Source organism: Mixophyes fleayi, chromosome 5 (assembly GCF_038048845.1).
Source record: "Mixophyes fleayi isolate aMixFle1 chromosome 5, aMixFle1.hap1, whole genome shotgun sequence".
Lineage (NCBI taxonomy): Eukaryota > Metazoa > Chordata > Amphibia > Anura > Limnodynastidae > Mixophyes > Mixophyes fleayi.
The window spans coordinates 88,497,025-88,641,203 of NC_134406.1; the positions used below are offsets into that span (position 1 = coordinate 88,497,025).

The following is a 144,179-nucleotide window of genomic DNA, read 5'->3' on the forward strand; positions in this document are numbered from 1 at the left end:
GAACTATCTTCAGTGTAAAGAACAAGGAGTCTAGGAAGTGAAGAACACAACAACATCGAGTCTGTCTGGGATTACCTGAAGAGACAGAAGGATTTGTGCAAGCCTATATCCGCAGAAGATCTGTGGTTAGTTCTCCAAGATGTTTGGAACAGCCTCCCTGCTGAGTACCTTCAAAAACTGTGTGCAAGTGTACCTAGAAGAACTAATGCTGTTTTGAAAGCAAAGGGTGGTCACACCAAATATTGATTTGATTTAGATTTTTCTTCCTTTCATTCACTTTGCATTTTGTTAATTGATAAAAATAAACTAAATTACAAGTTAAAAGATAATTCCACCTTTACATTGAAAGAAGTTATCCTACTAGAACCATAGAACAAACTTTGGTGTTTCCATTTGTATTGCAATAGCTTTGACTGGTTACTTGAGTTGCAATCAACTAATAAACTAACTTGAAACTGAAGCCAAAGCGTGTTTTATTATGTTCTGTTTTTGTGGCCTGGAGCGCTCAATGAAGATAACACAAGAGCATCATATTGTATCAAAGCTTTATTTTCATGCATTGTGTAGTAAAAACTAGAACTGGTCACAAAAGTAGATATGTGTTGTGCTTATAACAGCTCCAGGTGATACATTGAAGAAGGTGTGATGTCCAAAGGCACAAGCACTTCAAACCCAGCACTGATCCAGTAATATAAGTACCCTCGAATACATTACATTCATCTCTATTCTATCAAATGACATAATAGCACAATACTCTAATTAAATTTTTAAAAAAATCATTTATTAACTATACCTGCTGGTTAAACAATATATATGAGAATTTAACTGCACAAACTAACACCAACATCAAGGTTCAGTCTTTGAATTGCATTGGTCTGAAATGTATGTATCAAAAATGTAATGTTGGTCTAGTTTTCACATTCTTACAAAACCTGTTTTTGATTCTGAATTTAACACTGTACATCCTTTTAGATCAGAAAATGAAAGGAAATGGCATTGGCAAAATATTATTCCATTAATGACACCCTAGATTTAATATTTGGTTGCCCAGCCTTTAGTCAAAACAACTGCAATCGACTGCTTCCTATAGCCATGGATGAGCTTCCTCTACCTCTCTACTGGCAGATAGGTCCACTCTTCTTGTGCAAACTGCTCCAGTTCTCCTATATTTAAAGCTCCCTTCTTCCATCTCCTGTTTCAGACCTCTCCACAGGAGTTCTATGGTGTTTATATCTGGACTCATTGATGGCCACTTCAGAACAGTCAAGTGTCTTGTATTGAACCATTCCTGGGTGGTTTTTAAAGTGCAATTGGGGTCATTGTCCTGCTGGAAAACCGAAGATCTTTTGACAGAGACCCAGCTTTCTGACAGTGGTTTCAGCATTAAACTCCAAAATGGCCTGGTAATCTCCAGATTTTGTTATGAATGCACACATTCAAGACACCCAATGCTATTCGCAGCACAGCAACCCAAAAACATCATTGAATCTTCTCTCTTTGACTGTAGGGAAGGTGTTCTTCTAATTTGCTCTCTCTAAACATAGGGATGATGTGCTTTATCCAAAAGATTTAAGTTGGCCTCATCTGTAAAATAGGACATTCTCCCAGGAGATTTTGGCTTGTTCAGGTGTGTTTGGCCAACTCAAGTAGGACTTTCATATCCCTCTCTCTCTCCCCCTCTCTCTCCCTCCCCCTCATATAACCTGCTTTGATTGAGAAACTATTTTACATTGTGTAAGAAGGTTGGATTGAATCTGTTTGGTAGTTGATCGAAGTTCTTTCTCCGCCATTTGATCAAGCCTGCGCTGTAATCTTCATTCAAGTTTTTTCTTACGCCCATGTCCAGGGAGTCTAGCTACAGTGCATACATATGTACTGTGGAAGTAGGAGCATCAGGGACTCCTGAGATTAATTTGTAGAGTTGAGATTGTCCATGCTTGGCTACAATCTTTTATCTGAACTCCTCGGGCAATTCACTGTCTTTCCTTCTCCGCCTATTTAGGGTCTGAATCATTAAGGAATGTAAACGGCTATTTATGACTTATTTTGTGTAAAATCGCATTGTTCATGCCCAGAGCATACACCAGTGAACACAGCAATCTTATTAACCTTCAAGCACAAAGGGCCCTTACTACAACCTACAATTTCATCGGCAGAACGGTGAGGAAATGGGCATATGCACGTAGTCAGTGTATAATAAAAGTGTGTCAAACTCGAGCGCACACAGCAGGGAACTATTCAAGCTTTAGGCATTTCAAAGCTACATGATTTTCAATTGTGTCACTTGCTCCAGGTCAGGTAGAAGTGCCGATTACTAGTGAAGATGGCTGTGTGTGCATGCTAGAAAATGTGTTTGCAATCAGGCGCAAGTGTAAGTGACGTCACTATGGTCACTAATGACATCCTCCTCGCTAAATCCAAAAGACACTACTCCCTTATCCTTCTTGACCTCTCTGCTGCCTTCGATAATGTTGACCACACACTCCTTTTGCAAACTCTCAATTCTATAGGCCTCTAACACTGTCCTCCTGGTTTTCCTCTTACCTCACCAACCGCTCCTTCTCAGTCTCTACACATGACTCCACATCCCCCCTCTTCCCTTACCTGTTGGCGTTTCTCAAGGTTCCATTCTTGGCCCCCTGCTTTTCTCCCTGTACACCTCCTCCCTAGGTGTCCTCATCTGCTCCTTTGGCCTCCAGTACCACCTCTATGCTGATGATACCCAAATCTATCTTTCATCCCCTGAACTCTCCCCTTCCCTTCTGTCTCGTGTCTCTTGCTGTCTCTTGGTCATCTCATCTTGGATGTCCCAACGGTTCCTTAAACTTAATATTTCCAAGACTAAGCTTATCGTCTCGCCCCCCCCCCCCCCTTCCAGGACTCTCCCACCTCCCCCCCCTCTCTATTTCTGTTAATAACACTACCCTCGTTTCTGTCCCTCAAGTTCGATGATTTGGGGTCATCCTTGATTCCTCCCTCTCCTTCAAGCCTCACATTCTGTCCATCTCAAAATCCTGCTACTTCCACCTTCGGAACATATCCAAGATGCGCCACTTTCTCACCACGGGAGCTACGAAAACCCTCGTTCACTCGCTTGTAATCTCTCGCCTTGACTACTGTAACCTCCTTCTCTCTGTCTTACCTAATTCTCACCTTGACCCTCTTAAGTCTATCCTCAATGCTGCTGCCCGCCTCATTTTTCTCTCCTACCGCTCTATCTCTGCTGTCTCCCTCCAACAGTCACTACATTGGCTCCCCATGGAATACAGAATTAAATGTAAACTCTTCACCCTCACCTTTAAAGCTCTTAAGCAATCCTCCCCTCCCTACATCTCCAATCTCATCTATACCTACACTATTGGCTGTCAATGTCTATACTTGGAGACATGCAGCAGAAAGGAAAGAAGGAAACAGAAGAACTATACCTTCAAAGGACAGGACAACTTCTCATGAACATTCACATTCGAACTGTTAGACAATCTTATGCTTCCTAATTCCTAATACATGTATGTGACACATACTAAAGAATTTACCTGAAAAAAAAATGCACATATAGGACCTGATTTAGAGTTGGACGCAAAGTCCGTTTAAGAAATGGGAGTGTGCCGCAGCTTGGTAGGGTATTACGAGTGGCAAGCAACCCCAGTTGCATCCCACTCTTAATACCCTATCGAGCTTCGAGCAGTTCCTGCAGCTAGCTAACCACTTGCGCCACCTAATTCCTGCCGCACAGCTTTAGCCGTTTTGACGTGTGTTGCGTCTGCGCCTCACTGCGACTAGGATGTATTTACATGGTCACGTCTTCACAATTCCGCGTTCCTCCCATTCTCTCGTAGTGAGTCGCAAGTGTTAATTGCGTCCAAGATGCAGGTGGATTTGGTGCTTTCTGCACATGCATGATGGTGTTTTTTTGTTGGATGCACCTAAAATGGACTTTGTGTCCGACTCTAAATGAGGTCCATAATATGCAGCAATAGACATACAATTTGTCCACATTACCATATAAGGAACATCTTTACTCCAAATAGTGAGTAATTAACACCTGTAGTGTAAACACTGTTTAACAAGGATCTCACTGGGAAACTAAGGCAGCTCCAGATCCCCACTACTACGTAATGTGTACTGTATGTTATAAAACACCAGAGAGAGGACAATCCTCTGTATAAGGAGATAGACAACTGCCTACTACATTTTCCTCCCATCTCTGAGTGCTGTTCTAAAATCCTACTTTATTGCATACATTATAAAGATTATAATTCAGATATTAGATACATCACAAGTAAATATACCTGGAAACAAGGACTATTTTCATAACAACAAATATGAACAGAAGCTAATGTTCATATGCAACACATACACTGAACTGATATTTTTTTTTTCTTTTAAATTTTGGCGTTGGCAATTCCCTTATCAATAGTTGCTTCTATGTGTGTTCTTTTCTTCAATATATATTGTTTATTTGACCTGTGCACCTGTCCTTGGTTTTGTGATATGTTACAATAGGGGGGCTGCACTGCCTCATGATGCAAGACTGTTCTGTTTACTCAGGTAATTGGTTTCACCTCCTTGTTAAGATAATGCTGTCACATCCCTTGAAAAGCCCTAACTCTCGACTTGCTACATAACCTTCTCTGTTAGACCCTTAAAACTAGTTGTAACCTCCATTCCTGTGAAAACTGTTTTACTTTACTATTTATAATGCAACACTGCCATGGTTATCATGAGCAGAGCTGGATTAACAATAGGGCTAAAGGGGCTACAGCCCAGGGGCCTCTGGCAGCTAGGGGCCCGCCCCCGGCTCCGACTGTCACCTGTTCAAGGGGAATGGCAGGCAGCTAACAGCAAATGTTATGCTGTTAGCTGCCTGCTGTCATTGTAGGACTTACGCAGCACGCAGTAAACTCCTTAGGAGATGTCGTGAGAGTGAGACTGAGTCATAGTCTCACTCTCACAAGATCTTCTCAGTAAGGAGATTACTGCGTGCCGCGTAAGTGCTACAGGGAGTGGAGCAACGGAAGGAGGAAAGCTCACGGTGGGGCTCATGGGGGAGGTCCCTCACAGTCCCCTTAGCCCGGGGGCCTCCCTTCCCTTAATCCGGCCCTGATCATGAGCCAACATACATTAGACTTACAGAACTAATAGAATCATTAGTGCAATACTCCATTATCATATGTGTCTTTTGTGTGGTTAATTCCATTTTAATGTCAAAAGTAAATATTATAGTAATATGAACAAAACGTGAAAGCAAAATATACTCTAAAAAAATAATATTATGTTAAACTGGTAGAGTTTGGAAACAATCTCTTTCTCAAGATGTATATTCTGATACTTGCTCAAGAGACTGCATAAAAAGTTATTATCCAGTCACTCTAATATTGTGATATTGGTTCAGTGGTTGCTCAGGAATGTGCCAGGGGATTATCTCACCTGTGATTGCAGTTTGTGCAAAAAATTATGATTCCTCCTTCAATCCTGTGAATCCCATGTGCACCATCTTAAGCTGGGTACACACTACAGAATATTACTGCAGATGCCATTTCTGCAATAATTTTACCAATGACTGAAAGTTCTTATGAGTATGCTGATTCATGTGTACACACCTACATGATTTGCCTTCAGATCTGTGATAACCATCTGCTGTAAAGATCATGACTCTGCACACTCTATAGAGATCTGCCTACACTGCTGGTCGTTGAGTGCATACACACTTCCACATTCGCCCGACATTGTTCCAAAATTGACATTTAGTCATTTTATAAAATTAAATCAAACGATACGATGTGCTTTAGTACGCTAAAACATGATCATAGGATTGTACACACTATTGCATCAGTCTATTGTGTGATTGGCACAATAATTGGTTGATCATCCTGTAGTGTGTACCCAGCTTTACTCTTCTGGGATGAATAGAGAACATCTCTAAATAAGACAGACACAGAGTCCAGAACCACCAATCTGGAGCCTGCTCACAGCCACAAGCCCTGCTGAGGAGTGGGCGGAGGCCCCTGTCACATACTCTTAAATATATTACCACATGTTTTTATTTTGTATATTAATAATGTTCTACTGATTACTGAATTTTAATACAGTTTTGCAGTAAGAATCATTGTGTGTTTCTCATTCAGGTATTTTCAACACAAAGGGTATGTCCCAGTGGTCAAAGTGGGCTGGTATATAGTGGTATGCCATGCCGCTATTTCTCCTGCTGCCTTCATTGTAAAGCTATCAAATTCCATTCACCTACATTTTCTATACTGCCACTTTTATATTTCCACTATATGGCACTGCTGTACAAAGTGAATAAATACCATTCTTTGGTGTGTATTTATCATTATAGTCCACTTCCGTGGGCCGGCTGGGCAGGGGGGCATCTGGCCCCCAGGCCGGTCCCATAGTGGGCTACCTTGGGCTGAGTTACTGGGCCACTTGCATTTTTTTATTTAAATATTTCTTCTAGGCTGAGTCAAGTCTTGCCCCCTGGCTAAAATTTGCCAGCCCTCCCCTATCCACTTCTCTGGAGAAAACTATTAGAGGAGGGGTGAGGGGAATCTTCATAGCTGAGCAGAGAATTAACTCCTTGAGCCTTTAAAGTCCCTCTGCTTTTTATTATAAGCAGGGTTTTCTCTGTTTAACGTAATCCACCCTGCAGTGAAAGTGTTAAAGGAACTACCACTGACTACAGGAAGGAGAGGAGGTGTAAGCAGGAAGCAGTAAGCTGCTTCTTCATGAATCACCCTACCTTTGCAGTCTGGCTGGGCCAAGATGCAAAATGTATACTTAACCTCATGTGTCAATCTCCCATTGTCCCATAGATTGTAAGCTTGCGAGCAGGGCCTTCTCACCTCTTTGTCTGTTTTACCCAGTTTGTTTATTAGTTTATTACGTTTGTCCCCAATTGTAAAGCGCTACGGAATATGTTGGCGCTATATAAATAACTGATGATGATGATGATGATGATGGTGCTCAATCCTATACTTTTGGCTTCCTCAGATATTGTTAATTTTTAAGGACAAGCAACGAAAAGTTAACCTTTTTGTGGCTTATTAAATTGAATTGGTTTGCAGTCTCTATAGAGGTCTAAAGAGACTATATTATACAGCATGAAGTAGGTTAAATCAGGAGAAAACGCTGAATTTTCCTGCTTTAACTGGTTGATAAATTGTGCAGTGACCATTCTCCGGAGAAAACAGCTGTCACAAATAGACTCCTTTATCGCTTACCCTTTTTGTCACATTACAACGTTTGAGTTATATGAACTGATTTGGTGTGCTTAATTTATTAATAAAACACACAATCTTAGCAAGACGCATTTGCTAACTCATTCCGTTGTTTGGGTATAAAGAGTCCCCAGAATTTTTTTTTGAAATTGCTTGTATTTACAATTTAATTTAACTTACAATTTAATTATGCAGTGAGTACTGTGCTGGAGGTATTTTTTAGAGTAACCTGCTCAAAAGCCAACAGAATAGGAGACCTAGAAAGAGGTCTGAGAGTGTTTGTTGCCTGTCTTCCTGTACCAAACATTCCTGTTTCGTGATATCTAGATGTCTACTTATACATAAAAATTATAACATGTTGTTGTATATTTTAATGTTTTAAAAACAACAAAAAATAATGAATGGGATGAAAAACACAAATGATCCAATATGGTTTCCATGAAGAGCATGCCTTTTATTGTAGATACTGCATAATCTGCTAGCACTCTCAGGAATATTAGGCAACAATGTGTACTGTACACCACCAGCATAGATACAATGAAATAGCTACATACTATGAATGTGTAAAAAAACAAAAACATAAAATAACTTAAAAATTGCCTTTTCAGCAATGGAGGAGTGCATTTATTCTTCAAACCCCATGCTAGTGCTGAGACAGTGACATAAACTGTAATTTTGAAAATTGGCAGAACTTCAACTATTTTCCAGCAAGAACTATTCCGTTTGTCTGATCCATCGGGGCTCACGACTCTTTGATGCCAAAAAGCAAGTACCGTACCAAGCGAGAGTCCTCCTCATGGTGAAGTGGATAAGTTGTAAAGTCAGATTTAAGACAAAAATTGTCAAGTGCTAAATTGCTTCATTTGCAAGATTTGACCACTTGCTCATATGGTGGTGGGGGTGTGTTGTAGTAGGACGGGGGAGGTGGGAATGCTGGATTTCCTTGTGGGGAGTTCGGCTGCATGTGAAAGGATGGAGGGGCTGGGATTCCTCCCGGATCAGAGTAATATGGCATTCCTGGCTGCTGAGGTCCTAAAATATAAAATGAAAACACAATTCATGTGATGCTTAGAACAATTTTTACACCAAAGGAACTGGTCTAAATGACTTCAGCTTATAAAATTATTTGTGGACAAGATCATGCTAATGTGATAAAGTATAGATGTCTAGGTGGGAATCCAATTCTACCACGAGTAACGCGTAACGGTAATTTTAACCCTGATTTCTGCTCGCGGTTCCCTGAGCTGCGAGCAAACACAAGCATTAAAAATAACCGTATTAACGGTAATAATGCGCACTATTACCGTAATATCAGTAATAGTGCGTAGACCGCGATACTTTCGGCAGTAATGCGGCCAATTGAATTCCCCCCTAGGAATGAGACTTTAGTGTAGATAAAGTGTACACGTCATGCATTTTGAAAAATGGAATATTAATAGTAGAGCCTGAGTAAAGCCCTAATTACAACGTTCAGTTAATCTTGAAAATGTATTCTTAAAACCATTCCACCTAGGATTGAAATGTGCACCTCTTACCATTGCTGTCTTTAGTGATCTCAGATATCTGATTTGAAGTCTTTACACACAAACCACATTTAAAAAAAAGTCACTTAAAAAACTGTTCCCTTCTTTCTTTGTGTTATAAATAACTTATTTAAATGTGCTCTTGGTGTGGACAAGTTCCTGTGACACTGAGCTCATGTGATTATTATTATTATTATTATTATTATTATTATTAATTTTTATTTATAGGGCGCCACTGGGTGTCCGCGGCGCCGTACAGGGACAAACGAAATTACAATACGAGGTGAGACAGCACAGTACAGTAAACAATAATCACAGTAACTCAGTGAGCTCAGGGCACAGCTAGAGGGGCGGGGAAGAGGAGAGGGGATGGTCTGCCAACAACGGCACCTAGGAGGGAGGGCACGGATGAGAGGGAGACCCCCAGGGGGAAGAGGAGGGAGCGAGAGGGGGCGGGGGAAGAGAATCCTCGAGGAGGAGGCAGGGAAGCTGGCGAGCAGAGTTGAAAGTGGAGAAGACAGGAGGAGAGAAGACGTCAGAGCCAATGTATTTCAAGATGGCAGCTTGATGATGATTCTCACATTGAGCATGCTCCTGTCCTTTCAAGGACAATACACACACTCATTAATACTCAGGAATAGTCATAGTTGCCAACATAATAGCTAACTTCAAGCTTGTATGTAAAGTGATGATTATAGAAGAAACTATAGAGCAGCAACACACCGTAAATATAAACAGATGTTTACTTATGTGTTGTCTGTTCAGATACCTGTTTAGTGTGCAGTTGTATGTAGATTATGGGTCCAGTTCCCATTTACCCAATAAATTTAAATCAATATAGGATAAAGGATTTGATTCATTAGGACAGAGTAGAACACTTGAGAGAAATTCAGGAATTATTTTTCCAGAAATAACTCATACATCAACACAGGGCAAGTTGCTTCATAATATGTAGCAAAAACTGTGACATATGGTATCTCAGGCACACAGATGATTTCCACCTCTTTTAAATAGATAAAGCATGGGAAAAATTCCTTTGTCTTGTTTGAACTTGAGCAGCTAAAATAAATTCATCTAAATAAGTAATATGTCAAAACAAAAAGGGCTGTATAAAAACTTTTTGGGCATAAATATGATGCAATCTATAGCCAAGCCTTACATTCAAAGGCTGCAAATAGCTAGTTTTTATATTTATAATGAGTGTAAAATGAACACCAGTAGTAGCATCATTTTGTGATAATAGCTGTGCTTCAACACTCTATATTAATAGTTAATATTTGATGAATTTTCATTATTAATATTACAGCTTTGCAACATGAAATGTTCAAGAGCCAAGTCTTTCATTTAATTAACTTTAGTCTGTTGAAAGTATACCTTTTTACTTAGTATATATGCATTTTAAAAATGTATACAGTAAATTGGTTGAGTATAATTGAGATAGAGGCATTTTCAGACTTTCCAGTTTACCTATCGCCTAAGAGCTATAGATCTAGCCCAGTATTTCCTAATAGTACACTAGTCTCACACAATGACAAAATAGGTAAAGTGATTGCAGTCCCTTAGGACATTGTTGGGTAACCTGTGACACTCCAGGTGTTGTGAAACTACATGTCCCAGCATGCTTTGTCAATATATAGCAGCTTATTGCTGGAAGGGTATGCTGGGACTTGTAGTTTCACAACACCTGGAGTGTCACAGGTTAGCCAACACTGCCCTAGGATGTTACAACACCATGAACAAGACACATATATTACAGTTTACTTCATTATTAGGAACCCTGGTGATATATAGTGGGTGTGGTTACTTCCACACTGATTACCACCTATCCTCTGCCTCTCAGTCCTGAGAAGAATCATGCAGGATTCAAGACCAGTGGCACAGCCGAGTGGTCTTGGTTTCGCCAGCCAAACTCGGCATTATTTCAGCCAATATTGGGCCAATGCAAAAACAGCTGCAATATTCAATAATGATCAGATTAAAATCAATTGTGCATGTTATTAATCACAATTGGAAGATGTGTCATGTATTTATCTGTTTTCCAAATAATTTGCAGTTTGAAAATGTTAAAAATACATAAGTTTGTTACTAAAGTGTCATATATTGCTCTTCTCTGGGTGAGTATGATGTTCTTGTTCAAAAAGTTACATATACTTTTGATTTATGAAAACATGTGTTTAACTATTTAAAAAAAAATAAAAAATGAAGTTAAACAAAAAGAATATGGAAAGTAAAAACGTAATCTGACCTGGTGGAGGCCCAGGAGTTTGCCTTGTGTAGGATACATTAAATGTTGGTTCTTCAACAAGCAAAGGTGGGTACATTCTTCTTCTAATGAAGAACCCAGCTCCGCAACAAAACAGAACTGCCATCATCAGCAGGAACCTAGATAGAGGGAGGTAAGGTTATTATTGGGTAATACCGGCATCACTTTATGAATGTCATGATAGGTATGAGTGGAAAGGGGTTTTTAAATGCCTGGAATTTTCCTTTACACAAGAATTACTTAACAGGGATATTAGAAATAAAAAACGTCAGCAAAACAAAGCAACATTTAAAATCCCACCTCTTTGGAATGTGGCATAGATAATTCAGTACAAACCAGAGACGTAGCAATCAAAGTGCTTCACTGTGAGAGTCATCAATATAAAGAGGCACTGACTGTTCACCAAGGGGAGTGGGGTATAATGTGGGAGGGTGGGGCAGCATTTGTGAGGTTGGCATGTGGAAGGGATTCAGTATTGCTACTTTAATCCTTTTTGATAACTGGCAGCACTAATTCAATCAGTTGGATCTTATATAGATTTAGATGACATATCCTAACATGACGGCAGGGGAGGGCGGGCAAGTTTTAGCCCGGGGGGCAAGACTCAAATCAGCAGCCTATTAGGAACATTTCAAAGGAAAAAAATGCAGGTGGCTCAGTGACCCAGCGCAAGGTAGCCCATTATGGGGCCAGTTGCCCCCCAGCCCAGCCTGCCCCTTCATGACGAGGATGAGCCAAAAGCCAACTCATGTCCTGCCCACTTTTAATATTCTCTGTAATCTGCCGAATATATATCAAACAGGAATGTGGCGGGTATCTCTGTAGAGGGGAAAAAATGCTTTTCTATAAATGTCCTTCTAAGGGAAAAAAAAGTTGCTTGTATGAGGTGGTACTCATATGGCTCTAAAGCCATAGCAACTAATGCAATCTAAGCCATAGCAGCCAATGCTTCCATCGTCTCATACCTCCCAAAATTTTGAGTTTGGAAATTGGGGCAGAAAGATAGAAAAGTGGGCGTGACCTTCTCAGACTGGGGGCGTATCCTGGCTCTGTTGGGGAGTGCCACCTCCTCCAATGTTCAGATTTTGACTAGTAAAAAAAATCTACTTTAACTATAAATGAATTGTGGAATTGATAAAAAATGCAGTGACCAATATAAACTTAAAGCCTGGTCAGTTAGTGTATTAATTGGTAGCACACAAAGAGGATCAGTGGGTCCAACCCTAAGAGGCATGGTGGCCAATGTCCGTGCCTTGACCCATAGGTCAAACATGGAAAAAAGACATATTTGCTGGATTATGTATGAATGGCAAGATTATGGGAATGTTCATCATGTACCATTAAAATATGTGACTATATGTACTGCTATCCATATACACTATTAGGTATTTTATAAAACTGACCTACCAGAAATACCATAGCCGCTGAATAGAGAGGGCTCGTACACAACATCTGGATCCACAGCAGTCCTCATACGCTCGACATCTACAAAAAAAACATAATATGCCATCAGCGAGCTACGGCAATTTACACTGAATCATTATCATATCTATTGTAAATAAATAAATAAATATATATATGATCATAATCATATCATTTTGCCCCCCCCCCACTACAAAATTGCGTAAGCACGACATTTCATCGCATGTGTGAGGCCAAGTAACACAATTGTAGAGCTCCGCCCCCTTCCACACTACTGAATAGAAAGTTTGTAAGTATGATATTAACATTTATTTATATATAAATTACCTCAGAGCATGCTGCATATAAAGAGGGTAAGGAGTCCCCAAAACAATAATGAAAAAGCCCCGGAGAGGACAAAAATGGGGAGGACCTCCAACAGAGAAAGGGGGGCATTGCATATACAGAAGGAGCAACTAAGTCCAAAAAAGAGGGAGAACCCAACATAATCAAGATAACCCCTAGAGAGAGGGGGACATTTGCACGTATTAGTGTGACTGCACTGAAGAGCCCTACTAATGAGAAGGATCAGAGGGAAGAAAGACTTGCCCGCACAGACCACTGGAGAAGAGAAAAGAAACCCCATAAGCAAAGGGGGCAGGGCCATCTTTTTCATTGGGCATGATGGGCAGGTGCCCGGGGGCCCCATGGGCAAGGGGGGGCCCATATGTAGGCCTCTTAATGAGAATAAATAATCCTGCAAAAGAAAAAACCTGCAAAAAAAACCTTCAAGGGTCACTGAGCAAGTACATCTATCTATCTCTATCTCTATATATCTATATCCATATCTGTATCTCTATACATCTATATCTATCTATATATATATATATATATATATATATATATATATATATATATATATATGTAGGGGCCCCGGTGCACTGCTTTGCCCGGGGGCCCATAATGTTGTTAAGGTGGCCCTGAAAGGGGGGAGGTGGGGTCGCTGCCCTAAGCAGGATGGCCATAATTATATTATGACAAGAGGATCACTGCCTGAAGCAGGGTTGCCCATCTTCACTGTCTAAGGGAGCACCCCAAGGAAAAGTGCAGGAGGATTTAGAAGATGTGAGATCTCTTATTAACGTCCTGAGACATGTGTAAGGTTTTGTGCAGGAGGAGTATGTGGAAACATATATGTCACCATATTCATACCAACCACTTTAGATCTGTGTGAATGGAGTGTAAATAAATAAGTTCTATTTTGCAATAGAAATGATCTGGCGCCCAACTTATTGTGACTTTAACTGCACTTTAGTACCAAGTTACATCACCTTTGTCCCGACACCTTCAAAGAGACTTTGTTGAAAAACCTGCATATGAGGGGACACTCTTATTATTTACACCCATGCTCACCTGCTAGCCAGGGCTACAGAAGGTGCACTACCTAATCCATGCACCTCAATACCGCACACAGTGACAGGGCATTACAAGTATATTTCTTTTGGTCTTATACAATTTTATATTAATTCTTTTTATTTTATTTTTCTATAGGATAGTTTATATTTTTTATCTTCTAATTTAACTTATTTTACATATACCAAAAATTAAACTTGCCTACACTCGCAAGTGTAATTTGAATAGAATTTCTTAGTGCACCTACTTTATTCCATACATGCTCCTGTCATTCTTAGCAATCCCTCTTGTGGCAGTTACAAAAGACACCCCATAACCCATTCAGCACATAAGCAACAAGCAATTACCACCACCACACCCTCTTGTCACTAAAATTGGACCCTCAGTTGCATGCACTGATTATTTATTTATTATCATTTATTTGTTAGGCGCCACAAGGTTTCCGCAGCGCCGTACATAGTACAAACAGTAGACCGTACAGGGTTAAACAGTACAGAACTATAAACACAAAGTACCAATGCTTCAGTAACTCTGGGCAGATATATGGAGTAAAGACGGAGCAGAAGAACAGGTATGGAGACAGGAGGGAATAGGGGCCCTGCTCAAACGAGCTTACATCCTAAGCGAGGGTGGACAAATCAGACACGAGAGGGAGCTGGTGATGCAAGGGAGAGAAAAAGGGACCAGGGGAGAGAAGGGAGAACGAGCAGAGTAGATGAGGGGTTAAGTGGATGGTTGGTAGGCTTTGAGGAACATGTGAGTTTTAAGTGCTGGTTTGAAGGAGCACAGATTGGGAGCGAGATGGATGGAGTGAGGAAGGTCATTCCAGTGCATGGGGGGCAGCTCGGGAGAAGTCTTGGATTCTGGAGTGGGAAGAGGTGATAAGAGTGGAGGAGAGGCGGAGGTCATTTGCAGAGCGCAAGCAGCGGGCAGGAGTGTGAATGGAGAGGAGGTTAGAGATATAAGGGTCAGTAGAGTGGGATAGAGCCTTGTAAATGGTGGTAAGGAGTTTGAAGAGGATTCTGTATGGGAAGAGGAGCCAGTGTAAGGCATGGCAGAGAGGCAGAGGAGGAGCGGCGTGAGAGAAAGATGAGTCTAGCAGCCGCATTGAGCACAGAACGGAGGGGGGCGAGATGAGAGAGGGGGAGGCCAGTGAGGAGGAGGTTGCAGTAGCGCTGATAATCAGATTCTTGATGCTGTAACTCACGACAAGAATTACAGCGACACCTTTACTGCAAATGTTTCTGTCCCCTACACACTATTAATCCCGAATGATTAAAAAAACTTACTTGGAGTAAACGCGATTTATTACACAGTCCGGCAGCACATAATGACGTAGCTTTGTACGCCAACAGTAATAATAGTACAGTTGAGGAGGCAGTTATGCAATTGTTTAAAGCTACATTATGTAAGCCTTACTAATAAACATTGCATAGATGGCGCCTCTTTTAACTGCCCCCTTAACTGTACTAACTCTACGTCATTACGTGCTGTTGGCCTATGGAATGAATCGCTTTTACTCCAAGTAAGTTTTTTTTACACTTTCGGGATTAATAGTTTGTAGGGGACATAAACATTCGCAGTAAAGATGTCGCTTTAACTCTTGTCGGGCGTTACAGCATCGTCTTTTAGTACCCAACCTGTTGCATGCGCCTTGCATTTTCTGCATTAATTTCTTACTTGACATCCAGTTTGCAAGTGGCGAGCTGAACTCATGGCTCCCCTATCAAAACTATATTACAATGTGTAGAAACAAACTTCTTTATTCCATATGTTAGAGTTGGTGAGGAAATCTGCACTTTGTATAAAATACCAGCAAATTCAATTATTCAGTGAGCAGTTATATACAGCAAGATTGTATGTTCAAAAGAAAAAACTGGATATTGTAGAAAGTTTTCATTATTTAAACTTGGGGCTAGATTTATTAAGCGGCGGGTATGAAAAAGTGGGGATGTTGCCTATAGCAACCAATCAGAATCTAGCTTTCATTTATTTAGTACCTTCTACAAAATGACAGCTAGAATCTGATTGGTTGCTATAGGCAACATCTCCACTTTTTCAAACCCGCAGCTTAGTAAATCTAGCCCTTGGACTCTAAAATAATGAGGTTTTGTGATTACTACCAATATTGGAAACTAAGAACATCTTTGCAACTGTTTTATTTATTCAATACTCCTCTTCTACTGACATATTGATGTATAAATATGGTGTATCTCTGTGTTGCCTAACAATAACATATCATATGACAAGAGTAAGTTGAAGGAATATTTAAAAGAAAACATGTGCTGGCAATGAACAATATTTTTGTTATATCCAACTATCTCTTTATATAGTAACATTTTGATGTCTCGACACATTCACTGTCTAACTACTGTCATTCTTTTTTGAATAAATTTTCAAGTGCCCAGTTAGTTTTCTTTATTCAATGTATTTATCAACCCCACCACCCCCCAATGTGATGCTGCAGCAGAATCAGCATGTGTTATACACTTACATTATTTTTTTTTTAAAAAAAGCTTTCCACTAATACCTGGTAAAAAAGGCTGTCATTTTCATTTGTGTGCTAGGTTTACATTTCTCATGACTCATAAACAGGTACTTGTAAGATTGCTGCTAATAGGGAGTTCTGGGAAGAGAACATGGCTCTAGGGGACAAAGCTTGAAAGCGCATTTAAGCTCATTAATGCAAAACATTTATTTCCTGGACAGCCAGTTAAATTGTGTTTGTACAATACAGTATATGATTATTTCACACTGAGCATGTTTTCATGACAAGTAACTTCAGCCATGTTTACTTAAAGCCCCACTCTCTTGTGATTTAGAATGACAGCTGATCTTCCCCCAGGACACCGTTTTTCCAAAATCCCAGGAGAGGGACTAGCTAAAGTCCAAAACCAGATCATCAATCAGTATATTTCATAGAGGGCCTAATTCATTAAGGCAAGCAAAATGAACGTTTGTTTTTTTTTTTGTTTTTTTTTAAAAAAACACATGTAAGTTAGGCATACGTATTCAACATGGAGTGGATGTAAAGATACGTCTGTTGTTGATGCAGGTCTAGGTCCTCTCTGCTCTAACAGACAAGACAGGATATGTCCAATATATATGTGAAATATAAAGTCCGCACAGATATAAATAAAAACAAAAAATTTTAATGTCACCTGTTAATAATATATTCATTAATGAAAAAACATAAAAGAAAATAAGTTATTTTTACTTTTTTCCCCCCATAAAATTCATTTATTAGAATGTTAGGAATGTCTAAGAAAAAACACACAGATGCAGCGATAAAATTATGATGTGGTAATGAAATAGTCCCGAGCAATCAGGGATGATAAAATTAATGGAAAGATCATCACTTCTTTGTACTAAGAAAAACAAAGCACGAAAGACACCTTGAGGTAAATGTATCAAGCTGAGAGTTTTCCGGCGGGCTTGAAAAACCAATCAGATTCTAGGGGGTAAATGTATCAAGCTGAGAGTTTTCCGGCGGGCTTGAAAAACCAATCAGATTCTAGCTATCATTTATTTAGTACATTCTACAAAATGACAGCTAGAATCTGATTGGTTGCTATAGACAACATCTCCGCTTTTCAAACCCGCCAGAAAACTGTCAGCTTGATACATTTGCCCCCTTATGATGTTGGTGCTAATCCATTGTCTATAGATGTAGTCTTTATTTCTAAATATAACATTGTTGCACATCAGATTAAGAGGATTATTTGTAAAAATGACCATATCCTTAAACAGGATCCAGTCTTACAAACCATTTTTCCAGAGAAACCAAAGATTGTTTTTAGAAAAAGTAATAATCGTAAAAATATGCTATCTCCTAGTCTCCTAAAGAAAGAAAACAAACTACTAAAAGCACCGATATCCCACTAACAATTTCAACATCTAATTGGCTACCCATATCTGTTTTTGGTTCATTTAGGTTTGCTAGGTCCAATTGCATTACATGTAAACATATCAAACATGGTGTGAAAGAATTTCATTCCATAAAAAATAACAAATGTTTAAATCAACAGGTTATAATAATTGTAAAACAAAGTTTGTCATATATCTATTACAATGTAGTTGTCCTTGCCAATACATTGATAGGACTACTAGACCCCTAAAAAGGACTGTCACCGAATACAGAAGAAATATTTTGAGCAAATTCCAACTTCATAGTGTCTCTAGACACTTTGTGGAGGTACATAATGGAGACCCCTCCTGTTTATCTGTGATTGGGGTGGAACAGGTTAAGGTGGCCGAAAGAGGGGGAGACAGGTACAAAACACTTTGCAAAAAAGAAGTCTATTGGATGCACCGATCAGCACTATTCATCCAGATGGCCTAAATGAGGCTTTAGAGCTAAGTAATATTTTTTAGATTTATTGTACATGGTGTCTATTTCATAGGAGAATTCTATATCCTACAACATTTTGCATTTTGATGAAGGTTTCTTGTATAGGTTTTTATGTGCCTATGCATTTGATTATTTGTGGATTGTTTTTACGGATATAGCATTATTATTTTTGGTACACTAGTATCATTTTGATGATTAACAGTGTAACATGGTTCAAATCTTCATGTTTACTAGTTTATTCCATTAATATTTATTCTTTAGTATTTTTTATTATATATTTTTTTATTGTTATTTTTTATTTATTTTTATTTATATTGACTTTTTATATTTATTTTTTTATTTTTATATTTATTGTTATTTATTTCTATTCATTTATTTATTTTCAATATTTATTTTTCCCTTATTTATTTCCATAATTTTTTTTTTTTTAATTTAACATGTATATTTTTATTTACACATCTCTTATTTTTTTCTTCCCTGTGTATGTATTATTTTCCTTGCCAATTTGTTCACAACCCATCTAATGTCTAATATCATTTTTTGGTTTTCCTTAGTCCACTTTATTGGATTTCAATATGAACTTGTTTCTAGATTTGTCTTCTTATGAGATGTACCGCTTAAGATGAAATGTCTTTGCTACAGCTGTTAGAGGAATTAGCTTAACGAGTTTGCAGTACAAATAAGACCCAGGAGATTGGGTGGTCATACTTACTTCCCTCTGAAGAAATCGCTTTCAGGCGAAAAAATGCATCAGGGTGTTTTTCTCTGCAGTAAACCCTTTGTAATTGTTTATTTTTGATGACAAGAATTTTTACGATTTTTTACATGACTCCATCTAGCTCTTTTATTCCCTACTGATCCCTGGTAGTTTCACTCTGCCTGCCAGATCTCAGATTAAGTGATACGCTGGTTAATTTCACAGATCATCGCAGCACTCTCCACCACTAATCCAGGCTCTTCACATACGCATGCGCACCATCTTTTCAGCCTGTGAACAGAGTTCTATTACGAAGAGTTCAACACCAGTTTATTGGAGAACTTCACCTCTTGCTCACTACCGAGTCATCTGATATTGGGGCCTGGGCGTACTCACCGGTGGTTAGGTAAGAGCTGCCGGCTGGCTCTTCCAAGTGGCCTCAGTTGTTTATTCTTCGGAATAATACATCGGTAGTTTGAAGTGTTTATGTGCTCAGGTATATTGGCAATACTATTGAACTATCATCTCTTGCAATTCAAGTTCACAATTGTTTATTGAACAATTTAACTGGCAACTTTTGATATGGAGACATGCAAAATTATCTTCTGAAGTCTGTCTTGAGTCTTGTCAGGATTAAGTTTTTTTCATATTCAAGTATATATCTAATTAATTGGATACAACAACCAAAATTGCTCGTCTAACACCTAATAAAACAAGGACTATACTGCTTATCCCCCTATTTAGATCTTTAACAATTGTGGGCCCACATATATTTAAATTAAGGATATTGGAGTATCTATATTGTCCATGACTTGCTTCAGTTTTTTATTCATTAGGTTATATGCTTGATATATTGTGTCAGGGTTACTTTTTATTTTGGTTTTTAATTTTAATCTTAATTTGCATGTGTGTATCTGGTACTCTTATGTTTTTGTTTATGTGTTAATTTTGAATTAAAAATATTTTCATTACTTGTGGTTTGTAAATTATCATCCCTGATTGTGTGTGCTCGGGGTTATTTGATTATCACATCATCACTTTAGCGCTGCATCTGTGTGTTTTTTTCTTTGTAGTTCACCTAGGGAAGGTTGCGGCCTCCTGTTTTGCAGCAGCTCTTTTAAATTTATTTATATTGATTTTTTGTGCGCCTAGTGGTATTTTTTGTTAGGAATGTTTACTGTACATAAAATGCATTTTTCAGTTGCTCCTGATTGCAAACACATGTTCTAGCATGCATACGCGACCATCATCACTAGTAAATAATCGGCACTTACACCAGACCTGTAGCTGGTGCAAATGATACCACAGAAAGACATGTAACTTAGAGATGCCCAAAGCTTAAATCTAATGCGTCTGTGTGAGCTTGAGCCTGGCATGTCCTTTCTGTACCTTGACTATGTGCATACCCCCATTCCCCTCCACGTTCCGCCACATTGCGCTCAAAGTTGAAATGGATACACTTGCGTTCTCTGGCGTATGTTGCTGGGCATGCACAGAGCACTTTAGCGCACAACATGGCACTAATTGGTATTCGCATTGCTTGAAGAATCAGGCCCATACTGTCCTGCACCAGTAAAATTGTGTGATCATCGAGAGTCAGATTGCAAACCTACTTCTTTTGTACAGTCATGGCCAAAAGTTTTGAGAATGACACAAGTATTTTTTTTCACAAAGTTTGCTGCTTCGGTGTTTTTTGACCTTTTTTTGCCAGATGTTGCTATGGTATACTGAAGTAAAATTACAAGCATTTCATAAGTGTCAAAGGCTTTTTTTGTAAATTACATTAAGTTTATGAGTCAATATTTGCAGTGTTGACCCTTCTTTTTAAATATCTCTGCAATTCGCCCTGGCATGCTGTCAATCAGCTTCTGGGATACTGACTGATGGTTACCCAATCCAGTGCTTGGAGTTTGTCAAAATTTGTGGGGTTTTGTCTGCCCATCCACCTCTTGAGGATTGACCACAAGGTCTCAATGGGATTAAGGTCTGGGAAGTTTCTTGACCATGGACCCAAAATATCGATGTTTTGATCCCTAAGCCACTTAGTTATCACTTTTGCCTTATGACAAGGTGCTCCATCATACTGGAAAAGGCATTGTTCCTCACCAAACTGTTCTTGGATGGTTGGGAGAAGTTGCTCTTGGAGGATGTTTTGATACCATTCTTTATTCATGGCTGTGTTCTTAGGCAAAATTGTGAGTGAGCCCACTCCCTTGGCTGATATGCACCCCCACACATGAATGATCTGAAGATGCTTTACTGTTGGCATGACACAGGACTGATAGTAATGCTCACCTTTCCTTCTCCGGACAAGCATTTTTCCAGATTCCCCAAACAATCTGAAAGGGAATTCATCAGCAAAAATGACTTTACCCCAGTCCTCAGTAGTCAATTCCCTGTACCTTTTGCAGAATATCAGTCTGTCCCTGATATTTTTACTGGAAAGAGGTGGCTTCTTTAAAAGTGTGTTTTTATTGAAATTTTTAAAAAAGCCATCAATTGGCTTTCAAACACAAATGCAATATTTATTGCTCTGTGGTTTGTGTGAAATCGCATTTAGTTTGTGGCGTTTTTAAAAGACTTAACTCATGGTAAAAACGTTTCAACTTGCTTTAACCCTTTGTGATGTGTCCAATTTTGACCAAAATGTATCTCCTTTGAGACATACCTTAGGCATCTATGCTCCAAATAAATATGTAAGCTATATTTAATGTTGTACATATCATAAGATTTGTGTTTAAATATATTTAGCAGCTACGTTGTGGCCACATTTTAGCGATCGCCTGTAAATCAAACACTACTGAAGACTGGGAAGCATTTCTTGCTGGTCATCTATGCTCATCTGACCCACTAAATATGGTTTCTGAGTTACGTGGAGTAACTTCTCACTGAAATATTGCCCTTAGGCAAAGGTGCAGTGTTAAAAGCCTAGCTTTTTGAAGCTTGACTCTTGTTGGCTAATGTCATCTGAAGATGGCGTTAGCTATTATCCTATGGAGAAAGCATTGTGGTAGTGAGATCTTTGGATTCCTCACCGCAGCCTTCCTGCTCTTCCCTCTGGTAGAACTCCATTATATTTTACTAACAACGACAAACTATGCAGGCAACGTTAAAATTGACGCAAATCAGGTTGAAGGAAATTCTTGTCAGCAAGTATTTGTGTCCATTCCATAAGTACATTATTATTTGGAGCCATTTTTTAGATTTTGCCGAGGCATGTTTAATGACTAATTTTAACTCCTGTCTCTATGAGCCCTAACTCAAATATAAGATAATAAAATTCTGCTATGCATAGCATATGTTGTTGTTTTATGTCTTCCATGTATCCAGCTTCATCTGCTCTCAATACTGCCAGCAATAAATAACCTGTCTGCTGTGATGAATAATAAATCACTTTCTGTACTGGTTTGCTGCCTGTGAGCCACTTTATCATGCATCTGTTTTATTTAATTACTGGGGTAAAATATGTTTACTAGAACACTACTCTCCCTATGAATGTGTTTAGTGTGATGCACAGTATAAACCTAGCTCACTTGTTTACTAACAGACATATTTATTTGTGAGCAGCCACATTAAAATGAAAAATTAAGCTATGAAATTCACATAGCGTAGGATATAGTCACCTTCCCGTCTATTTTTATTGATTGACACTTTAATAAAGAAGTAAAAGGGGCATTTGTCCCGACCCAACAGGACAGTGAACCACTATTAGACTTCCAAGTAATGGAGTCTAAAAGGTGTCAATCTCAGCCCCCCATTGTCCAAAACATGAGACACTGGGGGAATTCAATTCTCTGAGATATACTGTGGCCTGTCTTTGTATCACTGGGAGCTTGAATAAAAGCTTTTTTTGGGTCTTTTACTGCTCCTTTGAGGTAACTTAATACATTCTAAACGGTTGCAATTTAACCTTTAACCTATGTTTTAAAGGGGCATGGCAGCTAACCTAACTAATGTGACCTTTGCTCTGAGCTTAATGTTGTCTTAAAGCTGCCCTGGTCAGACTTAATTAACAGGCATCTCTGATTTTAGAGATGTCTGATTAATTTACATTTACAACCATGCAAAATACCAGACAGGAATTGTACATTACTTGTTTGTTGCACTGATTTATTTACCATGGACAATATAACACATTTAAAAGACGTTAGCAAGTTTCCTTTACAACAAGGCAAACAAAAGCTCATTGAGATTACTCTGCATTGGAGCAAACCTTCTCTGTTACATTGTAGCAGTGACCTTTTAGCACTAGTGGTACAATGGACACCATTATCACTCAATCACAAATGACCTACAGAATTTTCTTTTGCAATTTGAAGGCCAGCTCAATATTTTGTAACAATCTGTAACAAAGATAACTAAGATAACTATAATTGTATAAATTGTGGCTGATCTATACTAATAATCCCACTTTCTTTCATGGAAGAGACACAGTAGAAGACTGTGAGTAATGTCAATGCATAAACACAGCTTGGAAATATTTCTTAGAAAATAGTTGATAATTGTAAGGGGTCTTTATGGCTAATTTCTTACACTGAGCTGAATAATATCTATATTTCCTTTTTATGTTACCATTAGTTCATCATCAAACTTGAATCATGTTATGAAGCAGAATGATTGTTTAAAGGTTTGCACTATGTGTTCCTTTTAAAAGAAGTTCTGCTGTCTAAAAACAATCATATATTAAACATATAATTGAACAGACAAGCAGAGCATTTCTACCTCTGATTGGCGGATCCAGGGGACAGAAGGGTGAGCCTTCAACCATCCTTCTGTGCATACTGTTGCCTAATACATCCAAATGCCAGGCACCTTCTCAGATACAGACAGGCAGGGCCGCTGAGAGGGGGGCGGGTACTAATTACCTGGGCCCAGACATGCATCACTGCCGACGTTTTGTTTTTTAAAATGTTTGCCTACTTTTTTTTCTTCTGTCTTTCTTTTTTTGAAAGAAGCTAATACAAAGGTAAGTAAAGGAACAGAGGCAAGGGGAGGAAAACAGAAAAGCACAGTGTGATGAAAAAGGGAGGGAGAAAGGCACAGTGTGATAAAAAGGGGTGGGAAGGCACAGTGTGATGAAAAGGGAGGGGACACAGTGTGATGAAAAAGGGGGGGAGAAAGGCACAGTGTGATGAAAAAGGGGGGAAGCAGCATGGCACAGTGATGAAGGGGGAGGGAGTAGTATGGCACAGTGTGATCAAGGGGGGGGCAGGTGAAGTGGGGAAAAGCAGCATGGAGGGTGCAGTGTGATCATAAGGGGGCACAGTGTGGTTGTGACGAAGGGACACAGTAATGTGTGTGTGATTGCACAGGAAGCTTGTGGCAATGTAGTGTGTGTGAGGTAGGTGGTGGCTAATTAATGTGTGCTATTTTGTTTGTGGGACAATGGTGGGGCAATTTAATAGTGGAGACTATTAATTTAAGATGGGGTGGTTTGGAGGCTATTGAATGTGGGGGTGAGTTTGGGGAGAATGATGTCTCTTTATTAAATGTGAGTATGAATTATTTAATGGCAGTGATGGTTGTGGGAAATAGGTATATTTGTGAATTGTTGTAAATACTATTAATTTATTGCTGGGGCTGTTTGCAGAAAGGGAAATAGGTTTATTTATTAAATGGGAATACTATTATTTTAATGTTAGGGCTGGAGGAAGGCCTAATTATTCCTCTTGGGTGCTATTGATTTAATGCCTGGGATGGTTGGAATTTTCTAAATATACCCATTTTGTTTTCCAAATAGGGCCCCCAACATTCCAGGATCCAGACAAGTCGCACCTAAAGAAACCAGCAGCCACAGGTGGTGAAAGTGACAAGAACAGGTAGGAGAGAGCAGGACACTCTGTGAAATGATGTGATTCTAGTGGGACAATCCCAATTTTTGGTGAGTGTTCTACCCAATGTAAGGGGCAGGCCAAGATTGTTAACTCTATGTACACACTGCATTCTTTATATACTACACTATGGTGCTAGATGTACTAAAAGTCAGAAGTGCACAACAATGCAGTTTTTTTCTGTAGGAGGGCGGTCTAGCGATTTTCACCTGCTAGCCATGCCCCAATTATGCATAGCCATGCCCCCAATCGTATGAACACACCCAGTTCCACTTTTGCAGCACTGGTGCAATTTTTTTTATCATGCTTAACTATAAGGGGGTCCCCATGAAGTTGTTGTACCTGGGCCCTGAATTCCTCTTGGCAGCCCTGCTGACAGGAGGCAGGCTCACAGAGAGAGAGGTGCATTAGAGGGTGTAAAAATGAAAAGAAGATCTGTGATGGTCATTCTGCGGAACTGTTTTCTCCAGATCTTTGGCTCCTTGCAGCTTAATAAATAATAAATAGACCCCCAACTGGAACAATCCTGGCACATCAGGCACAATTAGGAAGTATGCATTTCTGATGTCCAAATCCATTTTCATGAGTCTAATCTACTAAGTATCTGTGTTATAATTCAGGTGTGCATATGAAGGAATGTTTTCTCACCATTTTTCCATATATTGTATCTTTAGTCTTAATAAGTTGCCAAAACTTTTCTTTATAAAAGTGTAAATTCTAGCTTCCCAGCTACTGATTGTTGAATGAATTACCAGCAGATTTAGCCGTCTTGGTCAGTGAATTTTTTCAAACCTGCAGTTTAGTACATATACCCCTTGGTGTGGAAGGTGAGCGTATTCAGCTGTCTCGACGATACTCGCCAGGAATTATAAGAGTTAACAGCATTTACGACCCGGGTAGCAGGTTTACACCTATGCAGTGGAACTGAATGTTTAAAGTAGAGATGAGCGGGCTCGGGTTTTGCTAATCCGAGCCCACCCGAACAGTGCGGATCCGACGGGATCCGAGCACCGTTCGGGTTCTTCTGGCCGCCCAAGTCTCGCATCGGATCTCGCGAGACTCGGATGTCATAAATGCCCCGCTCGCGGCCGCCATCTTCATTCTCCCTGTGGTTAGTGGAAGAGGGAGGTTGTTTCTGATCCTGTGCTCTGTCCTGCTAATTAGTCAAGTGGTGCTCTGTCCTGCAGAGTCCAGTAGTACTTTGTCCAGTGCTCTGTCCTGCAGAGTCCAGTAGTACTTTGTCCAGTGCTCTGTCCTGCAGAGTCCAGTAGTACTTTGTCCAGTGCTCTGTCCTGCTGAGTCCAGTGGTGCTTTTGTCCTGTATTTTTTCTGCTAAGTCCATAGTAATTTGATAATTATCTAAAAATCTTAAAAAAATGTAAAAAAAAAAAAAAATACCTACCAAAAAAATAAAAAAATAAAATAAAAAAATTATAAAAAATATTATAGAGCAATATATTATTGCAGTCCCAATAAATAGGTACTGCAATCTAGATTACTACGTTCACTGTTTCTGCAGTCCCAAAAAATAGGAACTGCAATCTATATTACTAAGTTCACTGTTTCTGCAGTCCCAAAAAATAGGAACTGCAATCTATATTACTACGTTTACTGTTTAAGCAGTCCAAAAAATAGGAACTGCAATCTATATTACTACGTTCACTGTTTAAGCAGTCCCAACAAATAGGAAATGCAATCAATATTACTACGTTCACTGTTTCTGCAGTCCCAAAAAATAGGAACTGCAATCAATATTACTACGTTCACTGTTTCAGCAGTCCCAAAGTGTGTGTGGTTTAGGGGTACGTTCTCTTGTGCTGCATATAATGGAGTACAAAAATTTGGAGGATAAAGTAGGGAAAGATCAAGACCCACTTCCTCCTAATGCTAAAGCTGCTGCCACTAGTCATGACATAGACAATGAAATGCCATCAACGTCGTCTGGCAAGGGCGATGCCCAATCTCCTAGTAGAGGGCATGTAAAATCCAAAAACCCAAAGTTCACTAAAATTAGCAGAAAAAGAAAATTGAAAACATCTGAGGAGAAACGTAAACTTGCCAATATGCCATTTACGACACGGAGTGGCAAGGAACGGCTTAGGCCCTGGCCCGTGTTCAGGACTAGTGGTTCAGCTTCACCCAAGGATCCAAGGCCACCTCCCCCCCCCCCCCAAATTTTTTTTTTTAAAAGAGTTATGCTGTCAGCAACAACACAGCAAACAACTCTGCCTTCTAAACAGATGACATCACAAATCCCCAAGGCGAGTCCAATGGTGTTGGTTTTTGCGAAGCCTGACCTTCCCATCACTGTACGGGAAGAGGTGACTCCATCCACCATTTGCAGCACACCCTCTGCATATGCTGGAAGGATCACCCACAGTGTAGATCCAGATTTGGACAATCAAGGTGTCAATGTTGTACACCGGGAGGAGGCTATTGATGTAGCTGGCGCTGAGGAGGAATTTGACGAGGAGGATGCTGATGTGGTTATTTTAAATGAGGCATCAGGGGGGGAAAAAGTTGATGTCCATGGGATGAAAAAGCCCATCGTCATGCCTGGTCAGAAGACCAAGAAATGCACCTCTTCGGTCTGGAGTTATTTTTATCCCAATCCGGACAACAAATGTATGGCCATATGTAGCTTATGTAAAGCTCAAATAAGCAGGGGTAAGGATCTTGGCCACCTAGGGACATCCTCCCTTATATGTCACCTGAATAACCTTCATAGTTCAGTGATTAGTTCAGGAACTGGGGCTAGGACCCTCATCAGTCCAGGGACACCTAAATCCCTTGGTCCTGTTGGATACACACCACCAACACCCTCCTTGTCAACTTCCTCCACGATCTCTATCAGATTTAGTCCTGCAGGCCATGTCACCAGCCAGAGTCCTCTTCAATCCGGGATTCATCCGAGGAATCCTGCAGAGGTACGCCTACTACTGCCGCTGCTGCTGTTGCTGCTGGTAGTCGGTCATCTTCCCAGAGCGGAAGTCGTAAAAAACGCTACGTCTTTCACCAAACAGTTGACCGTCCAACAGTCGTTTGCCATGAGCACAAAGTACGACAGTAGTCACCCTATTGCAAAGCGGATAACTGCGGCTGTAACTGCTATGTTGGTGTTAGACGTGTGTCCGGTGTCCGCCATCAGTGGAGTGGGATTTAGATGGTTGATGGAGGTATTGTGTCCCCGGTACCAAATCCCGTTGAGATTCCACTTGACTAGGCAGGCGATACCAAAGATGTACAGAGAAGTACGAACAAGTGTCCTCAGTGCTCTGAAAAATGACTGTGACAGCCCACTGGGTAGATGCATCGCCTTCCGCAGCAACAGCAGCAGCTGCATCAGTAGCAGCATCTCCACAACGGCTGCTCGTGCCAAGGCAGGCAACATTGTGTATCACAGGTTTTAATAAGAGGCACAACGCTGACAACCTCTAAGAGAAACTGAGGGAAATCATCTCACAGTGGCTTACCCCACTTAGACTCTCCTGGGGATTTGTGGTGTCAGACAACGCCAGTAACACTGGGCGGGCATTACATATGGGCAATTTCCAGCACGTCCCATGTTTTGCCCACACCGTTAATTTGGTGGTGCAGCATTACCTGAAGAGTGACAGGGGTGTGCAGGAGATGCTTGCGGTGGCCCGCAAAATTGCTGAACACTTTCGGCATTCTGCCAGTGCCTACCGCAGACTCGAGCAACATCAAAAAAGTCTGAACCTGCCCTGCCATCACCTCAAACAAGAGGTTGTGACGCGCTGGAACTCCACCCTCTATATGCTGCAGAGGATGGAGGAGCAGCAAAAGGCCATTCAAGTCTACACAGCCACCTATGACATAGAAAAAGGAGTGGGGATGCGCCTGAGTCAGGCGCACTGGAGACTGATTTCCGTGTTGTGCAGGGTTCTGCAGCCGTTTGAACTTGCCACACGAGAAGTCAGTTCCGACACTGCCAGCTTGAGTCAGGTGATTCCCCTGATCAGGCTGTTGCAGAAGCAGCTGGAGAAAGTGAGGGAGGAGTTGGTAAACCATTGCGATTCAACAAAGCATGTAGCTCTTGTGGATGAAGCCCTTCGTACGCTTTGCCAGGATCCAAGGGTGGTCACTCTTTTAAAGTCAGAGGAATACATTCTGCCCACCGTGCTGGATCCTCGGTTTAAAGCGTATGTTTACATCAGCGGTGCAAAGACCTGCTGGTCAGGAGATTGTCCTCTGAAGAGGACCGTGACATGCCAACAGCTCCTCCTACATTTTCTTCCACACCTGTGGCTGCGAGGAAAAAGCTCAGTTTTCCTAAAAGACCCGCTGGCACAGATGCTGAGAACATCTGGTCTGGACTGAAGGACCTGCCAACCATTGCAGACATGTCTACTGCAGCTGGATTGGATGCTGTCACAATTGAAAAAATGGTGGAGGATTACTTTGCTGACACCATCCAAGTAGACATGTCAGATAGTCCATATGCTTACTGGCAGGAAAAAAAGCCAGTTTGGAGGCTCCTGTACAAACTGGCTCTATTTTACCTGAGTTGTCCCCCCTCCAGTGTGTACTCGGAAAGAGTTTTTAGTGCAGCGGGGAACCTGGTCAGTGAGCGGCGAAGGAGGTTGCTTCCGCAAAACGTAGAAAAAATGATGTTCATAAAAATTAATTATCAATTCCTCAATCAAGAACAGCACTGCCCTCCAGAGACTACAGAGGGACCTGTGGATGTGGAGTCCAGCGGGGAGGAATTGATAATGTGTGAGGATGAGGAAGTACACACTGAAGGGGGCCAGGAATCAGAGGATGAGGATGAGGACGACATCTTGCCTCAGTAGAGCCAGTTTAGTTTGTACAGGGAGAGATGAATAGTTTTTTTTGTGTGGGGGCCCAAACAAACCAATCATTTCAGCCACAGTAGTTTGGTAGGCCCTGTCGCTGAAATGATTGGTTTGTTAAAGTGTGCATGTCCTATTTCAACAACATAAGGGTGGGTGGGAGGGCCCAAGGACAATTCCATCTTGCACCTTTTTTTTTTCTTTGCCAGCTCGTTTTGTGGGGGTCCAAACAAACCAATCATTTCAGCCAGAGTTTGGTAGGCCCTTTAGCTGAAATGATTGGTTTGTTAAAGTGCGCATGTCCTATTTCAACAACATCAGGGTGGGTGGGAGGGCCCAAGGACAATTCCATCTTGCAACTCTTTTTTTGCCATTATGTGCTCTTTGGGGCCTAGTTCTATCTCCATCAGAGATAGTCCTGCAGTCCATGTCACCGGCACAGCTATGTTGGTGTTAGACGTGTGTCCGGTGTCCGCCATCTGTGCAGTGGAATTTAGACTAGTTGAAGGAGGTATTGTGGCCCCGGTACCAAATTGGGTACCGGGGCCACTCCACTACGCAGTCCAGATAGCTGCGTATCAGATATTAAATTACGTTCACTGTTGCTGCCAAATCTAAAAATAATGAAAATTCCCTGTCATCAACGAAAACAAGAGGTAGTGACGCGCTAGAACTCCACCCTCTATATGCTGCAGAGGATGGAGGAGCAGAAAAAGGCCATTCAAGCCTACACAGCAACCTACGATGGGCCACGTGTTTGTGCCGCCCACTTGTGTCGCTTAGCTTAGACATCCAGCTACCTCGGTGCAACGTTTTGGACTAAAAACAATATTGTGAGGTGTTCTGAATAGACTGGAAATTAGTGGAAACGATTGTTATTGAGGTTAATAATAGCGTAGGAGTGGGAAAAAAACCAAACAACTGGATTTTAGCACTTTTTATGCTTTTTTTAAAAATAAATCAGAACCCAAAACCCTAAATCAGAACCAAAACCTTTCGTCAGGTGTTTTGGCAAAACAAATCAGAACCCAAAACCTCAAGCTAATCAGAACCCAAAACCCAAAACACTAAAAGTGGCCGGTGCACACCCCTAGTTTAAAGACAGAAGAAAGAATTTCCAAGTGAACAAAATGCTTTATTTAAATAATAAAGTATTGTTTCTTTGATTTTCTTCTGCAATGCTTTAAGCTGGGTACACACTACAGAAATTTCGACCAACTTTTTATGCCGATCGATTTTACATGCGTTCGATGGTCTGCTCGCTCAGTCCATGGACTGCATACACACTAGCCTTGTTTAGGACGAGAAAGAGAAGAGCGGACGTCCTGTTAGCGACTTTTTACAGCCATGTTGTCGTGAACAATGATTTAAATTTCGTACACACTGCAGCGACATTTGTGGGAAATGTACGAGATACCAAAGACATTAGCATAAAGGGGCAGAGCTTTAGCTATAGTTAACTCCCTTAATTTCTATGAAATAGAAGTTTAGTAATATACATTAAATTTAGAAAAACATTTAACTGCTAAAGTGGAATGCAATGAATATTCCCTAATAATAAAAACCCCTTCGTATGTAATGGAATGTTCCATTCTCGGCGTGCATCATCGCTGATTGGTCCACAGCAGAAACAAACGCCCATGTCTGTGTGTATAAATGACAGAGGAACCTGTTTGGCGCCGAGGAGCGTCAGAAGATGGCGAGTGAGAAAGTGACAGTGGGGGTTGCGGGTGAGTAGAAGATGTCAGTGGGGGTTGCGGGTGAGAAGAAGGTGTTAGTGGGGGTTGCAGCTATGGAGACGGAGATAGAGTCAGAGATGGTGCTGGAAGGGCCAAAAAATGTTGGAAAAGTTAAGGTGGGGAATGGAGATACTCGAGAAGAGGAAAGAGCAAATCCAATGAGCCCAAGAGAGGTGGAGATGATGGTCAAAGTACTGGACCAGGACGACAACAACATTTAAAAAAGGTCAGTAGCAGATGTAGTGTACCTGTAGTGTAGATGTAGTGTCACATAAAGTAATGTAAAATGCTAATTTAGAACCTAAATTTTTAATGTCAGAACGAAGATTTAACGGTGAGAAGGCCGGTTTAGATACCACTGATACCACTAATGTTAGCAAACAAGGAAAAATTGAACAAGAAAAATATACTAAAGAAGTTCTACACGAATGTATTTCAGTGAACATGTGTAGACATGTAAATGCTTTGGGCCCATACCTGTACCGTTATAATAACCAAAATGGTGCCTGTTTTCCAGAATGCTCGGAGGTTAAGCCCGCTATTATTGCGATTTCGCCACAGGGTCCAAAATATAAATATAAACTGATCTCGAGCAGTGTGAAAGGTGAGAAAATGAGAGTATTTATGTCGTAGAATATAAATTACAGATATTGAAGTTAAATGTTAAACATTTTTTATTTCCTTGTTTCGTAGATAAAGAAATCAAAGGGAATAGAAACGACATCAAGACCTGTTCTGCCACAAACCAGTAGCACCTTTAAAAATACCTTAAAAATAATACTCTGCAGTATTCAGCTCTGTGATTGGTATGGGCGCGCTCACTTCTCATGCGGATCTTTCTGACAGCTGTGTGTGTTAAAATTTTTGTACCTTTTTCTTGCAATAAAACATACTTGCCAACTCTCCCGCATTGTCCGGGAGACTCCCGCATTTTGCGAGAGTCTCCCGGACGAGTGTGGCAATCTCCCTGATAGGAAGGGGGAAAAATTTAGTTTAAACGCCGCGATTCACCCGGAATCGCGGCGTTTAGCCCCGCCCCCACTGTAAAATGATGCGATTTGCGTCATTCCGTCACGGGGGCGGGGCCAAAATGACGCGATTTCGCAGCCCCGCCCCCTGCACGCCCACGTCCCAGCCGGCATCTCCCGGAAGAAAAAAAAAAAATGTTGGCAAGTATGCAATAAAAATGTTGCTTGAACACTGTGTGGTTTATTCTGGGTAATTCACAATTATAAGTTAATAAAGGTTAATATAGCTTTAATAGGTTATAAAGGTATAAGTGTATAAAGAGTAAATATGAATACATTGCCATCATAGACGCAAAGGGTAATAACCCACGTGCTTTACACAAGTGTAATGGTCTGCAGCCAGACAGGTGCAATATACATCGATACAAAACACAGTGATGTGCGGATTCCGCACCACGTGGGTATGGGATTGACATTAAAATTTACATACACACGCTCCCCCAGGTCGAGAAAGTATCGGAGGATTATCGTGGATCTGTCGGAAGTTTATACACACTGCACAGCGGAAACGAGATTGGAACGAAAATATTAAACGGTACGACCAACCAAATGAGGCGAGAATCGTCCATTTGGGCAGACTTTTCAACATTGTGTCACTGTACACACTGACCCGACTTTTGAACGAGCGGTCGTATGTCGGCTGTTTGAGCCGATTATTGGACGAAAACAGTGTAGTGTGTACCCAGCTTTAGCCACTGGGTGGCTTGTCTGTATATTGTCCAGGGCAGTAGCTTTAAGAGAATATGTAACTTCACTATAAAAAATCCAAGGTACAATATAATGTACCAAACATTGACAGTAAATAAAGTATTCGCAGAAAGCATTGCCCTGTTAATGTAAGCTCCTAGAAAATGACTCATCTGAGTAGAGGATTATTTTCATATTGTCTTTAAGAAGTAGATTAAAGATCTCCATCAATGATCTTATTATTCCAGCCAAGCTAGCTCAGTTTAGAAAATAAAATAAAACTGAAGCATTGGCTAGTTGTATCTGATTGACTCATTGCTATGGCTACAACAGCTTTTTCCTGTGCACCACTTTTCATAAATGTCTCTAAATGTTTTAAAGTATAATTCATGTTGAAAAATTCCTATGTAATAAACAAACGACTACAGAACTGACTGCGCCAGAGAAATCCACACATATGGTGCCTATGCCTGGTGCATTAGTAGCTATCTGGCACATTAACTTTGAACTATATATACATTCATTTTATCCTCATCAATTTGAAAATCATATATCTGCCTGGATAAAATCCTTATGATGCCATATTAAGTTTGAACTTTAAGGCACAATTTTTCTTTGGAACAGACACCCTGAGCTACTGGGCTTCATGGTTATAGTTACAATGGGCCTGATTCATTAAGGAAAAAGTTAAGGAAAAAAAATTGTACGTTTTCTTACTCAAGTTTTCTGCACAAAACCATGTTACAATGCAAGGGGTGCAAATGAGTTTATTATTTTGCACATAAGTAAAATACTGGCTATTTTGTCATGTAGCATACAAATACTTGATAGCTTATTTGTACATTGAAGTTTAAAGTTGATCTAGGACATGCCCTTCCCCAACTATAAATCTGCCATCAAATTTAAAATTTACCTCCCCCTCCAATGCAACATGGCTTACTTGCTTACTTTTGCTCAACATTCCTTAATAAATCAGGCCCACTGTGCAGTGGTCAGACAACCAGAAAATAGTTCAAGCAATAATATAATGTGTGGCCTGCCTTGAACCTCAGTGGCGCACGCAGGGGGGGTTTCTGAGTCTCTAGAAACCCCCCCTGCGCTAACTAAGTGGCCACTGTCCTATACAGCAGCCGCGGCGCTGTCAAAGAAGCGTCCACGGCGGTGCTGTATACAAGACGCTTCTTAGACAGCGCCGCGGCTGCTGTATTGGACAGTGCTGGCGAAACGGAGCTGCTGCGTGTTTTTTTTTTTTTTCGGTCGGCGGGGAGAAACCCCCTCCCCGGCAATCCTCCGTGCGCCCCTGAACCTTTTAGTCAAAAGTCTTCCAGTAAGATTCTATGCAGGCTGTCAATGTATATACATGTATGATGCAAGGAACTACAGGCATAAAAGAGGTGTAAATTATTAAAAACGCCATAGTAATTTGATTTACACGTTATGACGTAAATAATTCTGTGTGTGTCGATTTTATTTCTGGGAATGTGTGCAAGTCATATATGATTTAAATGTTTCTTCCTCAGTAGTGATCTCTAAGCATACTTAGAAATGTGTACTACACTTTATACATCTAAATTCACAAGCCTAAGCATCTGCTTATGACTTATTCATTGAACAACCACTTATGTGCCAAGAAATATGTATATAACAATCAAGGTGTCGGTTTGTCTTCTAAGTTCTGACCTTAAGTAGGTTTTTGAGTTGGAATGGACACAGTAAAGAAAAGAACCATATAGTTTGCTATATAATTAAGCAGTGACTATAGAAATATACAACACGTGATAAGTACATAGCCCATACTGTTTTCCTTGATACTGTGCTACCTGTAACACAACAACAATTTGAAGATTTGATAATGTAGTGGTACCATAACAGCATCAAAACAGCAATAAAAAAATAGCAAACATGTTTGATCTCAGCAACAATCACAGTAACACACCAAAACATAATAGAAGAACACATGCCCAATGATATAATGGGAACATTTATAATATGCAGACTCCACAACATGTTCCTTGCACCTCCCCCCCAATGTGTCATACATAAGATGGAGTCAGCTTAACCACTGCCTGCCTGTGTGCTTTTGGACCACTTGACTTATTAAGTTGTTCTCCAAAGTATTGAAGAATAACTATTTATGTAAACCTCATTTAATTATTAAATACATACTTGCCAACTCTCCCTGAATGTCAGGGAGACTCCCTGAAATAGGGGTGATCTCCCGCACTCTCTGAAGAGTCTGGCATTCTCCCTGATGCTGAGCCAGTACAAGACATGGTTGGCTTCGATATCTGTGGCATGATGACACAGTTCAGAAATTGTGTCCTATGTCCATGTATTGATGCCTTAGGAGGTGGCCATTTTCATGGAGACCAAGATTTAATCAAAGACTGACAGGTAAGACAACATGACTTCAGTAATGGATACAGAAATGTAAAAGACACATCAGTCTCTACAGATTCATTAGCTGCTTTTCTGTAACGTATAGTTGCCTACTCTCCCGGAATGTCCAGGAGACTCTCGCATTTCTGGGAGACCTCCCGGGCGCCAGGGAGAGCAGGACAACCTCCCGATTCTCGTTCCCACAATAGATAAGTGGCGGGGGCGGGGGGGCAGGCTTAATGACATAAATATTGCGTCATCTTAGCCCCACCCCCTGCTGTAATTGCCCAAAATTGTGACAATTGCTCAGGGGGCAGGGCCAAAATGATGCGATTCATCAAACCACGCCTCCGCACGCCCACCTTCCCAGGATCTCCCTGAAGCCAAAGAGGAAAAGTTGGCAAGTATGAAAAAATAACATTGCTTTACCACAACATACCAGTCAAACAAATACTGCAAACCAAACACGAATGGAACACCTCTAAAGTTGACAGTTAGCCTCCCTTTTGACTTAAATCGAAAGGAGCATCTGCCATTTTGTTTTTGCATTTTCTGTACTGCACCAGGTGAGCAATTATGTATAGGCAGCTACAGCTTGCTACGATCCAACCACCTTCCTGTGCGCCTTCACAAAAGCCAACATCTTTGGGCCTAGTCATGGATGCAGAACAGGCAGGCAGATGTAGCACATCCCATACTAAAGGGTATATTTACTAAGCTGCGGAATTGAAAAAGTGGAGATGTTGCCCATAGCAACCATTCAGATTCTAGCTGTCATTTTGTAGAATGTACTAAATAAATGATAACTAGAATCTGATTGGTTGCTATAGGCAACATTTCCTGTTTTTCAAACCCCCAATTTAGTAAATGTAACCCTAAGAGTTTTAGCCACTGCGTTGCGCCTATGTCTTTAGTGACCCACAATTATTACAAACTACTCAATAGGCCCAAACCTAAGTTGCTTTTCAGAAATTCAGGCTGGGAAACAACATTTTATCAACATGACAATAAAGTAAAAAAAAAGTACAACAGCCCAACTTTAATGTAATACTAGCATAGTACGAAAATCCCACATCAGCAATAATACTTAAATAATATAACCAGGAAAGGGCTAGCAACATTTGGCATGGGAGCGCAAACGCAGTCAAATACAACACTGACCACCTCACCTGACTATTATTCAATGCATAGACTATTCTAGTGACTTCCAAATAATACAGAAAGCGTCTAGTTACCAATATACAATACACAGACCATCCTTGTGACCTCAAGTACAGAGAGCATTCTAGTGACATAAATACAACACAAACATCATTATAGAGACCAATATACACTACAGAAAGTATGCATTTCTAAAAAATACAGAAAGCATTCTAGTAGTCTCTATTCAATACAAAGAACATTTTAGTGACTTATATAAGATAAAGAGAGCATCCTAGGGACTGACATACAATACAAAGAGCACTCTAGTGACCTTGATACAATACAGAGGGCATTCATATGACCACTACACAAAAGACAATGCCTTCTAGTTGCAACTATTCAATGCGTGTAAGACTCTATAAAATACAGACCCCAACATCTGGTGGTTTTACAATGCAGTGTCTTCTGGACCACTGGAGAACATATTTGCCTACTGCGAAATGCCTTCTAGCATGCTGATGCCTCCTAGCATGCTGAATCCTCCTAGCATGCTGATTGATGGATAGTTCCAGTCATTCACCAATCAGTGTGTGGGTCCTCCTGACACTTGGACAGTGCCATTCCCTGTTGATGTTCTAGGTTCCAATTACTGGGTATGATGGCATACCCATGAATTGTGTGGCCACAATAACTCATTGATGCGTTGGTGGCCGAGAGACAGGCAGAGGTACTTCCTCGTCATTCTGATTGTGTTCATAAAAATTCTCTACCTGTCTCTCAACCTACAGTCATGCCTGTGCACTGTTTGGTGGCAGGTAGGCCATCCTAAAATTGCACTGACCCAATTGTAACACAACAATCTTGCACAAATCACACAAAAGGTAAATAAAGTGTAACACAACAATCTTACAAAAATTTCACAATGTAAACACAGTACCACAGAAATAACATACCACAACATTACACTAGCACTGGAAAAATTAAGGCACAACATAGTAGCTGCACACTAAAGGTGACATATACATATATTAATACATTAGTTTGTAAAGTCAATTTAGACCAGACTGGGCCAATTTTGCCACATCATGCAGCTCCCCAAAAATGGTTAAGAATGACTGAAGCCTGTGCGTATTTTCACCTTTCCTGAAAAAAGATGCAGTGGGCTGGTAAACAGTATTCACTATGTGTGGTCATTGGTTGTTATTAACCACATTAGGACATCTCCAATTTGGCTGGATCTTTAAGTATGTGTGGCAACCAAAGGTAAAAAAGCAGCAACTATATAGAGACACGAGCACCAAAACATCCCGATACTATAGAGTATGTTCTAAAACTACACTCCAAGAAAAGTGACTAATGAAAAAAACAAATGTTTATTACTATTTATAAAATGTGAGAAATGGGGATTTGCAAACACAAGAAAATCTCATACCTGTCAACCGGGAAACTCCTGAGATTCCAGCTGGGGCTCCCGGACTCCCAGGAGAGTATAGCAGCCTCTCACAACTGCCTATTTACTAGTGAAGTGGGCAGAATTAGATCCAAAATTCCGTGATTCTCAGGGAATCGCGCGGGGCCAAAATGACACAATTTTCTGAGCCCCGCCCCCCGGACGCCGACTGCTAGAAGTTGGCAAGTATGAACTATCTCAAGGAGGGAATAATAAATAGTATATACAGGCATCAAGTAAGATAGAGGAAGTAGGGGAGCTAGTTCCCTGATCCTTCACTTTGCTTAATTTGGAATCTCTGCAGAATACAGCAACTGTCCCTACCGAACAAAGTAACATATTCTAAAATGGTCTAAAAAGTTATCGATGCCACAGAGGTGCTATACAGTCCCAGGCATGTTCTGTCACAACAGACCCAAATGTACTTAACCCATACTTGCCAATTTCAGAGTTGGTCGTCTGGGAGATGCAGGAGAAACGTGGGCGTGCGGGTGCCGAGGCTCTGCGAATCAAGTTATTTTGGCCCCGGCCCACAATGCAATGACGGAAATGCGTCAATTTACAGCAGGGGGCAGGGCCAAAATTATGCAATTCCCATGAGAATTGCTTCATTTTGGCTCTAATTCTGCTCACTTCACTAGGAAATGGGCAGATGCGGGAGACTCCCCTACTCTAACTGGAGTCCGGGAGACATACCTGGACATTCAGGGAGACATACCTGGACATTCCGGGAGAGTTGGCAAGTATGACTTACCCACAGGTACAGAGTGCACTAAAACCATACTTACTTTCAGGAAGTATTAAAAGAAGGGGTTGATTGGACTTGATGGAACCATTCAAGTGAGCAGGACAAGGCATATGATTATACAGTCTGCAACATCATGGCAGGTCCCTCCCACCTAGCAGGCAGTTTGGTAACTATTTAAATCATTGCTAAATCTAAAGGCCATTACTCACTCCTAATTCTCCTGGACTGCTGTATTTAACACTGCTGACCACTCACTTATCATGTGAAACTACATTCCCTAGTTCTGCAGGATACTGTCTTCTCCTGGCTCTCATCCTACTTGTTTCTCTGGATCCAACTTCTTTCCTCTTCTCTATCTACACCACATCTCTCAGGAAACGAATAAGCTCCTTCAGATTTCAGTACCATCGCTATTAGCATGAAACTCAATTGTTATTGTATATATCATCTATGGATCTCTCGTTATCTGTGTTGGCCCAGATTTCTGAATGCCTTTCTGCCATGTCATCTTGGTTATCCTCTTGTCACCTCAAACTCAATCTTTTAAAACCTAAGCTAATGTTATTCCCATCAGGAGAAGTTACCTTCCTGACTACACAACAATAAACCTACTAAAGCTCGCTGCCCATAATTGACTGAGAACTATCCTTTGTTACCCCTGTCCAATCTGTATCCAAATCCTGTTGCATACAGGGCATCTTAGAAACATTTCCAGAATATGCATGTATCTCACACAAGTCACTGCAAAGACTTTAATTCATGAACTCATTATCTCTCGCATTGACTGTTGCAATTCCCTCCTTACTGGTCTACCCCTAACCAGATTATAACCATTACTATCAATTTTGAAAGTAGCACCTAGATTTAATTTCCTTTTAAAATGTTCTTCTACATATGCCCCACTCTGTCAGCCCTTACGTTGTTTCCTATATTTTCCTGAATCCAATATTAAACACTTCTACTAATAAACAATATAATTGCAGATGTATGAACATACATTTTTCAATTGTTTCAAAATATCTCCCAACTGGACACCTTCAATCTGGGTCTTTCATCAACACTCATTACCAGCTTCCATTCTCGTTATTGACTTTTTTCGGGCTGCACCCACTCTATGGAATTCCCTTCTATGGAATTATCCTTCAAACCTGTAAGTGTTCCCTGAAAGCTCACCTTCTCAGGCAAGCTTATAAAATTCCTGAACCACCCTCTTATCCTCTGTATGGTTATTCCATCCAATTAACATCTCTCTACATAATTCATTTAAACTTACAATTATGATTTTTCTATTCTTTAACAGCCCTCTGACCCTCAAGCTAACATAGCTCCACGAGTACTTTTCCCATTGCAATCTGGATGGACCAATTTGCAATATATAGAAGTTAATCTTAGGCATCTAACTCCTATTTTCCTATAACTAGTAAGCTTGAGAGCAGGGCCCTTACCTTTTTGTCTTCTTGTTAATAACCATTCTTGTTTTATTACTGTATTTGTTCCAATTGTAAGGAGCTGTGAAACATGTTGGTGCTATATAAGTAAATGTTAATAATTAAATAAACAAATGAAAAATGTAGAAATGCATCAATACTTACATGTAATATGTAGGATATAATCCTTCAAAGTACCAGCAGTGTTTTTTGGCTTCTGTGCACTAAAAAAAAATAAATATATACAGTTACAGTTTGAAGTAGTGTCTTTCTTATGAAGTTACGTGTACAGAAATGTATGACTATGCAAATATGTTTTGAAGTATTTTTAATCCAGCAGACCTAAACCGCCTTATAAAATATAGATTAGCCAAAAAAACACCATCATATCCCTGGAAATGGGCAAAAAAAAAAGTAATTATTGAGTTAAATTCCAAGTTTATTAGGTTTGTTATTTACAAAAGAAAGGTTTGTTTGTTCGTTAATAATAATCAATGCTGACAAAAGCATATGCTAATAGAAATACCTTCCCCTACTTCCAAGTGTTTTCAGCCTATGTAACTATTTTACAAATCATTGATTTGAAAAGACCTAATCAGAGCTAAGAGTTCTGTTGCCTCATCTTATTCAGGAATGTAGAGGTATTTACTTTCTCATAGTTTGGCTCCCACTCAATACAATGCTGTGATAGGTGTATAATGTTACAGGTGCTTCATCTTATATAAATATGGTATCAGTATTTTTACTGATAAAATATTCAAAAAGTGTGCAACAATTGCATACGCAGTGATGCATACTAATACATTTAAATTGTTGTATAGTATTTTTTTTAATATGTAATCATGTTTTAAGGTATGTTGTAGATGCTGATACATAACAGCACGGTGGCTTAGTGATTAGCACTTCTGCCTTACAGCACTGGGGTCATGCGTTCAATTCCCGACCATGGCTTTATCTGTGAGGAGTTTGTATGTTCTCCCCGTTTTTGCGTGGGTTTCCTCCAGGTGCTCCGGTCTCCTCCCACACTCCAAAAACATTCTGGTAGGTTAATTGGCTACTAACAAATTGACCCTAATCTGTGTGTGTGTGTGTGTGTATGTTAGGGAACTTAGACTGTAAGCCCCAATGGGGCAGGGACTGATGTGAGTGAGTTCTCTGTACAGAGCTGCAGAATTAGCGCTATATAAATAAATGAGGATGATGATAACAGGATCCTTAACAAACAAAGGACTTCCAAACTCTTTACTAACTGCAAACAAACATTTGTACAGACCCTCCAAAATGATCTATTCCACCCACTACAATATGCTCTGCTCTGAAACATCCAACTTAGGGCCTGATGTAGAGTCAGATGCAAGTCCAGCTGAACAGTGTAAAAAACACTTTTAGCCAAGGATCCGTCTCAGTTTATACTCAGACAGAGACGGATCTCCCTCTTGCACCTCTCTGTGCTTAGAGAGGTGGAAAGGGAAAGGTAGTGGGCGAGTCTAGCAATGTAAAGACGAGTTCACACACATTACACGCTTTGCTGAGTTGAAAACAGCCGCCGATAGCTCTCAAGAAAATGTATCTTTTGCGTGTTTTATACAGGTGCAACGTGATTCAATTTAAAATAAAAAGCCGTGCACCCCCGCCCAAACAGCTTAACCAACCCTTGTGCTGTTTTATTTTTCATTTTTTTTACATTCATTTATTTATTCAGCAATCTGCTTTACAGAGCCTCTGTGACTGACACACTTAAGTGTATCATGCACACAGGCCCATAAGGCAGATAAAGAGGTGTGTTTGTGCAATTTGCGTAGTATTCTGAGTTGCACAGATCTAAAGATCTGTTTGACTTGGAATACTGTGTAAATTAAGGGATGCATTTTACATTTATGGGTTAACCATAAATTGCGTCCGACTCTACATCAGGCCCTTAGTTGTTACTTGTGCTGAATGAATGAATTGATGTTAAATAAAACACCCTTCTCAACAATGATTTAATTCAGCACAGGTAACTGCAATAGGAAATGAAGTGGGATGCTCAGTTGCAGAGAATTTTGTACTGCGTGGAAGGAGTCGTGCCAGTTTGTATGAGCCATGAGTGTTAGGCAGAACATGTTTGCATGAGCTGTATTAGAGAATCTTTTATCTTTTTTGTCTACTTTCAGCTTTTATTAACTGCATCAGACTAATCTCTCAGCTCCCTGGTTAAAAACATTCCCTGGGCAGGGAATACATAAGGCCTTTTAACAAACAACTCCCACACCATTGGATGCTAATTAGACACCCTGCAGTGGATAATCAAATGATCTGCAGGACTGACAAAGAGAAAATAAACTTCAGCTGTGGTAAATGGTATTATTTCTCTAGACAGACAATAAGTGTGGTGGAAGTAACATTTACTCTCCTGTTGTGGCTCTGATTGGTCTCTACTGCCAAGATGTTACTATGGAGCTTGTCACCCAGCTGGGACGCTCTCTGCTCCCTGCTTTTTTTTAGCCACTCCTGCATCACTGCTAACCTGGAGATAGATAATAAATAGATAAGATAATTTTCTTTACTTCTTCACTCTTTCATAAACAGAGGTCTTTCACACCTTTATGACCAGATCAATTCACACATTAATTCTATGCCGTACCAGGAAAAACGTATAATTCTTCTACTGGAGCATGACAGCTGTGCTGAAGGCACTACTCCTTCTGAATACTTATCCAAATTCATTTTATCTATACATATTTTTAGGAATGCTGTAGGACTTTCTTTTGGTAGTATGTTGGGATAAATATATGTTTTATCATAATATACAAGTTATGTCAATGTATGTATAACCACCTGTAAATAATACCTGTACAAACTGATACTGTGTCTTCAATTATAATCGCTGAGCTCTCATCAGCGATTATCCAAAGTAGGAACAATCTTAGTAAGAAAAGGTAAACTGTACTTTTAAGTACTCTGGGTGATTCTGGGGACTCAAGTAATAACAAGTCCAGAGAATAGCCAGTGGTCCAGAGCCAGAGATCTAGAGCCACAGAGATAGTTATCTGAGAGCCAGGTGTCAAACACAGAAAGGCAGCCAAGATCCATAGTGGTTCACAGAGACAAACTCAATAAACAGGCAGTGTGCTGTTCACAGTAAGCTTCTTATGTAAGGCTGAGATTGTGGTAACAAGCCTCCAGTGCGGACAATGCATTACTAGCAGCAGGCAGGGCCATCTTTTCCATTGGGCACGATGGGCAGCTGCCCGGGGGCCCCACTGGCAAGGGGGCCCCATAGGCATGGCTCTTAATGAGAATAAATAATCCTGCAAAAGAAAAAAACCTGCAAAAAAAACCTTCAAGGGTCACTGAGCAAGTACATCTATCTATCTCTATCTCTATATATCTATATCTATATCTGTATCTATATATATCTATATCTATATCTATATCTAGGGGCCCCGGTGCACTGCTTTGCCTGGGGGCCCATAATGTTGTTAAGATGGCCCTGGCAGCAGGTCATTAGGCCACTCCCTGGTGCAGCTCTGCACAGATGAAGTGATAATGAAAAGTGTTCAGTAGGTTGTTAACTGAATCTGTGGCTCATTGTGCAGAGGCTGCACTGCTGCAACCCAGAATTCACAGCGCAAGTCTAGCAGCACCAGATTTCTCCTGGGCATCGGTGGTGTAAGGTGGAGCACAAAAACCCTGTGTATACAACAGCAGAGCAGCTTGGAAATGCATTCAGTAGAAAGAATGCTGAATTGTCATTGTGACAACATACACATTACATTACTGGATAGTCCAGCCGTACAGTCCTGATGTTTCTCCACATGTTGCAAAAGACCTGGTTTTATGGAATATATGAGCTGCAATAAACCTAACATCATAACATAACTAAACAACAATTGGTCACCTAGTCTTTGAAATTAGGGATCCATCAATGGAGTTGGATTCTCAGTGCATGGACTTTATACCAGTGGAGGTGTTCATTGGATTTTTCAAAGGTATATTAAACTTTACGAAAAGCCAGACAACAATAGAGGGACAATCTCACAGAATGCTGAAAGCTTTCTTAATTGTTTGTTTAGTGGTTGATGGGAGGATTTTTCTGAATTTACCTCAACATTGAAACAGGCTTGGGAGGGGGGAATTTAATTAGTCGCAGAGTGCCACCAGAACAGTCGTGAAGGCACTCCGCGGTGCTGTAATAATGCGGATTTCTTTTTGCCCCAAGTAGGGGTGCAAGGAGAATTGTGCAATGTTGAGGTACCGTAATACTGGAAAAATACGCAGCTGCGTATCTAGGAGAACATGTAGGTTGCAATTTATTGTCTCTCACACCCAATTTTCCAGGCTCTGCCAAATGAATAAAGATTACCTATGTTGTAGTCATTACATTTTTAAGGAGGTGTGTGTAAAACATGATTGATGGATAAATTATTATGGTTTTATATTCTTTCTTTTCTCATTCAGTCTACTGTAAATTAGAGTTGACAAGTTATATGATGAACATGAGCTTGGACCCAAATATGAACCACAGTTTAGACATTTTTGATATATTGATCAATTTTGTAATACAATTGTAAATATATCAAATTAAATCTGCTTAACCCAGTATTTGCAAAGATGTCTTTATAGGTAGAATATCAGTAACTGTCTCCGATATCTGAAGACTAATTTACTTGTGAACTAAGGACTAACCAGAGAACAGATTGTCACTGAATATATTTTAAGCAGAAAACGACAAGTTGTTTCTGTAAGGTGCAAGATACTTGGACTGTGTGTGCAACTATCACATGACAATCAGCTCATATTGTAATCATATTGATATTTGCATTTAGCATAGGAAAGTATAATGTTTAAAGTGTTAGATTGAGAGCTGATGACCAGAAACGTCTTTACAAACATCTGAGTTGCTTTGTTGTGTGTCTTGGAAATAAAGATGTGAAAAGACTATAGACTTCAGATACGTCGTTATGTTTTCATCTGCTTTGATTTCTGCTTGCTACTCAGATCTGCTATGCAGCTCAGGGGTGTCTCCCTCTGATTGCTGATTGGAAGGTTTAACTTTCACCTGTCCTACATTGATTGGCAATGATAGCGTTACACACTAGCTTCCTGGTTCCTGTATTTTTATCCTGTGTGATTCTGGCTTTGCATGAAGCAGTTCCTGACTCTGCATTCAGCAGTCTCCTGGTTCCTGATATCTGGATGTACAACTTATTGTCTCCTGGATTCTGATACCTGGAATTGCAATTTACAGTCTCCTGATTCAAGATTCCTGAATTTGCTACTAACAGTCTGCTGGCTCCTGATATCTGGCTTTGCAGCTGTATGCTATTTATATAGCTTTACACAGTATCCTCAGACACGGACTGCGGTAACAATCACTGATCACTTTGCTGGGCTTTCACAGTAATACTGTTATATGTCTGCATATCTATAAAGACTGTGTATGTAACAAAGGCATCATTGTGCATGCGCCAGGTCAGGAGGAAAATTACATCACCCAACAAGCTCCACTTCTGCTGGGGAGAGACCAGAGGAGGAGTTAAATCAGCCCAATGTATATGCTTACTCAATGGAAGAGCAAAAAGCGCCAAAACAGGAGGAATGGAGTCACAGTGTGTTAGGGAAAATCAGAGAGAGGAGTCTGTGTAGACAGAGAAGTTGAGTGAGGAAGACACTGAGTTTGAGACAGAAGAGAAAACAGAGATGAAGCAGAGAGAGGAGACAGCAGCAAAGCAGTGAGAGAGAGATACTGTGAAGAGAGAAAAAAAACAGAAGCCTGAAGCTGCCATTTGGGACAGAGTGGAAGACAGCAGCCATTAAAGGAGAGTTCAAACAAGGTGCATTGGAGTGGAGGAATTTCAGTTAAGAATAGCTGGTTATATTACTTATTTGCTGCTGGACTTAAATACTACTCTTAGGGGTAAATGTATAAAGCCGAGACTTTAAAGCTCGCCTGAAAAGTGGAGATGTTACCTATAGGAACCAATCAGATTCTAGTATTTAGTAGAATGTACTAAATAAATAATAACTAGAATCTGATTGGTTGCTATAGGCAATATCTCCACTTTTCAAACCTGAGGGAAACTTTCAGCTTGATACATATAGCCCATAGAGTGACGATATTAGGTATTGTGTGGGGAGTCCTGAAGATGTGGATTTGTGTTCTGCCCTTTTGCTACACTGAGATATATTTTGCAAGAGCAATAGAGAGTATGAAAAATGGTGGTTAGGCTTGAGAGATCAGTGGTTGGCCAACCTGTGGCTCTAGAGCCATATGTGGCACTTTGAGCTTTGAAATGTGGCTCCTGTAAGTGGCATGTGAAGAGGCTGGTGGGCATGTAAGGAGATGTGATGGCATTTGGGGAGATGTGATGGAATGTGTGTAGGTCTGTAGGCATGTGGAGAAGTTTGATTGGCGTGTATGGAGTATGTGGGGAGGTCTGATGGCATGTATGAGGAGGTTGATGAGCATGTAATGGACATGTGGGAAAGTAGGATGGCGTGTATGGGAAATTTGGGTAGATTTTATGGTATGTTGGAAGGGTGATGGTCATGTAAGGGGCATGTGGGGAAATCTGATGGTATTTAAGGGGCATGTGGTGAGATCTGGTGGCATGTAGGCAGGCTGATGGTCATATAAGGGGCATGTGGTGAGTTCTGACGGCATGTAAGGGACATCTGATGGAATGTGGTAAGGTTGATGGGCATGTAAGGGGCATTTGGGGAGATATGATGATATTTAAGGGGCATGTTGTGAGATCTGGTGGCATGTGGGTAGGTTAATGGTCATGTAAGAGACATGTGGTGAGTTCTGACGGCATGTAAGGGACATCTGGTGGCATGTGGGGACTTTGATGGGCATGTAAGGGGCATGTGGGGAGGACTGATGGCATGTATGGGAAATTTGGGTAAATCTCCTGGCATGTAGAGAGGTTGATGGGCATGTAAGGACATGTGGAGAGGTCTGATATCATTTAAGGGGCATGTGGTAAGATCTAGTGGCATGTGGGGAGGCTGATGGGCATGTAAGGGGCATGTGGGAAGGTCTGATGGCATGTAAGCGGCATGTGGTGAAATCTGGTGGCAGGTGGGGAGGTCTGATTTGCGTGTGGAGAGGTATAAAGGCATATGGAGAGGTCTGATCAGTATGTGGGAATATCTGATGGGCATTTTTAAGATATTTCGGTAGATTTGATGGCATGTGGAGAGGTCTGATGACCCAGGGGGAGGCTGATGTGCATGTAAGTGGCATGTGAGGAGACCCAGTGGGCATGTAAAGAGGTCAGAGGGGCACATTAAGATGTCTGAAGGATTGTGGATAGAGTAGCAGTGTGAGCTACTGTGAAGAGACTATATGTGGCCCTTTGAACTCTCCCTCAATGGACACGGTAGTAAAGGAAGAGATGTGCAGTGCAGAGCTATGCTGATTTTATGATTATTCTAAAGATTTTGGCAATGTTGGATATTTTCTTTTTTGCTTAGCACGATATTGTAAATTATGTTACAGTTTCAATGTATATGTGTACGGTATGAATGCACATGTTTATACTAGGTACATGTATATGCACACATATATAAAAGGTAAAGTTAGCTCTTTGCAGTACCTATATATATTATTTGTCTCTGGTTGGCCACCGTTGGTTTAGAATTTGCAGTAAAAATTAATCAATCATCCCCAAAGGCTGTGACTTTAATTTCCTACTTAATGCCTTGAAAGTTTCCCGATAAAAAACATAAAAAACTAAATTAATGAATCCAGGGCTAAATTGAAAAGTAAAGGGGGTTGAGAACAGGCCTTTTTTTTTTTTTTATTCCTCTCTGCAATGTAAATGTGTTTAAATAAACATTATTTACTTTACAAAAGATTGGAGAAGATGGTACCTATCAAGTTTTGAACGGCTGGGCCAAAGTGTTGAAATTTCATTAACTGTATGAGCTGAGGTGATTAAAGGCCTTTTTAACATCTAAATTGACTACGAATTTGTTTGAGTGGGTGGTTGAAATAACTGCAATGGATTCCTGTGTTTTGTAATTTTGTAAGTTCATGTTGTGGGTTGAGACATTTAAATGAACTTCAAGGAGGGGCAAGTGCTCATTTAGTTAGACATTCCTGGTTTAGTGGTTGCCTGAATAACCCTTAAACTGGACAAAATTACTTTTTTGTTACAAGTCCTTAAGGTGCCGGAGATGGGTGTCAGCTAATGCTTTCTTAAGGACGCCCTTTGCATCTCTCAAGTGCACTGTATACGGGAAAATACATGTATAGGAGCACACATACCAATGTAATAAGAACATAAAAATGTACTGATGTGACAATGAAAAAACAGGGTAGTTCTCTATCCCTCTTACTTTTAGTTTTACTTTTCAATATAAATTACTGAAATTGGACTATATGAATTCCCTATAAAAATAATTTTGGTCTCATTAAATTGTCATGTTGGCAGAGGTGAGAATATGATTGTAGAGTGAAGTAAATTTGGCTATGCAATCTTACTTCTTTCTGTAACAATTTCACCAAAATCAGAAAGTCCAGATGAGCATGTAGATTCATGTGTAGGCACCTACACAACTTACCGTCAGATCTGTGATCTTCATCTCTCATAACCATCTGCATAGGAAAGCCATCCTAGTGTTTACCAGCTGCTGTATATTTTGCTATTTAAGGAATTCATGGTTTACGCATTTAGTTTATCTCATATGCAGAGTATACAGATTCACCATTTTTGGGCAGGGCTGTCATTTTTCTTCTTTTAGGTTGTTGTCAGTTTATTGTGTTTACTACTGTGTGTCTGTAAAAATAGACTAAGTTCACCCAATTCATTTCCTGAAATGTCTGCCAGTTGCTGGCAGTGAAACTATTTTATGTTCTGCTGTTTGATTTAACAATAGAAGACTATTAATCTGATACATAAAATAGACTTTGTGCATAGACAGGGAGGACAGGTTCTTTTGTATACTTGCTGAATATATAAAGTGTTGTGTGTTTAATGTATATCTTATTCACCGTGACTTACACGTAAACATAGGGAGATCTCCCCAAACATACACAAACATAGGGTACTACTGTCTGAGCACAACAATACAAAATCACAAGTGAACTAAAGAAGTTCTAAGTGGAAACCCCAAAATAATATAGACCCTTCTTCCAAATGGGTATGAAATTGTTAAAACCCTCTTCTTTGGTGAATTTTTCACAGAGAGTAGAGTCCCTTAGGAAATCTGCTTACAAACAGCTGGAAATGAAGGGCACATCAAGAAGGAGCTGGATAATATATGGTGTCTTGATTTCCAAATCTTCCAACACCCGTGGCATGTAAACAGGAAAACAGATATCCTAAACACTCATACCGGATAGTCTCTATGAGTGTCTAGGATAATGTTCCTTGAGATACCGGTTTTATGAAATGTCTACCAGTGCATATTTTACCAGTTATATTTTATCTTAAAAATAGTATTACACTAGATATGCTCTGTTTTCCTGTCTACATGCCACAAGCCTGGAATTGGCAAAAAAAAAGCAATCCCACTTCACATCAGGAGGTAATTACTAGAGATGCTCAGACTCGATTCCCCAAAAACCGAACACACCCAAACTCCAAGTACCGAGCTGAGCCAGCTCGGTACTTTCGCGATCCTCCGAATTGCTGTGTGCAGTCAGACACAACACAGTGCAGGATAGGCACATGCATATGTGCAATATAAAGTCCCATCAGAATGCATGCAAAAAAAACTATTTTAGCAAATAAATTCACAACTCTTAATATTATAATCAATAATAAAAATATATGTCTAAAAAGAAAAAAAATGTTTTTTTTACATGAAATACATATCACCATGATGTTCTTAATGCATACTAAACATAAAATGGATTTTTATAGTTTCTATTACTTGGAAACCCATGTCCTGGATTGCATACGTGTCAGTCATCACTATCAGTTGGCACTTACACCTGCTCTGGATCTGGTGCAAGTGATACGGCTTGAAAACCCGTACATAAGTGATGCCCTGAACTTAAATCGACTGAATGTATGTGCGGTCGACCTTGGCACACCGTTATTGTATATTGCCTGCGTGCGTCAACCCCTTTCCTAAACTGTTCCACTGTAGGCAGTCGGAAGAGTCATTTACGTTTGGACTAGAATTGCAATCAGAGTTGCCGTAAGTCTTGCTCTGGAACATGAGCAGAGCAATTTCATGCAAAATACAGCATGCAAAGGGACTTGCTTCTGAAGATGAATCAGGCACAATATGTCTATTATGTACAGTACATGATTTCTAGGGCTTGTAATCATGTTACTGTTCATCTGTTATATGTTCATAAAGGCCAATTGAACCATGTAACCTATTCACTAGAATTGTATACATTGAACAAGTATTGTAACACATAGCACTGATGAGATACCCATTTTTATTAGTCTTACTACACTAAATTGTTGATATATGAATATGTGAATAGTTGCAACATATTATACTACTGCTTTGCCCTTTGCACCATATTATTGAATGAGCTTCTAAGTCTTCTGCATGGATTTCATACCTCTAACAGTCCCAATAATTTTCAAGTTATGACCTACCTGGAGAAGGTACATGGACCCAATTTGATATTCTGGTCACAGATGTGAGGTGTGGGGTTTGTTTTACTGCCCACATAAGCAAGGCTGAACTATGAAGAACCCATCTGGAAATATATCAATATGAGCCCACTACTTAATAGAAATGATCATAACTAAGTAAAGTGTAACTAATACAGTTATGTTATATTAAAGGAGCATGGTAATATGCAAAACAGAAATGTTTTCATGGTGATGAGTGAGAAATGTGATTTTGCTAAGCTGACGCCATCTTGTTGCCTTATAGCCATTTTGTAGTTTAAAGACAGATTCGATACAGCTGGTTTGTAGGAGTAATTCATTATTTGCAAGGCTATGCTTATAACCTTGGACATAGCAGACAGGAGATAAGCCAACTCCCCCCTGGGGAGTATTCCTGTGTGAAAATGAGAGAATGTAGTAACATCTGTGTAAAGGGAGCATGAGTGGTTACAACCTTTAGGGGCGTAGTTTTCTGTAATACGTGATTTTTGCTATATAGATATGGACTTGTAACTAATAAAGCAGAGCTTATTGTACATGCAAACCATTCAGTGTATTTAATTATCTCCAGCTGATGAGCTCATAATTGATAAACTTCCCCTTACAGGTGATCAATCTGATTTAGATTCGACATGAGTGAACACAACTAGTATCACCTTCCTGCAACTGCTGTTTATAGTTCATTATTATTTACAGCCTCTTTTTAGTATGTTGTCATCTAACTTCACAGCATGGCCTCTTGCTCTAACTTTCAAGCAGATTGCATCACATCACTATCAAGTTTCAGCCCTTTGTGCTGATCAAAGTCATCAGTGAAAATAATGCTGAAGGTGCAAGAGTTAGGGATGGGGAAGACATTTATTTAAGAGAAGTGCCTTGTCCATCATCTAAAAAAAATAAGCAAAAAACAACCAAACGAAAAACAGAATTCCTATTGCCCCCATTCTCCTGGGAGAGACCATGCAAGTCTAGACTTATATTACTACTTACCTATTTGCACCTTGGTTTTCCCTTGCATAAATAAAATGCTACAAGACTCGGCAGTCATAAAACTACTTGGGAATGCTGGTGCATGTAGAACTACAAGTGCCAGGACCGCTAGAAAGAAGGAAAGGGAACCTGGGAGTTTTCTCTGAAAATTCAAGTCAGTAGAATATAAATACATCTTCAACGCTACACTAATAAACTGTTATAAATAATCTTCAGTATCTCCTGTCAGTAGTGTACTCTATTACAGATGATCATTTCCATTCAGTTACCCACAATCCTGTGTTGCAGTAATACAATCCTGTATTGTTTGGTTCTGCAAATACAATACTTGTCTTTCACTAACCTATGTGCAGGAATTGCTTACCACGCTGTAGAGCTTTTATCACTAGGTGTGGCGCTTTCCTTGTCAACAAGAACTAAGCATCTCCTGCGCCACGGCAAAAACAAAAAGACAAACAACAAGATCGGAAAACGGAACACCCGAAGAATCCGTAACGGCAGCACCAATCCCTAAGAAACTCCTGTCAAGCGCAGACGTCCAAGGTAAGTGTCACGGGCACTAGGAGTCTTTACCCAGGGATCACCAGATGGTAGGCTTACCAGAGCAATGTAGATGGTAATCGAGTACTCTGGTAGCTAGGTGATCACGGAACATGAAATGATGGCCGATGAGATGCTCAGGAAAGTCTATGACTAGCAACACTGGTAATAATGAGGTAATAATACACAAGGAACTGTATGGACAAGGACACGTGAAGATAGTCAGTGGTCTGCGATAGCAAGTTGTACCACTGCTATAGGGAGGAGGAATGTCCAACAGAAACAAGGAGGTGATGAGAGTCAGCGGTCTGCGGGTAGCAAGTTGTACCGCTGTCTGAGTGAAGGAATGGAATCCAAGTGGAGGTATCCGGGTAGTCAGTGGTCTGCGGCAGCAAGTTGTACCACTGCTATGTGAGAGGATGATGGAACAGGTGATACCGGAAACAGGGATCAGTGGTCTGCCATCAGCAAGTTGTACCACTGAATATATATGTGAGGAGGTGCACAGGGGAAGACTGCAACACAGGATATACACAGGCACCTTATACACGATCCACAGTAATATGCACAATATAGATATACATATAGATATAAATGACTGAGCAGGTCTGCAATCTAGAAAGTCTCTTGAAGTAGTCCAGCACAATTATAACACAGTCAATGATGGCAATAGACTCAGCGGATAGCAGACTCCAGAGAGAACCAAACACAGTCCAGCAAGATATGCAATACACAGCACAGTCAATGAGAAGTATGCATACCGTGGTTCAGCAGTAGCAGTCAGATGGGATAGCAGCGGTACCTGAGCGGCGGGAGGCCGCCTGGATAGGAAGTCCCTGGATAGGTGAGGCAGCGGTCTAGCAGGTGCAGCGCACAGGTGAGTAGACCAACAGGGACACGAATTCACAGGAGTCAGCAACACGTGGAACTGGACTCATAGGAGACCCAGGAGAATGGAGATGATCCAGCAGAGGGTAGTAGATGAGATACAAATCAAATGCTGACAGGAGGGTAGAGACCAGTGGAACACGTGACGGCGTGGAGAGTGGATCAGCAGGAGATGGAGGATAGCGCTGACCACAGCAGCAGAACTCAGCGGCACACGGAGGTAACCAGTAGCAACCACAGGAACCAACAGCGATGGGAAACAGGAGTGCAGCGCAGGGCAGGAGCTGTTGATCACGAAGTGTAGCAGATGGTAATGAAAGCGGCAGGCTCGAGGAAGTCACAGCAAAGATGAGATGAGACTGTAGTGCACGGAGGCAGCGGATAGTAATCAGCTGGCAGTCACGATGTTGAACACAGGCGAGTTGAAAGCAGGAGACTGTAGTGCACGGAGGCAGCGGATAGTATTCAGCTGGCAGTCACGATGATGAACACAGGCGAGTTGCAAGCAGGAGACTGTAGTGCACGGAGGCAGCGGATAGTAATCAGCTGGCAGTCACGATGTTGAACACAGGCGAGTTGCCAGCAGGAGACTGTAGTGCACGGAGGCAGCAGATAGGAATCAGCAAACAGACTTGATGATACAGTTGATGGTAGAAGTGGTAAGGAACCACAGTAGTAGAAGTGGTTTGGAAACCACAGGAATCAGCAGCGCTGAATACACGAGTAATACAGGAACACCTTCAAAAACTCATGAGGAATGAGACTCCAAGATCAGGCAACGTGGTGTTGACCACAGGTGCTTAATATAGGGAGTGTTGCCTGATCTGCCAATTGAGTTAAAGGGGTATACACTGAAGTATAGAAAAGGGCTGCGCATGCGCAGACCCTCAGGATGGTGGACGGCCACGGTTCCTAAATGTCCGGGAAGAGGCACTCACGGTCCGGTGAGTGACAGTACCCCCCCTTTTAAAGGTGGGCACAGAACGCCTGGAACCGGGCTTGTCCGGATTTTTGGAGTAAAACTTCTTCAAAAGGGCAGGAGCATTAAGATCTTCAGCTTTGATCCAAGAGCGCTCCTCAGGACCAAAGCCCTTCCAATGAACGAGGAAGTGGAGGACTCCTCGCGAAATTTTTGCATCTAGTACCTCGGTAATCTCAAAATCCTCCTCCTGATGAACTTGAACTGGCTGCGGAGCTGAGGGAGGAGTTGAGAAACGGTTGATAATAAGAGGTTTGAGCAAGGATACATGGAAGGCATTAGAAATCCGAAGACTCTTAGGAAGAAGGAGTTTCACACATACTGGATTGATAACTTGAATGATCCTATATGGACCAATAAAACGAGGGGCGAATTTCATGGATGGAACCTTCAAACGAATATTTTTTGTGGATAACCAGACACGATCTCCAATTTTTAGTGGTGGAATAGCCCGCCTCTTCTTATCAGCGAAAGATTTATATTTGACAGATGTCTTCTTTAAACAGGTTCTGACCTGAGACCAGATATTTTTAAAAGTCTGACAAACAGTTTCCACCGCAGGAACTTGGGTGGGCGGGAGGGCAGGAAATTCCGGAAAAGACGGATGGTGACCGTAGACCACAAAAAATGGAGTTTTGGATGATGACTCATGGTACATGTTGTTATGGGCGAACTCAGCCCAAGGGAGTAACTCTACCCAGTTGTCTTGATTGGCTGATGAAAATATCCTTATAAAAGTCTCAAGATCTTGATTGACACGTTCGGTTTGTCCATTGGATTGCGGATGGTAAGAAGATGAGAGTGCTAATCGTATGCCCAAGGTTTTACAAAGGGCTCGCCAGAATCTGGACACGAATTGTACTCCTCTATCAGACACAATCTCAGATGGACATCCATGAATACGGAAGATCTCTTTAATGAAATGTTCAGCCAGGATAGACGAGGAAGGCAAACCAGACAGAGGGATGAAATGAGCCATCTTCGAAAATCTGTCCACTACCACCCAAATAGTGTTATGGTTCTTACTAGGTGGTAAGTCAGTAACGAAATCCATACTAATATGGGTCCATGGTTTGGACGGAATGGGTAGTGGTCGCAGCAACCCTGCTGGGGTTCTGCGAGAGGATTTGAATTGCGAACATAATTCACAGGAAGCAATGAACTCTTTGACGTCTCTCCTCATTGAAGGCCACCAGTAACTTCGAGAGAGGATCTCAAAAGTCTTGTGTTCACCGGCGTGTCCAGAAAAGCGAGAGGCATGGAACCACGAAAGGATTTTCCTCCTTAGTATAGGAGGCACAAGGGTCTTCCCAAATGGTAGCGTTCTGGTGGATGAAGCAGCCAGTGAGATACATTTGGGGTCTAGAATGGTATGGTTGGAAACCTCTTCTATATCAGAGGACGTAACAAAGGCTCTAGATAAGGCATCAGCTTTTTTGTTCTTGGCAGCTGGTTTGAAGGTAATTATTAATTCAAAACGGGAAAAGAAAAGAGACCATCTTGCTTGACGAGGGTTCAAGCATTGGGCAGACTGGAGATATGACAAGTTCTTATGATCCGTGAAGATCGTCACCGGATGGCGAGCTCCCTCCAACAAGTATCTCCATTCCTCTAGTGCGACTTTGATAGCCAGTAATTCCTTGTCCCCGATGGTATAATTTTTCTCTGCGGGTAGGAGACCCCGAGAATAGAAGGCACAAGGGTGGAATTTTTGCTGTTCCGAGCGTTGGGAGAGAATAGCTCCTAAGCCCACATTAGAGGCATCTACTTCTAGGAAGAAGGGGAGTGTCACATCAGGCTGTCGAAGGATTGGAGCCGAAGAGAAGGACTCTTTTAATGTTTGAAAGGCTTGAATAGCCTCAGTTGACCATTGCTTAGGATTAGCCCCTTTTCGAGTCAGGGCCACAATAGGAGATGCAATGGAAGAAAAGTCTTGAATGAAGCGTCTATAGTAATTGGCAAAACCTAAAAAACGCTGGATCGCACGAAGAGTAGTTGGCTGGGGCCAATGTAGTACAGCATTTACTTTGTCAGGATCCATCTTCAGGCCAACTCCGGAAACTATATACCCCAAGAATGGAATCTGGGGTAATTCGAATGAACATTTTTCTAATTTACAGAACAATGAATTTTTCCGTAGCCTGGAGAGGACTTCTGCCACATGTTGGTGGTGAGAGGGCAGGTCCTGTGAAAAAATCAATATGTCGTCCAGGTAGACGACGACACATACATATAATAAGTCCCGAAAAATCTCATTGATGAAGCCCTGAAAAACAGCGGGGGCATTACATAGCCCGAAAGGCATTACCAGATATTCGTAATGCCCGTCTCTGGTGTTAAACGCTGTCTTCCATTCGTCACCGGAACGAATTCTGATTAAATTGTAGGCACCACGAAGATCCAACTTAGTAAAAATACGGGCTCCCTTGATGCGGTCAAATAGCTCAGTGATCAACGGAATGGGATACCGATTCTTGATAGTAATGGCATTGAGTCCACGAAAATCTATACAAGGGCGTAATGATCCATCCTTCTTTTTGACAAAGAAGAACCCAGCTCCAGCGGGCGAGGTGGAAGGTCGAATGAACCCACGCTGGAGGTTCTCCCGTATATATTCAGATGTAGCTTGAGTTTCAGGTAACGAGAGTGGATAGACCCGGCCCCTGGGAGGAGTCTTGCCAGGAAGAAGGTCAATCGGACAATCCCAAGAACGATGAGGAGGAAGACGTTCAGACTGAGCTTTATCAAAAACATCGGTAAATGAAGCATATTGAGGAGGGAGTCCTGGTGAAATAGCTGAGATGGAAGCTTGCTGTACCTTGAGAGGAATGACTTGGGAAAGGCAATGATGGTGACATTCAGACCCCCAAGACGTGACTTGAGGGGTGCGCCAGTCAATCTGGGGAGAGTGACACTGAAGCCATGGAAGGCCTAGGACAATCGGACTTGTCGTAACAGGAAGAATTAAAAACGATATCTCTTCATGATGCAGAGCACTAATCTGAAGGGTTACTGGAGACGTACTCTGGGTGATGAGACCGTTGATGAGACGTGATCCATCGATAGCCGTCACAGTAATGGGAGTTTTTAAGGTAATCACTGGTAGAGACCATTGATTTACTAACGATTTGGAAATAAAATTTCCTGCTGCTCCGGAATCAATCAATGCCTGTGACTCAAAGGTTTTGGTAGCAAAGGAAATAGTCACATCAAAAGCGCAGACTTTAGATTTCATAGACGATGGAGAGGACTCCAGGGACCCTAACTTCACCTCTCCAGAACTAGTTAGGGCCTGGCATTTCCCGATCTCTTAGGGCAGGAGCTGAGGACATGAGTGGAATCAGCACAATAGATACAGAGTCTATTCTTGACTCTTCGTTTCCTCTCCTCAGAAGATAACTTGGAACGTCCTATCTCCATGGGAATCACAGCGGGTGACACTGGACGAAATTGAGGGTTAGAGCGAAGAGGTGCTTTAGCAGAAGTCGTTTTCTCAGCCTCTCTTTCACGAAATCTCATATCAACACGATGGCATAGAGAGATCAAATCTTCAAGTGACGAAGGAAGCTCTTGGGTAGTCAGTGCATCTTTAATTTTATCGGAAAGCCCCTGCCAGAAGGCGGCAACTAGGGCTTCAGTGTTCCACTGAAGTTCAGAGGCTAAGATCCTAAATTGAATGACGTACTGGCCTACAGTATGAGATCCTTGTCGCAGACGGAGGATGCTGGAAGCAGCGGAGGTCACACGACCTGGTTCATCGAACACACTTCGGAATGTAGAAATGAATTTGGCACTATCTTGTAATATTGGATCGTTCCTCTCCCACAGAGGGGAGGCCCAAGCCAGGGCTTGTCCTGAAAACAAAGAGATAAGATAGGCCACTCTGGAACGATGGGTAGAAAAATTTTGAGGTTGGAGCTCAAAATGGACTGAACATTGGTTAAGGAAACCCCTACAAGTTTTGGGGTCTCCATCGTACTTTGACGGAGTAGGCAGGTGAAGCGTGGAAGCTGTAGACACCTGGGATGGCAATGGGGAAACGGAGGAAAGCACAGGAGCTTCAGTAGTAGCTGTCACAGTCTGTCCAGATGTTCCTTGGGAGGTTAATGACTGATAACACTGAAGTAACAGCTGTTGGCGGGCATCCTGTTGCTCCACACGGCTAACCAGATGTTGCAGCATCTCTTTGGCGGTAGGTTCCACATCTGGGTCTGTCATGGCCTGATCTTACTGTCACGGGCACTAGGAGTCTTTACCCAGGGATCACCAGATGGTAGGCTTACCAGAGCAATGTAGATGGTAATCGAGTACTCTGGTAGCTAGGTGATCACGGAACATGAAATGATGGCCGATGAGATGCTCAGGAAAGTCTATGACTAGCAACACTGGTAATAATGAGGTAATAATACACAAGGAACTGTATGGACAAGGACACGTGAAGATAGTCAGTGGTCTGCGATAGCAAGTTGTACCACTGCTATAGGGAGGAGGAATGTCCAACAGAAACAAGGAGGTGATGAGAGTCAGCGGTCTGCGGGTAGCAAGTTGTACCGCTGTCTGAGTGAAGGAATGGAATCCAAGTGGAGGTATCCGGGTAGTCAGTGGTCTGCGGCAGCAAGTTGTACCACTGCTATGTGAGAGGATGATGGAACAGGTGATACCGGAAACAGGGATCAGTGGTCTGCCATCAGCAAGTTGTACCACTGAATATATATGTGAGGAGGTGCACAGGGGAAGACTGCAACACAGGATATACACAGGCACCTTATACACGATCCACAGTAATATGCACAATATAGATATACATATAGATATAAATGACTGAGCAGGTCTGCAATCTAGAAAGTCTCTTGAAGTAGTCCAGCACAATTATAACACAGTCAATGATGGCAATAGACTCAGCGGATAGCAGACTCCAGAGAGAACCAAACACAGTCCAGCAAGATATGCAATACACAGCACAGTCAATGAGAAGTATGCATACCGTGGTTCAGCAGTAGCAGTCAGATGGGATAGCAGCGGTACCTGAGCGGCGGGAGGCCGCCTGGATAGGAAGTCCCTGGATAGGTGAGGCAGCGGTCTAGCAGGTGCAGCGCACAGGTGAGTAGACCAACAGGGACACGAATTCACAGGAGTCAGCAACACGTGGAACTGGACTCATAGGAGACCCAGGAGAATGGAGATGATCCAGCAGAGGGTAGTAGATGAGATACAAATCAAATGCTGACAGGAGGGTAGAGACCAGTGGAACACGTGACGGCGTGGAGAGTGGATCAGCAGGAGATGGAGGATAGCGCTGACCACAGCAGCAGAACTCAGCGGCACACGGAGGTAACCAGTAGCAACCACAGGAACCAACAGCGATGGGAAACAGGAGTGCAGCGCAGGGCAGGAGCTGTTGATCACGAAGTGTAGCAGATGGTAATGAAAGCGGCAGGCTCGAGGAAGTCACAGCAAAGATGAGATGAGACTGTAGTGCACGGAGGCAGCGGATAGTAATCAGCTGGCAGTCACGATGTTGAACACAGGCGAGTTGAAAGCAGGAGACTGTAGTGCACGGAGGCAGCGGATAGTATTCAGCTGGCAGTCACGATGATGAACACAGGCGAGTTGCAAGCAGGAGACTGTAGTGCACGGAGGCAGCGGATAGTAATCAGCTGGCAGTCACGATGTTGAACACAGGCGAGTTGCCAGCAGGAGACTGTAGTGCACGGAGGCAGCAGATAGGAATCAGCAAACAGACTTGATGATACAGTTGATGGTAGAAGTGGTAAGGAACCACAGTAGTAGAAGTGGTTTGGAAACCACAGGAATCAGCAGCGCTGAATACACGAGTAATACAGGAACACCTTCAGAGACTCATGAGGAATGAGACTCCAAGATCAGGCAACGTGGTGTTGACCACAGGTGCTTAATATAGGGAGTGTTGCCTGATCTGCCAATTGAGTTAAAGGGGTATACACTGAAGTATAGAAAAGGGCTGCGCATGCGCAGACCCTCAGGATGGTGGACGGCCACGGTTCCTAAATGTCCGGGAAGAGGCACTCACGGTCCGGTGAGTGACAGTAAGCTCACCAAAAAGAGCCCCTACCACCTGATTCCTAAGCATCTCCTCAGTCTATTCACCGAGAGGTATGTACAAATACCATAGAATTTTGTGAAAATTATGTTGATACCTCCAATTTAATGCATTAAAAGAATCCATGAGCTTTATTAGTATTGTTATTGCTTTCCTATATAGCACCAAACATATTATGCAGTGCTGTACAGAGAATTTACACCGATCAGCCACAACATTAAAACTACTAACATGTGAAGTGAACAACATCGATTATCTCGTTACTAGGGTACTTGTCAGGGGGTGTCATATATTAGCAGCAAGGGAACAGTCATTACTTGAAGTCGATGTGTTGTAAGTAGGAAAAATGGGCAAGTGTAAGGATTAAAGCAACTAGCAAAGGCTAGGTGACTAGGTCAGAGCATCTACAAAACGGCAGGTCTTGTGGGGTTTCTAGTGGTTACTACCTATCAAAAATGGTCCAAAAAAAGATAACCTGTGAACTGGCACCAAGGTAATGGGTTCCTAAGGCTTATTGATTCGCATGGGGAGTGAAGACTAGCCCATCTGGTCCAATTCCATAGAAGTGCTACTGTAGCACAAATTGCTGAAAAAGTTGATAGAAATGTGTCAGAACACACCATGCATCACAGCTTGCTGCGCGTATATGCCTGGATAACTGTAGACTGGTCATGCTGACCCCATACCTACAAATGGCATGTGAGCACCAGAACTGGTCCAAGGAGCAATGGCAGAAGGTGGCCTGGTGTGATGAATCACATGTTCCTTTACATCATGTGGACGGCTGGGTGCATGTGCGTCATTTACCTGGGGAAGGCATGTTACCAGGATACACTATGAGAAGAAGGCAAGCGGGCAGAGGCAGTGTGATGCTCTGGGCAATGTTCTGCTGGGAAACCTTGGGTCCTGGCATTCATATGTTTACTTTGACATGTACCACTCACCTAAAGATTGTTGCAGACCAATTACACACCTTCATGACCACAGTATTCCCTGATGGCAGTGGCCTCTTTCAGCAGGATAATGCGCCCTGCCACACTGCAAAAATTGTTCAGGAATGGTTTGAGGAACATGAAAAAGAGTTCAAGGTGTTGACTTAACCTCTAAATTCCCCAGATCTCAAGCTGATTGAGCATCTGTGGGATGTGAAGTAAAAAACAAGTCATTGAGGCCCTACCTCACAACTTACAGGACTTAAATGATCTGCTACTAATGCCTTAGTGCCAGATACCACAGGACACCTTCAGAGGTCTTGTAGAGTCCAAGCTTTGAAGGGTCAGAGCAGTTTTGGTGGCATGAGAGGGACTTGCACAATATTAGGCAGGTGGTTTAAATGCTGTGGCTGATTGGTGTATAATCATTCATATCAGTTCCTGCCCCCTTGAAGCTTACAGTCTAAATTCTGTACCATGCACACACATAGGTCTATTTATCAGCAGCAACTTAAACTACCAGTATGTTTTTGGACTGTGGCAGGAAACAGGAGCACCTGCATGAAGCCCATACAAGCAAGGGAAGAACAGGGCCCTGGTAGGAACCAAACCCATGACCACAGAGTTGTAAGGTAACAATGCTAACCACTGTGCAACTGTGCTGCCCCCATTTCCCTAACTTACTCACACTTACCCCAAACCGCATCATTGAAGATCCTTCTAGAATTCAAAAGCACTGATTTCCAGTAGACTTATATTACATATTGGCACCGTGATTTTTCCTTTGTATAAATAAAATGCAAAAGTATTGCTTATATATCTGAAAATGTGTGACTCTTTTAAAAAATAGTAGGCAGTTGTAGTTTGAATTTTGTATTGGCTTACATTGCGTGTGTTTCTGTTGTTGACATCGGCCTGATTATGTCATCTTTAGACAAATTCTTACAGTATATATGTATATGACATAGTGTAACTCATTTTCCCCTAGCACCTCCCCCCTTAATTAATTTCTTCTCCACCAGTCTTACCTCCCCATTATTCATTCTATCCACCCTCCTGAGTAATTTACTTTCCACTGCCTCTCACCCGCCCCTGTAATTCCTTCCTCCCCCACAGCTCTGTCCTGAAATTCATGCTGTCCACCCCATTCATTTTCTATTCCCTCCCCCCTCTTGTAACTCCTCTTCTCCTTCACTTCTTCCCACATATAGAGGTGCCGGTCAGAGGAGGGGTTGTCCCTGATAATCACACGTCATTCTGGTAAGCCGCATTATTGGTGATGTCCCTGTAGCACCTTGCTTGCAGCCACACATCAGTGATGCTGAGCAGCAGATTGGTGTGTGGTATCAGGGTATCATCCCTTCTCTACTGGCTTGTATACCATAGTTGCCAACTTTTCCTTTCAGATGGCAAGTGTTGCGTTTTATGGCATTGCGCTGTGGGGATCAGAGTTAATGGCGCAAATTGCAACATTAAGGGGCATATTTAACAAATCACGGTAGTGCACTATTGTGCACGTACCGTGGAATTAAAGTCCCGATGTGCCCTCCGCAAATTTATTAAAGGTGCATCGCAGCAGATATCATGGATATCTGCTGCTTTGCACTCCTGATCGTTTTTGCGAGCAGTCAGAATGGTGACTGCTCCTGGCCGCAATCTAACAAGTCCCGAAAAATGTTTTTTTTCGGGAACTTGTCTTGATAATGTACGCCAGCAGCTGAAGCTGGCGTACATCATCCGAATTGAAGAAATCCACTGCTGTCAGCTCTGCTCCGATGAGCAGAGCTGGACAGCGCATGTGTGGAGGGATCACATGATCCCTCCCTGTCACTCAGCGCGCTCTCTCTGCAACGATAGTTGCAGAGACAGAGTGGGGACGTTGTGCGCATGCGCAATTGAAGGAAGAAGAGGAGATCCCGAGACAGCGCGTCCGAAGAGGGAGGTAAGTATGATTTTTTCTATCACAGAAACAGCAGTTTTTCGGAACTGCTGTTTCTGTGTTCCCTTTTTAATAAATGTGAGAAATAGTTCAATCCTTATCCTTGCGATAAGGATTGATAACTATTTCTCACTTTTGCTGAATAATGATAAATGTGCCCCTAAGCCTGGCATTCGATCGGAAATCTCGAAATACAGAAGCCAAGCCAAGTATGTTGTATACAAGAAATGAAGCGTTGAAGTATTAAGCGGTGGTTGGGTGAATTACAGGAAAAGAAGAGTAGGATAGTAAGGCAGAAATGGAATATTTATTTATGTATTTATTTATTTATTTACTTATTTGTCTGGATATTCCTGGGAGGTAGTAATACAGTTTGCCCTGCAAATAAAAGTTGAATGTCCTGCCATTGGGATGTAGAAGGCTCCCTGCATGTATCTAGTTGCTTATATAGTTTATGTCTTTCCTGACTCAGCGATTTCTGCTTCGCAATTCTCTTCCACCTTTAGGGGCATATTTATTGTGAAAATAACAGGATACTTAAATATGTGGCTCTCAGTTTTTGGCGGCCCCTTAATCTTAATTTATATTCTAGGGAATACAGTGTAAGAGCCACAGTTTTAGATTAAGATTTAAGTTTTTCTGATTTAGACAAGCTATCAATTTTTTTTCTTTACACTCATTATTCTCTAATATGTTACATTTTAAAAAACTGTTTTTACATTTCTGTATCTCTTGTATCCACCTGAACTAAACAAATCACATGTAAGATGTAAATTTCACTAACAATGTCATAATGTTACAGTTCATTACTGGAAAGACTGTATACAGTGAATGTCTGAAGAAATAACTGACAGGTTTATGTAAGTTTTTGACAGTTAAATGAGGACATGCCATAGGTTAGCTATGATTATGTTAGAACAGAATTTGTCATATATAAAATAATAGCAAAGACATAAATAAACATCTCATGATCTCCCACAGTTAAAAGTAAAAATGTCCAACAGCCATTTATGATTTGTAGGCGTAACAAAGAGTCAAACAAGAACCATTGTGATGTCAAGAATGTTTATGTCCAGACAATGGCCATCCACTTGTTGGGCACCAATATACACATTTCCATACTGTGCATGTGTAACAAAATGCATCCACAATTACATTTCAGTGAGTCTCAGAATTATGCCTGAAGAGGAGGAACATGCAGGCCCATTCAGAGGGTCATAGAGGCTCGGGGAAACCCAAATTAAGAGACCCCCTTTCATAAAAAAACATTATTAATGTATTTTAAATTAATTTTAATGCTTAACTTTATTAACATGTACAAATAAAATACTGTATACATATACTGATGTACTGATTTATTAGACATTTCAAATTAAAAGTGTTTTTCTAGATTAATTTTTTGCAAATGCAATCAGTTTGGAAAACTCCAACTTTCACTTCACAGTTAACATTGAGCATGACCAGACCATTCAATTGCTCTTGCCCCATAGTTGAGCGATGATAGTTTTTGCTGTTCTTCAGCACACTGAACGTTCATTCACCAGAAGCAATAGATGCTGGTAAACTGAGCACAATGCGCAAAGCAATTGTGATTTTGAGAATAACCTAGAAAGTCCAAAGTCTAGGATTTCTGTAAGACGTTCCTTTGGTTTGCTTTACAACTTAAAGTTTGTACTATAAATTTGCTGCAGGAAAATTAGTTCGTCACTGAAGACACAAAGACATTAGGTTGGAAAATTTTGAGGCCTGAAACACGAAACCGCAACTCTAAATGTACCTATTTATTAGGGAGTGCAGATGGATTGGAAAATGTGGAGAGAGTGAATTTTGCAAGGGATGGTAGCGGACATGACTGCTATAAGATGAAGGCAATGATGTACTTTACTATGAGCCTGATGCTGTGCATGCCACAAAGAGAGCGAATGCATACAGTATATGCACAAGCAGGGTTGTGGGATGAGGATGGGTCAGTCTAGGTCAAGTACAGTAAAGGTGCATTCTCTCAAACACGACTGAGGTAGACCAGCATGAAGACACATATATGTCTGTCAGGAACCAGCAAGCACATTTGGTAGGAAGGCACTGCGATCAGCGACTGATACATACAGCGCTATTGCCATTGTGAGTCTAAAGAGGCTGTAACTGGATTCTGGGCTGTCTTCGCCATCCATGCTTGGCTTAGGTCAGCGGTTCCCAAAATGTGCGCCGCGGCTCCCAGAGGTGCCGCGGTGCTTTCACAGGGTTGCCGCGGGCAAGCCAGAGAAAAAAACAAACAAAACATAAACTTACCAATCAGCGCGGTGCCGGGACCCAGCATCCACCTCTCTCACGCAGCTTGTCACTGAATATCGACATTCAGTGACAAGCTGCGAGAGAGAGGAGAATGCTGGATCCCAGCACCGCGCGGATTGGTACGTTTTTGTTTTGTTTGGTGTTTCTCTGGCAGGCCGCGGCAAAGGGGGCAGAGTGAGAGGGAGCGTGACAGAGGGCAGAGGAGGGGGACAGCGTGACAGAGGGTGAAGGAGGTGGGCAGCGTGACAGAGAGCAGAGGAGGGGGACAGCGTGACAGAGGGCAGAGGAAGGGGACAGCGTGAGAGAGGGCAAAGGGGGCAGCGTGAGAGGGGGCAGTGTGAGAGGGCAGAGGGGGCAACTTGAGAGAGGGCAGAGGGGGCAGCGTGAGGTGGGACAGTGTGTCTGGATGCAGAGAGGGCAGAGTGTCTGGATGCAGAGGGGGCAGAGTGTCTGGATGCAGAGGGGGCATTTTTGCATACAACTAAATAAGTATTTCTGTCCTGACCTGAATACTTATTACATTGTTTTGACCCAACTACTTCTAAAACAGGACTGCTCAATAATTATTTTGGAGGGGTGCCTTGAAAAAACTAAGGAGACTCTAAGGGTGCCGCGAACTGCAGAAGTTTGGGAACCACTGGTTTAGGCATTCAGTTGGTTAGCTGCCTGCAGTGCTCTTTCTCCTCTACCAAGTTTTAATAAACTGTGACCTGTTTAGCCACTTTAAAATGTCTCCGGGTCTTTATTTTAGATAAATTTAAATTAAGTATTAATGAAAGGTATTGTGAAGAGTAAGAAAGGCATCCACGGCATGCAGTTTAAGGCTTTCATTGCTTTCTCTGTCTCAAATATACTGCAATAGTTGCTGTCTGTACTTCAACAGGAATCCTGTTGTCCTGCCCTTCTTTATTCAAATATCCAGAAAGGCTCCAGTTAGCAGCTATATATATTGCTACCAGATGACTGACTGGCTTATATCTTTAGCCAACAGAGAAGAGAGGAAACAGCAAGTGAATGTAGCTAAAAGGAATTTTCATATATGTGGGGTGTGTCACTCACCAGACTGTGAGTGCTTCTTCCCGTGTGTTTAGGAACCGTGGCCGTCCACCATCCTGAGGGTCTGCGCATGTGCAGCCCTTTCAAACCTTCAGTTCATGTTCCTTTTAGTTAATTGGCTGATCAGGCAACACTCCCTATATTAAGCACCTGAGTTCCATACCTCGTGGCCTGATCTTGGAGTCTCATTCCCCATGAGCCTCTGAAGGTGTTCCTGTGTTTCCTCGTGTATTCAGCGCTGCTGATTCCTGTGGTTTCCAGACCACTTCAACCCTCCTGTGGTTTCCAGACCACTTCAACCCTCCTGTGTTTCATCGTGACTGTTTAGCTGATTCCTATCCGCTGCCTCCGTGCACTACAGTCTTCAGACCACTCCAACTCTCCTGTGTTTCATCGTGACTGTTTAGCTGATTCCTATCCGCTGCCTCTGTGCACTACAGTCTTCAGACCACTTCAACTCTCCTGTGTTTCATCGTGACTGTTTAGCTGATTCCTATCCGCTGCCTCCGTGCACTACAGTCTTCAGACCACTTCAACTCTCCTGTGTTTCATCGTGACTGTTTAGCTGATTCCTATCCGCTGCCTCAGTGCGCTACAGTTTTCAGCTCACCTCAACTCTCCTGTGTTTCATCGTGACTGTTTAGCTGATTCCTATCCGCTGCCTCCGTGCGCTACAGTCTTCAGCTCACCTCAACTCTCCTGTGTTTCCTCGAGACTGCACCAGCTGATTCCTATCCGCTGCTCTCCGTGATCAACAGTTCCAGCTCAGCTCTACTCTCCCGTGTTTCATCGTGGCTGCGCCTGCTGGTTTCTATCCGCTGCCTCCGTGTGCCTGCAGAGTCCTGCTGGCTGCTACTCCTCAGTTCTACTCGTGTCTGCAGCAGCTGATCCGCTCCCCATGCTTCTCAGCGTTCCTGCTGGTGTCTACTCGCCAGTCTGCATCGGATCTACGCCTCGCTGCTTTCATCTCGTCTAGACCATCGCTACTCTTCAGGGTCCTCCAGGAGTCCAGTTCTACATACTACTGCTTCCTGAGTATTTGTGCTATCCCTGCTGGTCTACCTACCTGTGCGCTGCACCTACTTGATTACCGCTTCACCCTCCAGGGACTTCGCATCCTGCCGGCCTCCAGCCGTTCAGGTATCTCTGCACTCCTGTCTGACAGCCTGCTCCTGAACCATGGTATGCATACTTCTCATTGACTGTGCTGGTGTATTGCATATCTTGCTGGACTGAGTTGTTCTCCTCTGGAGCTTACTATCCGCTGAGACTTTTGCCATCATTGACTGTGTTATCTTTTGCCCGGATAGTTTCTGTGACTTTGTATTATTGCAGTGCTGTTCAGTCATTACTATATTGTGCATGTCATTGTGGATCAAGTTCAAGGTGCCCGTGTATCCTCTGTATTGCAGTCTCTCCCCGTGCTCCTCCTCACATATATATTCAGTGGTACAACTTGCTAGAGGCAGACCACTGATCCCTGTTTCCTGTGTCACCTGTTCCAGTGTCCTCTCACATAGCAGTGGTACAACTTGCTAACGCAGACCACTGACTCCCCGGATACCTCCACCTGGATTCCATTCCTTCACCCAGACAGCGGTACAACTTGCTATACGCAGACCGCTGACTCTCATCACCTCCTCATTTCTGTTGGACATTCCTCCTCACTATAGCAGTGGTACAACTTGCTACTGCAGACCACTGACTACCCTTACGTGTCCTTTGTCCATTCAGTTCCTCGTGTATTACTACATATATATTACCAGTGCTGCTAGTCATAGACTTTCCCGAGCATCTCTATCATCTGCTGTCTCCTGTTCCGTGATCACCCCGCTACCAGAGTACCATATTACCATCTATACTGCTCTGGTAAGCTTATCACCTGGTGATCCCTGGGTAAAGACTCCTAGTGCCCGTGACAGGGTGAGTCTACCAGACAATAAAAAAGTTTAATATAATAAAAATGTGATTGCCTTACATATTTAGTTATTGATAAACAACATATTTAATGAATGTAGAGAGCAAGCTGGTAGAAACCCCATTAAGATGGCTAAAGGTAAACAAATCATTTTAGGATATTTAGCAATAACTAGCGCAGTATCAGTATACAGTGCTTTTTTTGTCATAGAACTCACCGGAACTGAGTTCCAGCACCTTTTTACAACGGATTTTTCAAGTTTTAAAAGTAACTTTTGAACATTTGATGTTTGGTCCATGTGGACTTGAATCGCCCTGTTGAGCATAGCAGGTCGGCGGCAAAATCATTAAAATGGTGCATGCGGGCTGCTTGTGTGTCGCGTCCGATGCATGAGTACTTCGTCCGCGTTAGTTGTGATGGCACTGCTCGGCTTGTGGCGCTGCTCAGCTTGTGATTGGTCGTGTGGTCGCGTGCTGAGAGCTTAATGCGGGCGGCAACCGTTATGTTTCGTTACACAACTGACGTGTGTGGGTGTGTGTACAGTGATTGACTACGTGATGTGAGTTCCGGCACCTTTTTTCTAACAAAAAAAGCATTGTCAGTATATAATAGGAAACTACAACATTGGTTTGTTTTTCCAAGATTGGTTTCAAGATTTGTTGCACTGGTCATGATACTTTTCAGATATTAGGCTAAAATTGTTCTGTGGTCCAATCTATGACATGTTATCTTATTTCCAGTTGTGGGAAGTCCATTTTTATAATCGGAGCCATCCATGTCCACCATGTTTGCATCTATATCCCGCAATCGTATGGTTCTGTGCAAATGACTTTAATATGTTTAAAAAATTCAAATGTATATTTAATTACCCTGGAAATATCATTAGCACATGTTATTACAGTGTGTAAATGTACACAAAACAATTGTTTATACAAAAGCTAAAGTTGTTTAAAGAAACCAATCGCACAACCTTAGCTTGAACAATACATTGAGAAACACCTTGCCCAACCCAATTATTACTTAATTACCTGTGCCCCCAGATGGTAACCCTTACACCCTTCTGTTAGCTGCTTTGGAAGTAACAACTGTGAAAAGAAAAATAGGTAAAAGGAAGCAAAATATATCTAATCCCCATTGGAAACCATTAAAAAATTATGCAAGTCGTCATTGTTAGTTTTTGCCTTTGCAGCCAGTATAATAAAGTACCATTGAAACAACATTGAAAACTTCACTATGACTCATATCTTTGGGAAGCCTCCAACGCAATGTATGCCTACACAGCTATAAAACACACAGTATATAATGTGTTATAATTATATATCATTTCACAAAATAGAAACATTTTCATATAAAAAATGCTCACACTTGTACAGAACACTTTACTGTATTCACTAATGCTTTTTTCCCCTTTCTAGCATAAGAACAAGCCTAACAATGAGCAAGCAGGAAGCAGCTGTGAAGACTTGTATTCCAATCTATATCCCCAATGGATTATAAGATGTTTTGGTCACCTCTTCTTTTGCAAATACACCAATGCCAACAAATTTCTGCAAGAGCTGTCCCTGGAGGTTTATAGTAATTCTTGCCAGTGAAATCAGAAGATGAAAAAAAAACTAATTCCAGCATGAAGCAAATTTTATTATCTTACGCTGGAGACCCAAGCAGGGGGCCTTCCGATATGTCAGATGTGGGAACTAGAGATGCATGGGAGTGAATCAGCCTTTGACTTTTAATTATTTTTTGGTTTCAGTTTTTTAGTTGCTTTTTAACTGAGGGTATACACACTGCCATTTAATTGAATTTTGTGTACAGATTTATACTATAACATTCACAAGAATTGTTTTTTTGCAATTTACATTTCTAAGCTATTAAGAAGATGTGATCAATCAGGAATCCCTGATTGAAGTGTCTGTGTATGACATACTGGGTAATGAATCTGTACCCAGCCCACCACAGCCATATGGCTGTCATCATCCCATGGGATAAATCTGTGTATGACAATGCACACAGATTCCGAACATACATTCCAATGTCTAGCTGCTTTCATATCTCATGAGAATCCAGAACTAGACAAGTTGTTTCTTCAAAGTGGATTTTGTATGCTAAAATTCAGCTTATTTTGCAGAGAGCAGACTGTTTTTCCACAGTAGCTATTGTCACAGTAATTTACCCACCTTCTTCTTAGTACACTTCAAGCTATATTCTGCAAACAGAGAACATACTTTGAACCCTCTAGATCAAACCTAGGATCCATCACATTTCCACTGTGTTTAAAGGAAACGTTGTGTCAAATAGACAGGGCTGGCGCTACCAGTAGGTGTACCAAGACTGTTGCCAAGCGACCCAATGATTAGGAGGTGCCTAAAACACTGAATGACATAATATCACTCATCCTGTGTTTTTAATGGCACTGTGCCATCTCCAAATGGAGCACTGATAATGACATGAGGAGAAGCAGCCTGAATGTCAGTGTTAGTCAGGGAGTCTGGCTCTTGGCTATGATGTCACTCTCTCAGTCTGAGGTGCAGCAAATGCCGCTCATGTCCCACTTGCTAAGGTAAGATGCAGTAGGGGTGTGGTCGCAGCACCCCAGGGCTGATTGCCACTGAGGCAGGGCCGTCTTTCCCATTGGGCACAATAGGCAGGTGCCCGGGGGCCCTGCAGCCCAGGGGGCAGGGCCGGTGCTAGGGTCCTTGGCGCCCTAGGCTCACTTTCAAAATGCGCCCCCCCAGGCACACTTTCAAAATCCCCCCCCAGGCACACTTTCAAAATCCGCGCCCCCCCCGTCTTTCCTTACCTTATCTTGTATCCATAAAGCTGCTTCTCTCTGCTCTGTCTCCTCCCCTCCACTCACTGACACTGTCAGGCTGTGATGATGATGTCACGCCCGACAGTCAGTGAGTGGAGGGGAGGAGACGGAGCACCCCATCAGCTGTTGGAGGGGAGGGCAGCAGTGGTGTTCCATAGCCCTTTCCCCCTCCCCGTCGATTTATCTGAAGCTGTGCGGCGGTCGTGCAAGGTATGGTAAGCGGTCGCCGCACAGTTTTAAAGTAATTTTAATTCTGTGGCGCCCTCCAGAGCCCGGCGCCCTAGGCAACTGCCTAACCTTGCCTAATGGGAGCGCCGGGCCTGCCAGGGGGGCCCGTCGGAGGCAGCAAAAAAACCCCAAAAACCTGGAAAAAAACCAAACAATACTTACCTTGCGGTCAGCTGGCCATCCGGCTCCCTCCATGGCCTCCTCCTCCGTGCGGCGCTCGCAGTGCATGTCGGGCGTGACATCATCATGCCCGCCCGACATCCATTGCGGAGTGCGACGGAGGAGGAGACCACGGAGGGAGCCGGATCGCCAGCTGACCGCAAGGTAAGTATTTTTTTTTTTTTTGCTGCCTCCGACGGCCCCCCTGGGCTGCACGGCCCATATATATAATCATTTTTTTTTTTATATATAGGGGCCCCGGTGCACTGCTGTGCCCGGGGGCCCAAGATGTTCTTAAGAGGGCCCTGCACTGAGGGGCACTGCCCAGGGTGTCCGCAGGGCTTGTGCCAGCCCTGCACATAGAGGTGCATTTGACATCACAATATTTCTGCATCAGAAGCCTCATATCAGTGTTCTGTGCTATTGGGGATAAAGCTTCTTCTACTATCAAACTGTCAGTCTGTGTCTTCCCACTTTCCTCAATTCTCTACCCACTTTATAACACCTCCTCTATAAACCTACCAACATTTCAACTTTCCAAATCATGAAACATACCTGAAAAGGGAGGTGGTTGTGTCCTGCTGGGGATGTAGTCATATCACTTTGGAGATATGCCCCGCCCCCTTGTCCTAGATTGCCCCATTGAAGTGCTAGATTGTCCCAACACACCATCTCTCACCTGACTACACCTTGGCAACCTTTCACTACTGCTCTGCAGTGTCAGTATGGTTGTACTGTCCCCTGAAGTCGGGACTGCTGCACCTAAATGAAGACTTTTGGGGGGTATGCCCATACTTGCCAACTCTCCCGGAATGTCCGGGAGACTCCCGCATTTTGCGAGAGTCTCCCAGACTCCTGGGCGAGTGTGGCAATCTCCCGAATTCTGCCCACTTCACTAGGAAGTGCCCCACTCCCTAGTGAAGTGGGCAGAATTAGATCCCAAACGCCGTGATTCCCGGTGAATCGCGGCGTTTGGCCCCGCCCCCGCTGTCAAATGACGCTTTTGCGTCATGACGTTACAGGGGGTGGGGCCAAAATTATGTCATTTTGGCCATCCCGCCCCCCTCACGCCCCCTCCACTGGCTGGCTCCTGGAAGGGAGCTGAAGAAAGTGGGCAAGTATGGGTATGCCTCAGTCACATGCAGCTCAGCCCTGACTAACATAATCACATCAGAGGTCAGATCAATGCCTCCCACAAGAGGAACAGCCTAATATCCTGAAATACTATGTACTGCTATAAGCATTCTAATAGTCTAAGTCATTATTCTAGCCCCTCTCACTTCAAAGGGGACATAGAAGCACATGAACAGGAGATTTAAAGACAATACTCAGTACCCAGACCCTATTGAAGCTCACCTTACAAATGAACAGGCGCGGGATGGGAGATGGGTGGCTGGGGGGCACACAGACGGCCGCATCACATGATAGGAGATGCGGCCGCCTGTGCGCTGACGCGGCCGCATCTGTTGTCATCATCTGATGACAACAGATGCGGCCGCGGGTAAAAAGGACATATATTGCATCCGGGGGGTGGCCGGCCAGCCTACCCCCTGGCCCTAATTGCGGTCTGACAGAGCGGGCTGCCCCCCTGCCCCCCGGGCCAGCCCGCCCCTGCAAATGAAACACTTTCATGTCGTGTAGTGTGACACAAAGTGTATGTACCTGGCTCTCATCTCATAAGCTGTGTTTCATAAGCTTTAGTTTTTACAATGTGCTTATCATTTCTGTGATCTCTAAAGCTAGGTACACACTACAGAAAATTTCTCCTTGTGAGATATCAGTAACGATTTTACCAATGACTGAAAGTCCTGATCATCAAATCTGTGCTCTTCATCTGCTGACACTGTAAACTCTATGGAGATCTTCCAACACTGGTGGTTGTGAGTACATACGCACTTCAGGATTTGCCCAACATTGTTCCATCGTTCATAGAGATTTATAGTCAGTTTATAAAATCAAATCAAATGATACAATGTGCTTTGGTACGCCAAAACATGATCATGGGAGCGACATCAGACCAAACGTTGGCACGTGTGATTGGCACGATAATCAGGTGAAAAACCTGTAGTGTGTACCCAGCTTAAGACTAGATGGGAAAGATACATTTAAGAGAATGCAATGGACAGAGGAATATACTGTAAGTGCACAAACATTGTCATCCAATTAGAACATAACTTACTGCCGTATTGTTTCAGCATGTTGGACAATTAAAGCCCAGAGCCTGGTGTTGCAGGAATCAAGGAAAAGGAGAGTGGAAATAATAAAGTTAGTGCTTTGCTTACATTATAGTGTTTTTGCTTTGGCTGCCCAGTTAAGCTAGCAACATTTGCATGAGACACTTGTAAAAGCTGTTATTTGCCTTATAACTGTTACATTTGTCTGCACATTTATTTAAGCAAAGGCTCCGATATTCCATGCCGTGAATTTCGTCATTTTTAGGATCCGGGAGGTTTCCCTGCTCTTCCCTGAATTCGGTAGGACTCCCTGAAATTTGGGAGCCTCCCGGAAATTCCAGGAGAGTAGGCAAGTATGTGATACAGATGGGAACTTCCTCATCTGAGAACAAACATCCAATATTTACATATAAATGACCAGTAACATGCCCAGTTTTGTGCCACTAATATACCATGTTATATAATATGCCACGAATACACCAGTACTATCCCAGTAATACTCCTAGTAAAATGTCCAGCAATATAGTCATATGCCAGTAATATGGTAAATAACATATGCAGCTATATAATATGCCCAATAATATTTCCACCAATACAGGAATATGCTAAATAACACTGTATTAATATTCCCAGCTATATAATCACATGCTCAGTAATATACCCAGCTATATAATCATATGCATTACATCTTCCCAGTATTATACCAAATACAATGTCAGCCTTGGCGTTCATATGGTCACTTCAAATACTTCTCGCGTCACCTCCTTAAATTATGAAAAATTACCTGGCTGCATATATTTGAGGCCTGATCCCAAGTTTCTTTGTATTGTCTTTAGCATCATGAAAATGATAACCTTGAACTCTGGCACTTACTCCATAGCACTTTCAAGTACATAGTCTGGTACTTTAGTGTCCATTAGGTACTCTCTAAGAACACACAGTTAAAGCTGATTACACACTGGCATTGCCTTTACATAAAAAAACACATATAAATGGCATGCGATAGAGAAGCGGCTGACATGTATTTGCTAATGCCTTCAGAATGTAATTTGCACTGAACTTTTTCAATCATTTCAATGATCATTGATTTCATTGAAATGTAATGAATGGGAGAAGCTCCATACACAAAAAAATAAATAAAAATTGGGATGGTGGTCGCCTAAAATTCCCCATACAGCCATAGCACTAAGCAGCCTGGATTAGTTCACAATAAAGTAGGGGGGCAATGAGCATGGATCTCCCTGCCCTAGGGTACACAACCCCAGGCTAGAGAAGCCCATGGCACATTCATTTCAATGCTGTTTCTACTTGTAGCACACAACCCTATTAAATGAATGGGCCATAGGAATGAATGGACCATTATTATTGTTACTATTATTATTATCTTTAATTTATAAAGTGCTGACATATTACGCAGTGCTGCACATTCAGGCGACCATGACAGAAACAAACGACATACAAATACATAAAACCAAAGGTAAATATGGCTCTGTCCAAATGAGGTTACAAGTTGTGGAGAACAATTGATATATAAGATAGTGGGATAACAGTTATAGCTTCTGGTGGGGAAAGTGTGTGTGTAAGACAGCAGCATTATCAGACAACAATAATAAAGTAGTCATTGGCCTTTCTGTGCAGCTAACAGTAGTGCATCAGTGGATCATTTAATGAGGAAAGACAGCGGGAAGTGGATACAATGTAGAAATCTTAAAACAGTCAGCTGATGTCATCCAAATGAATCCCCTTCATCTTCTGGTTTTTGCTTTCGTAATGCACATATACTACTATAGTCAGAGCCGTAACTAGGGTGGAGCGGGCAGTGCCGTCGCCCCGGGTGCTAGCCCGAGGGGGCGCAGCAGCCGCCCGCTACCTTCCCCTCTGTGTTACATAGTAAAAAAAAAAAAAAAAAAAAAAAGCAAAAAAAAGTTTGTGGCCCCTCCCCCGACTCGCGGCACCCGCCCCCCCCGCGAGTCACTGCAGCATCACTGATGATGTCACCATGCTGTCAGTGCAGAAGAGTCAACACTGCGGGGAGCTGAGAACGGACCTTAAGTAAGTGCGGGGGAGGGGGATCTGTCAGCTCCATTAGTTGTTCTCTCCCTAAGCACTGGTCTGTTATATCACATGCTGTGTGTTAGCAGCTCTCTGCTTCCAGGACTGCCCCTCCCAGCATCCCCAGCTTCTCCTGACAGCCCTGCGTTCCACCAACACTCTCACCTCTGCTCCTGATAACTATTACTCCAGTGCCCCTCCCAACTTTCGGTACAATACAGAGCCCCCATCATTGACCTTTCCTTGCCCTGCATATCAGTTCCCTCTGTTTCTATCCAGATATGTTTCCCTTCCTTCTGATCCCTGACACCTGTCAATTCTGACTCCTGGACCCCCAAAATACAGCTGTAACCTCTGCACCCTCTCCATCACAGGAATGCTCTCTGTATAGTATGGTGGTCACAGGAATGCTCTCTGTATGGTATGGAGGTCACAGGAATGCTCTCTGTATGGTATGGAGGTCACAGGAATGCTCTCTGTATAGTATGGTGGTCATAGGAATGCTCTCTGTATAGTATGGTGGTCATAGGAATGCTCTCTGTATAGTATGGTGGTCATAGGAATGCTCTCTGTATAGTATGGTGGTCATAGGAATGCTCTCTGTATAGTATGGTGGTCATAGGAATGCTCTCTGTATAGTATGGTGGTCATAGGAATGCTCTCTGTATGGTATGGAGGTCACAGGAATGCTCTCTGTCAGGGGCGGATCCAGGGGGGGGGCGATCGGGGCGATCGCCCCCCCTAGCAGGGGCTTGCTGCCGGCGGCTGCACACTATGTGCAGATCCGTTCAGCAGAGACAGTTAGGGAGAGAGTCCTGCCCAACTGAGCAGCCGGGCAGGACTCTCTCCCTAACTCTCTCTGCTGAACGGATCTGCACATAGTGTGCAGCCGTCAGCAGCCTTAGGTGTCAAAAAGGGGGCGGGGCTAAATCGCCCCCCCCCTAAATCTCCCCCGGTACAATTAACTTCTGGATCCGCCCCTGCTCTCTGTATAGTATGGTGGTCACAGGAATGCTCTCTGTATGGTATGGAGGTCATAGGAATGCTCTCTGTATAGTATGGTGGTCATAGGAATGCTCTCTGTATAGTATGGAGGTCATAGGAATGCTCTCTGTATGGTATGGCGGTCACAGGAATGCTCTCTGTATAGTATGGAGGTCACAGGAATGCTCTCTGTATAGTATGGAGGTCACAGGAATGCTCTCTGTATGGTATGGAGGTCACAGGAATGCTCTCTGTATTGTATGGCGGACACTAGGAGGCTCCTTATATTGTGTATGTGTGTGTGTGTGTGTGTATATATATATATATATATATATATATATATATATATATAATAATTTCGTCAGATGGTGATAAGGGGGCACAATGTGATAAAGATGGCTCCATGGCACTGTGTGATAAAGGAGAAACTGTGATAGAGGGCACAGTGGGAGGAAGTAGCAGTGTGATACATAATGGTACCGCTACAATTATGTTTTAATTTGTTTCAGTGAGTTTTATTTAAAAAAACAATTCATTTTTTATACAGCTAGCATGTGACAGCTGCATTTAAAGTACTTTGATTCTATGGAGGCTTATTACATAAAGATCCTTACAAAGCCAGACCGTGAAGAATGGGGAGGGAGGGGTTTCAGTGCGGTTTAGAACTTGTAAAGCGCTAGCTACGCCCCCACAGTAGGTTGACCACGCCCACTCAACTATTGACACTCCCACTTAGATGGGGGGCGCCGGTGCCCTGTCTCGCCCAGGGCACTAAAATGTCTAGTTACGGCACTGACTATAGTTATCCGCCAGTTTGGAGTAGTTGTGTGCTTGGTGTTTTTCTTTATTATCATTCTCAGTGCTGAAATCAGAGTCAGGACTGTTGTTCATCAAGATGTTTGCCAGCACCTACTTTCAAGGAGGCAGTAAAGATCAGCAAAGGAGGAATAGATATGTCGACAGCAATGACAGATGCACTTACTGGGTCCAGCTGACTTGGTATCCTGTAGATCTTCTAAATAACCTAGTCCTTGGTGTGATGACACTCTTCAACACTACACTACTATGTAATTCCCCACTGCCTTCACAAATTCTTAGGTGTTTTAAATGTGTGGGAGATGATTATGTATAAATTGTATGTATATATGTGAATGAGAGAAAAACAGCAACACACTGGTTAAACCCCAGGGGCCTGATTCATTAAGGATCTTAACTTAAGAAACTTCTTATTTCAGTCTCCTGGACAAAACCATGTTACAATGCAAGGGCTGCATATTAGTATTCTGTTTTGTACATAAGTTAAATACTATTTTTTCATGTAGCACACAAATATCAACTTTAAATTTCATTGTACAAATAAGCTATCAAGTGTTTGTGTGCTACATGAAAAAACAGTCAGTATTTAACTTTTGTGCAAAACAGAATACTAATTTGCACCCCTTGCATTGTAACATGGTTTTGTCCAGGAGACTTAAATAAGATATTTCTTAATTTAAGATCCTTAATGAATCAGGCCCATAGTTGTTATTTACACAATGCGCTCCCATACAGATCAATGGACTTTTTTAGTAACATGCTTTTTACGCACTGAGGTGAACCAAGTAGCGTACATAAAAAAAAACACTGCAATGTACACACACAGACTAGAATAAGTTTTATTTCTACAAGGATTTGCATGTTTTGCACTTAAACACACAAGTCAGACACAGCGTTGAAACCTCAGTGGGTATTAGCTCTATTACCAAGCTATAAGCTATATCTAAGCTACAGAGTGGCACACCACCACCTTTATCATACCTCCAATCTGCAATGGTGGCAAGATTTTCAACTTTGCTGGCCACTGGATTATTAAATATTTCAGAGGAACAAAAATGTACTTACAACTCTAACAATGGTCAACGGTAAGCACTGTTACCTTGTATAATCTGTGCAGAAACCTGCTAGTGAACAGTTACCAGGTCTATTTTATAATGAGAAAAAAAAAAAAGAGAAACATATGCAGGTTTGGAAAATGTATTTTTAAAAATTGTGACTCCGGTAACCAAGGTTACAAATGCTGTGAACAGATTTACAAACTGCTGCTGGCCAGGACTAAGCTTACAATGCCACATTTACGGGTGGATTCAATTCCCCATTTTGTTCTTTAGAACAACGCGGCCTGCGTATTATTACCATTACTAGGGTAATTTCAACACAGATTTTTTTATCACGGCTCACAGTGTTGTGAGCAAAAATCTGCGGAGAAATTACGGTAGTAACGGTAATAGTGTGCAGCTATTATCATAGTAACGGTAACAGTGTGCGGAAATTGAATCTAGGGGGGAATTCAATTGGCCGCGTTTACTGCCGAAGGTAATGCGGCCTGCTCTCTATTACTGATAATATGGTAATTTTAACGCGGATGAATACACTTGTTTGCCTCGTTTCCAGCACATGGATTTTGCAGGAAGATATATGTAAATGAGACTGAGAGTTTGTAGCTAGGGGGGCATACTCTTGTTAGTGGGGGGCGAGTGATTTTTCAGGTCCATTCGAAACACCAGACTGTGCCTGCGCCCCTATGTATAAGCTAGTTGAATAAATAGGTGCATTCACTGGGGTGCATATTTTTCTGTTTAGTAAATGATGGTCATTACGTTTTTAAGCCTTACTGACTTGCACACATCTACAGAGATTAGCCATAGTTTGTTATTCGATGTGCTGCATTTATTGCCTGTGAGTATATATTTCATATTATTTCATGTTGGTAACATCTAATATACCTTAAAAGTGAGATTAATGCAGGACATGATTTACAATACATTTAATTGCAAATAAGAAAATGATAGTTTAATAAAAGAGCTCTGGAACACCTGCTGCTATAGGCCTTCCAGCAGAAAGTGAGATAATACAGAAGCCAGTGTAATTATCTTCCTCCAAGGAATTCTGCCCTAATTGCACAGTTACAGATGAGCTGATGCAGCATTAGTGTTCATTGCGTGATGGCTGCATTAATGGCAGCAAAGGGAAAGCTTTGCAAACTTTTAAACAACAAAAAGAAAACAAAAAAAAACATTTGTTACCAAAACACTAAATGTATATCTGTTTTATTTTGAAAACTACAATGCATTCTTGTCTTCTTCCTTAGTTTGTTCATTTTTTTAAGGATTATGTTTATTGTACTAATAAATTGAATCTACTAGAGATGCTACCTCTTGTCTGTGGTTCCAACAGGTATATTTCACCCCAACCCGCTTGTACAAAATGGGTCAACGCACCACCTCTGAGTGCTTCAAGTGTGGCGCCGCCTTGGGCACATTCTGGCACTCGTGGACATTTATATCTTGGGGAGAGTTCCTTAAGTCCCTCACATGACTATCTGTGGCTCACTAGTCAAAATATTTTCACGCTGGTAGGCTAGCGTGATATATGTGTATTTGCATCTATTAGCGTCTGGATATATACATGCCTAAAGGCTTAAGATGAACATTTTAACATCGGGTCTAGCTTGTTAAAGCCCCCTGTCTGTGGCTTACTATATCGGAATATCATCATAATATTGATGCTACTTGGGTGATTGCTCTATCTCAAGGTATTATAACATTTGGACACACTGTTTATAACAATATTATTGCATTGTGATATATATACCACGTAAGTGATATTAATCGATGTTCTGTGATACTTGGAGATTATCTATAACCGATACCAATTACCATATTATATTATGTGGTGTTATTTTTATTATGTACTCTACTGATTGATACATTCCTGTATCCTTTTTATTAAATTGTTTGTTGTACTTTTCCACATGCCGGTTTGATTATTTGATGTAACACACATTCTAATCCATGGTGGTAAAACTGCGCTGGTTCTTTTTCTTTTTGTACATTCTGGCACTTGTTGTTTATGCCTTTTGGAACGGGATATGGAGTCACATCTCTTCCACATCACCAATCGCTCCCACCTTGTGCCCAAAGGTTTGTCTCTTTAGCATTACGCTGAAGGAAAGTTTTCCTCTAGCTTCTATGGCCAAGATAACTCTTGCCAGGGGCTGGATGACATTTGAGACACCCATTGTTCACAACTACTCTGTTCAATGAGGTGTGGAAGCACGAATGGTTTATGTATGGGTGTAGGAAGGCCATACATAAATATCACAAGGTTTGGCATCATTGGTACAAGTCTCAGTCTGTTATTCACCCCCATCAAGATGATGATGATGGGATGGATGTGGTACACGGATGTGTAACACATAACCTCCAAGAGGCTGCATATATCTGATATACAAGCTGTGTCTGTATCCACAAGACTTGCTCCTTACTGCTTTATACAAGACTACTGTTTAAGCCTGCAAGGTAAATATATCCTATATCATGTACAACAGGTACTTCAGTGTATCTTGTTAAATGAACCAATGCGTGGAGTGCTTGGATCGATGGACTTCGCTGGAAGGTTTCTGACGTGTCTTAGCTTTCTACCAGTCACCCTAAAACGGTTCTGGCCCACCCCACCGTCTCCCACACCCTGGCTATCAGGGACACAACCTCCAGACAATATGTTTTTTCTACACACCCCTCCCCAGTAGTTCTCACATTCCGCTATCACCTATTGCAGACCTCAGCCCATAGGTTCTGCCAGTAGGTTATCCCAATAAAGGGGGCATATTTATCAATAGACAATGAGCCCAATCAATGTCAATATGGGTGTGTTAAGCAGCAATAGGGCTCCTTATCTCATTGCCCAATATCTGAAAATAGTTACCACCGCAACAACAATGCTGTCGCATATGTTATATTGGGCAATGCGGTAATGAGCCCTAACCCTAATGGCAAAATTTAGCATTTGTATTGGGGAAGCCTATTTAACACATTTCTCTGGATAGCAGAGCAAAATAATTGAACAAAATGTAAACATATTATATTTTTTTAAATAAATGAAATCTATTTTAGACTTTACATAAACACATGTGCATGACAATGCAAAAATATGTTGCAGTGGGCAAAACAGAATTAAATTGAGATGGAAAGGACTCGGCCAGGCTATCAACTAGTCCCCCCTGATTTGGCTCTCAACAAGATCATAGCCCTCTCCTATTATAGTGTCCCCCAGGTCTGATCCTTCCCTTGACACCGCTAAATCTCGCCCAAACATGATTTACAAACATTTGTGTCATCTGTGTTGAGAACGAAGAGCGTTTCACACAATAGCAATGAAGCAAATTCTCAAGGGATAAAACTTTGACCATGTCTCACTCAAAATTTAGGGGTCTATTTCATACTTGCCAACTCTCTCGGAATGTCCGGGAGACTCCCGTATTTCAGGTGAGTCTCACGGACTCCCGGGAGAGTCTGGCAATCTCCCGCATCTGCCCACTTCCTAGTGAAGTGGCAGAATTTGGTCCAAAACGCTGCAATTCACCGGGGCCAAAATGACGGGATTTTTGTAGCCCGGCCTCCTGCACACCCACCTTCCTTTGTCAGATCCCGCATCATATTTGCATAAGTTGGCAAGTATGGTCTATTTATCAAAGGGAAATAAGCACTAAATTGTTTTTTCAGATGATTTAGGGCTACTCCCTGTTTACCAAAGCCCCTGGCCAGTTAATACTATTGTCGGGTACTGCCGATGGTGACTATAGTCAGGGTCCTACTGTAGTGCTTCCCTATGCTTTGCCTACTTGCCGCTGTCCTCCGATTGCTAGCCAGGAGTACCTGTGGGGAAAAAATTAATTATTAAAATTAAGCTATTTTTTGCTTTGTTCTTTTTTATTAGTTATTTTTCTGTTTTGTTATTTTTTTGGAACTGGAACTTGGATCTGGAACTGGGAACCCAAGTCCTAGGATTCCAATTGTAGGGTGCATATCTGATCCACCATGCCAGCTAAAGCATGTACAGAGGTTATCAAGACTGGCCTGGTGAGCAGTAAGACTCATTTGAATGACCAGCTTCGCTCTGCTGCCCAGGTGACATTTCCTTAATAAACTGGCCCGAGAAAAATCCTATTAATGTAGGGGTTTTAATAAATAGACCCCTAAGAGCTAATATATACAGTGACAGTCGGCCAGCATATCAGTGTGCAGATGTTTCATTCTAAATTCACAGCCAGATTTTCTGACCTCACTGATGAATGTCCGGGGTCTGCAAAATACCGGCCTTACTCTCTACAGACACCCATGATTCTATGGCCTTAGAGAGGTTTTCCAAAATTGCCTCAATTATTTCCCTCATTCCACCAATTTTTGCCCCGTTGATTTTGAATCTGAACAGCTGACAACTCCAGTGCTGAGCAAGCAGTGTCCATATATTACACACACTTAGTCACCCGCTCATAGTCTGCCTGGAAATCATTGAATGAGTCTGCAGTTCTGCATTTTCCATGACTCTCCTGCCTCCCTAATGTACTATAATGAGTCAGTATATTATAGTGCTAGATATAATGTGCCATCACATACATCATATTATAGTGTATATATACAAGATATATGGATACTATCAGATTCACATACAAAATAAGAAAGAATATAAAGCCGCCATTCAGACTGACATCACATATGGCACAATTCCTGTTCCCTGTGGCAGGGCCACAAGGATTTTATTGTGATCCAGGAATGGAATACGGGAAATATTTGTTTACATTGGAACTTTGTGGAGCAGGTGCCCCAGGGTTTTATTAATTTAAAGAAACCATTTTTATTTTTTTTATAGAAAATGGGGCATTCATTATTTAGTTCTAAAAAGGCAGCCCAGTATAAGAAAATAACAGTCTATTCCTCACACAATAATCAGCTCATACATTGTATAAAAGATCTCTTAGAATCGGTGGCTCAGAATATGTGGTTTTAACAAACATCACTGTGTAAAAGCAACACATTATACCTTATATTATAGAGTAGCAGGACAGTCTTTCAAAATTCAGAATTGCCAGAAGAATCTGTTTGAGTTATTACAATTAATCAAAGCAAAATCTGAGACCTCCTTCAGTCAGCTTAAAAGCATTTAGAGGCGGTTCAGCCCAACATGGTAATTTTCAATGCTAGTTGCTGGAGCAATCTCATGATGCCAACTCCCTGTATGGAAAAAGTGTTCTTGTTACAACGCAGCAGTGCTGAAGCCAAGAAAAGCCTTTGGAGACTAGCCGCAAGGCTGTACTGAAATGAAATGTCAGTGTAGGTGCCTGGAAAATACATCACTGTGTCAGGGCAGCAATCAGAGAGGTAAAGCATAACAAATACTGCAGCTTACTGTACATATTGTAATGGAGCACTGTAAAATCCAAACCAATCTTTGATGAGAAAAACTGTGATACCTCAAGTGAAATGGAAATCTAAGTTAAATGTCTAATCTGTTAGGAGAGTGCCGAAGTGCAAACAAGATAATTCATATATTGTTGTGCTTGGCGACATTACTCGCTGCCTTTCTGCTTAGGCTCACCCACTCCTTGCTTTTTCTTCTTCTATATATAGTATACAATGCCGGGCCACCCGTCGGATTCGTGCCTGCTGACATCAGCAGGTGCCAGGTTCAAAAGTTGGCTTAGTGAACAGCACTCTGCCTGAGGAATAGTATATTTTTGGCTTTTGTGTGCTAGTTACTTTGAACTTCCATTTCTGATCCTGTTCTTTCAATCAGCCCTGTCTGCTTTTGACCTGTTATCTATGACGAATCCTGCGCTCCTGACTTTTGGCCTGTCTGCAACCACGTTTGTGGCTCGTCCTTTGCTTTTTGGTCCTTCTTGTGTCAACTCCTGCTGAAATGAGGTAAACCCATGGGTGTCCTGCCGCTAAGCCTCTACAGGTCACTGAACACACATTTAAACTCAGGTGAGCCAGCACCAAACGCTTGCGGCAAAATGGGTCCACTGAAACAGCCCGTGACATCTGTCACATTCAGTAACAGATGGGGAAATATAAGAACATTTGTGGATGTTAATAAATAAACTGGGAAAGGTCAGATTTTAAATAAAATTAAAGTTGAGTGAGTTGCAAGCACACTGTACTCATGACAGATTTTTTTTAACGCTGTTTAAATAAATATTACTATGGAGATATGTACAGCCATCTGGGTTCTACACTCAAAATAATTCCTTAAAAAGTTATATCATTAACTTAATTTATAAAGCACTAACATATTATACTGCGCTGTACATTTAGGGAATCGTGATACAAATGACATACAATGCAATGAAACAGAAGGTAAAGATGGCCTTGTACAAAGGAGCTTACAATCTAATAGGCGTGGGGTACACTTCACATGCAAGATTGCAAAATAACAATTGTAGCTGTTGGTAGGCATGTTCGTGTATAAAGGCACTGTGCTAGTCCCTGGCTCTGGGCAGTTGGTAATTACGGTTCCAGCATTAGTTCTAGTCTCTGGGCAGTTGATGATTATAAGAAATCCCATATAATAATGCCTGAATAGATGTGTTAAGAACAATTATTCTGTGTGTGGAGAGGGGAGTAAATGTATTTCTTATCATTTCTGTTGCCAAGATATATAATCTCTGTATCACCCAATGCAGTCACCACCACACAATAACTCACCTCTGTCCAGCTTTTGTCTAGATCTAATCCATGATTTTGAAAACTAGTGATCTTCAGTTTATCTTTGAGTGGAAATTTATGATGAAGAGAAAGAGAAAAGCATAGAAGCTTGCATTAGAATGACAGACAATTTGTAATAGTGTATTACAGCACATATGTGCTAGGAACCGTTGTTATAACAGAGAAATTACAGTGGTATAACTAACTGTATTACCTCTTCACAATCTTTAAGTTAGTGGCTAAATTTATGTATCAGAAGAAGACCAGATTTACAAAAGTCAATGCACTTTCCTCTGCCCTGGCTAGCTCTCTGGCGTGCGAAAAAGTGACCAGAGGGTTCCCACACATGCAGGTTTTCAGCAATGTCTCTTTAAGGTGTTGGGACACAGGTGTGGTAACTTAGGATGCAGTGCAAACAGATGTCTCAATGATTTGGGAGCCAGACCATCTGTATAAAAATAAACTCTTTATTTACACTCCTCTTCACTCTTGCACAATATTTGAGTTGCAAATAAAAGTAAAATAAATATGTACATCTGCTTTCTCACTCCAGCAGTTAATTACCCCTCCTCCACGGGGGCCTTATCACTTGGGCTATAACACATCCTCGCTGTGCTCTCTCTGTCCCTCTTTATGCCCCGGTGGGGCACACCAGGGGAATCCAATGGTAGGGACTCATTAAACAGTGTGTGTGCCAACGCGTACACCACTGATGGAATGTGGTGCCAACCACCAGAGGGGTGTGGCCAGTCAACAGAAAGGTGAGGCCATTAGAGGGGTATGTACAGCTCACTGAGGACATGATTAATGCCATAGTGTTAAACATTTATTCCTATGAGCTCAATAATACACAAGCTTGAATTATATTAACTTCCCATATTGGAGTTAAATGTATTTTAATGTCTATTTGAAGTGTAGTATATTGTCATAGATGAGCCTTACGGACCCCTCCCCCCCCCCTGGAAACTAGTGTGTGGCTTAACTTAAACCTCTGGTTCTATGAGCTTTTCCTCTTCACGGTCCACTTGGGCAGGTTGCTCCACGCTCCTCTAATCTTCATTAGGAAACATCTGCATCACTTACTGTGCAGTAATCCAGCACCACTATACATAGTGTGGGCCCGGTCCCCCTTGGATACAGGGCAGTAGGGATTTCACCAGTTTCCCGCTGGGACAGTCTGACTCTGCTGGGTGATGTGAATAACAACACCAGATGGGGCAATACACTTAAATTATTATTATCATGTAGGCATGCAAGCGAAGAATCAGCTTGTAACATATTAAGATCATACTTGTTCTTAGGGACATGGTATATATTTCCATGACTAAGCAGGGCACTGATCAGGATGAATTTTTATCGTTGCTTATGTTAAGAGCGTTTTGTCGCTATCCAATAACGATTGTCGAATCTCGATTTGTGTTTCCAACGCACAAATATTTATTCTCAAAAAGTAGCAGAATAATCCAAGCAAAATAATAACAGCCGTTACTTATCGCAGGCGCTCTGGATCCAGCGAACAGTCATTCAATCCTGAAGTCTGTGGACAAGAAGTCTGTTCACTGTATGTGAGGCTCATGCTTATATGCAAACAGAAATACAGTAAAACAATGCAGATGATGTGGCTTGCTTCTGTTGGTCCAGGTTTAAGGAAGGTCCAGGGGGTTGTAGATCATAGGATGGTTTAATCTAAGGAATCCAAAGGAGGGGTCATCTCTCCAGGGGATGAGCTCTCTTCTTCCCGCCATAACTCCAAATACAACCAGTCCATTTGCATTTTACAGTCAGAATCATATTAAAGGTTTATTCCCTAACATCAATAACTAGAGTATGCAATGTGCGATCTCTTCGCCGAATGCACCGGACAGCTGCTGATGTAAAGGGGATTAATATGATATCAAACATGACACATTTCCCTTAACCTGAACCATAGGTTTCACTAGTATGCATATACCTTCTTTATTAAACATGAATTCTACTATATTTCGACATAAATGACTATGTGTTGCAACTACAATTAATGTGTACTATTTACAAATGTTTATGTTTGTGCGAATGTGTGTAAAAGTGGAGAAACTGTTTATTGCCACGTGTTGCGGCTGGATACGCCCTTTCACGCCGTAGCGTGCTCTACGCATAATTTCAGACAAAGACAATCAAGTTTGCTCGATATTAATTGAAATTACTTTATCCAATCAGCTGACTTCGACACTTATTACAGCAATAAAAAAATCACTTATTGCAGCAATTTATCAACAAAATGTCACTGTGGCTATAATACTGGCCAAAACAATTATGTTACATGTACAAGTACAAATGAAGTAGACGTGGGAATCTTCTTTCCTGCAGTAGTCTAAATAGAAATGTCAATTAAGTAATGCTAATAGACAGAGGCGTCTTTTTGTACTATAGCGCAATTAGCCAATTCATGATCGGCTTGCTAGTGCTGTTGATAGTCACCATCATCATTGCACATTGTAGCACCACCACCAAGAAATAGGCCTCTTGACAGGCGTAACTGCTTCTGTATCCAGATCCACTTGAGTTGCAATCTCGTGAACATCCCTTACTGTACGCTACATGGATAAACTGCTATTTACACTTTACATGTACAAATATTGCTTAAAGATACAAATGTGCTCTAAATCCATAGCAAACAGTAAGCAATTAGCTTTCATTTGTCTAGTGCGATGTTTTGCTCATATAGAGGTGCTTGTTTAAAAATGCATGGCCTCATCAGGTAGGTAAATGTGAAAAGAAGTCATGAAAGTAATATTTACATAGCTAGAAGGCCTGACCTGTTTGATTTGTAAGTAAATTAAAGGTGACACCCATACCAGGTTATGTTATAAAACAAGTCTGCCTAAAATAAACAGTGCTGCTGGTGATCTCCATAACGTCATTTCCATCTAAAGTATGAGCATTCCCAGGGCAATACCGTTATGGACACTGTATGACGTTTTATATGACATTACTTGCCCTATGTCTGTTAGCCAATAACAATTTCTGGTTTGTCTATGTTTGCTCATACCATTTCTCTGGCGATGTTACCAATATACAGTATTTAAAAAAAAAATATGTCTGCCCTCTCCCTGACTGCTTCTGAGCAGCATTCTGCCAAAGTTAGGTACCCATAGCAATCAATAGGGACAGGACTATCCTACGAGCTGGCGACATCAATGAATGTGTGGACAAACAAACATGTGTGTCATCAATGTTTATATACCATTTACTATTGCTACATATGTATCTCATACAGGTTTTTCCTTTTGACTGTTAGGGAGTTGCATTACCTCACATTTGTTTCTGCCGGCATGTGTGAAAGAAAATTATCTCATCTGGAGGTCTTACAAAAATGTATATATTTTTAAACTCATATGAGGTTAGTATCATATGCATTAAACTTAAATGTGTATGGCATAATAAATATTTCAATCTTGCTATGATTTAAATCTGTTGAGGAAAAGGTATCATGTACTCAATAACCAGGTACACTTAATGGTCTGTGAAAGCACAATATATCTGATAGATGGATAGTTACTGACCTATTATTTTGGGCGTGGGTTCACTAGTTACTAGTGATTTATCCTTCTATGTTGATTCCCATTTACAGGCATATGTTGTATAATTAAACTCTCACATTAAAGACACTCCAAGTTTTTGAAAATGATAAAAACTGTGAATTGGAAGAGGTTGTATCAATTTTTCACCTGTGACGTCAAAGCTCTTTATTCCAACATACTTCATGATAATGGACTTGAGACTGTGGTTTCCTTTTTAAAGAAAGATACTTGTTTTAATCATAAGGTAGGAAAATTTATATTGTTATCAATTAATTTCATTTTAAAGCACAATTATGTTTTATTTGATTCTCACTATTATCTGCAATCAGTTGGGACTGCAATGGGAACTGAGTTCGCCCGAGTTTTGCAAGCCTCTATATGAGGTTGTTTGAGGCATGTTACATATGGGGTTCGTCGTTTGGGGCAAGCTTAGTTCTCTATGGCAGGTATATGTTATGGTCACCAGTGCAGCATAAACTTGTAGAACAAGGGGTAGAGGTCTTCACCTTTAGCAGCCACCTTTCCCGTAGAGACTGGTTATGCTCACAGGTACTCGGATGCCCCCAGGACTTATGCTCAGAGTAGTACAAGTTTATGCTTACATGGCGGCGCACAGGTACAGGAGGTAATGCACAGAGTAGGATAGGCCAGAGATCTGCGGACTGGACAGAGCACCGGTGGAAATGTCAGATACCAGCAGGGTCAGAGTCGCAAGCACTGGTTCAGTGTCCGGGTAAAGGTAGAAGGTCAGGGTCACAGGCAATAGTTCAGAGTCTGGGTACAAGCAGAAGGTCAGGGTGACAGGCAATGGTTCAGAGTCCAGGAACAGGCAGAGGTCATACACGAGAAAGCAATCCAAGGTTTTAACACCAATTAAAACACAGGAGCAGGTAGCAGTACTAAGGCAGAACGTCAATCAGAAGGGAGTTCTGCAGGTGCTCCCAGGACTTAGCTAATTAACACTAGCACTGCCAGCCAAAAGAGACAGAGTACCCAGCTGCCTAAATTAGCCATGAATGGCTAATCCTTAATAGCGCTGCGCGCACGCGCCCGGCTGTTATATAGCTGACTGGGCGAGGCGGCAGGGAACTCCAAGCGCCCCGGTTGTTGCCCAGGCAACCGGGATGGCAAAACCGGAAGTGACATCCCGGTCGTAATAGTGACGACCGGGACACCAGCAGGAGAGAGCCGAGAGTCGCGGCGGTGCCCGCGGCCGCCGCGACTACAGTATATAGATGATTTATAGAGGATTTGGTTTTTTGTTTGGGATGGGGATGATTTCTGAATTTCTTACACATCTTAATTCTAATAGTTTTTTAGGTTTAACTAGTGAGCACCATTATTCACGTATAAATTACTTGGACTTCACATTTTCAGTTAGGGGTAATTTGATTTTCGCAGAGACGTTTACAAAGGATGTTATTATAGCTATCTTCATTACAAAACAGTCACTCCTAAGCTTGGAAGAATAACACTCCGCATTAGGAGGAACTGCTCAACCATGGAGGACTTTAGCAAACAAACTAACATGTTATATCAATCATTTATTAGCCAAGGTTATCCTAGGTGAATTTTAGATAAAGCTTTACAGGAGGTGGAATTGATTGGGGATAATTCAATGCCCCCTGGAGTAGAGCAGCGTTAAACCTATTACCGCTAATACGGCAATTTTAACACTGATCAGTGATTTCAAAAATTAGGCGTTGAAATTTCCGTACTAATGGTTATTATGCGCACTATTACCGTAGTAACGGCAATAGTGTGCAGGTCACATTACTTTTGACTGATTTTTTTGGTTTCAATATTGATAAGGGTAAGAATAGGATTTTTAGAATGGCTGTTAGTTTGAAATAGAGATTAGCTCCTAGTTTTTATAAAAAAGAAAAAGAGTGATAGAGAGACTACCAAAGAGTTTTTGAGTCTCAATTGGCTCAGCAAAAGACCTAATGGTTTTTATAGATGCGGTAAAGTAAGATATCTCACCTGTCAGTATGTGGATCATAAATGCAGTTATTTTTTTTCATTTACATCTAATGAGAAATTCCAAATAGAAAAGTGTGTAGATGGCTACTCTAATTTTGTTATATATCTTATAAATTGCCGCAATACTAGGAGATGTAGTGGCAGATCTACATTTTTGGGGATCTGAAGCTTGAACTGTTATGGGGGCCTCTTCAAAACCAGCAACAATAGGGCAACATCCAACAAAGGCCCAAATGGCAGAGAACAGGATGGTGGTATGGGCCTTACAGTGAGCCCCTTCCCACCAGCAACAAGGTCTGGGTAACGTCTGTTATCTCCTTCAATGGGTTGGTTCCCTGGCAGATCACCACAATTTTTAAAAAAATTTAACCATTACATCTCAGATTTTTTTTTTTAAATTGCCATACTGGGTTATATGACATGTCAAAGTCACTGGTGTAAACAAACATTTTCTAGGCTATGTCTTATAGTTTTTGAGTTTTGGGGGACGAAAATTAGGGAAACATTATATACATGCATGATGCATCATAAAATAATGAAATAAAATATAGCAATGACCACAGTTAATATAATCTTTTATTTTAGACACATATGAGAATATATAATACATGAAACACATTTTATAAAGCACTCTTTTTCCTGTTTTTTTTCTAGCAACATATTCATGTGAAGTTTTGTCATATGAGAGCTTCCTTGTAATGTCATTTTCCAGAATATGCATAAAGAATTTAAGTGCTCTTCAGTCATGGTAGGCCAAAATTTGTTCTTTATATGGGAAAGTTTTGAGAAATTCCTTTCTGCTTCACAGCCCATGATAGACATTGTAAAGTACAGCTTAAGCGCAGCAGTAATATTAGAGAGCACTTTTTAGGTGTTGCTCCCAAATAAGCAGAAGAACTTGCACATTGCATTTTAGATGGTATTTCATAAGGTGTAAATATTATTTAAACTGATAACACTCGTTTACTAATTTGTGGTCAGTATCTTTGCAATGCATTATTATAAGTTTAATGCTGTCCTCATCAATTTCAGGATTGTTCATAATTTCTGAGAGGAACTTGAACCTTTTCGCAATCTGCTCATATGGGCAGGCCCGGCGCTCCCATTAGGCAACCTTAGGCAGTTGCCTAGGGCGCCGGGACCTGCAGGGCGCCGCTGACTAGACTTTCTAATCTAGTCAGCGGTTCAGCGGCACGAGAGAGATGCACAGCAGCGGCCGCTGTTTTTCAATGTCCGCATGATCACTGACCGACGTCAGTGATCATGTGATAGTCTGTCCGGCGGCGCCTCTGAGGTATCACACTGTCTGTCACTGACAGACAGTGTGAATAAAGTTATTCCCCCCTCCTCTCAGCATGCATCGCGAGGAGCAGCTAGAGGAAGAAAAGGTAAGTAAAATCTAATTTTTTTTTTATTTAGTGTGTTCGGGGGCGAAATTTTGCCTAGGGCGCCGAGAACCCTAGCACCGCCCCTGCATATGGGTCAATCCACTTGTGTAACAGGATTACCAAGCAATCATAGATTTGATTTAGAACTTCTAGCCTAAATTTGTTAGCTCCACTCAAAGAAGCTCTACCACTTGTTCCATCTGTAAACTTCTTTGTAACAATGGGTTTGGAAGCATCAGAATATCTTCACACAAACCTTTTGCTTCTGATTGATGGGGGCTGATTCAATTCGGCCACGTGATTCTAGGAATAACGCGGCACTAATAGTATTACCGTTAATATGGTAATTTTACAAAAATCTGCGTTAAAATTACCATACTAATGGTAATACTGTGCACTATTACCGTAGTAACGGTAATAGTGCACAGGCCACGTTATTCTTAGAATTACGTGGCCGAATTGAACTGGCCCCATAGTGTGCAATTCTTTTGGCTGAAATTTTTTCAGAGTTCTTTAACAAACAAAAGTAAGGATAAAAGCAGAAGATAATCTTCAAATACATCAAAACCAGGGGTTTGGAGTTTCTTACTTGTTTTGTTGAAATGCTCCAGCACTTCTCCTCAAACAACTGTTAAAATAGCAACTTCCAACTTTACCAACTTGTGGTATAAATTCTTTGCTTCTCATTCATATTCAGGCTTCTCTTAAAAAATATGTTTGAGAGTTTGTAAAGTTTGTAAGATATCTGTATTTTTAATTGACCAGACTGCTTCATAGTTTGCAGAGCGTCTAGTTACATTTTAGCTCTTTAGAGAAAAATCTAGATTGCTGTGTGTGTTTAAAATCCCCCATCTTCGAGGGGGACCTGTCTTGTGGTTCGCGTCCCATGTGACTTCTGTGGCCACACATATGAAGAGGGAGGGATCGCATCTACTAGGAGAAAAGTGGCTGGTCCTGAAGAAGGGGCCAGGCACCAACTAAACCACGTCTCCAGCAGCTGGCATCTCTGCCCCCCCCCCCCCTCCCCCATTTGGCACGGTGTCAGGTTGCCCGGATTAAGCAGATCCGGGCGCCCAGTGATTTAAAGAAAAAAAAAGAATGAAAAAAATAAATAAAATAGAAGCTGCCTACAGACGGCCTATGGCCAATCCATCCCTGGCTACAATTCTTTTCAGCACTTCAAAATAGTACTGTGTGTTGTTTCTCATCTGTTCCTCAAGTTGCTGATCCCTGTTATGTTCCATGCTGTCTTCGTGATTCTCCAGAGCTCTGAGTACATTCATCCAGTCATCCAGTTGTAAGTGACAACTGGCATTTAGAAAAGAGTTTGCAAACAAAACAGTATATGCAGCCTTTGCTCTTTGAGTAAACTAACCAGGATCTCATCACAGTCTGACCATATTTCAATCGTTTATCAAAGTATTTGTTTGAGAAACTTCTATTTTTCTCCTTGTAAACCCTGCTGGATTTGTTATATAGATCATTTGGATTTTTATTTGGAAAAAAACTGATGTCTTGCATTAAACAATTCTTTATGAAATCATTATCAACTGTTATGGGCCAGTTTGCGAGGTCATTGTATTCTTTGAAATCACTGAATTTGCTCCCTGCTTCCTGTTTCGGCTCTGTCTCTTCTTGTTCCACGGAACTTTCATGTTGATCACTGTGATCGTCATCTGTATCAAAAGTGTCAACTGTGGGTTGAGTATTGCTAGAAAGAGCTCCCATGGTTTGTGCACTGTCACTAGCTTCACTGGTGCTTACATGGCTTGTTTCAGCTGTAAGTGTTGCCAAACTTTTACTTGACATTGTAGAATAATTTGATAGTTTTTGACATTTAGTAATTTCGTCGGAATGCTTGCTTTCCTTGAGTTTGCGATTTTGGTATCCACTTATGTACTTTCTTCAGCTCATTGCTATTCCTCCTGGGGTCTTGACCACTATTAAAAAAGGGAATGCCATGCCATCCACCCTCAGTCAACTCAGTTTTCAGTTTGTGGTCAGCACTGCAGCCTGTAGGGCCGACTTCTGACACAAGGGACAGCACAAATGGAGATGGGGCATCTAGTGGCACCCGGCAGTACTGCACTCAGCACACAGTGACACTGACATCAGCTCTTTATTCTGCACCTGGCCGGATCATAAGAGCCACGCTCTGGTCGGAGCTGTAGATAGAGTGTCTGCCGTCCAGCACTGATCAGGGGGGGAGAGGGATCCTGGGTACTCAGAACCCCCCCCCCCCCTCACCGTGTAGGTACTTCAACCCATTGGCATAGATAGATATGATTCTATCACTAAAATAACCTTATTTTAATAACATACACTTAAAAAGCTCCATCGATTTTGTTGAAAAATGCGGCTATGAGTTGCGGCAAAAGTTGCTTCAGGGCCCCTTCAGAATTAGGGGCATTGAAGCTTTAATTAGTTTCATAGTAGATCCGCCATTGAGAGATCTCTTTAATTTCTTATGTAAGAGGGAGGCCTATTGGATCTTTAGGCTCAAGCCCCTAACACCCCTACGCCTTAATAATATGATAGAAATATATCAATGCTTGTATATAGAATTAGTATAGTCAATGTTAATCTCATCCTTTAGTGGCTATTCACTGTTCATATTGTCTGGTTTATGCAATAATAATTTTATGATAAATATAGAGGCCTTTATAAGGCAAAACTTGGAGTTGTATTTATTGTTGAATTAAGAGACCAGTAATTAATTAATTAATTAATTCATTCATTCACTAGAGATACTTTTGTAGACAATTTAGCCAACATATTGGGCTATATATTTTGTTTGTATCCTAGAATTAGATTTGAATTGTTGTCACACATCTCTAGTGAATGTTTGAATGAATGAATGAATGAATGAATGAATGAATGAATTGATTAATCACTGACCTATTTAGTCATCAGTATATTCATTTGTATATTCAGATTACATGTTTTTATTTTTTAAAAATAGTAATAACTTTATATTTGTTTGCCTGTAAAATGAATTCTTATTATGGTAAATATAAAAAACAGTATTAATAATTATTTCATTTTAGTTCTTTTTCCAATTATATCCCTGATATCAATGTATTTGTATAGATGAATTTTTGTGTATAGTCACTATGACACACCTGACACAACACATGATTACTTTTGATAGGTTGGATCACTTACATGTGACCGATTACATCACTGTTGTTTACAAGATTATCATGTGGATTTTTTCTTACATTTGATTCGTTTTGTATGTGTGACCAGTAGTTTGATTGTAAAACAGTGCCCAAATATGTTTCCGTTATTCACCTCTGATAAAACTGCCATTCTTGAAATTCGTGGCCAGAGAAATGCATCAGTAGATTTCAACGTATTGACAGTGGATTCATTGCATGGTCAATCCTGTGGATCTGTCTCCTATTGTGACATTGTTATATTTACTGTGAATACTGTGAACAGGTGAGAATATCACTTTGAACCTGTGCCATGGATCTGTCCCTTTACATGTGGAGGCTATATCAGGCAGCATGTGAACTGATACTAACATCTAACACCATTAAGACTGTTCCATTATAAGCATTTTGGAGAGCATATGAATTCTCTATGTGAATATATATACAAGTGAATACAATTGAATCAGTACTATTATTCTTCTGAGACTGTTGAGTGGATTATTTTTCCCACGCTGGAAGTTTTCTATCAGTGACTGTGAAATGAGAACATATGGAATTCTAATTTACTGGTACTGGTGATATATATTTTTTGAATGTATGGACAATTAAGTCAAGTGTTATGATTGTTTTATATATGTTTTAATAAAGTTAAATTATCTGGTACAGCACTTTTTTTGTCTCATATCTTGCAATATGATATTGCTAGACATATAGACAGATAATAAATGTTTGTTTCCAGCAGTAGTGATCAAGGTGTAAGATGAAAGAAATTACCCAGCACATGAATAATTTACCATAATGGGGGAGGGGGGGCGGATAAACATGAAATATAAATATAATGTGCCAGTACAGAAGGTGCAGAAATTATTAAAGTAAATTTTGATTCAAATATGTGTTGATTTGTGACAGATAAATATTCCAAGCAATTTAGGGGCATATTCAATTCGGATCCCGATCCGCGGGATCGCGCCGGAATGGCCGCGAACCTAATCTGCGGCACCGCAATAACGTGGATTTTCGTTTGCAGCCCATAGGGCTGCGTACGAAAATCCGCTTTATTGCGGTACCGTATTACCGGCAGTACTGCGCATTTTCCACCGGTAACGCGCGTTACCGTGGATCGGATCGGAATTGAATATGCCCCTTAGAGTTAAATTGATCATTGGAGTTCATAAAAAAACATTCTGTGCTATGGTGTACTGCTCACTGCATTAATCTGTTACAATTATGTATAGCATGGTCTCCATCTACATTTTGCTTGTGTTTGTCGTTTCTCCATGTGTTATCCTATGTACCTTGTCCTTATCAAGAGATGAATGACTCCTCTGATTCCTAAATTGCTAATTTCTCCGCCAAAATAAAGAGCAACTCTCATTTGTCCATCTGACCATGCAGCTGAGCCCACACATTAGCTGGAAAAGCTTGTATTTTGTGTACATATATAGTCAGACATCAGTAATGTTTAGTGGCAGTCAGGAAAATTGTTGTTAAATATCCTTGCTGAAACTTGGCCCAATTTAGTTTTAAAAATATAAAATAAATGCAAAGGAGATTGTAGTAAAAAGACTTGAGACCCAAGCATTGGTTTAAATATAACCAATACCTAACTGATGGACAGGACTGTATGTAAATTGAGCCCTTTAACAAGAATAGTACAAGTATAATATTGTATTCCTATTAGAACCTTAGTTCCTTAATGATTTGACAAGTGTAAAAAAAGAGTGAGTTCTTCAATTGAAAAAAAAAATATTGTATAACCTGAAAGAAAACACTATATAGCGGAGCACTGAAACTGGTGAGAAGGTAATGATTGTGGATCATAAGAAAGTAACAAGAGACATACAGTGTGCAGATAAAATGAACCAAGAAGAAGGGTGGAGGGTGAATTAGGGTCTCTGTCAGCTAGATTTATAAAAGGAGCAGCCACTTAAAAATGAGTCCATTAAATCAAAATAAAATATCACATAGTATTGAGTGAGGTGCATTAATCTTATTGTAATATTTCCAGCTCATAGAGATGTATCACTAGAATAACTGATACTAAAACTTGTCATTACTTTTAATAAGATATACAGGAGATATTGTTAGGTAATAGGTAAGGTCATTTTATGTAAAAACATTCCCTTTTTTTAGTTTTTGCTAATATCAACTCTATTAGCCTGTAAAAAGTTCTGTAAATGGAAATGATAGATTACTTATGCTTACAAAGAAATCACTATATGGCATGTAAAGCAAAATGGAAAATTACTTATGTTGAAAACACACTCATATATAAAATTGTGTTGTATAAAACCATTAGGAAATGTAAAAAGCACTCAGAGAGTAATGGGTGAAAAAGAAGACTCACAAAGTACAGACCACTCCATATAACTATTTCTAAAATAGAACGGTATATATCATAGTTGCCTATTCAGGTCTCTCTCTCGAGAGAGAGCAGGCAAAAATCCCGGAACCAGCTGTCGCCATTCTTTAAGATGGCGGGGGCAGGGCTAAATGCGGCATTGTGGCCCCGCCCCTACTGCGATTGGCTAAACTGGCCAAGATTGACAGGGGCAGAGTCTAACGGTGCATCGCGCATGGCCACGCCCCCCTCAACGGAACTCCTCCCGTACAGCTGCCTCCAAAAGTAGACAAGTATGGTATATATATATATATATATATATATATATATATATATATATATAACTTTTAAGTTTACTCTCATTTAGGCACAACCTGTACTTGTTACAATACCAATATATATTATATTTTAGAATACAAATGACATTTAATGGGCTATTTAATTAAAAAAAAGTCACTGTTGATGGAAATTTTTAATAGCAGTATTTTGGGAGCACTGTTGCTGCACTTTAATCATAGTTGAAAACATAAGGACAAAGATGAAGAAATATATCTTATACAGATGTGCACTCCAAAAGAATTTGCTTATGCCATATTCCGAAGGTGAAACGCTCTGAAAATACTTTAGGCGTTTTTCTCTGGATGATGGAGAAAATGCTATGTACAGCTGAAAAGTGTTTTCTGATACAATGAATACTCTAAAGAAACAAAAATTCATTTTGTTTTAAAACAGAAAGGCATACGAAGTTTTTCGCATTTAATCGATGTATAAGGGCAAGAATCAGCCAGAGCGATATTAAAGTCAGGCAGGAATTTATTTTTACTCTTGGGAAACAAAATGAAAATATTTTCAATAGTGTTATTGTTTGGCCTTTTCTTTAATCAACAATGTGATAACTGTGGAAAGGTCGACCTTAATGGACTTGTTTTTTCATATTGTCCAACTAACCTGTCCCGCTACACAATACTCTGCCCATATCTCTCTGCATGTTACCATTTAGGGGATCCAATTTCAAATGCATATTGCACAGAGAGAGCTAGCTATGCTACTGACAATAAAAGAATAGTCGTGTTTTATTTCCTCTCTGCATAGTTAGTGATATAAGCTGCATTACTTCAGTGGAAGTTGTCAATTTCTCAACATGCTGCAAAAATACCACCTTTCACTGCAAATCTTAGCATGATATATTAACAGGAATACTTAATTCTTTATTATTTATACCATGGGCTACTCTCCATTAGATAAAGAGACAGGTTTAAACAGACTTAACAAACACTATGGGGTAAATTTATCAAGCTGCAAGTTTTTGGCGGGTTTGAAAAGTGGAGATGTTGCCTATAACAACCAGTCAGATTCTAGTTCACATTTATTTAGTACATTCTACAAAATGACATCTAGGGGTAAATGTATTATGCTCCGACAATTTGCAAAAATCGGAGCTTACTACATTTACCCCCTAGAATCCGATTGGTTGCTATAGGCAACATCTCTACTTTTCAAGCCCGCCGGAAACTCGCAGCTTGATAAATTTATCCATATGACTTTCCTTATATACAAAAGTAGAACTAATAAGAAAGGTAGAAACCATCACTGCTGAAAGGATGAAGTCTGGCATCACACTGCTTTAATAGTATATATCAGCGAAAATAAAAAAAATAAAAACATGTAGGGTATGTAAAGTACTTGGAAAAACATAGCATGTCTAGAAGGATAAGAAAGATATGGAGGGGTGATGGGGTTTTGTGTATGTTAAAACCTGTATGAAGACAATTTTATTATCTATTTTGAAAGACAACTTTTTGCAAAAGCTTGAAGAATCAACTAGAAGTTGTGAGCTGCTAAATTTAGTATCTAATAAAGCAGATATTATATATAAGGTAATGGTGAGGGAGCATTGTAAGAATAGAAGTGACAGCACATTTCACTTGAATTTCAATTAAACGTCTTGCAAGGGAGCTAAATTAAAAAGAGACCAAGTGTGAAATGTTTGTAATCATTTTTTTTAAATAAATGCTGTTGCATGCATCTACCATATGGCATCACAATTTCTATTAAGAAAAGGCAACCAATGTGATTAAATAATAAAGTAATGGAGTGGGAACAAAGAGCATTTGAATTAGAAAACTAGAAGGGTCTGAAAATTAATTATGGAAATACAAGGAATGTAGTAAAATATACAAAAACGAAATCACGTTAGCAAAGACTGAAGCTAAAAAATGGATTTCAAAAGATGAAAAGTCTAATTCTAAAATGTTTTTCAACTACATAAATAGTAAGAAAAATAAAACGTATAATGCTGGGCCACTAAATGGTAAAGTAAAAAATAATTGTAGAAGGCATTCACAAAGGAGGAAACAATACAAGGAAATAGGTTGTGCAGCAATAGTCTAGGTACACCATTAAATGTCACTTGCCTGGCACAGAAGAAGCTGCAGTTACAAACATTATGATAGATCACATGACCCAGGATGGCATCCACCCTCTTGTGCTAAAGGAACTTCGCATCAGTAATTTATAGAGCGCTATTTCCTATATTTATGGTTTCTCTCATAATTGAGTCAACATCACAAGATAGGACAAAAGACTGTTAGAAAGAGGATCTAGTACTAAACTTTCAAAAGGAAACAAAATAGAAACTAGGTAATTATAGAGCTTGATTTTCGTTGTGGGTAAATTAAAGAGATTCTGAGGGAAGTGATTCTTAAATACATTGTAGAAAATAGTTTGATAACAAAGTGTTGGCATGGTTTCATGAAGGACTGGTCATGCCTAAAAATATGATTATGTTTAATGAGGAGACATATTTGAAACTGGATCTTGGTAGTTCAATTGATGTGATATAGTTTGACTTTACAAAAACATTCAATACAGTTCCATTTAATAGTCTGGTACATAAACTGAGAGTACTTGGTCTGTGGAAAAGTATGATTGAATGATAGAAGATAAAAGGTTGTTATAATTGGAAAATGTTCATAATTGGCTAATGGTTTAAACCACAGGAATCAATACTGGGCACTGTGTTTTCAATCTTTTATTTAATAAATTTTAGATGTCCTAAAATGAAAGGTCTATATTTGCTGATGACAATAAGCTATGCACAGGTTTAACACAAAGCTGGACAATAAATTGTTCTGAAAAGATTTAGACAAAATGGCAAAGTGGGCTGTGTAATGTAGATAAATATATGGTTATGCACCTAGGCTATGGGCTATGGTAATAACTATACTACTTAATTTAAAAACAATTAGGGAAAACTGATATGGGAAATCACTTTGGAAACCTAGCTGATACAAAGCTAAGCAGCACACAGTACCAGACAGATGCTACACATGATGCAAACATATCATTACCACTGTATAAATCACTATAAATCACTAAGTAGGACATATGGGGAATACTTTTGAGCCCTACACTGTAAGAAGGACATAGGAGAACTAGCGAAGAATCAGATGTGTCAACCTAATGAATAAAGGGAATGGAAGAGTTAAATTATAAAAAGGGGTTATAAAAAATGGATTTGTTACTAAAAATAAGGTGCCTCAGAGGTGACCTAATAATATGTATAAATATGTTCAAGGTCAACTAAAGGTTTGTCTAACAAAGTTGAATTGCCAAAGGTCATGCAGTGGACAAGTCACTATAATTGTGAATCTAAGAAAGACGGTCTCACCAGGAGCATGTTAAGGAGTTAATTCCTGTAAGGGTGGTCAGGGCCCTCTTAAGAACATCTTGGCTGGGGCCCCTATATATACAAAAAAAAAAAATGATTATATATATGGGCCCTGCAGCAATGGATGTCGGGTGGGCGTGATGACGTCACACCCGACATGCACTGCGAGCGCGACGGAGGAGGAGACCATGGAGGGAGCCGGATCGCCAGCTGACCGCAAAGTAAGTATTTTCTTCTTTTTTTTCAGCTTTTTTTTTTTTTTTCAGCCTCCGATGGGCCCCCCTGGGCTGCAGGGCCCCCGGGCACCTGCCTATTGTGCCCAATGGGAAAGACGGCCCTGAGGGTGGTTACGCTGTGGATTGGTTCTTACAAGAAATGGTGTCTGTAGCTATAATTAATAATTAGTAAGGACATTATGGTGGTCGAGGAAATTTATCTATTAAGCCATTTTTGAGGTCTGGAAGGAATTATCTCCTCCCTATCAGAGGCTAAACTGGCAAGTGTCATACTAAGCATTTTATTTTGACTTCCTCTGCATCAATGGAACTACAAGTTATGACAGGTTGAACTCAATGGCCCTTTCTTCAACTTTACTACTAATACTTCCTCAACACAAGGTATATCAAGCAATGCTTGATGACACCCTACTCAGAATGCTTAAAGTCATACACACAGCACTCAGAACAGAGACGTCAGACATGTCTAAAGGAATTCCCACGTGGGAAAAATTTGGTTGACCAATTAGAGTAAATTGCCCATTTAATTGTTATCTGTGTGTGCTCCACAACTATATTTATAAACTATTAAAATCTGACCCTACAGCATCAATCGTTATCATATGGAATACCTCTTTGAGCGATAGCACAGTTCACTGCAGGTGTGGGCATATTGTTCAACCAGGAAATACAGGAGGCATTGAGATTTTGTTTGGCCATGCATTGGAAAACTACATAAGTGCAACGGGGTCATCAAAGTGTATGGCAAAATTGCACTGATCTGTCCTTAAATAGGTGAGATTATTGTGTAAAGTTTAAAATTGTACCACATTATATAAGGAGGGTAATATCATTATTTCAACATAAAAAAAATGTTTTATTTTTAAACAAACATGAGCTTATAATTTTATTCAAAAATAAATCTATATTTGTAATTTATGGAGGTTGGTGGGGTAGTTCAATTTGTACTGATTAACTAGTGAATAAACAATTGTATTGCTTCTAATAGTCAATTATTCCATCTCTCAAAACATAGGATAATATACCACTGATCAACAAAATAAAACACGTAAAAAAACACCTATTACCACAGTACTAAAATTATACGTCTGAAACTATTATAAGAGCTGTTGTTATATATTTAAATGGTCTATTTATTAGTGACGAGTTTATTGGAAATCTTGAAAACAAAAGTGTTCTTTGTGATCAAAATATCCTCCCACCTTTAGCTTCTCCTGTTTTAATAAACTTAAGTAAACTGGCATTGAAACAAAAAAGGTCTTTCTTTCAGCAAAGAATAGACTTGTATTTTGTGCTTTTGATACTCAGTGGGAGCTTAGATCTGCTTATTTAAAACAATTCATATCAAGCTGAAATGTCTAGAAACGAACATTAAGAGGTGACAAGGAAATTGATATGTAGGCAGTGATCAAAGGGAAAATTTAGCAGTGCTGGTATGGACAATGGAACTAAATGGCTGGGGGCCACCTAGCCCCTAAAGCTTTAGAGAATTTGATAGATTTAAATTAAATGTAGCCTTACTTTAGATGCTTTTTAATACAATTTAATAAAATACAAATACATAGTGATGCAAAGCAATCCACTCTGTGACTCCTGCCTCTCCCATGTCTCATATACACACCCCAGATACATAATGGGACAAACAGACATACACAAACAAACTCCCACATACATGGCCAAACTTGTCTGTGTCATGAGGTGAATGCTGAGAATAAAACTGAGTAATGTAGAACAAATAAACAGTTGTTCATTCTGCTGAATAGTTCCTGAATAGACTTTTGCATTAATATCTGTTTCAGGTGGAATAATCTTTTTATTACAGTGTGTAAGCTATATCAGATGGAAGCCATTTTTCTGGAGACCAAAATGACACCCACTATGGCAATGAGGCATACTATAAAATGTTTTAACATCTATTTTTGTGCTCTTCCTTTCTATTTATGCATTCTAACAAGGGCGTTTACTAAGCCCAAAATGCAATATATGTTCATCTATATGTTGTCTGTTCAGATATTAATTTAATGTGTAGTTGTGTATTAATTTGTGTATGTGATAGGTCCGTTTTAAGATACAGTAGTGTACTTTTACGTTTCATAGACCAGAGCCATCAAAAAGCTAAAGGAATCAAAGATCAATAAACACTTAGCAAAATGTGAGTCTTATTCAATAAACTAAGTTCATGCATTCGGCCCTTCCTCTCCCAAGATGCCACTAAAGCTCTTGTACACTCTCTTATTATCTCCCACTTGGACTACTGTAACCTCCTCCTTACTGGCCTCCCCCGCTCTCATCTCGCTCCCCTTCGCTCCGTACTCAATGCTGCCGCTCGGTTCATTTTCCTTTCTCGTCCGCTCCTCTTCTGTCTCCCCCCTCTACCAATCCCTCCACTGGCTCCCCATCCCTACAGAATTGTGTTCAAGCTCCTCACTCTTACTTTCAAGGCCCTCTCCAACTCCACTGCTCCCTAAATCTCCAACCTAATCTCCATTCACGCTCCATCCCGCCTTTTGCGCTCGGCTAACGACCGCCGCCGCTCTTCCCCCCTGGTTCCCTCCTCCCATGCTCGCATCCAAGACTTCTCCCGCGCTGCCCCCTCCACTGGAACCAGCTCCCCCGCTCCATCAGAACTTCCCCCAACCTGTCCAGCTTCAAATGGGCCTTAAAAACCCACCTCTTCCTTAAAGCCCTCCAGTCCCCCACCTAATTGACCTCCTCCCAGTCTCCCCCTACCCCCCTCCCACTCCTGCCCTCCCTCCTGTCCCACTCTTACCTCCCTCCTTTTCATTCTCCTCTTCCCCTCTCTCCGTCTCTGCCTCTGTTCTCCCCATTCCCTCCTCCTACCATTGCGTCTCTGTCCGTCCTACCCTCCCCTTAGATTGTACGCTCCTTCGAGCAGGGCCTCCTCTCCTTCTGTTCTCCACCACCTTAACTCTGCTCTTCAGCTCCTTGTCTCTTCCACGAGGTCCTCCTGCCCTTCTACCCCTCTCTCTACCCCGCTTGGGGCTCTCACCTCTCATCTAGCTGCACATTGAGCTTCGGAGTTACTGTGCTTTTTGTTAACTGTACCGTGCTGTCTCACCCTGTATCGTGTTCCTGTCTGTCCCTGCACGGCGCTACGGATAGCTAGTGGCGCCCTATAAATAAAAAATAATAATAATAATAATAATAATGCTTGAGCAGAACAAACCACAAAATATGACATGGTGTAAGTGGTCAATATGTTAATGTACAACTACACAAATTTTAGTTTTGCTCCCTCCCTAGCATCCATATTTCTAAATATGACTAGCTTGATTGCATACAAATGCATGGGCCATTTTAGGTTTGCAATCCACCAAGGTAAAATAAATATTATTAAAAAATAAATAATATTGTTAAAAAAGAAAAGAAAAAACTGATGCAGTATTTATAAGCAACATGTCAATACCTAGAAAAATCACTCTTCTGGTACTTAATTCCTTTTAGGGAACTGTAGTTATTTGAAGATTATTTCAGGTCAAGATTTCATATATTTATAGCAAGACATAATGGGCCTGAGTCATTAAGGAGAGCAGAGCAAAAAGAAGGAGGAACTTTGCATCTGGGCAAAACCATGTTGCATTTAAGGGGGACAAAGTTTCCTCCATGAAATCCTGCATTTGCTCTTGAAATGTGTAGCATTAGTGTTTCTGATCACTGAACCACTTCAGTGATCAAAAAAAAGAGCCACATAAGTATTCTACATTGACATTTTACCCACTGGGTATATTCTCTCATTAAAGTCTGTGTTTGAGCAAGATGTAAGGGTGCCTGCACCATTTACTTATACCCATATGTTTTCCAAATAGTTTGCAATTTTTTAAAGGAAAATAAAATAAAAATTACAGATATGATACAGTATATATTTTCTTTAAAAGGCTTATTTGCACATAGAGGGTTATATTTATCATAAGCTGAAAAGTTTTGCCCTATACATCAAGGTGAGTACCCTCCCGGTGATAAGATTTTCCGTATTTTGCCAAGTGCTGGCTCTCAGTTCCACAGCACATGCGTGAACCGGTTATCAAGTGACACATGTGCATATCCCCAGAGACTAGCCCAGTGAAGCGGACACTTAACACTTACCATTCCAGGCCAGTATCACTGAAGCAGCTGAGTACCGCTCAGCTGCCCCAGCGATATTCTATGTTTACATTGCAGCGATAGTTATAGTTGTGATAAGCATGGCTAAAAAAAAAAATCAACCTTTTCACTACATATTAACAAATAGACCCCTGTAGTTATACTGAATACCATCTTAGCTCAGCTGCTGTAAGAAGAGAGTTCAACAGTGATTGGAGCTGCCATTTCTGTTCCTCATCTAGTAGTCTCCACTGTCTCCCTGATGACAGCAACTGATGCCGCAGCTACAATTGTTATACTGCTACCTTGTGCATTAAGAGTTCTCCTTACACTATTTTAATCTATTTGGCCAGGGACATCTTTACCTACTGTTTTATGTCATTGCATGCAATTTGTTTGTGTCGTGATCTCCTCCATGTATTGTGTGGCGTAATATGTCATTGCTTTATAAATAAAACGTAACATACCTCCCAACATTTGGGTAGGCGGCATTGGGATAGGGGGCGTGGTCATGTTACAACGGGGACATGATCACAACACAATGGGAGTGTGGCCACACCAGGGGGAATGCCTAGCACTAGGCTGTCCCGTTCTCTCCTCCCCTTCCCTCCAAACACCTTCATTGCCACACCCTTCACCGCTAATGCAGAGCAGCAGTGAACAGAATACTTCCCAACTTTCCTACCTGCGGTACAAAGCTGTCTTGATCGGGATGTCGGGGCAGAACCCTCAAATTGGGACTGTCATGCTTCAATCGTAATCCTGTGACAGCTTTGAGGTATGATTTAATAGCAATATTGAACCTCGCTGAATCTTGCTTCCACACAGCAGGGTGCAGTGAGAACTAGAGCAACGGTTGGTGCCAAAAAACTCTATTGTTTGAATGGACAGGGAGGTGACTAAATCATACTTGCCAACTCTTCCTGAATGTCAGGGAGACTCCCTGAAATAGGGGTGATCTCCCTCACTCCCTGAAGAGTCTGGCATTCTCCCTGATGCTGAGCCAGTACAAGAAGTGGTTGGCTTCGCCATCTGTGGCAAGATGACACTGTTCAGAAATTGTGTCCTTTGTCCATGTATTGATGCCTATGGTGGTGGCCATTTTCATGGAGACCAAAATTTAATCAAAGACTGACAGGTAAGAGAACATGACTTCAGTAATGGAGACAGAAATGTAAAAGACACATCAGTCTCTAGAGATTTATTAGCTGCTTTTCTTTAACGCATAGTTGCCTACTCTCCCAGAATGTCCGGGAGACTCCCGCATTTCTGGGAGACCTACCGAGAGAGCAGGGCAACCTCCCGGTTCTCGCCACTTCAATAGATAAGTGGTGGGGGGGCGGAGCTTAATGATGCAAATATTGCGTCATCTTAGCTGTAATTGGCCAAAATTGTGACAATCATGTAGGGGGCGTGGTCAAAATGATGCGATTATTCAAGCTCCACCCCTGCATCTCTCTGAAGCCAATGAGGAAAAGTTGGCAAGTATGGAGTACATTAAGTTTACCATGTACTGTTTATAAGCAATTCATAGTTATGTTTTCACTTTGTTTCAAAGCCTTGAAGATAGAATGAGGTGCAGGGCACATCTGGCATATAAATGGTTAAAAGAACCTGCCATACATTGTTTCTTTCAGTTTCCTATAACCGGGACATTAATATTTTATCATGGCTGAGTCAATTGTGAACCATCAAAAAAGCAATATACATTATATATGGTAATGTATGTCTGTTTAGTGGAGATATCCTAATGGGATTTGATTAATTACAGAAAAAAACTGATTAAAGTAAAAAAAAAAAATCACAAATTGTAGGCTATTAATGAATGACATCTAGATGACAGTTTTAGATCTTTATATATAAAAAAGAGCATTGAGACTGTGTAAGCAACAGACACACCCACATGATTTTTTTGACCTACTTTTCATATCTGTTGCTAGGAAATGTTTCCTGAACTAGTTTTACTGTGAAGCAGGCTAGTAGTTTCCAAACTAAAGCTACCTATTGTTACCAAACCAGATTTTATATACACCTCATTCTTTTAGGACTATGGGGCCTATTTATCAAAACAGCCTCAAATACATTGATATGGCTGAAAAAATAATTAATGCCACAATTTAACAATAAATATTGTCAGGGCAGCTAAGCGACACTCAGCTGTCCTCGATATGCAGGCCGCGCATGCGCAGCAGCTCCGTTTCAGCAGCACTGTACTATACAGCAGCCGCAGAGCTGTCAAAGAAGCATCCACGGTGGTGCTGTATAGAATACTTCTTTGACAGCGCCGCGGCTGCTATATAGTACAGTACTATTTAGTACAGTGCCGCTATGTAGGGGCACTTCTTTAGCGGAGGGGAGGGGTTTCTGGAGAACCCCCCCCCCCCTGCGTGCGCCCCTGGATATACTGGCCTTGTTTTAGCACTTTATCGGATCGACTGCTAGTATTTGCAGATTGGCGCAAGCAAGACCCGGCCTGCACATGTGTAGTAGAACTGAAAGCCCAGATAACATTTAAGCAGGTTTTAAAAAAAATTTAAACTTTTAATCAATATTAATCAATACAAATAAATAGTTTTTAGCATTATCCTGAGATGGAGATAACTAAACAGGTATTACAGCGGTACAGGGATAATCGCCATCGGTGTTATCACTGACGGTAACTTTTTGGCACAATTTCGCTGGCAGTAGGGCTTTTCAGAATTTAAATAACTGAAAAATGACATCTATTTATGAGCCAAAAATATGTATTGTAGAAGTAGTCCAATAAAAGTAGTCCAAACCATGGGCCTGATTCATTAAGGATCTTAAATGAAGAGGATTCTTATTTCAGTCTCCTGGACAAAACAATGTTACAATGCAAGGGGTGTAAATTAGTTTTCTATTTTGCACATAAGTTAAATACTGACTGTTTTTTCATGTAGCACACAAATACTTGATAGCTTATTTGTACACTGAAACTTAAAGTTGATATTTCTGTGCTACATTAAAAAACAGTCAGTATTTAACTTATGTGCAAAACAGAAAACTAATTTGGACTTTTTCTATACTGCAAAAAGAAACCCACTATCACCTAATTTTCACTCTTCTATTTTTACACAGCATCTATTTTTACATAGCATTTTTAACAATGTTTTAACCAAGTAGAACACCTGCAATGAGAGGAAATTCTTGTTATATAAGTATTCTGTTGTTGTCCTTAATACAGCATAGCTACACAAAACAACAAAAGTTAAAGATTAAAAGGCACTTCCTGACTGTGGTGTAAGTAGACATCAGTGGGCCCCTTAGCCAAGTTTTGTAAGGGACTGCATGTACCGTCCAACAGTGAAAAGCTCACATAAACCATATACACATTGGGATGTGAGAGAAAGGTAGGCACCCCTTAGCTGTGGTCCCCAAAGGAGCTGCAGCCCATGCACCTATAGTTACGCCCAGGCGCGGGCTGGGAGGTTTTCAGCCCCTGGGGGGCACAGGCGGCGGCATAACATGACACGCGATGCGGCCGCGTCATAATGACCTGAACAGCCGTTAGACTGAGCGGCCCGGGTGCCCGCTGCCCCCCGGTCCAGCCCAACCCTGGATACGCCTGTGCATCCTGATTATATTTTTTGGGTTATTTTTATAGCAGTGATATTCAAACATGGACATGTTATATAAAGCACCATATTGCGGCAGTAAAACCATATATCACAGAATAACTAGAAATAGGATCCCTGCATGACAAATTGTTACATTAAAATGTTGTAAACCACAATCACATTCAATATATACCAACAGGCAATTAAAAGCATAATGAAGAGTGACTCTAGGGGGTAAGTATGTCAAGCTGCGGGTTTGAAAAAGTGGAGATGTTGCCTATAGCAAGCAATCAAATTTTAGCTGTCATTTTGTAGAATGTACTAAATAAATGATAACAAGAATCTGATTGGTTGCTATAGGCAACATCTCCACTTTTTCAAACCCCCAGTTTATAAATTTACCCCTAGGAGTGAACAAATAAATATATACATACCATATATGGTAGAACTACAAGAATTTGAATGCTTAATGTATAGTTTATCCACACAAATGGAAGTCTTTAGGCTTACAGTGAATTAATAAACAAGACATGAATTTTCATTTACTATTTGCAAAAATGACAAAACAATAATTGAACAAGTTCTGAGAATTAATAATAATACTAAAGCACAGAACCAGATTCATACCATGTCGTGGACAGAAACCTGGGTTTGCACATGGCCATCTCCCAAGACCACACAGACACTGCTCTCCTCACTGCAGTATTGGAAGGGGTGCTTCAGTACATTAACGCTGGCACAGAGGTTCCCTGGCTATTAGGAAGCTTTGGTTGCTCTTCTCTGGGTCTACCTCATGCATTTGAAGCATCTGCTGCGTTCTGCGGCTTTAGAGATCTGCTGCCTTACGGGGAGCCCCTGGCACTTAGAGCTTTCCTGTAAGATCTCTCCAGCTTAGTACAGACCAAATATGTAGCTGATGTGTGCATGGGTCATGGATAGGTCATGGATAGGTCATGGATAGGTCATGGATAGGTAGCCATTATACAACTACTATACTGAGACTGTAGAACATGGCAGGCGGTTCTGGGCTAACTCCAAAAGTAGAGGAGAAATCCCAGTGATCTTCTTGTGCCCCTTACACTCTTGGAGTAACATGGGAGCTGCCTGTCCTGTTCTTCAGCTTCACTGTTCAATGTAACCACTAATTGCAGGGATAGCTGATGCTGGGAGAGAACCCAAGAAAGTTCTTAGTAGTCGCATCCCAAGAGAAAATCTCTGACAATAGTGGTGATGGTGAACTGGAAATGGGCCATGCATACTGATACATAGCTGAGCCCAAATGTATTAGGTCAGGGAGATGAGGAGAGTGAAGGCTGTCAATGGATTGACAATTATCCCCCATCATTCCTATAGTCTAGTGGAGGGAGAACATTTAGAAATATTTACTTAAATATAAAAACATAGTACAAAAATTAAAAAAGCCTGACGCCCCCAATAGTTTGCCTAGTGCAATCAGCACACTCATCCCAATTCAGAGAAATGCCCTGAGGTTGCACAGTGCCTCCATGTGATAAACAGTTTGGGATTGTATCACAGTGACTGGATCTTATTACACATTGAATTTTGGTTTTAGCTCCTGTGCTGACACCAATCCTGCGTTCTGCATCCTCCTGCTTCAATTCTTTCTGCTTTTAAATAAGCAGAGGGGAGCAGAAGACAGATATGGAGAGCAGCACTGATGCTGGTGACACTGTTCCCAAGGGCCCCTAGCTATAAAGATGGTGAATACTCTATAGATTGATAACTTTGGCCTGGGGGCACACATGGGTGAAGTGGCCTATGCTCTTCTAGAAGTGCAATGCTCAAATGAGCATTACTGAACCTTGCTGGTTTTTGTAATATAGACATGGTTTCACACAGTCAATAAAATATATGGAAAATTATTATTTAAAAAACTGCCAAGGCAGCACCATCTGACCAGTATTCATTGCAGCGCCTAGTTTTCTGTGCTCTGTATAATACAGAGAGCTAGAATTAGCAGCAAATATATAATATAGACATATTTCTACTATTCAGTTTATAATGCAGACAGCACTATGTAACTGATACAATACATAAACCATTCTAGTAGCCACTATATAACCCAAAGAGCAACTAAGTGATTCAAATACAATGCATAGTACATATTAGTGACCATTAGATTGGCTGTGCTGTAAAACTGTTCCAATAGATGGAAAACTATCATAATAGATGACTCTCAGCACTCTGATTGGTGGATAACTCCAGGCTTTTCACCAATCAGCATGCCGGGACAGCCAGGAAATACGATTTGCGAATGGCCAGTGCTATCCACCAATTAGAGTGCTGGGAACCATGTACCGATAGCACACTGATTGATATGCAGCATCGTCCATTCACCAGCCACAGTGTCGGTCACTTTTGCTGTTTATTTCTTCTGCTTATAAGGGAACACTGACTTGCATATTTGGATTGAAAGTGAAACACACACACACAAAAAAAATAAGTTCATTAGAAAACACTGGCATGTTGAGAACTGCAGAGCATCTTGATGCCCAGATGGAATTCTGCCAACAGACAATGTGCAGCCAGTGAGCAGCGTATCTGGAAATCAGCAAAAGATGTTCATTTGTAATTGAAAGAGAGTGTTTACAATCCAACTAAAAGAGCTCAATTTAGAACAATGCAGGCTGTAGCTGCTACTAAAACACATAAATATGCCATATATTTGTGACATCAGCTATGACACTCTAACCACTGCTTGTCTACTGGCTTTGTACATGTGACTTCTGTAAGACCAAGCAGTAAATTGGTTATGCAGTGTTGTCTTGTATAAAGAATGCACATTGCATTCTTCTTCAATCATAATAATTTAGGATTAGTTCATTGTTGTTTGTTGTTCCTATAGCAAAATGAAACAGCATGCGTTTAGAAAGATCCTATTATTTAACTGACAGCCTGCACCATCTTTGTTGCATGAAAAATAATTTTGTCCAGGAGAATCTCACCTTATCAGTTGGTTCCAACATTCTCTCAAAGTAGAAAATATAATCATGCAAAAAATAATTGATTTTCCATAGTGTGTAACACAGTCATGGCCAAAAGTTTTGAAAATGACACAAATATTATCAGGTGTGAGTACATCTGCACGCCCAGTGAGACAAGGACTTTTCGTGGATGGCCTGGTGTCAAGAAGGCCTGCAAAGAAGCCACTGTCTCTCCAGGAAAAACAACAGGACAGACCGATATTCTGCAAAAGGTACAGGGATTGGACTGCTGATGACTGTGGTAAAGTAATTTAATCCCATTGAGAACTTGTGGTCAATCCTCAAGAGGCGGATGGACAAACAAAACCCCACAAATTCTGACAAACTCCAAGCATTGATTAGACAAGAATGGGCGGCCACCAATCAGTATGTGGCCCAGAAGTTGATTGACCGCATGCCAGGGCAAATTGCAGAGGCCTTCAAAAAGAAGGGTCAACACTGCTTATATTGACTCTTTGCATAAACTTAATGTAGTTATCAATAAAAGTCTTTGATACTTATGAAATTCTTGTAATCTTACTTCAGTATACCATAGCAACATCTGACAAAAAGGTCTAAAAACACTAAAGCAGTAAACTTTGTGAAAACCAATACTTGTGTCATTCTCAAAACATTTGGCCAGGTCTGTGCGCTAATGGACTGTATTGAAGAGCTGGGTTATTCAGCCTTTATATCTTTTTATACTACTAGAGCTAGAGTCATCTTGTCCAGTACAGTACATAAATATTTACAGTTCGTGCTTAACTGATTTTTATTTGTACAAAGCTAGTTACCAAGAGTATATGCAATTTAAAATATTTAAAATAATTTGAACGTATGAGAATTTTTATACATATATTGCCAAATATAAACTGACGACGGACTTATTACAATGTAAATAACAGACTTAAATAAGATAACATAGATAAGAGTGTTTTGATGTCTAAATCCACAAAAAGTAAGACAGTGAATAGATGAAAAAAAACAATAAGCTGATGGTGTTATTAACAATCCATTTGCCTAAAGTCATTAAAAGTCCTACACAAATGTATTTGTTTATACAATGTGAAAAGTCTGATAAGCTTTTCCATAGGAAATGTCTATTTTGCCAGTGGCATTCCTAGGTCCTAGTACCAGGGAACGTTGGAAATATAATGCACCAAATAAATCATTGCATCTCCCCAGCAACAGAATAACTATAATAATCAGCAATTTTGTGTATTCTTAGCATAATGTTTTGCTGTGTGCAAAGTGTGTATGATAGAAGTGGCTACAAATGTATCAGTTTGCCAACTCTTTTGAGAACTTAACAATACCCCTATACTTAAAAGACACTGACTTCCATCATCTCACACATTTTGACAAGTTCAGCATTACATATCACATCTAAAGTCCATTGCCGTCAGCTAAGTAATTACATAATTGCACAGAATTATTTTCCTACCCATTTGTGGCACTGTAGCATTACTGCCTCACAACACTGGGGCCGTTGATTCAATTCCTACCACTATCTGTGTGGAGTGTGTACATTCTCCACGTAAACGTTTACGTGTTTTTTCTCCATGCGCTCTGGTTTCCTCCAATTTCACAATTACTGAATCCACCAGTGTGGCACTATGAATGTTAATGTATTGTGAGACTTTAAAAAGTTGGATGCTACATTTTATGCTAAACTGTTCCCGAATGGAATCTACCCATTTCCATTGAAGACGGCCTGGGCCTTAGCCCCTACCAACACTAACCAACATCAGCTGGTTTTGGAAGCCATGCAGCAAAGCACAGACCCATAGGTGAAACATGTAAAGTCCTGAATCCCAACGCCCAAGGAGGTGGGATCTTCTCTAAATGAGCATAGTTTATGGATCAAGGGTATTATTAAAGGTATTTGAGAAAATGTCAAGGCCAGCCTCAGGTTTTACTGAAGTCACTCTGCAACCACTGCTTTCAGGTTATCACTAGCCAATTGCTGCACAGATTGGTCAAAGTGACCACTGAATACAGTTTAACACAGAAGGAACTCATGCATTACCTACAGATCCAGCGTAAGCTGAATCCAACAGTGGATGGCATGTCAGTTGCTGATAGATTCAGGTTACACTAAACCAACCAATGCTGGCTATAGGGGGTTGCATTGGTAAAAAATATATAATACTAAAATAATAAAGTTGAACATAAGAACCAGTTAAAAATAAAATTAACCATTTTTCCAGGTCCCATAACTGCATAATATCTAACATATAGTATATATATATATATATATATATATATATATATATATATATATATATATATTTGGTATTCCTTTAATCTGGAGAATTAGCTTTTTTTAAGGCTTTCACAGTAAAACAATTTAACTCCAATTAAAAGCCTAGCAAAAGAGAGCTCAATAGGTGCTGGAAAACAAATCAAAGTAAAATTCACAACGTAGTTATAAAATGATTTCCAAGTTAATCAACATATAGCAAAACTGTGAAAAGTGGTTTGGCCCCATAAAACATCTATGGTCAAAAAAAGGCTAAGTTCAGGCAAATGAGGTGTAAAAATGCCCAAAGTCTGCTGTCCTAAATAATGTAAACCGACCTATAAAGAATACACGTGAACAATATGACGTAAGTATGTCTGCTCTAGAGAAGGATTCTAGACACCTGGAACCACCCTATGCTTCTGTGTATGTTCATATAAAACTAACATTTAACAGAAATATCTCATATTTAACTTGAATGTTAGCTACATTTTCCCTGTAATGTTAATTATCTTGTATGGCTATACATATTAAATGATGTTATTACTCCCTGTCATACAGCTCCTTCATAAGCAGTGTCCTTACTGAGGTGCAATGCACTTAAATTTCTTGTCATAGATTTACAGAACACATCATTTTGATATCCTATCCTGCCAATGCTTCTCACTGGATTTGGCCTTCAAACTTGTATCTAGCTCTTCATTTAGGTATCATATTCCCTCAATTATACACCACCTCCCCCAAAGATATGACATGGTTTCAGCAATCTGTCACACTCAATATATGTTTTATCTATTTGTGCAGAAATAATTCTCCTCTTCATTTACAGAAAATGGTTCAATAAAAAAAGTAAACAAAGTTCTTTGGTTTACATAGCAAATGCTCAGTTAATGTTGAATACAGTGATGTTATTATATATTAAAGCTTCATTATAGGGTAGCCCTTCTCCCTAGCTGGAGTCCTTAGGGAAAACGATCGCATGGAACCATTTCTTTCAAAGTCCAGGACGAAAATCGTGAATTTGCCGGTTCTGTTTTACATGACCGGCAGAGCCCTAGAAAAAAAAGCTGCATGGCAGAGGGAGGCAAAGCCTGATAAAGATCCAAAGCAATAACCTTTTGTAAACAAATAAAAATGGGTTAGAGTGTTCCAGGTCCAATTAGCAGTAAATACCCCTTGTCTGTAAGATCTCACAGTTCATAATGGCAGAGGCAGGGGTGAGTATATTGAGAACTGTGGGGAATATTAACACCTTTTAAGGGCTATATAGGCATCACTGCGCAATAAAATAAGTCACACAGGTAAGCAGGGAATGCAACATGGCCAAATTCTTCATGTATCCCACCACACTACATGACTACCAAGGTCAGCCACGTCACATGCTAAATTGGGGTTAAAGTCCTGTGGGGACTAGGATGGGTATGTGACCAGCCCCATTTACATAGTGATTGCCAAATTCCCCTGGAAGATCTCTAGCATTGATGAGCTAATGCTTAGGGCTGTGCAAGAGGGACAACCATCCAGGCCACAAAGCTGAAGAGGGACAGAGGAAAAATTAATATTTTAGGTTAATTTGTTTAAACTTGAGATTAATGGGGTGTCAGTTTCTTTCTTACCCCAGGTATAAAAATGTCTCATTATGGTTCTGCTGGTGTTAACATAGTGCAATAACTGTAATCCTTAAAATGCTGTAATTCTATGCACAACTCTTACACATTCACACTAAACCCATACTTGCCCACTCTACCGGAATGTCCGGGAGACCACTGAATTCCGGGTAAGTCTCCCGGACTCCTAGGAGAGCAGGCCATTCTCCTGGATGCTGCGCACTTCCTAGTGAAGTGGGCAGGATGGGAGCCTCCACATCGCGATTCGCTGTAAGCCGCATAATTTGGGCCCCACAGAAAAATGATGCTTTAGTGTCATTGTGTCACAGGGGCCAAAATGAAGCGATTTGCAGCTCCCTCCCCTTCCATCCTCCCTGTTTTCCTCCACTCCAGGATCTCCCGATGGGTAAGAGCAAAGACTTGTAAGTATGACTAAACCACAGCCTGTATTCTAAGTGTGCAATGCATTGATTAAGATATTATTTATTAATAGTGGAAGTGTATCTGTATCCTGAAATCTTAGCAATTTGTCAGTATTAAAGAGATAACTGCACACTACAGCTTTTGTTCACAACCAGCTGATTTTCTTGTGAGTCTAAACTGGACACAATAACCTCTTAACAGAACATTGAATGAATGACAACTTCAATGAAATTCTTTTTCAAGAGTTTCCTTTCAGATTGTAATTGCCCACTATATTTTAATTGTTTACTAGTTTTCTGCATTCCAAGGGAAATGAATAGCAGTTCGAACTGTTGCTGAAGTGGAAATTTAGAAGTGACGGTATGATAAATGTAATGGGAATGTAAGCGAATGAAATGTAGAAGTTTTACAATGAAGGCAATAGGAGAAGTGGCAGTAATGACATACCACCGTATACACCCCCGGTTCGACCACTGGTTTTTAAGTGTCAGTTTTGGGTTTTCAATCAGTAACCCACAGTAATCTGGTTCAGCTATATTAACGTTATGGTGGGGAGCAATGCTCATTTATGTGATACAATGGCTTAGTGAATGGTGATTGGTTATTTCTTTGCTGCTTCCTGTTTAAATCCTGAAGCTTACACACCATTTACACAACAGAACAGAGACTGTCATGTTCTGAAATGTTGCTATTCACGTTGCCTGATCTATGAAGTATATCAATAAATCACCTTTAGGTGCAATTTAGAAATGCTGATTCACTACTCTTTGGAAACAGAGACTGTGGTGCCCATGGTTCCTTATTTTTCAGTGCTGAGTGCTGAGGTTTTTGATTATATTTGGCCTAGCACTGTGTTATCTAAGACATTGGTTGGGAACAACTGTTGTACACCATGACAGCTCTTAATGCGCTACAGCCACGTATATGTATTTCTGACTTATTTAATAAAAAAAAGTTATTACACAAAGGCATGATATTTTATGAACATATAAAGGCATATTCAATTGTCTGGTTTCTGCGGAGCGTTAAAACTATTACCGTGCTGGATTTCAGCTCGCAGCTCCCTGAGCTGAAATCCAGCGAGAAAACTACCGTAATAACGTTTTTTCCGAGCACTATTACTGTAATAACGGTAATAGTGCGCGGACCGCGAGATTTTCGGCGTTTCCGCCGACAATTGAATATACTTCTTAGAGGAAAATTTAATTACCCCCGAATTTGCGCGGCGTTAAAACTATTACCGTTATTACGCCAGTTTTAACCCGGCTTTCTGCTCGTAGCTCAGGGAGCTGTGAGCAAAAAGCCAGCGTTGAAACTACCGTACTAACGGTAATAAAGCGCATTATTACTGTATTAATGGTAATAATGCTCAGGCCGCATTACTTTTACCCGTAACGCGGCCAATTGAATTCCCCCCTTACGGTTGCTTTTGATTGCAAACACATGTTCTAGAGTGCATAGGCGACCATCATCACTATCACTCGGCACTTACATCTGACCTGTAGCTGGTGCAAGTGATATGACAGAAAGGCATGTACCTTAGAGACGCCCAAAGCTTAAATCGGACACTGCTACTTGTGCTCAAGCTTGGCACACCCTTACCGTACATTGACTGTCTTAACTGTCTTTTGGGCTTGAAGATGAATTGCATACACTTGCATTCTCTGGTGTATAGTTAGTTTCTGGGTATGTGCAGTGCAATTTAACATAAAATATGTCAAGTATCCGCATTTACGTTCCTTAATGAATCAGGCCCCTTATGTTTAGGAACTAGAAACTTAAATTGTAAATTTAGTATACATACTGGACATCGTTTAGGAGGCTGGTCTGCAAATGAACTATTTTCTGGATGAGACAGTTCAATGAGTGGGTCATTACTAAATACTGACTGCACAGGGAAGTTTCACCCCAGTGCAGGGCCATTGCATGCATTCTGGTGCTCCCTCAAATGCTTCACCCTTTCCTCACTTCCCCCCTCGGTGCTGCCCCGAACCCCGCTTCTTAATTAGTGTGGCGCGGGGTTGAGGCAGCATCTTCTATTCCTAGGAGTGTGGCGCTGGGCTGTGACATCATAGTCTAGCGCCGGCAGCTTCACAAGTAAAAAAGAAGCTGCAGACTGTTGCCCTTCACGTTTTTGGTTGCCGCTCAGGATGGGAGTGCCGCAGTGACAATAAGGACACTGAATAAGTGACATTATGTTGCTCATTTTATGTTTTAGAAGCTCAATTCACCCTGGTGCCCCAGGCAACAACCTAGGAGTGCCCTTTCTGCCCTGTGGCTTAAAACAAAAGAGGGCAGTGCTATTGGGTTGTTATGGGTGTGGCTTACTGCAGCTTAGTTTACTTTCCTTCAGAAATGATGGTTATATACCTTTTGAAATGCTCAAGGAGGGACATTTATAAAAATGTAATAACAGTTTTTAAAAGTTCAGCTAAGAGCATCTATTATGTATACTTACCTCTAGTCCAGTTATCAAAAATGTCACCCACTCAATAGACATCTACATTCCTGTATACATCACATCTGCTTTACATATCACCTACATTGTTCACAGCCACAGCTCTTATGTATTAATTTCACTTTTTGACCTCAATTACATCTAGTACAGCAGTGTATTGATTATGACCACAAGATTCATTTAAAAACAAAACAAAAAACAATGGCACAGATGAATCCTTTATACTTTCCAAGGGGAAGAAAGCAGAACATGAAGACATTACAATAAGTCTGACCATTTACAGTTACTGTAAATAGAATTGGACAATCAAATGACTAACTATAAAAAGGGTTTTGATAAAAAAAGGTCTATTCACTTAAAATCCACAAATCTGACACAATCCTTCAAGAGAACAATGGATCTCTATCTGCCTTCTGCACTCAGAGCAGCACACATGCAGGAAGAATACAATAGCAAGTAAAGGCCTAATATTTCAGACACTATTAATTCCATCTGTGGCATTATTTTTATTCTATCTACCATACAAAAAGGGTCATAAAAGCATTGTCTGACAGCAGGCTGGACAAGAGGAAACTTCTCTTGGTGACCATATAGGTAAAACCTATGGACAGCTAACAACTACTGTATATACAGAAATATCCTAAATATTGTAAACAATGAACAAATACAGAATTTTGACAATTTTGGCCAATTTTACAATTGGCCAAAACCATACAATTGGCCACTTCACATAAAACACAGATCGTATACATCTAACTTACTTCAGAACCTTTTGGGACACAGTTATCAATCAAAGTGTTTCTGCCAGTGTTATCAGGCACAAAATGTGTTTCACAGTTTTTCCTGCAGGAGGTTCTGCAGCAGCTGTGAGATTATAAGCTGCCTTGCCTTTAGAACATTCAGTTAACAGCAAGGTGGTGTAGATAATTAAAAGCTTAGAAGGAATTATATAAGTTCATACTTTTGGTACAAGCATTGCAAAATGTATATGCACTCCCCACCCTAAACACCACCCACAAATAGCAGCAGGACAATAGCAGTATGTAATAGTGATCTTTAGCTGAAGGATTAAGATTAAGACATAGATAACTCTATATAGTAGCTAAAACAGCAATTTGTCTAAGAAAGGAGTTGATACATGTCTATACCTATATACACAGCTATATAAAATGAAACTGTCTTAAATAATTTAGTATCACACATCAGGAAACTGTCCCTATGTTTTCATCTCTATTGGCAGTGTTTTGCTGACAGGCTAAAATGCAATACAGGACGAGACCGCAATACCCCACGCACTTGAGTGACAGTCCCTGTGACCTGGGAGTTCTGCTTACCTCTAACAGCAGGGACAGAAAGAAGAATCCAGCACACTGCAAACTCTTCATGTCTCTCTGTGTCATGTACTTCCTCTAGGACATGAAACCTTCTTCATCCAGTATTAATATCCTCGGTAACAGCTAGTTCTCCAGAAACAAAACGATGTATACAATTCCCAACAATCACTGCTCCTTTTTAGTTTTTATTTTGCTCCATCTGTGGACTCACATGCCGGATATCAGATATGTAGGACAATCGATGGTAGAACAGGGTAAATAATATCGATCCTGGGACTCCTTTTGCTTGTTATAAGCTCATTCTCACCAGATGACAGCTCCGGGGTTGTCTCAGCTATAAGCACTGTTCATGCAGAAAAGGGCGATGATGCTGATCATGTGGAAAAGCTAACACACAATAATGTGAGGGAGGGGATAGGTAAAATGAAGAAAGGGCTAGACTGGAAAACGGAGGCAGGGTGTAATTTTAATCTGTGTTTCTCATGGAAATGATTTTTCAAAGATGGAAATGGAGACACTAGACTGAGATCACAAAGTGAGGAGGGGATTAGGAGGAGGGGAATGCCCATCCTTTTAAACCTCCCTCTCTGTCGTGTGTTTTTTTTTCATAGCAGCTAGTAACGAGATCCTTTTTATTATTTTTTTCCATTCTCACTGGTCTTTGCTGAGTGGCCTGCGAGGCATATGCTGGTGACAAATAGTATAGGCAGATCTGAGTGAGCAGCAAAGTGCTGTTAAACATTATCCTAAATATAGGATCTCTGCATGAAATCCCTGCCTGGATTATGTATGCTTATAGAAAGCACAGCACCAATAACATAACATATGTTCATTTTTATCATTGCATGATATTGTGGAGAAGGTTCAATGTGATAAGAAGAAAACGCTATTATCCTAATAGAGAAAGATACATTATCTTGTGGCTGACACACATAATTGACGTTTCCATGATACGGAAGCAGAGTTTATTGTCAGTGTAAGGGCTCTTGACAGCTACATGCAGGTGTATGGGAGCCAGGGAGAGGTAATAGTGATTTCAGAACAAAGAGAAAGAGAAAATAATGTGTTTTCTAGGGCACTCTAGGATGTTTTGTATTCCTATTAATATTATTTAATCTCTATTAATATTCATTAAAAAAATTCACCTCCTGATTCCTACATATGTAGCGAAATATTTGAAAACAATTGTGAACTAAGTGAAAGTAAATGAATGTGAATTTGAGATTGTAGTTTCAAACTGTTATGTCATATTGAATGCACTTATATTTATAATAATAATAATAATTATACTTTTTTGTATATAAGGTCTCCTATCTTTATTACAGTACAATTTATCAATCCTTGTGTCTCTTCTGATTTGTTAAACAAAATATTTACCTTAACAGTATATTTCTTCAACTGGTAAGGTATCTTCCATGATAAGCAATTCAGGAATATGTTTCCTTGCAGGGGGATTGAAAGACATACCGTACCTCCAATTGGTAATTATCAAGGTATTCTTATAATGTTATATTTGTTAAAAAAAATGGTATAACATGCAGGGATCACTCATATCTCTGTGGACAATCCTTATGTTGCTCTCTGATATATGATAGCCTCTAATCATAGATATCTGCTCCTTTGCATTTTTTTTAGGAAACCCATAGCAGTCCCCATAGTCTATGGGGACTACTACAATTTAATAAGTTGTGAAAAGGCAATTACACATATGGTAATGTACACCAGCTCAGGCTGGCGTACATTACCGTATGTGTAATTTTTTAGCTCTGTTCTATGGGGAGAGCATTGCGGTAGAGGGATCTTCAGATCCCCCACCGCATATTACTGCTCTCCCCTCCGGTCACTATTGCAAAGGAGGCAACTTTGCAATAGTGACCATAGAAAAGATAGTCTAGAGATCTTCGCTGGAACAGCAGTTTTTCGTGACTGCTGTTCCTGTTGAAGTTTTCTAATAAATACACACAATTGTTCAATCCTTATCTTTGCGATAAGGATTGAAGGGGATTGTGTTAAAAAATGTGGTCTTTGATAAATATGCCCCTGTACGCAGGGCCACCTTAACAACAGTATGGGCCCCCGGGCACAGCAGTGCACCGGGGCCCCTATATATATATAAATATAAAAAAAAAAGAAGGATTTTATATATATATATATATATATATATATATATATATATATATATATATATATATATAAATCCAACTTACACGATCCATACAATTCCAACTGTAAAAGTAAAGTACCAGAACAATATTGTTTAAGTTGTGGTATTTGATTCCCATACTAACAGGCCAGCTACGTGGAATTTATTTTTATATAACCTTATAAATGATTTTCTGTACTATTAGTGTATGTGTGTGTGTGTGTGTGTGTGTGGAAAAAAAAGTGAATATATATTTTTTTTTCAAATCCCCCTCTTAACTTACCTTTCAATCGTGTTGCGTGGAATCTTCTTCTGTACTTTGTCGCTATGCTCCTCCATACTGTGCTCGCAGTGAATGTCTGGCGTGATGACATCATCACGCCCAACATTCACTGCGAGCGCATCACGGAAGAGGGGACCAGGGAGTGAGCCGGATCGTCACCTGACCTGAACAGTCAGGTGACCGCAAAAGGTAAGATTTTTGTTTTTCTTTTCTTTACAGGATTTTTACAGCAGACCTGCCAGGGCCCCCTTTCCCCCTGGGCCCCCGGGAACCTGCCCATCGTGCCCAATGGGAAAGACGGCCCTGCCTGTATGTTTTATAAAATGAATTTCTGGTCCCTTTGTTAAATTGTAGTGATAACCTTGATGAAGAAGAATCCAGTGTTAAATAACCAATAATTCTGTTTGCACTCAATATGGCATTTTGTGCTATTTAGCAACACAAATTACAGCATAGTCCTGACTGAGCAGATTCCAATGGCATCCAAGCCAAGGCAATAGTTAGAGGATGAAGCCACTTAAAGACATTTCAAATGCACTTTCACACTCACATTTCATTAAATAGAAAATCAATATATTCCCTGCTAAATCATCTCTTTGTGTCACTTAGTGACATAAACCCCAGTGTACCCTTGACCAAGCAAAATCCATTGACACCCGAAATGTGGAGTGATGGAACCACTAAAATATTCTATATGTATTGACAACATAACCTTTGTTTTTATAACTAACATATAATTCTGTTTGTCATGCTAAGACAATGCTTTCTGTTACTTAGTGTCAGGGCAGATATATTGCTATAGTTCAGTGGTCAGGGAACAGGGGTAAATTACCCCAAATGGGGTAAAAATTAAATTCCTGGGGATAATGCTGCCGGTTCACATGCTGTCAGTTGGATTGTAGACCCCTTTAAATGTACTGTTGTACCAGAAGAACCTCAAGGGTTGGCAGAGGCACTTCTTGAGCTTCAATGCAATAATGAAGCACGTATTGCATTTGAAAACAAAGCAGTGCTGTCATATTTTTGTATGTCAACAACTGCAAAGGCAACAAAATTGCACGTGATGAGGCAGTCAAAAAGTTGCTGTCTTTTGCAACAACCTACCTTTGCGAACAAGGATTTTCCACTCTAACGAACATAAAAACTAAGCAGAGACATCGATTGGACGCTGAAGACTGTATCCAAATTGCTCTGACATCAAAATGCCCCAATATTGATGCTCTCGTATCAAAAATGAAGCAGCATCATTTCTCCAAAACCTGAAGTTTTGAAGTTGAAGCTTTCAGGGAAATTTTGAATAGATTCAATACAATTTTGAATTTCAATAATTAATAATATATATTTCCTTCCTTTCAAATCAAGGGGGTAACGTCGGCGTATCTAAATATATTTGGGGGTAAAAGGTAAAAAAGTTCCCTGACCCCTGCTATAGTGTGTGCTGGGCTTGGTGACCACGGAGTCCGAAGGTAAGGGGGCCCGAGTGCCCTGATACCCCCTGAGGCCCCCGTTCTGCTGAGAAGCTTCTTCTGAGCATGTACTAGAGCTCGAATAATCAGAAGAAGCCCCAACTCTGCTCAAGGGAGAGCCGAGAGGGGGCATGGGAGACATGACTTGCATTGCCTGGCCCTTAGCATACTTTTGCTATGGGGTCCAGCAATGCAATTTTCTACCCCAGCTAAGTGACATATACCCCAGTCTACTCCTTACCCAGCAGTATCCAGTGACACACAAATCAAGGCAGTAGATTGTCATGTAAAAATGGTGCTTTTTTGCTGTTTTGTGACATATACCCAAGAAATACAACAATGCTTGAATCAAGGCAGGTCATTGCTAATCAATTTCATCGATATATAAGTTAAGGACCATGCCCTACTGTTCACTGTGAATTTTTCTGCCCTGTATGTTACCATTAATGACAGATGCACTGTGAATGGAATCTCCCCATTTTTTTCAATGCTGTATAACCATATTAATTTCCAAGCATTGGAAATTAGCAGAATGTAAGATTCACTGTTGAAAGTTTATATGGTCAAACTTGGGGTCCATTGTCTGGGAAAACGTTTTGTCTGGTGAATACATTTTGTACTACTTCAAATATCAGTCAAATTGCAGATTCAATAGGTTATAATTTACTAAAGTTATGGAACAACAATCACCACATTGCTAATGGGATATGGTGCTTGTTTATCTAATTAAACTATATTTTCTCACTATGTTTGTTATGTTTGCTAAATACGTTTTATACAGTTCTTTTTTATTTTTACCGTGTATTAACTTTGTATCTATATGTAATATATTTTGTATTCACTTTTGAGACAATACTTGGAGCTGGGTGAGGTCATTCAATCTGCATTTTGATTGCTGGTCTGGCTAGGTACATGTGTGCTGGGCTTTTGTTCTTTGCATTTTTCCTTGTTAATTGAGTTTTCTTGCACCATCCTTTTAGGGTGTTCTAGAGTTGCCTTCTCCTTTATGTTATATAGATAATGCAACCCTAAGAAGATGCTTCAGATATACTGACCCCACTGACATTTCTTTCATTAGAAAACAATTCTGCTTGGCACACCAAGGGGTATATTAACTAAACTGCGGGTTTGAAAAAGTGGAGTTCTTGCCTATAGCAACCAATCAGATTCTAGCTGTCATTTTGTAGAATTTACTAAATAAATGATAACTAGAGTCTGGTTGGGGGCAGCACAGTGGCGTAGTGGTTAGCACTTCTGCCTTACAGCACTGGGGTCATGAGTTCAATTCCCAACCATGGTCTTATCTGTGAGGAGTTTGTATGTTCTCCCCGTGTTTGCATGGGTTTCCTCCAGGTGCTCCGGTTTCCTCCCACACTCCAAAAACAGCCAATTAACATTAGATAATTGGCTGCTAACAAATTGACCCTAGTCTGGCTGTGTGTGTGTCTGACTGTCTGTCTGTCAGTCTGTCTGTCTCTGCCTGTGTGTGTGTATGTTAGGGAATTTAGACTGTAAGCTCCAATGGGGCAGGGACTGATGTGAATGAGTTCTCTGTACAGCGCTGCGGAATTAGTTGCGCTATATAAATAGATGATGATGAAGGTCAGGAAGTAGACACATTCATAGAATTAGGAAATACTTTGGGGCTGATGCAGAGTTCAACATATTTGATTTTGCTCTTGCGCTTGAAGAGGTGTAGCGGGAAGGGAAGGGGCATTCTAACATAGCCCAAGTACAGTAAAGTCCTGTTAACAGACTTGCACGTTGATGCAGACCTGAATACAGATGCAGATACACCTTTTACAACCGTGATATTTGCAGCACGCTAATATTGATGCCAGCATTCTGACTGCTGAATGTGACTTCACCTCTGAAAGGGCAGGGTGCTTTCTTCGCTGATTGTGCATATATGATAGGATCTTTTGTGTATATTTACAAAAACATCTGTTACTGTCATGTGTACGCTAGAAGGAAGTTATATCTGCTGTATCATATGAAGCCAAACAGCAAATGCATGTTCCCTATAAAAACAAATGTTTACAAAGTTATATTGTGCTGACAAGTTGGTTCTGTATATTTGTATGTGGATGTATGTATGACTGCTGTAAACATGGCGCATACGCTACAGATGCAGAGCTGGATGAATATCAAGATGTGTTTGACATATGGGCGAAATATACTAGTTTTATGTGCGCATCAATAGTCCGTAAATTGGTCCCAATTTTATTTTCAACTCTGCATAATGCCTGTAGTTTACAAAGCAAATTAACACATTATGAAAGTATACTATATTTTACCTTTTGTATGTAGGAGTTTAAATGCTTGGAGGTCAATGAAGAGGTATATTCATACCGTAAGCATCAGACAGAAAAGAGGTTTATATAGAAAGAGAGGAGCTAAGTAGAAAACATAATAAGCAAGCAGCATAAAGAGCACTTTATGTTATTCTGGTAGTAATACAATATGTTTATGCTACTGTATGTTTATGTGTAACAATAAGCGTTCCAGCTGCTTATTACTGTTACATTAAAGTTCAGAATAATGAATGCTTTAATACCACGGAAACTATTATCCCATTCCAAATTGTGCACTTTTTGACCAGCTTCCACATATCACTGAAATTTATATCACGGCCTGCTCCATTTAAAACACCATAGGCTTGATAGCTATGACTTCTAATAAATTTACTGTTATTGTTGTCATTCTCAAAACGGGGGCTCATGTTAAATTGAACGCTAACTGCGATTTTGAAGTATGATACACTTTTTTATATCTGTGCATGCACAAAAAGCACTAGTTCTGGAATGTAGTCCTTTGTGCTCTGAGTAGAGTAGTAAGAGTCTGGGTGTATATGAGAACCGGTAAGAATATTACTCCCTATGTTTTAGGTGGCTTGCTATTGGAGAAGACCTCTAATTGCCTTGTTCTAAGAGCTTATCTAGTTTCCAGTGGGAGCTGTAATAGTATGTCAGAAGAATTTTATATTGGATTTGCCAAAAAACAGGCAACAAATGTATAGACTGACTGTCATGGTCATCTGTTTTGGTTGATCCATATCAGGACCCTTGGGCCTAGCTGAGACTGGAGTATAGGTGAAACTAGGGGCCTTGCTAAAACCTCTGTTCATCTAAGTAATACCAAAGCATAATTAGTAGTCTGCAAGAATCAGGCGCGGGCTGGGAGAGGGATGGCCGGGGGGCACACAGGCGGCTGCATCACATGACAGGGGATGCGGCCGCGTCATTGATGATGCGGCCGCATCCCCTGTCATGAGATGCGTCCGTCTGTGCACTGACACGGCTGCATCTGATGTCATCAGATGCGACCGCGGGGGAAAAGGGGAAAAACTATGTTTTTTGCAACCGGGGGGGGGGCGGCCGGCCGGCCTACCCCCCGGCCCTAATAGGCGTCTAACCCAGCGGCCCGGGGGGCCGTTGCCCCCCTGCCGCCCGGGCCAGCCCGCCCCTGGCAAGAATCCTGAGTCACAGGAAGACGAAGTCATAGGACTGGGGTCTGTGTCAGAATACGGAACTGGAATATGAGGCTGTAAGAATATGAAACCACTTGTGAGGAGCACAACCCCAGCACCTGTAGCCAGGCACATGGAACTGGAACCCAATACTGGGAACTCAGATGCATGTAACCTACGGAAACTTAGAACAAAAAAATAAAGCTAGATCTGGAAACAAGAACTCAGAACCGAAACCAGGAGCAGAGAACTCAGGATTGTGAGCTGGCTACAGACCTGGAATCAACTCACAGGTTTGCAGAACTGTAAATTAGCGATTTGCAACTCAGAGCTATCCCCAGCCACAAGACTGATGATACCGACAGAACACCAGGCAGAATAGAAGTGCAGCAGGAAACCCAGATGTGTACAACAGAAAGGACTGGAGATCCGTGAAGAAGATAGTGATGTCTTCAGAAGTCTGCTGTGAGATGCAGAGTTCTTGCTGAGAAATAGGCACTTCAGTAAATGCAGAGTTCTTGCTGAGAAATAAACACTTTAGTAAATGCACAATTCTTGCTGAGAAACAGGCACTTTAGTAAGTGCAGAGTATGTCAGACAGAACTAAAGCCTGGAACAAAGGAACTGTCCTCAGGAGAAGAAAGTGTGTTGTTCTGGCATTGAGCGAAACTCAGGAGCTGGTTTAAATTGTGCCTATTGGCTGCACAGGTCATGTTAGAGCAGCTTCTGGAGTCTGGTTGGACTGAGAAGATCACATGACAGAGTCCAATATGGCATCGCCCATGCAGCAGAACAGACAGAAAGTATTTGTTGACAAATGGTGATACAGTGTTCAGTAATGCTGTAGGTGGCCAGGAGAGGTCCGGATGGGCTTGATATTACACTGATGGATATGATAAGCGTGATTAAGACCTTGATGTGTGATATAGCCGCTGCATGATAAATAGATTGTAGGGTTGTATGTCTGTTTCAGTGAAGACCAGTAAGGATGGGTTTTCAATAGTCTATGCGAGAGATGAGGAGTGCATGAATTATAGTTTTTGCAGTGTCTTATGTGAGATATGTGTGTATTCTGTAAATGTTTCTTAGATGTATATAGCAGGATTTAGATATGGATGTGTGGTATAAAGGATAGACCTGAGTCAAGGATCACGCCTAGGGGTGAGCTTGTGGAGTAGGATTTATTTTCTTGTTGTCAACAAAAATAGAAATGTCAGATATGTTACTTGTGTTAGCTGGTGGGAATATTATTAGTTATGTTTTTGAAAGATTGAGTTTGAGGTGACGAGAGGACATCCAAGATGAAATGGGAGAAAAGACATTAAGTGACATGAGCAAACATAGATGGTGAGAGATCTGGAGAGACTAGATACATTTGGTTATCATCCAATGAGATGAGAAACAGGAAGAGAAACAGGATAGGGCAGTTTCCTGAAGTCCTAAGGATTGCAGTGTTTGTATGAGAAGAATGTGTCCGACAGTGTCAAATGCAGCAGAACGATCCAGGAGAATAAGTAGTGAGCAATGTCCTTTAGATTTAGCTGTGATAAAATCATTGACTACCTTAGTCAGTGCAGTCTCTCTGGAGTGTTGGGAACAAAGCCTGACTGAAGAGCATCCAATAGGTTATGTGAAGAAACAAAGTGCATGAGGCGAGTATAGGCAATTCTCTCAAGAAACTTGAATGGGCATGGTAGCTGAGAGAATGGGTGCTGATTTAAGAGATGGGTAGGAATCTAGTTTTTTTCAGAAGAGGAGTAATCACTGTTTGCTTCAATAATGATGGAAAAATACCAGTAAAGAGAGAGAGATTACATATTTAAGTTAAAGATGGGTTGACCACAATAGACAGGGATTGACCAACTTGTGAGGGTATAGGATCAAGAGTACAGGTTGTATAGTAGGTCAGATAAGAAGAGAGTAGAAGGAAGGAATTGAACTGCTTGTTTGTCGAGGAAGAGGATATTATTTCATGTAGGATCTTATCAATCTTGATTCTAAAGTAAGAAGCAAGATCTTGGGCACTGATAGTCATTGGAAGGTTTGAGGTGGGAGGGTTGAGCAGAGATTTAAATGTGTTAAAAAGATGTTTTGAGTTAGAATCCTGAGCAGAGATGGGAGATTGGTAGTATGTTTATTTGGCAGTGTCTTTCAATAATAGAGGTAGATAGCAGTATGTGTGAGGAAATCATTAGTATAAGTTACACCAATGACGGAGTGTGGCTGGAGTTACTTGATCAAGGGCTGTTGCTAGGGTTTGGTGACAATGTGGTACTGTCATATTAGGAAAGGTGAATATCTAAATTGGGGAGAGAAGGTGTTGCAGAGAGGTGGAAAGCTGTTGAAAAATAATAGAATTAAGATATCTATGGGTATGAGGAGGCTTGGTAGAGCAGCAGAGAGGTTAAAGTACTGGCAATGACCTTGTAGCTAATAAAGTGATGATCCCAGAGGGAGAAAGGAGTGTTAAGGAAATCAGAAACTGAGCATTGTCCAAGGAAAACAAGATCAAGGCAGTGGCCATCCTGATGAGTAAAGGAGTTAGTCCACTGGGAGAGGCAGAGGGAAGATGTTGATCTCACCCATGATGGTGGTGAGAATGTCAGAGGATATGAAATGAGGGAGCCAGGTATAGAATGTAATGAATGAAGATATTGTTGGTGTGGTCCAGGGTTGCTATAGAGCACCCATACATAATGGATTGAAAATCTGAATAGCATGTGTCTACACTTGCACTTGCTTGCGAGAGGATAGACTAAAACAACTGTAGGTGGGGCCAACACAATGTACGTGGGGTTAGTATGCTAGTTGTTGCCACAACGGTGGTAAGCAGGGCAACTTCTGAGATGACATAACAGAACAGGTATTGCTGTGGCACAAGTACGGTCGAAACACTTGTTCAATAGGCTTCCACGTGCAAAGGTAATCTTTCCACCAGCAGAAATTACTGCCAGCAATAGCATCATTATCGTCAGCAGTAATGCATAGAAACAAGAAAAAGCCCTATTGATTTAATAAAGGGATTTATTAAAGTGCATGCAAAACCTCAAATAAGGATCCCTGACATGCAGTATCTCAAAACTCCATTACCACGTGCACTAATACGGTTTTGATGATGAATAAGACCTATAACATATCAAAACTTTACTATTGAGTCACTCATCAAAAATGATTAAAATCATAAAATTATTATTACCTGCCAACCTTAGTTTCAACTATGTGGAGTTGGACACGGTGGTGCTTCTTTTATTCACATCACTTCTGATCGGCAGCCACCAGCACTGGTTCTGGCTGCCAGACTCCAGCAGAAAAGACGAAAGTAAAGGTGTAAATAGGGGAAAAGTGGACATCGAGGGGAAAAAATTGTGTCGCAAGTTTATTGCAGATGCTGATGGGAGAAACAGTTGGGGGGCAGATGGGATGGTGGGACAAAGGGGCACATACACACAAAGGAGGAGAAATAAAGGGACAGACAACAATTAGTAGCTGGTAGAGAGAAACATACAGGGGGAGAGACAGATGGCAAGTAATTGCTACAAAATTGGAGACAGAGGTGCACACACACAAAAGAGGGGAACTCAGATGCACACACATAAACGAGAGTAACAGAGAGACACACATACAAAGGAGGGGAACAGAGGTGCACAAAACCAAAGGGGGGGGACTGATGTGCACACACACAGAGTGCAGTGCAAAGACCTGACCAAAGGAGAAAGCCGCTGGGAGGAAGAGAAGAAGCAGAATCGAGGGCTAGCAGAGGCTGGGGTGGGGACACACAATCACAGACCAATAGACAGTGCTGTCTGTCTAAATGGCCCTGCGCTGTCTCTGTAAAGCGACGTCCAGCCTACAAAGATGCCAGAACAAAGTGTTGCATGTGGGACAGGACTAGTCTGCCCTGCCCCCAGCGGCTCCATAGTGTAATTGGGGCCAACGGCCTACTGGGAAATCTCCCATTAAGGTCTATGACCAATCCGCCCCTGCAGTCTAACGTAGGACAAGTACAGTAAGGGCGTGTTTACGTAATTGCAAACTAATGCAGACCCGCATGGAGATGCAGCTACGCCTATCTAAGCTGTATCAGTTGCAAGTGCTTGAGGGCTGGTGAAACTTCAAGCTGATGATGATGAAGATCACCGACAATAACTAGCAGCTTCTAAATGACAAATTGTGAATTCACCTCGAAGATAATATGTGATTTTTACATTGATTGTGTATATATTATAAGATATTTTGGGTTTATTTTATAATAATTCTGTTGTATTATATCAGGCCTAATAACAAATATTTTTTTTTCTATCAAAACAAATGCTAACAAACATTTGTTGTGCTTATGACCTGGTTGTGAGTATGCACCAGGCCCATAATGTTCATTCTGACCACCGTGTTTAATGTCTGTAGGTTAAGGGACCAACTGATGCGATTCCTGATACCTCCAGTGGAAGCACCGGCTGTCATTTACAGCGGGGTCTGGATTATAGGTGATGGATGACCACCAATTTGAAGTGCCGTTATATCTAGGGAATAAACATAGCTAAGATGTCAGTAACCTTTTGTTATAGTTCTTGGGTCAATAATCAGCCGTGACAAAAACTTAGAGAAGTTGCCCCCTCCACAGAGACAGAACTTGTGAACATGCCAGTGACCCACACCAAAGTTTTCTCCTTTGAAGATCATTTATTATTATTCAGATCACCTATTCGCCTAACATTTATAAAGACATAAGAATCATTATCTACCGATGGCCCATGATCACCAATTAGACCAAGCCTAATATGTTAAGTTTCACCTTTATTCATAGACAGTAACCTCTCATGGACTATCAAGTGATATGTCTGCATATATCTATCTTAGGCCGTTAAAGCCATACCTACAGCAAAGTTGACAGGAAAAAATAATATCCTGCCAAGGGTGGGCTACATATACAACAGGGCTGTAACTGGGGCTGTACGAGAAGGCCGACCGACCAGGGCACAACGCTGAAGGAGGGGTGTATTTAATCAATATTTTAGGTTCATTTGGTTAAAATTGCAGTGTGGGGGGGGGGGAGCTTTTTTAAATGTGGAAACCAAAATGCATGTCATGTGTATACGCAGATCATAAAGCCATCAATTTCATCTCTTTCACATCAGGGGAAAAATTCCCCATTACAAAGACTTTGGATTGTCAATCAACCTTTATTATCTATGTCATAAGCTGCAAGTGCGGCAAACAATATATAGGACGTACGATTAGAACTTTGGGAGTAAGATTCTGAGAACACTACCGGAATATACTGAGAAATACGAGATTCCATTCCTTATCAGCTCATATCAATATGTGTCAAGGCACAAAGCTATCAGGCCTATTGGTTAAAGCCATAGAGCAGGTGAATGTCACAGACAGAGGAGGCGATAGATTTAACCTCCTCTGTAGACGGGAGGCCTTCTGGATTTTTAAATTAAAGACCCTGTCGCCAAATGGCCTTAATGATTATATAGACAATCTATGATGAAAGGAACACAGAACATTATTGTTGTTTTCACACTTGAACAATAGTATTAAAAGACTTTGTTACTGTTATATTGCCTCGTGATTACGAAGCAAGATATGAGTGAGATTTTTAAAGCTATGCAGAATCTAGTAAGGTTGATGTTCGTATGGGAGACCCCTGCGGGGTATGGGTACGAGATATATAGCCATCTGATGTATTTGATTTCTATTTTTATCTTTGCTCCTATTATTACTCTATTTTATGTTCAATGATTATATAGAGCTAAATATTTGAGTTTCAATCTATGATTAAATATAGAAAACTATTGGTGCCTTTTCACTTGAAAGAGACTACTTAAAGATTCTGTCATTGTTATACAACTCCGTGGATACGGAGTAAAGTATAAGTGAGATTTCAAAGCTTAGCAGAATTCAGCGAGGCTGATGTGAGAATGGGAGACCCCTTATGATATCAGTTCGAGACATGTAGCTGCTCAATGTTGTTTTTTGTTTTTATTTCTATTTTTACTTGGATTCTGCTCTATGCTAATATTTAAATTTTAAAATAGGATTTTTCCTCTCTTTAGGTAATACTATTTTCGCCTTATTGATTTATGTATTATTATAATATCTAATGAGGATGAAGTACTTTCAGATAAATAAGATCGAAAAGTCTGAAAAAGCTGAGAAAACCTTTCTGTCTGTTGCACTCTTATAAATGGAAAGCAACATTTATCTGCATATATAAGTGGATGTATATGTTTATGACACTTTGATAAGATGAGAATGTTTTCACACATGTCATGTGTGAGGATTATGGGTCGGCATTTTTATGGATTCTATTGATTTTATTATATGTATGTTTACATTTTTTTTTTTTTTTTATGCAATGTTGGAACAAGATGATTATTTTTATAACACTGGACTATTATATATTTAACTCTCTCTGGAAAGTAAGAAGACAGAGACTACATGTGATTTAATTACAGTTTACACAATATGAAAGATTATGCAGAAGTCCTTTAACCTTGGAGATATAAATTAATCAGGTTATAAGGTGATTCTGGACTGAATGAAGTCAATTGATTAATTCGACACCTGCAGGAGGGTGTGTATATATACACTGTCGGGATACTTGAGATCCATTGAGCTTCTGATGAAACGGCTATAGCCGAGAAACGCGTCAAGCCTGTTTTTACTGAAAGCTTTGTATATCCATTTTATGCCACGATATCCCCGGGGATCTGAACAACTTATACGTAGTTCTGGATGTGTTGCATTTACACGACACTACAAAAGAGACGGCTCCACACAGGAGGGTCTGTCCAGCCACACGGCAAACCAGGTGACTCTTTCATTATCTCCAAGTTAACCTATACAGACTGAGGTCCGTTTATGTGTCTGTCAAAACTTATATGAAGTCCTTTTGGCCATTAAGATATGAAATACAGTGCACTGTACGGGACTTTCTAATCAGATCTACACATAAAACGGAGAGTTTTATTATATCGATTCCAACAGTGTGGTTTGACTTGAAGTGATTATTTGCCATACTGATAGCAACAGTGGAATAGTTCAACATACTACAATGAGGGAACATACGTGACACTCATCTTCTATTCCAGAGGCTGGATATTGTGACTGACTACTTCTCGTTGATGTAATTCCACACTACAAAGAGCAATATATCACTAAACAAACGCAAGAAGTAATACTAATTTTTTCCGATATCTCCGTACATTGCATATATTTATATGCTTACTTATTGTTTTTGCCTCACCGGGAGTGGACTGTTAATATCACATGACTATAATACTATAAGTCCAATATGAATTCTGGGACTATAGAATGTACTGTCGAATTTCTATGTCATATACAGAGCTTTTTTTATACTGTCTATGAATATATTTACAAGATATCTGCATTTATATATAAAATTAATGTATTTTAATAAATTTGATGGGAAGTGAGAAGACTAGCGCACCCTTGTGTATTTTTATGGTGTTTTGTCTTTGCCTAGGCTTGTATCCTAGTCTTTGGTGGCAGCTGTTATCCACTTTGTAGGTCTATCCTAGCGCCCTAATTGTACTTTTTTTGAGTTTACATAAAGAGAAAGGTTGATCCTGGCGCTCAGATAGAGGTAACGTGCCTCCTCTAGCTTCCATTTTATTTGCCTTCTGTCTACTTCTATCGCTCATTTCTCTCTACCTTAAACTTTTAAATTAAGTACACAACAGCACATTTCAGGAAAATATTCCCAGTTAATTTATTTATTTATTTTTGTTTGTTCTTGTCTCCAGGTTTTCTCTAACATCTGTAATCTGTTTCTGCTGTTACATAAGCTGCATTAGAAGCATAAAAATGATAAAAAGGGAAAATATTATACTATTGAATGATTTATATATTTGTATTATCTAAGATCTTCAATAAAATTGTCAAATAATTTTTTCGCTGTTATAATCTTAGTTATAATAACAATAGTTACAGAGACAATGGGGTCCATTTAATAAGCCAAAAATGGAGGAAAATGTGGCCATTATCAATGCTTTCCTCCATATTTGTCACTATAAATGGCAATCTGCTTGGAGAAATACCAGAAGGATGAGCTGGAGCAGAGCTAAATAATAGCGCATACACTGTAAGAAGATTTATCCTTACCACGGGCAGTGTGGATAACTGCCTCCCCCCAAAACCCTTGCCACATAATAGGTTGCTGAGCTCAGCTCTGATCCATTTTTGTTACCTCCCTTCTTATCAATGTCAATCCCCATCTGTTAAAGCATCAGCATCCTATAGGGCAATTAACTGCTTGCCTTTTTTACCTGCCTGCCCCTGGGTGTCCTATCTTTAATTATGTTCATTAACTCTAAGCTTGTGAGGAGCATTGATTAAGTATAGCAGTGCAGTAGTTTGCATATATATAAAGTATTCTAATGCAAAAAAGTGGGGTGTTAATTTTATGGCAACACTGTAAAAAATAAGGGCCTGATTCATTAAAGAACTTAAATTAAGAAGTTTCTTATTTAAGTCTCCTGGACAAAACCATGTTACAATGCAAGGGGTGCACAGTGGCCTAGTGGTTAGCACTTCTGCCTCACAGCACTGGGGTCATGAGTTCAATTCCCAACCATGACCTTATCTGTGTGGAATTTGTATGTTCTCCCTGTGTTTGCGTGGGTTTCCTCCGGGTGCTCTGGTTTCCTCCCACACTCCAAAAAAATACTGGTAGGTTAATTGGCTGCTATCAAAATTGACACTAGTCTCTCCCTCTCTGTCTGTGTGTGAGTGTGTGTCTATATTAGGGAATTTAGACTGTAAGCTCCAGTGGGGCAGGGACTGATGTGAATGGGTTCTCTGTACAGCGCTGTGGAATTAGTGGCGCTATATAAATAAATAAATGATGATGATGATGTTTTGCACATAAGTTAAATACTGACTGTTGTTTCATGTAGCACACTTACTTACACATTTACCTCTGAGCAAAATTGCAAAAAGTGTCCAAGCACAGCTCTACCCAAATGTGGTCCATGTTTGGGCACAAGCAAAATGCATGTCGCTGGTTACTTCCAGGAAAGAGTCATTTGTCTGTGGTAACTATTGTAGACACACCACTTAATCCTGAGAGGACGGATTGTGAGGTACAAAGCTAAAGCTGATTGGTTTGAGAAGGTAGAATAATGTGGGATGTTCTGAGCACACATGCATCCCCCTCAGAGTGAGCCTGTAAGTAAATAGTGCATTATGATGTAGGGAGGCTTTGAGAATACACTTTGCTGTTAAAAGTGAGGACAGTGTACAAGGTTCTGTCTATGCTTATAACGGACACTTGTGTATATGACACGTGGTATTGCTTTGCAGTGATATAAGAAGTGTTGGTAGTTTTGCCAGGAACATTCATGGATTTTAAGACACTGTTGTCACTGTTGAAATGTCCACCAATATTTAGCATGCTTTGCATCCTCGGTTACTTCACAAGAGCTTCAAGCTCCTACACAAATTAACTCATCAATGGTTGTTGACTTCTATGGCAAAGACATAGGGCTAGATTTACTAAGCTGCGGGTTTGAAAAAGTGGGGATGTTGCCTATAGCAACCAGTCAGATTCTAGCTGTCAAGCTAGAATCTGATTGGTTGCTATAGGCAACATCCCCACTTTTTTAAACCCGCAGCTTAGTAAATCTAGCCCATAGTCTCAAAAGAAAATGTTTAAATTACAGGGTAAAAGAAACAAGTAACTGTACATCAATTGACTACATAATAACAGTTATTTCAAGAAGAAACTATTCTCAAGAGTCCCACATGAAAAGACTTTGTTTTGACCATACCTGCTGTCTCTGTCCTACCCAATAAAAACGATTGGTGAGTGAGAATGTGAAGGTCTTTGCAGATTAACCTGACTGCAGGCACACAATAACCTACAACGATCTTGATCCTATATTGCATCTTTAATATAAATTCTAAGTTACATTCGCTGTTAGTAATGTAATAGTAGAAATTGAGTGAGATAACATAGAATTGGTATTTTTTATCAGGTTGGATCAGAAATATGCAGTGATAAGGGTTAGCAGAAAATTGGAGTCTTTGATAGTAACACATGTCACACACAGCTTGTTGGAGATTTCATAACTATGATTTATTTTTGGTTATCACTGCACTGTGAGAAGACTTCAAAGAGAACACATTGAATATTCATATTACAAAGATCCTTGGGAAGTCTGAATTAATATGCATCCAAATTAATGGTTATCTTTATTCTAAATCTATAACTGTAGATAGTATAAATATTTAAATACAATGAGTAGGTAATGGTATAATGTATTGTAACATGTTATAATACTGTGCATTGTGGATAAAAAATAATGTTTAAAACTATATAATTAAGTCCCAATGCCAACCATTATTGAACTGCGAATATAAGAGAAGAGGCATAATGACAGGAAGAGAAGGCAGGGCTTCAAAGGTACTTCTTGTGGCCTACTCAAAATGAAGCCCTTCTTTGTGGAGGTCTCATTTCTTGTGGGACCGTTTTTTTGATCGAGAATGGGGATTCCAGAGGAGGGACTCCCACGTGTTAAGGTCAAAGGGCGTGGGGGTTGCATTTTTTGCCAACCAAAAAGTGTAACAATCCTTTAATTCATTTGAAAAACAAACAATCATGTTATCTATTGTTAGGACTTATGCATGCTGGTATTCTTTGTTATAAATTTTTGTTATGTACAGAAGGAGCAAGTTCTTGTCTAATGGCATGAATGATCACACCACCTACACTTAAATGTTAAGTGTCACACTCACATTCTTTCTTTTTCAGGATATGTTGGATTGTTCCTTTATACCCCATTCATACTGCACCAAAATCCCAGGTTTTTCCCGGGGCGAGCTCAAACGACCCGGGTCTTGGTGCAGTATGAATGGTACAAGTCAAAAATCCCGGGTCTAAAAACCCGGGCCTTCAACCCGGGATTTATCGAGGGGTAATTCCCGGGTCGGACCCAGGTCGCCTGCACTATGAATGGTGCAACCCGGGTTTTTCAACCCGGGTTGCACAGAAAACAAGCTGATTGGCTGTCTGCCTGTCTCTGGAGGATGATGTCACAGTGTCAACACTGCAATGACCTGTAATGCTCACAATATTTACATTAACTGCATACATAAAACCAGGAAAAAAGAACTCGAGAGAAAAACAACAGTATGGACTGAAACAACTACTTCTATCATCCACACTATAAGAAACAAACGAAAGAGAAAGGTCGCACATACTTTACATAGGTGACTAAAGTAAAGTACGGAGCGGTGAGCAGTACAGAACAGAATTGGTGGAAACACTGAAGAAATGATTGTTTACAAATGATACAATGGAACAATAAAAATTTAAATATCTTACAAGATACACTCACACATCTTTATGGACAAAACAGTAGAAAAGCAGACTATTACAAAAAAAAAAATGTTTTCAGCCAATGAAAACTGCTCTGGTGATGACTCCCACAAATTGCCAGGGCACAGACTTGTGCAGTATGAATGGGGTCAACCCGGGAAATTCCCGGGTCCGAGGTGCAGTATGAATGGTGTTTCTAAGCTGGGACACTCCGAGCCCCGGCAAAAACCCGGCTTGAAAAACCCGGGATATTGCCGGGGCATCAGTATGAAAGCGGTATTACTCTTTTTAAGCAGGTCACTCCATCTCTACAACCTTCTTACCAAGCTCCACGCAACAAAGAGATGTCACAAAATATTATACTTTAGATAACTAAGGGATTGTATCCAATTATTTTGACACACTTTCCAAGAATTTGAATAAAAAAACATAACCATTACAATATATACAAATGATGCATAAAACAGCAAAAGAGAAAATCATCCAGCCCTTTTACAAATACTAATTCACATATACCTCTAATATATCATATATCAATCATTTCTGAGAATGGCAATCGAGAGTTGAAGACTTGAATGAGAACAGTTTTGTTGTAACAATGCAACAGTATATAAAGGCATTTTGATTTAATAGTTCAAGGAAAACATGCATATATTCATATATAATACTAGTAATTTCTTTAGAAAAATGTTTTATAACTTTTATATGTTTTTATGTCTTATATGCCAACCGCACTTTAAATTATACCCACTGCCTATACACTGTCTAGGTCGATTATAAAGTGTACTTTATGCACACCACATTAGATCTTGGTTTTGTACTAAGGGAAACACACAAACAACCAGCGAAAATTAGCTTCTCTGCCTTTTGGCTAAGATCAAGTGTAGTATCTGCCTGAGTAAGGGTTGTCGGTCCCACTGAAATGGCCATGGGAAACCTTGGTCTAATGCCAGAAGGACAGTGGTGACTTGGAAGCTTGAGGTGCCTGTGCCTCTGGGAGACAGGTAACCCAAAAATGCACAGGTGCTGGTGGCAGTCACTATCACTTTTTGCACAGAGTAGGACACTAACACAATGTACTTGAGCAACCCTGGACCACTTTTTTATTTCTTGGTTCTGGCCTTTTGGCTGGACCAAAAACAATGTTACACACTCTGGCCATGAGGCTGGGGCCTATGGGCACTTTTTTATTTTTTATTTATTTAACACGAGCACTTATAACATAAAGCACTTTTTTAAGCACAGATTTCAGTTGGTTTGAATTTTGTTTGCTATTTTTGGGTTTGGGTATAGACCCTTATGGACAACTCTCTTCCCAAGTTATCAGAGGCTCCCTCCTTATGGGGGTAGCTGAAGAACCAGTCCCCAGAGGATTCCTTGGCCAACCTTGTAGCAGAGGTCCGAAGAACCTTGCCCCCTACGGGGCCTTTTGGTTCCAGGATCAGGGACCCAAAGGGGTCTCCACTAGCTTTAATGATGGGGGTTCCAAAGACCCTTGTCTCCCTTAGGGGCGCTTGGGCTCTGGGAGATGGAAAGCCCAAGCCCCCTGCACGGTTTTTGCATTGCTCTGGGTGTTTTGGAACACTGCAACTCAGGCTTCAATAAAAAATAAAAAACAGTGAATAATAGTGCCTTTTAACCACCTCCTGGAACTCAAACTAGTAAAGGAATAGAATTCCAGTCCAGTAGTGTAACACTCCCACAGGGTTGCTTACATCCTTGGGTTTGTTTCCCCTACCAACAGGCTACACTAGGAACTAGAGACCCCACTTTGGTAAGCCCAGTCTGGTTACCTAGAGATGATGGAAAATGGTGTGCCATTAGCCAGGGCTCTTAGAGATGAGCTGGGTGGGGGCAAGGTGTAGGATCTGCTACCTGCCTACCTGGAACCTCCACTGTCATGTCTCCAATGTGGCTGGGAAGGTGACTTGTGGACAATAATTCAGCTAAGGCAGAGACAAATGGTAAAAATAAGATATGCATGCTTGTACAGTTGCGTTTCACCGTATAATGTGCTTTTGTTCCCCTATCTTGTCTAAAGTCTATGAAGTGGTTCATATAAGAACTGCAAAAGTAATGGGTGAACAGGTTGTCAGATATTGTAAAACTGTCGAAGTTTAACACTTTTGGATAATTTGACCAAAACAACATAGGAGATCAATTTCTATGTTTATGTCTTGTGTCGAGGGGGTCCCAGGTAGGCTTAATATTTATTGACATGCACAGAAACCCCTTCTTAGCCTCCAAGGTTCTTTAATATTACTGCACATGATATCTAGGCTAAATTATTTGCTTCCTGAATTGAGTGGTCTTTTGGGGACCAATATTGTACCTGCAGACCAGGAACTATGACTCCAAGTTCAATAGTGTGCTCTACCTTTTTTTCCTTTTTTCCTCTCTACCAAGAGGTTAGGGAGTGACTCTGCTCCTATAGTCCCAACTGGAGCACAGAATATAGCAGTGAATGATGGCCAACACTCAAGATAGGCCTCTAAAATATTTACAATAGGTACAGATCTAACTTCCTGCAGCATCAAAGAACACTGGATAGCCAATGTCCCCATGGCACTGAACAACTGTTTACAGACCGACCCTGGTGGTTTGAATCTTGTTTCAAAGCAAACACCTTCTCCTTATTTCCAGGTCCCTTCTCTGGGTGCGACACAAATAGTTATGCTTTTGACAGCTCTATGCTGCCCGAAGTTGGTCCTGCACCATCTCTAGCAGGCTCTTCAGTCTCCTTTTGTGGTCCACCACATACTCCATATTGGGGACTTAGTTAGTGGTGGTTAGTGGCCTCTAAGCGAATAGGAGCTACTGAGTGAATATCATACACTTTTTAACAAGTCAATAATAGTGTTCATTTGCACTTTCTAATAGCAGTAGTAGCAATGTTTTCAGTAATGTTTTGTCTAATTATCTAATTAACTGTCAGTAGAGGAAAATCACTGGTGTGACATCATCCAATACCAATTATTGGATGTCTATAGGAACTTATTTAAGCAAGTGTTAGAAGTGAATATTTCAGTTTCACTTAAACTGAAGTTTGGCTCTACAACCAAGAAATATTGATACAGGCAAGAAGGGGACTAGGACACTATTATTATTATTATTATTATTAATTTTTATTTATAGGGCGCCACAAAGTATCCTTAGTGCCGTACAAGGACAAACAATGGCACAGTACAAGGTGAAACAGCACAGTACAAGTAACAGTAAGCACTATAACTATGGGGGCTCAGTCACAGCAAGAAAGAGAGGGAGGTGAAAAGTGAGTACAGGCAGGTAACTATGGCCCAAGAGGGTGGGCACGGATGACAGGTAAAGAGTCACTGAGGGGAGCGGAGAGAAGCAAGAGGAGACAGAGGGCAGAGGGTTGGAGAGGAGGTGAACTGAGTAGCTGGAGAGCGCAGTTAAAAGTGATGGAAACAGAAGGTAGGAGAGCCCTGCTCAAAGGAGCGTACAATCTAAAGGGAGGGGAAGACAGACAGGCACATGGATGAGACAGGAGAGACGGAGACGGAGTCGAGGAAGGGGGAGAAGGGAAGAAGGGATGAGAAAGAGAGGAAGCCGACCAGTGGGAGTTTAGGCATGAGACTAGAAGGCTTTTAGGAAAAGGTGGGTTTTTAATGTTCGTTTGAAAGAGGACAGATTAGGGGAAGTTCTGATGGAGCGGGGGAGCTTGTTCCAATGAAGGGGAGCGGCGCGGGAGAAGTCTTGAATACGTGCGTGAGAGGAGGTAATCAGGGGGGAAGAGAGGCGACGATCGTTGGACGATCGCAGAGGGCGGGAGGGAGTGTGAATAGAGATAAGGTTAGAGATGTAGGGAGCAGTGGAGTTGGCGAGGGCCTTGTAAGTGAGAGTGAGGAGCTTGAAAAAGATTCTGTAGGGGAAGGGGAGCCAGTGAAGGGCTTGGTAGAGTGGGGAGACAGAGGTGGAACGGCGAGAGAGGAAAATAAGCCTAGCAGCGGCGTTAAGTACAGATCTAAGAGGAGCGAGATGAGAGAGGGGGAGGCCGATAAGGAGAAGGTTGCAGTAGTCCAAGCGGGAGATAATCAGAGAGTGGACGAGAGATTTGGTGGCATCCTGGGAGAGGAAGGGCCGAATGCGGGCAATGTTGCGAAGCTGGAAACGGCAGGATTTAGCGAGAGAGTGAATGTGAGGGGCAAAGGAGAGAGAGGAGTTGAGGATGACACCTAGGCAGCGGAGTTGGGGAACAGGGGAGATAGAGGAGTTGTCAACAGTGATAGAGAGGTCAGAGGGGAAGGAGGTATGAGAGGGAGGAAAGACAATGAGTTCAGTTTTAGCAAGATTGAGTTTAAGAAATCTAGTCTAAGTCCATTGCAGGGATTTGAACATACTCTATTTGAGACTTTTATACTGATAATCAGACCAAAAAGATTACGCTGCTAAAGCATTATGTGATCCTTACATACAACTGTATTTGGCAGCAACACTACATAGTAAATGTTATTCTAATAGGTTTCTTTTAAATCATAGACACAAGCTCTAGTTTGCATCAATCACATACTAAGCTTAATCATAATTTGTCTTGAAATGTGAGGTCTCAACATGTTTTCATAAACTTGAAACCTGGAACTCTCCAAAACTGACAAAGTTAAGGGAGAAAATAACACATTATTCCCAGTCCTTATTATAGTATCTTTATTTGCATGAGCAGTTTATGCATGATGTTTCACAAACCCATCTCTTAAAAATTGCTACTCTAAATATTGATCATTTTTCAAGTGACTTTGAGCTTTGATATACAGAGTAAAAAATTACAAATTAATGTATAATAGAGTAATTACTCTTTGTGTGCCAAGCAATTGTCAGATACCATAGATTTAAATAAAGCTGTATTTTCCAGTATTGTTTTATCTGCTGCACTAAATTAGCTGTCAGCATAGATTGAGTAAAGGAAAGTCAATGGTATGAGAATAAATTTGAATGGATGTCTATGGTGACATATTTCAGGTATTTTTTTTTTCAATGTGAATTTTACTAGAAAAATCATCTGTCACTATCTGCCACTAGAGGCATTTTCTTTTCATGTAGCATATTGCTTACTGTTCTAAATCGTTGTCATCACTGATCGACAGCAAGTTGCTAGAGGAGAATCACTGGTGTGATATCCTCCAATAACACTTAGTGAATGTGCCCCAGGGGTAGAGACGCTTGG

General features: G+C 40.8%; 1 protein-coding gene and 1 pseudogene across 1 annotated transcript; one reads left to right on the forward strand and one right to left on the reverse strand.

Annotated features, from left to right (window-relative positions):
• Positions 1 to 7,647: 7,647 nt before the first annotated feature.
• Positions 7,648 to 120,838, reverse strand: VOPP1 (VOPP1 WW domain binding protein). Its single transcript, XM_075212525.1, has 5 exons — positions 120,290 to 120,838; positions 40,280 to 40,338; positions 12,411 to 12,488; positions 10,986 to 11,122; positions 7,648 to 8,249 (listed from the first exon to the last, which is right to left on the reverse strand). The coding sequence occupies exons 1-5, from the start codon at positions 120,353 to 120,355 to the stop codon at positions 8,077 to 8,079; spliced, it is 513 nt and encodes a 170-aa protein (XP_075068626.1). The 5' UTR covers positions 120,356 to 120,838; the 3' UTR covers positions 7,648 to 8,076.
• A 19,010-nt stretch (positions 120,839 to 139,848) lies between these two features.
• Positions 139,849 to 139,937, forward strand: LOC142159701 (U2 spliceosomal RNA; annotated as a pseudogene).
• Positions 139,938 to 144,179: the final 4,242 nt, after the last annotated feature.

Coding starts and splice junctions, on each gene's coding strand:
- VOPP1 (XM_075212525.1), bottom strand. CDS start 120,355: ATGACACAGAGAGACATGAAGAGTTTGCAGTGTGCTGGATTCTTCTTT. Junction 40,339..120,289: donor TTCTGTCCCTGCTGTTAGAG/GTAAGCAGAACT, acceptor ATTTTTTTTTAG/TGCACAGAAGCCAAAAAACA. Junction 12,489..40,279: donor TTATATCCTACATATTACAT/GTAAGTATTGAT, acceptor TTTTTTTTGTAG/ATGTCGAGCGTATGAGGACT.